Below are 144,179 nucleotides of genomic sequence, written 5' to 3' on the forward strand. Positions count from 1 at the left end.
GGGAGGGAATGGGGATTTTGCAATATCCTTCCCCTGCCATGCCCACCAAGCATTACCACACCCACAGAACTGGTAGTAAAAATATTTGAGTTTCACCACTGGTAGTAAACTATATATGATATTTATTTTTTATTTTAGTATGTATGGCAAGGATAATGCCAGGATGGTTATACCGTGTCCAATGTTTTACTATGTGTTTAATAAAAAAAAATTCAAAAAAAATCCCAAAAAGACAAAAAACCCCAAAGCAACAATTTGGAGGTGAAGGTGTTTTGTTTGTGAATAGTCTTTTTTTTTATTAGGCACAAAATCTGCTGAGAGCAATTAAAGACTGGGGCTGCTTTCTGGCTCTAAGAACATATTTCTTCATTTCTCCTTTGGGGAAATACAATATTTTACCTCTTTTAATATTCTCGAAAATATTTCATTCTCTCGAAGTGCGGGGGGGGGGGAAGGTTTCTCACAGCAGAAATAGAGACTAAAAACGTAATGGCAGATTGTAGGAAAAGGAGGAATCCTTCCAATCTCAGGGGTTGCCACAAAAAAGAGGGAGTGAAACTATTGTCCAAAGCACCTGAGGGCAGAATGGGTGGAAACTGATCAAGGAGAGAAGCAACTTAGAACTCAGGAGAAATTTCCTGACACTTAGAACAATTAAGCAGTGGAATGAATTGCCTTCAAAAGTTGTGAATGCTCCAACACTGGAAATTTTAAAGAAGAGGTTGGATAACCATTTGTCTGAAATGGTGTAGGGTTTCCTGCCTGGGCAGGGGGTTGGACTAGAAGACCTCCAAGGTCCCTTCCAACTCTTATTCTATTCTATTCTATTCTATTCTATTCTATTCTATTCTATTCTATTCTATTCTATTCTAAAAAAACAAGGACACTTCTTGAGTGTCACCACATGAATGCAGACGAGAGAGAGAGAGGACAAACTGGTTTGGAGGAACCCCCAACAGTTATTGCTTACATATCTATTTAATAATATATAACGTGTTATATAATTATACAGTATATAAATAAATTTTCTGGCGGGAAGTAACGAGAAATCCCAGGTGCTCAGAACCAGCAATCAAAGGAGATTCCATTCAAAGGCGCTTTGCTCTATTCCAGCCCTGCTCGACCTTCACCGGCTCTATTCCCTTCACCCGCGGATCCCCTCCCACTCACCTACCAAATACTTCGACACCACGTGACTTCGACCTTTCAGAGTCTAGAACAGGGCATGCGCAGAAGACCTTTGCCAGGCCCGGATGTTGAACAGAGACAGGAGAGGCGGGACTTGCCTTATGAGATGCTCTAGTCTAGGCAAGCAATCATACCTCACCGAGTCTGTGGGAGGCCTGTCGAGCGCGGGAAGTTTTGGCGGGAGCGACTCGCAGCTGCTCTCCTCAGCCTCGGAAGCCCTGAGGGAGCGGAGCCCCCCTTCTCCCCACCCCCGAAACCGGGAAAGGGGCGGGGCGACTGGGTGGGGGAGGGTCGGCCGTGACCGAAGGCAACCTCGGAGATAGTTTCCCCCCGTCGGGGCTGCGCTGAAGCCGGAGACCGAATGGAGGCTCGGGGGTCTCCCCTTCAGGCGGGGAGCGGCCTCCCCGAGGGTCCCCGCAGCCCCGAGGCTGAGCGCTGGCGCTTCCGCAGCTGCGTCTCCCGGGAGGCCGAGGGGCCCCGGGCGCTTTGCAGCCGCCTGTACGGGCTGTGCCGGGGGTGGCTGCGGCCCGAGCGGAGCAGCAAAGCCGAAATGCTGGACCTGGTGGTGCTGGAGCAGCTGCTGGCCCTGCTGCCCCCGGAGCTGGCGGGCTGGCTGAGGGAGTGCGGGGCGGAGAGCTGCGCCCAGGCGGTGGCCCTGGCCGAAGGCTGCCTCCTCGGCCCCGCAGCCGCCCCGGAAAAGCTGGCAAAGGGCCGGCAGGTGAGGCACTTTCATCCTCTTCCATGCTTCTGGTGCCTCTTCTTTACAGATAATCAGAGAGAAAATAGATCCAGACAACACGTGTTGGGATTATAAATAAAAAGTTATGTGGGAATAACCCTTGTATGACGGTATTCCCACGTTCTATTTTCCCACGTAGTTTGTCATGGACTGGACAGCCATCATGCAAAAGATAACCTCAATTCCTCCACGGAGCTGGAGGGGAGAAATGTCATAAAAACCCTTCCTAGTAGTCCAGTGAGTACAATGAGAGAACAAAATATTTTTTTAATGTGGTGTTACAGACAGAGCTAATATTCTTTGTCAGGCTTCTTCTCTACCTGGAAGGGCTGATAAATGTTTCCTCCAGTCAGGATTCCCAAACCAGGGACTCAGACTGATTCCAAGAGGGCTCCTCTATCTAGTAATAGCTATTGCCCAAAATCCCACCCACCCACAAAAACATGTTTCTATTTCAAATTGGATCACTTCTCTAGTCCTTTTAGAAATTTTAATCATTAAGGATTGTATTAGCTGTTTTAGCTGCTGCCGCACACTGCTAGCTTATATTTAAGTGATCATCCACTAGGACTCTACAGTCCCTTTGACAGTTACTGATTTTTTGAGGCAGGTTTGCCTAATCTGTACTTGTACCTATGGTTTTTCCTGCCTTGCTTTAACTTTCATTTTCGGGATAGGGCCCATTGTTCAAGTCTGACAAGATCCTTTTCTTTCCTGAACTTATCTTCTGGGGAGTTGGCCGTTCCTGCCAGCTTAATGTCATCTACAAATTTGATGTGTTCCCCTTCTATTCCCTCATCTAAATCATTTATGAAGATATTGAAGAGTACTGGGCCTAAGATGGATCTTTGTGATACTTCACTGTAGACTTTTCACTGCAGACAATTCTAAACACTTTCCATTATACATAGGATAGGATAAATTTTGAAAAAAATGGTCCCTGAAGAAAAAAACAAAGGTTGCAGAGAAAAACAAAAAAGTATACTTTATTCATATTCCTTTACCATGATCATGGCGCTCCCTCTATCAGATGATAGAAGGAGAGAGCCATTATATAGACATAAATGCATTCACAAAGAAAGAAAGGCATTATTGTCAAGTAAAGGGGAGGAAATAAATAAACAGCTCCTGTTGTGAAGGAAAATAGGAAATAAAAAAGAAGGAACTCACAAAAGTGGCAGGCGTTTATCCAGAAATAACAGCAACCCACAGAGTGGGAGTTCTCAAATACTCTCATTTTGATTTGAATTGGAAAAATACATGTGGAGAGGAAAAACGTAAGCGAACTAACATGGTTAAAGTCATTTGAAAGTGGATCATAAATCAGGCTTTTTTTTTTAGTTGCAGGAGCCATTCATTGAGGAGATCTCAGCAGAGCTCCAGGGAAAAGGAGATCCATCCAATGATTCTAAAGAGCTTCTTTTCAGGAGGATCCAATTGGGGCCACCTTGCCAGGTAAGTGTAGATTTCTTCTGAAAAGTTTAAACGCCTTCATTCATGAGCTGCTTTGAAAACCAACTGCTGAGTCTGTGTGAATTTGAACCTGACCCAGAATGACCCAGCGAGCCTTACTGATTCAACCTTGAAGATGATCCTAGGAATGCAAACAAAGGACAATTCTCAAGAGTCTTATATTAGAAATGTAATTTATATGTTGGAACAGTTTAATCTTTCTTATTATCTTTCAAAAGACTTGGGGAAAGCAGTTAAAAAATTAAGATATGAAGCAAAACAATACCAATTGAACAAAAACTGCTTCAGAAATAGCCCAGTATATATCCATTTAAAAATAAATTACAGATGGATAAATTTCTCATATAAAAACCTGTAAGTCAAAGCTGAGAAGCTTTAATGGTCAGACTGTTGGTCAAGTGACTTGATATTTTCAGGATCACGTACAACATTTTGAAATAGGTAAGATAAACAATTCTTAATAGGTATGTCCTGTTTTCTAAGAAATTTGTATTTTACTGGGTTTACTGAGTTAAGCCAGAAGATTCCTCTCAGCAAAATCTTTTTGGTTAATTCTCCCAGGCCATGAGAGTGGGATCCCCAAGCAGTGCCATTCTACAACTTGGATTCATCTAAACTATATTTTGTGCCTTTAAAAAAGCAGCATGGAGGAGGTGGAGGGGGGGCTTCTCACCCTTAAGGACTACCTCTGCCTGCAGGATGTCTGTCTGTCCTAGAAGGAAATGTCCATTTTGACTCTTGCAAAGCTATCTTTTCTCTTTGGGAATTAATAAAGAATGTATTAGAGAGGACTGTCATATGGGGAAGAATTTTTTTTTGTTTCTAGGACTCTGATCCCTTTGAGGAGGTGGCTGTGAACTTCACAGAGGAGGAGTGGGCACTGCTGGATTCTAGCCAGAAGGCCTTGTGCAGAGAAGTCATGCTGGAGGTTACTATGAATATGGCTGCTCTGGGTAAGGATCCTCTTTGCTCTGGATTCTGTTGATTAGGAAAGGTGTTTTGAGTGGGAATTAAACAGGGAAGATTCATGCACTCAATTGCATAATTGAGGTGGTGAGAACTCTAATGTCTATCACCTGTAAAATCTTTCCTGACCTCAGGAAAATCAGGATCACAATGGATAGTATGTAGATAATGTCCACTGGACACCCACAAGTGCAAAAGTCCCATACACTTCCCTTTGGTTCCCTTTTAACTGCCAGAACCTCTAGATCATAAAGCAGCTGAGTGACTTCATGGGCAATTTTGCCCAAGTTTGTCCTCACAGCCACTGTTCTAGAAAACTACAAGGGCCTTGGCAAAAATGCTCACTATAGTATAACATTGTGAAAGGCTTTAGATGGAAATGCCTGAGCAGATTGATCTAACAACAAAAGGCCTTAATATGGTTCTGGGCTGAAAAATCTCTTGGATATCATTAAGAATATCATTGATAACAATTTCAACCCAACATCGCCTAGTTTGACAAATTGCTGGTACCAAACCTGATACTCAAATGGGCATATTTTTGAGTGGGAGACACCCCCCTTCGCCATCATTATAAATTGTAATGAGAATTTGTGGGGGGTTTTTTCCCAACCAGGTGATGATGATGGGATGGAGAATGAGAAGCAGCTGAGGTTATTTAAACTACAAAGGGCAGTGTCTTCAAAGAGCCAAAGCGACTTCTGTACGAGACATAATATCACTCCCCATCAGAGGAGCCACTCAAGCGAAAAAACAAATAGTTGTGTGGAGTTTGGAAAGAGATTCACTGAGAATAGTGATATTACTTGCCATCAAAGGATTGACACAGAGGACAGACCATATAAATGCCTGGAGTGTGAAAAGAGCTTTATTGACAAATTGCACCTTACTTTCCACCTAAGGATGCACATGGCGGAAAGGCCGTATAAATGCATGGAGTGTGGAAAAAGCTTTCGTCAGAACTCAGAACTTATTTCTCATCAGAGAATCCACACTGGGGAGAGACCATATAAATGCTTGGAGTGTGGAAAAAGCTTCACTCATAAAACAAATCTTAATGTTCATGAAAGGATTCATACTGGGGAGAGACCTTATAAATGTATACAATGTGGAAAAGCGTTTACTCAGAAAAATAGTCTTATTAGTCATGAAAGAATCCATACAGGGGAGAAACCATTTCAATGTACAGAATGTGGAAAGTGTTTTGCTCAGAAAGGACAACTTAAATTCCACGTGAAAATCCACAGGGCAGAAATGCTTGGAGTGCGGAAAAAGCTTTAACTTGAGCAAAGATCTTATTCGTCATGAAAGGGCCCACACTGGGGAGCGACTATATAAGTGCATGGAATGTGGAAAGCAATGTACTTGGAAAAATTATCTTATTAATCATGAAAGAGTTCATACGGGGAGAGACCATATAAATGCACAGAATGTGGAAAATGTTTTGCTCAAAGGGTTTAGCATTCCTGAGACGTGGTTTAGCATTTGTTTACTGAAGGTGGTAATCTTGGGTGAAAGGCCAGTTTTCTTACTGTGGCAATGAGATCTCAGGATAAAAGACATCTTAGGTTATGATCAAATTAGGAGGAATGTTGCACACTATTACATTTATTTTTTCCACTGCACTTTCACCTTTGTCTAGAGGCTACTCTGATCTGTGGTTTTGAACTGCTGAAGGCAGAATGTATGAGGAGTGGTCATAATTTCCTTCCCACATATTCCAATAAAAATTCTCTAGTTCAGCTCTTTCTGTATACTGCAGATAACATTAAAACACTTCTAACTAAAAGTTAAACTTGACTTGGGACTTGAGGTGAGAAAGAATGAAGTATTCAAATTGCCTTTTAATGATAATTGCAATGTTTTCAAAGAGTGTGTTTTATACTCTTCCCCAAAAGCATCTCCATGTTCATCCCAAAGTCTTTCCCTGAACTAAATTGGTGGTCTCCCCACTGCAAGGGGCAGTGTATTTATGTAGCAAAAGATAAGAGTACATTCAGAAAGAAGGAAAGGCCACACCTGTTAAGTGAAGTGGACGAGCTAAACAGCAGCTCCTGATCAGAATGGGAAAAAATAAAAAAAAGCAATGAAGTATTTCAGAGAAGTGGCAGGCATTTATCCAGAAATCCAGTAGCCACCCACAGATTAGGAGTTCTCAAGTTCTCTCACTTGGACATGGGTTGGGAAGTACAAGTGGAGCAGGGGTGGGTTTCACTTACCTTTGCTACCGGTTCGCTTCTGCACATGCGCAGATCGTATTTGATGGCGGGTGGGCAGAGCATCCCACCACTGCTACTACTGTGTATCGTATTTGATGGCGGGTGGGTAGCAACCCACTGAAGTGGAGGAAAAAAGTAAGATAAGCGAACTAACATGGTTATAGATATTTGAAAGTGGATCGTAAAATAGGCTGTCATTTCATTTGGTAGTCATTCATGGAGATTTCAACAGAGCTCCCCCAGAGGTGAAGGTGTTTTGTTTGTGAATAGTCTTAATGGGCACAAAATCTGCTGGGAGCTATTAAGAAAGGGGCTGCTTTCTGTCTCTAAGAACAGGTTTCTTCATTTCTCCTTTGGGGAAATGTATTTTACCTCTTAATATTCATCAAAATATTTCATTCTCTAGAAGGGGAGGGGCTTCCACAGAAGAAATAGGAACTAAAACGTAATGGCAGATGACACTGTAGAAAAAGGAGAGTTCCTTCTTTGAGTGTCACCACATGAATACAGACAACAGGACAAACTGGTTTGTAGGAATCCCCAAAACAGTTATTGCTTGCATATTTATATTATATAATTATATAGCATATAAACAAATTTAACTAGTGGGAAGTAAAGGGAAACCTCAGATCTTCAGAACCAGTGCAGAGAAGAGCAACCAAGATGATTAGGGGACTGGCGGCTAAAACATACAATGAACACTTGCAGAAACTAGGCATGGCTAGTATAGTGAACAGGAGGACCAGGGGAGACATGATAGCCGTCTTCCAATATCTCAGGGGCTGCCACAGGGAGGAGGGGGTCAAACTATTTCCCAAAGCATCCGAAGGCCAGACAAGGAATAATGGATGGAAACTGATCAAGGAGAGATTCAACCTAGAAATAAATTTTCTGACACAACAATCAACCAATGGAACGGAAATTGTGGGAGCTTCATCACTGGAGGCTTTCAAGAAGAGACCAGACTGCCATCTGTCAGAAATGGTGTAGGGTCTCCTGCTTGGGCAGGGGGTTGGACTAGATGACCAACAAGGTCCCTTGGTCCAACTCTTAATCTGTTAGATTCATTCAATTCAAAGGAGCTTTGCTCTATTCCAGCCCTGCTCTACCTCCAGGCCTATTCCCTACACCCGCGCATCCCCTCGCAGTCCCCTACGAAATACTCCGCCACTACGTCACTTCGGCCGACTTTTGAGCGTCCACAAAGAACAGGGCATGCGCAGAAGGCCCGGATGTTGGACAGGAGAAGTGGGAGTTGCCTTATGAGACGCTCTAGTCAAGAGCAATAAAGCATGAAGGATAATAGACTTGTGCCTCTCTAGGAAGCAATCATACCTCACCGAGTCTGCGGGAGGCCTGTCGAGCGCGGGAAGTTTTGGCGGGAGCGACTTGCAGCTGCTCTCCTCAGCCTGAGAGAACGGAGCCTCCTTCTCTCCCCTGAAACCGGGAAAGGGGCGGGGAGAGCGGGTGGGGAAGGGTCGGCCGTGAGCGAAGGCGGCCTCCGAGAGAATTTCCCCCGTTCGGGCTGCTCTGAAGCCGGAGAACGAATGGAGGCCCAGGGGTCTCCGGGGACGGGAGCAGCAGCGGCCCTTCAGGCGGGGAGCGGTTGCGGCGGGGAGTTCGGCGAGGAACCCCGTAGCTCCGAGGCTGAGCGCTGGCGCTTCCGCAGCTGCGTCTCCCGGGAGGCCGAGGGGCCCCGGGCGCTTTGCAGCCGCCTGTACGGGCTGTGCCGGGGGTGGCTGCGGCCCGAGCGGAGCAGCAAAGCCGAGATGCTGGACCTGGTGGTGCTGGAGCAGCTGCTGGCCCTGCTGCCCCCGGAGCTGGCGGGCTGGCTGAGGGAGTGCCCGGTGGAGAACTGCGCCCAGGCGGTGGCCCTGGCCGAAGGCTGCCTCCTCGGCCCCGCAGCCGCCTCGGAGCCCGGAAAGGGGCGGCAGGTGAGACAAGTACGCCGTGGGACGCTGATCGATTTCGCAGCCTTTGTAAGAAATCGCAGCCATGAAGAAGTCGTCATCGGAAGATTTTTAGTAATTCCTAATATTGTGGAACTCATTGCAACTTGAGACAAGTGCTTCTGTTTCACAGTGTAAACATTCTGTGGGATGCTGACATATGTAGCAGACTTCGTAGGAAATCAAGGACATTAAGAAGAGATTAGGGCAAACATCTGGTTAGCCATCATGACAGAAATGGCTGCAGTTGAGGCAACCTGCCGAGACCTTTTTTACCATTTTTTCACTGAAAGTGTTAATTTTGGAATAAAGGCCCATTTACTTATTTCACCAAACAGATCTCAGGATAAAAGTGATCCCAGGTTATGGTCAGATTAAAAGAAATGTTGCACACTATTACATTAGTTGTTTCCCATTGCTCTTTGATCCTTGCCTAGACGAGAGCCTATTCTGATATGTGTTTTAGAATTGTAGAAAGCAGAATGTGTGAAGAATGGACGGGATTTTCTTCCCAGACATTCCAATAGACATTCTCTGCCTCAGTTGTTCCTTTCTGTATTTTCAAAATTATCTTTGAAAGATTTGTAACTATATAAGTTAAACCTGATTAACCTAAGGTGGGAAAGAATGAAGTATTGAAATTGCTTTTTAATGACAATCGTGTTTTCAAGGAGTACATTTTACTCTCAAAAGCATCCCTGTGTTCATCCCGAAGCCTTTTTCTAAACAGCCAGGCTGGTGTGGTCCTGCACTACAAGAGGCACAGAGAAGCTTCCAAAAATGTAAGGGGAGAATGATCCTATCCCTCAATAAAGGTCACTAAATCTAAAGGAAAATACTGTACTCCTGAAACAAGAAGATAGAACAGGCATAAGTACATCCACAAACAGAGAAAGGACACACCTGTCAAATGAAGAGGAGGAAATGAAGTAACAGTTCCTGATTGGAATAAAAAAACAAAAAATCAAGTGTTTCACAAAAGTGGCTGGCATTTATCAAGAAATAACAGCTACCCACAGAACAGGACTTCCCAAGTTCTCTCACTTTGGCAGGTTGGGGAAGTATAAGTAGACAGGGTAAATGTAAGGCAAGGAAATTAGCACCTTTATCATCTTGTGAAAGTGGATAACAAGGCTGTTCTTTCAGTTGCAGGAGCCATTTGTGGGTGAGATCTCAGCAGAGCTTCATGGAAGAGGGGATCCATCCAGTCCTAAAGAGGTTACTTTCTCAAGGATCCAAGTAGGGCCAACTTGCCAGGTAAGTGTAATTTTCTTGTGAGAAGTTTAAACTTTTGTTTATGAGCTACTTCGAAAACCAAATGCTGAGTCTGTGCATTTGAACCTGGTCTCCCCATAGAATGATTCAGTGAGTCCCATTGATTCAACCTTCAGAACTGTTCTCTGGATGCCCAGGAAGGACAATTCAGAAGAGTCTTGTATTAAGAAATATAATTGATATATTGGAATATTTTTCAAAAGACTTTGGACAACAAGTTTAAAAAATAAACAAAACAATAGCAATTGTAAAAAAAATGTTCCAGAAATAGGCCAACATATCCACTTAAAAAAGACTCATGAAGGACAGGTTGTCTGTAAATACCCCTAAGTCAGTGCTAACTGGTTGTATCAATAAGACTGTTGGTCAATTGATCTGAGATTTCAAGGCTCATTTCCAACATTTTGAAATAGCCCGCGTAAGAAATTCCTAGTACGTTTGTCCTGTTTTCTAAGAAGTGTTATTTTGTTGAGCCAAAGAGACGTGGCCAGGGGATTCCTCTCCCCAAAACCTCCTTGGTGAATTATTCTAGGCCAGTGGGCGTGTGTCTCTGTGTGTTGTCATACTACAATTTGGATGCATCTAAGCCATGTTTTCTGCCTTTACAACAGGCTTCCCAGCCCTATATGGACCTGCAGAACCTATGCCTGTCCTGTTGGAAATGTCCAACTGGTCTTGTAAAGTTCTGTTTTTTCTTTTGGAAGTAAGGGGAAAAAAACATAAAGGATTGTCTGCTGGAAAAGATTTTCTTTTTCTTTTTAGGACTCTGATCCCTTTGAGGAAGTGGCTGTGGACTTTACAGAAGAAGAGTGGGCTCTGCTGGATTCTGGCCAGAAGGCCTTGTGCAGGGAAGTCATGCTGGAGCTTTTCAGGAATATGGCTGCTCTGTGTAAGGATCCTCTTTGCTCTGACTTCTGTTCATTGGGAAAGGTGTTTTAAATGGGAGGTAAACAAAGAAGATACCTCCATTCAATTACTTAAGGTGGTCAAAACTCTACCTGACCCCTACCTGATACCACCTTTCTAACCTTTCTAATCTCAGGAAAATCGGGGTCAGAATGTTTACTGTGTAGCTAATATCTAGTGGAGGAGCCATGCTGCAAAGAGCCTCATACATGTTTCTTTGATTCCCTTCAATCACCGGGCCCCCCATAGAATACAAACCAACAGTGACACTTCATGGGCAGTTTTGTCCAAGGTTGTCACCATAGCCACTCTTCTAGAACACAAGGCCTTGGCAGAAATGCTCACTTGAGGGACTTGGGAAAGTCCCTCAATGTTCCATGGAAATCCCTTGTTATCAACAGCAAAATCTTAATTTGGTTCAGGGCTGTAAAATTCCTTGTATACCATTACAGTCACGTGGATAACAGTTTACATGCAACATCTCCTAGCTTGACTCACAGCTGGTGCCTAGCCAGATAATAAGATAGGCATATTTTTTATTTGGGGAGACAACCCCCCTCCCCCCACCCCTTTGACATAATTGTAAAATTCTAATGATAATTTCTGTTTGTTCTTTTTTCCAAGCAGGTGATGGTCTGGTGAATGAGGATGAAAAACAGCTGAGTTTACTGACATTGCAAAGAGCAGTGTCTGCAAAGAGTCATTCCTTCTCTTTTATTTTATCTAAAATACTGAATAGAAAATACAAACCACATACTTTTGCAAAATATGAGAGGAATTTCCCTCTAAGCAAAAAGATGAAACTATGCATGCAGTGTGGAAAGAGCTTCAGTACCAAAAGTAATCATTGCCATTGGAGGATCCACACAAGTGAGAGGCCATATAAATATCCAGAATATGGAAAAAGCTTTTGTCAGAAAACAGAGGTTATTTGTCAAAAAAAGATCCACACAGGAGAGAGACCATATAAATGCATGGAATATGGAAAGAGATTTATTGACAATTGTCACCTTACTTTCCATCAATGGATACACACCGGGGGAAAATTGTATAAATGCACGGAGTGTGGAAAAAGCTTTCGTTGGAACTCAGAACTTATTCGTCATAAGCGGATACACACTGGGGACAGACCATATAAATGCATAGAGTGTGGAAAGCACTTTACTCAGAAAAGACATCTTATTGTTCATGAAAGGATCCACACCGGGGAGAGACCATACAACTGCATGGACTGTGCAAAGCAATTTACACAAAAAGGTCATCTCATATATCATGAAAGAATCCATACAGGGGAGAAACCATATAAATGCACAGAGTGTGGAAAAAGTTTTGCTCAAAAAGCACAACTTAATACTCATAAAAGAATCCACATAGGGGAGAGACTATTTAAATGCTTGGACTGTGGAAAAAGCTTTAATTGGATCAGAGGTCTAATTCATCATGAAAGAACCCACACTGGGGAGAGACCATATAAATGCACAGAGTGTGGAAAAAGCTTTGCTCAAAAAGCATATCTTAATGCTCATAAAAGGATCCACACAGGGAAGAGACCATATAAATGCCTGGAATGTGGAAAGAGCTTTTTTGACAGTGGTGACCTTACTCGACATCAAATGATCCATACAGCAGACAAACCATATAAATGCATGGAGTGTGGAAAGAGCTTTATTGACAAGTGGCGCCTTACTATCCACCAAAGAATTCACACGGGGGAAAGACCGTATAAATGCATGGAGTGTGGAAAAAGCTTTTGTCGGAATGCAGAATTTATTCATCATAAGAGAATCCACACTGGGGAGAGACCATATAAATGCATGGAGTGTGGAAAAAGCTTTGCTTGGAAAGGACATCTTAATACTCATAAAAGGATCCATACAGGGGAGAAGCCATATAAATGCTTAGCATGTGGAAAGACTTTTGTTCGGAAAGGATGTCTTACTGGTCATGAAAGAATTCACACAGGGGAGAAACCATATAAATGCACAGTGTGTGGAAAGTTGTTTGCTAGGTCAGGACACCTTTATTCTCATAAAAGGACCCACACAGGGGAAAGACCATATAAATGCTTGGAGTGTGGAAAGAGCTTTAACTGGAACAGAGATCTTATTCGTCATGAAAGAACCCATACTGGAGAGAGACCATACAGGTGTATGGAGTGTGGAAAGCAGTTTACTCAGAAAAGTGGCCTTATTAATCATGAGAGAACCCATACAGGTGAGAGACCATATAAATGCACAGAATGTGGAAAAGGCTTTACTCAAAGAGGACCACTTAATTCTCATAAAAGGATTCACGTGGGGGAGAGGCCATATAAACGTGTGTAGTGTGTAGAAAGCTTTAACAGGTTTACTCATGAAAGAAGACACACATGGGAAAATCCATAGTGCATGGAGTGTGGAAATAATTTTACTGGGAAAGAACATCTTGTCATGAAAGGATCCATGCAGGAAGGAAGCCTTCTAAATGAACAAAGTGGAAAAGCATCCAGTAGAAACTTATTTATTTATTTATTTATTTATTAAATTTTTATACCGCCCCCTCTCCCGAAGGACTCGGGGCGGTGAACAGCCAAAATTAAAAACACACAATACAAATATTAAAATACATTAAAACAAAATTAAATTATCGTTGGCTTCTCCAATTTAAAACCCCTTGCCCATAAAATTCCCCAATTAAAAGAATTTTAACCCAGCCCGGCTGAACATTAGAGGACCCACACGGGAGAAATCATGTAAATGCAGGGAGTGTGGAAACAGCTTTACTTTAGAAGGACGACATAATGCCCATAGAAGAAACCATAGAAATACATGGAGGTGCTTCAGAATAAGCTTTTTGGTCCGAAATACTGGAATTCATTCAGAATAGCCAGGTGTTCCCTTTCCTAGTTTGACCTGCATTTTTCTTCTCCCTGTGGAAAGAGGGATGGAAAACAGGAGTTTTCAGTTTCCTCCCTATTGCTGATCACCATCTTATCTTTTCCAATTGGAGGACTGATGGCTTCCTTGACTTCCCTCTTAATTTACCTAAAGACTGTATGTCAGGGGTGTCAAGCCCGTGGCCCGGATGCATCACATGCTGACCCCACCCCCTCCAGATTTAGTGAAGGGGAAAAAAGTCCTGATACATCACATGATGCCGCCATAAGGACATGAGTTTAACACACCTGCTCTATATGAAACGGAAATGGTATACATATATCAAATTTGGAAAGCAATTCAATCTGCAGAGTTGTTTTAATTTGCAAAACATAATGCTCATTTTCTTTTCATTCCTCTTAAGGTTTAGCTAAAGAAATCTTGCCATTTTTCTTTCTTAGAGGAGTGAGTTCAGCCTTAGAGAGGTAGCCTGTTTTTGAGCAGTTGCCAAAGCAATTATTCCTCACCACATGAGCTTCCCAACACATTTTGGGGAGGAAACTCCTTTTATAGTCTTGGAACCTTATTAAGAAACTTTTTATTATTATTCAATTTTTTAAATTTTATGTTATTTATACATATCAATGTGTAAATGGTGATATCTGAGTACCATACATTTTAATAAAAGACATATTATTACTGACAATTATTACATTTCATTTTCATTGTTCATTGCACATATCCTTTGCTGCCACTCTTCAGTTCTAAACCTTCTTCTTACTCTCATATATCTTAATATATTGGTACATATATACTATAGTTCTGCTCTTATTTCTATCTCTATTTTAACTTTTTCCCCCTCCTGTCACTATAATATTCAAAGACATAATAACATTTCTGTTCCCTATTACCACACATATTTATCTTGTAGTACACTTTCATTATCTAATCACCCATTATTTAATTCTACCAAATTTTTATGCTTATTTGATACTATCATTCAAATTCTAGTTTTCCAATTAAAACTTGATTCTTCTTCATACCTCTGTTCATGTTCTTTCCAATCCTCCAATCTGTAAAATTCTACTAATTAATACACATGTTTACGTTAACATATTATTTCATTATCTGATCACCTATTGTTTAATTGTAGTATTTCACTATTAACTATATTTTTATACATATTTAACTAACTACATACAAAGTAATTATCCAATTATTATAATTCTAATATTAATATTCATTATTGAAATACTTTCATATTTCATGAAAGTATCTTTTACTTTACTTTCCCTTTTTCCTTTATCCATCATCTGCCTGCCTGCATCCAAATTTTAAAAATTTTTTGGTTGCCTACCATATTCTTTTTTTCAGTCTTTTATTTCATCTATGTTTGAGTCTATTTTGACTATGCATTCTAGCTTTTTCCTCCCCTCTCTACTTTTCCCCACTATCTTGTTTTAAAGCTGTCTGTTCTAAGAGCAGAATACGACACTTTTAAGGTATTTTCCTCCTGTTTTAATTCCTTAATCACTATTGATTTTAATAATGTCTCCTCATCTTCTTCTTGCTGGTTTCTTAGTTCTGCTTTCTCCTCCATTTCTTCTGGTAGCTCCATTCTTTCCTCATTGTCCTGGTTTTTACACATTGTTCCTTGTATCGCATTTTCCAATTTTTGGTCTATGCAATCAAATATTTCCATCATCTCCTTATGTTGTTCCTTTATAAAATCCTTAATGTTTTGGTACATCAGCTCCATTCCATTGTCTGTACTCACTTCCATCTTGTGTTATGTCTTTGCTTAATAGATCTCCTTTTAGGTCAATTGTCCAGAAATTGTTGAGCTTCCAAATCACAATTATAAATGTCTCATCAACAAGCAGTCAATCCAATTTAAATGAACGAAGGAGTTGTCCACCCTTCTTCAATCACTTTTATATATTCAGAAATGTTCAGGGATCTCTTAGCCAAGATTCTTTTTTAATGACTAAATCTCCAATGGTTTTAAAGTAAATGCTTGTAATCGAGCAAATATAAATGGTTATTCCCGAAATTTAGCAGCAGATGGTGCTCTAGCTTCAACTTGCTACAGCCTCTGTTAACAAATCTGATTTTAGTTATTTTAAATTATAAACCTAATAAATGGGCAGTATTAATAAAAAAAGAATTTAAGATCTAATTCCAGCATTTTAAACTGCCTTTTCGATATCGCGTCTTTTTACTTTGAGAGCTCAATTTTCTTTTTATTATTTTTTAAAATATTTTTCTCTTCTTAATTTCTCTGGTATTTTTTCAAAGTGCTCATTTGCTGCTAGCAAATAGTTCTAAACATATATTCCACTTGGATTTCTTGGGGTCAGATTGCAAATAGAAGTATTCTTTCACCCAGTTCACACACCACTCACTTTCTCCGCTCCAGCACTGTCTTAGGTATTTAGAGTGCCCCTAGCTTCATGGCAGACATCTTTGCTGCCACTGCTCCCCATCTTCAGATGAGGGGGTTTTCCAAGTCAGGGAGGAGAAATGAGGCTCTCCTCAACCTGCAAGGCGGTCCCCCTTTACTTTGCCACTCCTCCAAGGTGGCTATGGCTCCTAATGGAGCCCTCCGATGAGATCGGGACCACGGAGCACACAGACCACTGGAAGTACAACCCTAACCCTAACCCTTTTTTAAAAAGAAACTTTTATTAATAAAAGTTTTCTCCCCTTTTTTCAGTAAGGTCAAAGAATTTGAAAAAAATACAGTACATTTTGTAAATAAAAATGGTGACAATTCACAAAGATTACTAGAGACAAATAGAAATATAAATTATTTCCATAGCAAGGAAAATAAAGAAGGAGTGGTTAAATTGATTATTTTATTCAAAGGGGGAAATATGTTCTTATTTGAATATCACTTGGAATTTGTGTTCGTGAAGAAAAAATATGAAACTGACCTTGGTTTTGTTGATTAGAAATATTTGTTGCTGTAGGAATGGCTACTTATATATTAATGTGTAAAAGCAAAAAGTTGAGGTTGGAGTGTATTTATCTTGTACTGTGCTAAGAAGAGTTGGAAGTCAATGCTCCCTTTTTCTTTTTCTTTTTCTCTTTCTCTTTCCCCTTATACAGTACCTCACACCCCCTTTCCCCCGCTGCTCCCCCCCCTTAATTTTCTATTTCCTTTTCTTCTTTGTATTTTATATAATAAAAATAAAAAATTGGTGAAAAAACTTTTTATTAGTTGTAATTCCCCATCAGCCTTTCCATTTATTCTTTTTTCCACTGTTAAGCAATTTAAATTTAGTAGCTGGAGCAGTGGGGTTGTGCAGTGAGCCAGAACACGCAGTTGTGGTTGATTGTTTGAAGAGTACTGGCTCCTATGTGAGGCAATTGCAGTCAAGTGGTTGCTGTAGGTGTTGAGGGGGGAGTTTCCCTCCCTCTTTTTTCTTCCATGTATCCAGCGCTCTGCAATTTACCTGGTGATGCGCCTCTACCTGACTATCTAGCCTGTTGTATATATTGATATTTTTTAAAAAAATTGATTTATATGCCGCCCTTCTCCGGGGACTCAGGGCAGCTTACAATGCGTTAAGCAATAGCCTTCATACTTTTGTATATTTATATAAAGTCAGCTTATTGCCCCCACAAACTGGGTCCTCAGTTTACCTATCTTAGAAAGGATGGAAGGCTGAGTCAACCTTGAGCCTGGTGAGATTCGAACTTAAAATAATTGCAGACAGCTGGTGTTAATCACAATGCTATCAGTCTGCTGAGCCACCAGGCCCTAGTTGTATAGGTGTAGAATATATAGATGTAGAATATGTTTATATAAAACTACAAGTATGTGTCAGCATCTATTATTTCATTTGGACACCTGCCACGCAATTCTCTGACACTATCTGACCCAGTTTTCACGGCCCATGAGCCCCATATTTCATTCCATGTAGGAGATAAACTCACTTCAGGAGGTAAATTTCTGAGGGTTTTTTATAGGTATTGCCACCTTTTGAAATCAGATCATCTTCAAGATTCAACCCCCAAGGAAGGATCAAGCAGAAAAATTGAACAAAAAGTTCAACAGGACACAGATACAGAAAAAACAGAAAAAAGGGCATATTGCACTCTGTAGAAAAAGGAGATTTTAACAAATGAAAACAGACCAGAGAGGATAAACGAACTGGCCTGAAGGAATCCTCAGAGCATTTATTGTTGATATATCAATTTTAAAATAAATGTACTGGCTGGACTACTACCCTCATTTGCAGCACCATCCATCAGTTCCTGAGAACACATCCTCATTTACAGGAGGGTTTTGGGAAAAAGAGAAATCCCAGGTACCAAGAAGCCTTTAAAAGCTCTGGATGTAGCGCAGAGGATGGGCGAGGCTACAGTTGCCTTAAGAGATGCTCTGTCCAGCCAAAATCAATAAATCAAGGGGCTTATAGAGTTTTGCCGCTCTAGGAAGCAACACACTCTGATGGAGCGTCTGAGAGGCCGGCAGGGCGTGCGAAATTTTGGCGGGAGCGATTTGCAGTCGCTCTTCTCAGCCTCAGAAACACTTTTTTTTAAAATAGTTTTTATTGAATATAAATATTAAAAAAGATACATAACATATACACAACCAACGTTTATACAACATATACACAAAAAGAGTATAATTTCTTCTTAAGCATTTTTTCAGAGTGACATTCTACTTATGAGGGAGCGGAGCCCCCGCTTCTCCACCCACCGAAACCAGGAAAGCGGAGTGGGTGGGAGAGGAATCTCCCCTCTGTTGGGGCTGCGCTAAAGCTGGAGACTGAATGGAGGCCCAGGGGTCTCCCCTTCAGGTGGGGAGCGGCCTCTCAGAGGGCTCCCGCAGCTCCGAGGCTGAGCGCTGGCGCTTCCACAGCTGCGGCTCCCAAGAGACCGAGGGGCCCAGGGCACTTTGCAGCCGCCTGTATGGGCTGTGCCAGGGGTGGCTGCGGCCCAAGCGGAGCAGCAAAGCCGAGATGTTGGACCTGGTGGTGCTGGAGCAGCTGCTGGCCCTGCTGCTCCCAGAGCTGGCGGGCTGGCTGAGGGAGTGCGGGGCGAAGAGTTGCGCCCAGGCAGTGGCCCTGTCCGAAGGCTGCCTCCTCGGCCCCGCAGCGCCTCAGAGCCCAGAAAGGGGCGGCAGGTGAGGGAGTTTTCATCTTGGGACACTGATGTATTTTTCAGCCTCTGTAAGAAATTGCAGCCATGAACAAGTTAGAGCAGATTTTTCTGGATCTCCTAATATTTTGAATTTTTTTCCCTTTTCAGGCAAAAGCTTTTGTTTCACATTGGTGAAAAATTCCCTGGGAGATGTTGAAAAGTTATATATGTTTTTCTCCTAGATAAATCTTTTTGTTTTGTTCTGGAAGAAGCTGGAATCAAGGACAACTATATTACAGATGGTCCTTGATGTACAACAGTTCATTTAGTGACCGTTCATGTTATGTCCTTATATGGGCATCCCCGCCGGATTGGCTAGTCCACCGGCGGGAGATTTGAAGATCTGTCATTGGCCGGCTTGCCTGCCGACTCCCTTTATAAGGCGAGCCTGGCAGCACAGCTGGCTGTTCTGTTTCCATCTTAATAAAGTGGTGAACGGACCACTCGCTGCTCGCGTATTCTTTTCCCTGCGCCAATCTATCACTGGCGACGAAGGATCTCAAGAACCACAGCGAAGAACCTCGTGGCACAATCGCCACCCAGCCCGACTCAACAGAGCAAGTCACTGAGCTGGAGTCACTTAGAGCTGATAGCATGAGAACCATGGCAGCGCCACAATCTCGCTGGCACCATTCAACCCTGATCAGGAGAAGTGGAAAGCCTATATGATTAGGTTCTGCCAATTCCTGACCGACAACGGCTATGAAGACCTGGAGGACAACCGCAAACGAGCCTTGTTCCTGGCACATTGCGATTGGCAGTCCTGGAGATGGCCATCGGCCTTGTGGCACCCCAGGACAGTGAGGCCATGGCATGGAGCGACCTCCAAGACGTTCGCCAGGAACACTATGCCCCAACTGGCACACCGATGGCGAACAGATTCACCTTCAGCCAACGGAGTCAGCAGGAGGGCGAATCATAAAGGACTTCGTGGCAGCACTACGGAAGTTGGCTGCCAACTGCGAGTTCGACCACGTGGACAACGCCATCCGAGATCGCATCGTCTTTGGGATGTGGGACATTTCCCTGCAGAGAAAGTTGCTGAGCAGGAGAAAGGTCTCGCTAAAAGACGTAGTTGAAGAGGCCACAGCTGCAGAAATATCAGAGGTGGCAGCGGCAGCGATGCGGAAAGCCAAGGCAGTCCACAGAATTAAGAAAGCTCCCCAGACCTCATCCGAGGAATCCACCACGGGATCCGAATCGGACAAGAAAATGGCGGTCCATAAAGTCTCCAGACCACCCAGACGTGAGACCACTCAAAATGGCGGCCGAGGGAGAACTGTGCCAGTTGCAACGGTGACCACATGAGAGCCAGATGCCGATGGAGAGATGCGACCTGCCGCCGTTGCCAGCGGAAGGGCCACATCGCGGAGGCCTGCAGAGCTCCAGAACTAGTCTGCGAGAAAGCCAAGCTGGAAAACCGCGATCACCAGAGGACATCCAGACGGTCCTACCAACCAAGGCGCGAGGGAGACGGGTACCTGCGAAGCAGAGCGGTTCACCAAACCACCATTGCCCACACCGATGACCACAATGCCACGAAGTTCATTGTGGCGGTGCACGGGAAGGGACTCCATGTGCCATGGAAGTAGATTTGGGCTCAATCTACTCCATTATGGACTGGCAGCAGCTCAAAAAGTTGAAACCGCGAATTTCAAAGAGACAACTGCAAGGCTCGTCGATTTCGGCGGAAACCCCATCGGTCCTGGGGAGAGCTTCACTGAGCATCAGCTACCACGGCTTCAAGGGCGACCTACCTATCACCATCGTCAAGGACAACCGCCCGACCCTGCTGGAAGTGGAGTAGTTCGAGCCTCTAGGGCTCTCAATCAGAGGAATTCATCAAATTCGGCAGGATGAACTCGACAAGCTCCTCGAAGAGTTCAAGGACGTCTTCGATGGCAGCTTAGGTAAATTTTTGGGGAAACCCATCACTTTCAATTTAGGCACCTCAATCACTCCAATTTGGCTCAAGCCTCTCAGGGTTCATTTGCACTTTGGCCTAAGGTAGACGCTCAGTTGGATAAACTGATTACCCAAGTCATATTGGAACCGATCAATCATGCTGCATGGGAGACCCCCATTGTGACCCCACTGAAGCATGATGGGTCCGTGCGCATCTGCGCCGACTATAAATGCACCATTAACCAGGCATTACAGCAGAGCGCATACCCAGTTCCAGTGTTGCATCATCTGTTGCATTCACTCGGGAGTGGGACCATATTCACGAAACTGGACCTGGCCCAGGCTTACCAGCAACTGCCAGTCAACCAAAAAACTGCGGAGGCTCAGACTATTGTCATCCACCGGGGTGCATTTAAATGCAACCACCTCCAATTTGGAGTCAGCGCAGCCCCTGGCATTTTTCAATCAATGATGGAGCGCCTCCTACATTCCAGGGGTGGTGCCGTACCTTGATGATGTACTAATCTCCGGCACCTCCAGAGCTCAACTCTTGGAACAGCTTAGGCTCACCCTGAAGCGGTTCCAAGAGAAGGGCCTGCATGTGAGGAGAGACAAATGCATCATTGGGGTCCAGCAGGTCGAGTTCCTGGGCTATTTAATAGATAGCACTGGCATACACCCTACCAAATCTAAAGTTAAGGCAATTCACGAAGCTCCGGCTCCCAAAAACAAGCCAGAGCTTCAGGCTTTCTTAGGATTGCTAAATTTCTATAGCGTTTTCCTCAGACAGAAAGCCACGATTGCTGAGTCATTCCATCGCCTTCTGGGAAAAGCGGCCCCTTGGAAGTGGGGTAGAGCTGAGGAAACCGCATTCAAGAACATCAAGGGGCTCCTATCCTCAGACAGTGTGCTGATACAATATCACAAGACACTGCTGCTGGTATTGACCTGCGATGCATCTCCCTATGGGGTCGTGGCTGTCCTTAGCCACCGACTGCCCAACAACACAGAAGCCCCCATCGCCTTCTTCTCTAAAACTCTGGTGGCAGCGGAGCGCAATTACAGCCAGCTGGATAAGGAAGCCTTGGCCATAGTGGCTGGCATCAAGCGTTTCCATGAATACCTCTACAGGAGAGCATTTGAAATCGTCACGGACCATAAGCCCCTTCTCGGACTCTTTGCAGGCGACAAGCAAACACCGACATACATGTCACTTTGCAGGCGACAAGCAAACACCGACATACATGTCGCGCTGGGCCATCTTCCTTGCCGGGTATTCATACACCTTCATGCACAGACCCAGCAAAGCCATCAGCAACGCGGATGCCCTCGGTAGGTGCCCAATGCAGAAGCCGGTGGAAGACCCCGCACCCACTCTCGGCCTTTTCCACATCGATGGAGACCTGCTGTGCCCAGTATCTTCCACGGACGTAGCAGCCCACGCGAAGAAGGAAAAGACCCTCAGGCAAGTCATGTCCTGGGTCCTGAGAGGTTGGCCAACAGAAAAGGTGGGTGAGGAGTTCAGCCCCTTCTTAAGAAAGCAACAAGATCTTTCAACCATGAAGGGCTGCCTATTCTGGGGCGACAGGGTAGTGATACCGAGACCGCTGCAGAAGAGGACCTTGGAGAGCCTTGACATTGGGCACCCGGGCATAGTAAAAATGAAGGCGCTGGCCAGAAGCTATGTCTGGTGGCCCTCCCTGGACAAGGACATCGAACAATGGGTTTCCAGATGCGCCCCGTGCCAGGAGGTCAGACCAGCGCCAGCACAAGCCCAGCCCACAGAATGGGAGATGCCTAGTGCCCCCTGGTCCCGCATCCACATCGACTATGCGGGGCCTATGGTGAGCAAATACCTCCTCATCGTGGTGGATGCCTTCTCCAAGTGGCTGGAGGTCATCCAAATGCCCACCATCACCACCGAGGCAACCATCCGGGCCCTGTACAGACTCTTTGCCACCCACGGCATTCCGGACGTCCTGGTGTCGGACAATGGGCCACAGCTCACCGCCAAGCCGATGGAATCGTTCCTGGCCGAGTTGGGCATCTGCCATGCCCTCATTGCCCCATACAGACCGACTGGAAATGGACAGGCTGAGAGGATGGTGAGGCTCACCAAGGAAGCTCTCACTATGATGGGCACTGGGGATTGGCAGGAGAGGATCGATAAATTCCTCTTCACACAGCACATCACCCCGCACGCCACCACGCACAGAAGTCCAGCCGAGCTACTCATGGGGAGGAAGCTGAGGACACCATTGGACCGGCTACACCTCCAGTACAATCCCCAAGAACCAAGGGAAATTGAGATTCAGTGGAGGATTTGCTAAACAAATTACTTTTTAATGGAAGGAACCAAATTTGGCGGTTTTTCTGCAGGAGTTTGATTTAATAATTTTCACATGAACTTCCACAAAGTGGACGGGATACTCAGTCGGCTGAACGCGACCACATGTTTATTGGACCCGTGTCCCTCCTGGTTGGTGCTGGCCTCCTGGGAGGTTACGCGAGGCTGGCTCCAGGGGATTATCAACGCTTCCTTAGTGAGGGTGTCTTGCCATCCACCTTCAAAGAGGCAATGGTGAGGCCCCTCCTCAAGAAGCCTGCTCTGGATCCGGCTGTTTTGGCTAACTATCGTCCGGTCTCCAACCTTCCCTTGGCGAAGGTTGTTGAGAGTGTGGTGGCGCGACAGCTTCCTAGGTACCTGGATGAAGGTGTCTATCTGGATCCGCTCCAGTCCAGCTTCAGGCCTGGGCACAGCACGGAAACGGCATTGGTCGCGTTGGTGGATGATCTCTGGAGGGCTCGGGATAGGGGTTGCTCCTCTATCCTGGTCTTGTTAGATCTCTCAGCGGCTTTTGATACCATCAACCATGGTATCCTGCTGCGCCGGTTGGAGGGGTTGGGAGTGGGGGGGTACCGTCCTGCAGTGGTTTTCCTCCTATCTCTCCGACCGGTCGCAGTCAGTGTTGGCAGGAGGGCAGAGGTCGACCCCGAGGCACCTTGTTTGTGGGGTGCCTCAGGGGTCGGTCCTCTCGCCCCTTCTGTTCAACATTTATGTGAAGCCGCTGGGTGAGATCATCCATGGCTTTGGGGTGAAGTTCCATCAGTACGCTTATGACACTCAGCTATACATCTCCACCCCAGGCCATCCCAACGATGCCCTTGAAGTGATGTCCCGGTGCCTGGAGGCTGTGCGGATCTGGATGGGGATTAACAGGCTTTGACTCAACCCTTCCAAGACCGAGTGGCTGTGGCTTCCGGCGTCCCGATATAGCCAGCTGGTGCCATCGCTGGCTATTGGGGGCGAGATATTGGCCCCCACGGTTAGGGCTCGCAACTTGGGCATCCTGGATACACGGCTGTCTTTAGAAGAGCATATGACAGCCGTGGCCAGGGGGGCTTTTTATCAGGTCCGCCTGATTCGCCAGTTGCGTCCCTTTCTGGATCGGGACTCCTTACACACAGTCACTCAGGCACTCGTCACTTTCCGCCTGGACTACTGCAATGCTCTCTACATGGGGCTCCCCTTGAGGAGCACCCGGAGGCTCCAACTGGTGCAGAATGCGGCCGCGCGGGGGATTATGGGAGCGAGGGGGCGCTCCCATGTGACACCTCTCCTGCGTGAGCTGCATTGGCTTCCAGTTGTCTTCCGGGTGCGCTTCAAGGTGTTGTTTACCACTTTTAAAGCGCTCCATGGCATAGGACCTGGGTATTTGCAGGACTGCCTTCTGCCGCCGATAGCCTCCCACCGACCAGTACGCGCCCACAGAGAGGGACTCCTCAGGGTGCCGTCAGCCAGGCAATGTCGGCTGGCGACCGCCAGGGGGAGGGTCTTCTCTGTGGCAGCTCCTGCCCTCTGGAACGATTTGCCCCCGGAGATACGAAAGATATCAGATCTCCAGGTCTTTCGCGGTGCCCTGAAAACTTTTCTTTTCCATCAAGCAGGGCTGACGTGAACCCCCTCCCCCTTTTTTAGTCTTTTTTAGTTTTTTAGTTTTAAATTGTCATTGGGTTTTAATTGAATTGTTTTAAATTGGGCCAGTTATGTAATTCTTTTAACAATTTTAAATTTTGTATTGGCATGTGTTTTAGTTCTGGCTGTTCAACGCCCTGAGTCCACTAGGAGAAGGGCGGTATACAAATTGAAATAAATAAAGAACAGAGTTAAGTGCTGTACAAAAAGAGCATGTGATGATATCTAGGAAAAACACGACGTATATAAAAATCCGTTAAAACAAAGGGGAAATAATGGCCATGAGTGCAAAGATCCCCTTGACAATCACACCAAAAGAAATGGAGGAAGCTTGTGACCTAGACTTGCATACATGCTTTCCCTTGAGCATAGATCTTATAGAAAGAAGAGCCCGTTCTCTTTACAGACAGTCCTTGAGTTACAGCCAGAATCGGTCCCAAAATGTATGTTGTTAAGCGAAACATTTGTTAAGTGAATTATTGCATTTGTTAAGCAAGTAACCTGGTTGTTAAGTGAATCTGGATTTCCCATTGATTTTGCTTGTCAGAAGGTAGCAAAAGCTGATCACATAATCCTAGGACACTGCAGCCCTCATAAATATAGCCCTCATAAAACTGCAGGGACCCATCCAAGCAGTTATCGGGCATCGGGACTGACTCAAAAACATGGATTGCAAATAGAGAGATCATAGACTAAAGTGCAGTTTAATCAATTCCTTTTTAAGCTGGACTTTCAGCTCCCAAGAATCTTCCAAAACAAACAGTGATTTTTCATTGATGCTCGTGAAAATGCTTTTAACCATTCTTGATTAGATTTTGTCCTTTTTGTCCTTGATGAAAAATGTTTTTTTCGAGTGGTAGCAGTATTCGTACTACCTGTTATTATTTTCTCCGCCTTCCATTTTTCCAGGTTATTTGAGGAAGAGACTGTCCAGTGGTGGGATTCAAATAAATTAACAACCGGTTCTCTCCTCTAATGACCAGCTCGGTGACTGTGGTCATGGTGGGTCTGGCCAGGGGATGTGCCAGGCAGCACTTGGCCTCCTGCACCCCCCTAGGAGCAAAAACAGGCTGTGTAGGTCCCGTTTACAACTTCCCCAGCCTCCAGAGGCTCTCTAGAGGCTGGAAATAGGCCCATTTTTGAGCTCCACGGGCCTCTGGGAGGCCCGTTTTCCATCTCTCTGGGCTCTATGCCCCCCCTGCACTTACCTGGAATTCAAAATGGGCTGTGTGGGGACTCCTGGGAGGGGTGGGGCGGGCCAGCTTGTTATCAGAACTACCGGTTCACTGAACCGGACCTAAAATTAAAATCCGGTTTGCCGAACTGGCTGAATCCCACCCCTGAGACTGTCCATTCAACATGGGGGTGGGGGTGTTTACTGTCCAATGGGCTTTGAACAAGGAAATCATGCCAGAGTATTATGGGATGGTTTCTTTTCTGGGTCAAAACACCATACATATATTTATGTACGGACAGAATGTGCAAGTGGAAGGGATTTTGCTGCCTTCTGCACATACTCATGCACACAATCTACATCATGACTATAAATAAATAAATAAATGTAGAGATGGTTATTTTACTACTGATCATGAGGAGCCAGAATAAGTTAACTTCTGTTCTATTAGAACTTCTCATGCATTTAGATAGATCTGTGTACTACATTCTGCACACATGAGCAAAAGTGGATGAAAAGATTGCATTTTTCCAAGTTAAAGTATTCCACTTTCTGGGTTTTCTTTCTTTCTTTCTTTTATTTTTGACAAGCCAATGTTGTTTGTTATGATTCTTTCAAATAAAATGTTAGCCTTTAATACACGGAAGTCCACTGATAATTTCTGCTAATGAGATATTCTATTCTTCGCAGCATCCAATTTGGTATGTATAGCATCCACGGTGTCTTTAATGGTTTTTTAATGATAATGTTGATTTGTTTAAATTTATTGGCTGCTCAATTCCAGTGGGTCTTCTCACCTCCAGAATAAAAGTGGTTACATCTAATAGGTACATTTAGTCTCTTCTTTAAAGTTCTTTAAAGTAGGAGCAATGAAAATAGAATTTAAACGGTGATCAGGAAGGATGCCAACAGTTGCCAAATTTTTGGCTGAAAGTCCATGTAATTAAATATTATTTTAGGGAATGTTGGTTATTTACCTACTCCCCCTGAAACAATTTGTTCTTTTGCCATGGCTGGGAGACAGTTACTTTTGTTTAATCTGACCGATCCAGAGGAAGTCTGATAAAATAACCAAACAATTAATCACAATCCAAAGCCTCCCTGTCTTTCACAAGAGCCATAGTTTCCTTGGCAGAGTGCAAAGCCAAGGGTAAATCTGTTGGTTGCCCCCCTAATTGGCAGGTTTCCCTGGTTGTGTTGACAGGATGATCCCCTATTCTCCTGAAACTGCCAAGTCAATTTTAATTCTCCCCACTCCACAAAGTGTCAATAGACACAATAGACCTGAGGATGAACATTGCTATTATCATTGAAACTTGATGATATAGAGCCTATGATTATAATGTATTACTAGGAGGATATAATTTGTTCAAAAGAAACAGATCCAACAAAAGAGTAGCAATAGTTATATGTATCCATAGTATGTAAAGTATGTAAAAAGGTATGAATGTAAAAATTTACTACAGGTAGTCCTCGACTTACAACAATTCATTTAGTGACTGTTCAAAGTTACAACAGCACTGAAAAAAGTGACTTATGGCCATTTTTCACAGCTATGACCTTTGTAGCATCCCCACGATCATGTGATCAAAATTCAGATGCTTGGCAACTGGTTCATACTAATGACCGTTGCTGTGTCCCAAGGTCATGTGATCACCTTTGGCAACCTTCTGACAAGCAAAATCAATAGGGAAGCCAGATTCACTTAACAACCATGTTGTTAACTTATCAACTGCAGTCATTCCCTTAACAATGATGGCAAGAAATGTTGTAAAATGGGACAAAACTCACTTAACATATTTCTCACAACAACAGAACTTTCGGGCTCAGTTGTGGTAAGTTGAGGACTGTCCATATAGCTGCACAGAAATTATGTATGCGTGTATGTATCTACTGTATGTATGTATGTATGTATGTATGTATGTATGTATGTATGTATGTAAAGAATTACTACAGCTACATAGAAATACATGATGTCAGGGATGGAATCCTTCAAAGTACTTGGGTGAATTTTGAGGAAAAAAATGTCATTACTATAGGTGCATACTACAGATTACTCAACCAAGCAGAGGCAATAGATGAACTACAGAACTACAGGGCTCAGTTGTGGTAAATTGAGGACTGTCTGTATAGCACAGAAATTATGTATGCATGTATGTATACTGTATGTATGTATATATGTATGTATATGTATGTATGTAAAGAATTACTACAGCTACATAGAAATACATGATGTCAAGGATGAAATCCTTCAAAGTAACATTTCTCACAACAACAGAACTTTGCCTGTCTTTGTTAAGTCTCTGCCATTTTAGTCCTTTATCATGCCCATCTTTGCATGAAATGTTTCCTTCGAACTCATAATGTTGAGTTTTCCAAATTTGCTGGCAAATAGAGTGTAGCACTTTTACTGCCTCGTCTTTTAAGATTTTGAATAGTTCAGCTGGAATACTGTCACCTCCACTAGCTTTGTTCCTGCTCAGATTTCTTAAGGCCCATTTGACTTCACATTCTAGGATGTCTGGCTCGAAGTCACTGACCATCCCATCTTGGTTATCGGGAACATTACGTTCATTCTTGTATAGTTCTTCTGTGTAATTTTGCCACCTCTTCTTAATCTCTTCAGCCTCTGTTAGGTCCCTGCCATTTTGGTCCTTTATCATGCCCATCTTTGCATGAAACGTTCCCTTCATATCTCCAATTTTCTTGAAGTGATCTCTGGTCCTTCCTATTCTATTGTTTTCTTCTATTTCTTTGCACTGTTCACTTAAGAAGGCATTCTTATCTCTTCCAGCTATTCTCTGGAATTCTGCATTCAGTTGAGTGTATCTTTCTCTTTCTCCCTTGCCTTTTGCTTCCCTTCTTTCCTCAGCTATTTGCAAAGCTTTCTCAGACAGCCATTTTGCTTTCTTGCCTTTCTTTTTCTTTGAGATGGTTTTAGTTGCTACCTCTTGTACAATGTTGCGAACCTCTGTCCATAGTTGTTCAGGCACTCTGTCTATCAGATCTAATTCCTTAAATCTATTTGTCACCTCTACTGTATATTCATCAGGGATATGATTTAATTCATACCTGTGGGGCCTAGTGCTTTTCCCTACTTTCTTCAATTTAAGCCTAAATTTTGCAACGAGAAGCTCATGATCTGAGCCATAGTCAGTTCCTGGTCTTCTTTTTACTGACTGTATAGAGCTTCTCCATCTTTGGCTGCAGAGCACATAGTCAATCTGATTTCTGTGTTGATCGTCTGGTGATGTCCATGTGTAGAGTCATTTCTTGGGATGTTGGAAAAGAGTGTTTGCTATGACCGTCGTATTCGCTTGACAAAATTCTATCAGCCTGTGCCTTGCTTCACTTTGTTACTCCAAGGCCAAACTTGCCTGTTATTCGGGTTATCTTTTGGCTTCCTACTTTAGCATTCCAATCCCCCATGATGATAAAGACATCATTTTTTTTTTTTTGTTAATCCTATAAGGTGCTGTAGGGCTTCATAGAACCGGTCAATTTCATCCTCTTCAGCACCAGTGGTTGGGGCATAGACTTGGACTACTCCATTTTAGTTCACTGATTCCTAAGATGTCTATGTTCAGTCTTGTCATCTCTTGTTTGACCACGTCCAGCTTGGCTTGATTCGTATACCATTATATTATATTATATTATATTATATTATATTATATTATATTATATTATATTATATTATATTATATTATATTATATTATATTATATTATATCATATATCATATCATATCATATCATCATATCATATCATATATCATATCATATCATATCATATCATATTATATTATATTATATTATATACCATGTTTCCCTGAAAATAAGTCAGGGTCTTATTTTCTTTTGACCCCTGAAATATGGCCTTGGCCTTATTATCGGGAATCTTATCCCTGAAGTGGGATAGGTGTGGCCAGGTTCTTGCCCGCAGCATTGACAGCGAGGATCGGGTCACAAAAAAAACCCCGGAAGTTCTCACGGGCAAATCAAGTGCAAAGAACTCTCCACGGGGAGCAAGAAGGGCTAAGCGACGGCTTCCCAGTCAGTCAACTTTTGGCTGAAAGTCCATGTAATTAAATATTATTTTAGGGAATGTTGGTTATTTACCTAGTCCCCCTGAATCAATTTGTTCTTTTGCCACAGCTGGGAGACAGTTATTTTTTCTTTAATCTGACGGATCCGGAGGAAGTCTGATGAAATAACCAAATAATTAATCACGATCCAAAGCCTCCCTGTCTTTCAGAAGAGCCTCAGTTTCCTTGGCCAGAGTGCAAAGCCAAGAGTAAATCTGTTGGTTTTTCCCCCTAACTGGCAGCCTTCCCTGGTTGTGTTGACAGGATGATCCCCTATTCTGCTGGAACTGCAAGTCAGATTTAATCCTCCCCCCTCCACAAACTCTCAATAGACCTGAGGATGAACATTGCTATTATCACTGAAACTTGGTGAGATGGAGCCCACGATTATAATATATTACTAGGAGGATATAATTTGTTCAGAAGAAACAGATCCAATAAAAGAGTAGCAATAATTGTATGTATGCATAGTATGTAAAGATGTATGCATGTAAACAATTACTACAGGTAGTCCTCGACTTACAACAATTCATTTAGTGACTGTTCAAAGTTACAACGGCACTGAGAAAAGTGACTTATGGCCATTTTCCACAGCTATGACCTTTGTAGCATCCCCACGATCATGTGATCAAAATTCAGATGCTTGGCAACTGGTTCATACTTATGACCGTTGCTGTGTCCCAAGGTCATGTGATCGCCTTTTGCAACCTTCTGACAAGCAAAATCAATAGGGAAGCCAGATTCACTTAACAACCGTGTTACTAAATTATCAACTGCAGTGATTCCCTTAACAACGATGGCAAGAAATGTTGTAAAATGGGACAAAACTCACTTAACAAATGTCTCACAACAGAAATTTTGGCTCAGTTGGTAAGTCGAGGACTACCTTTATAGCTGCACAAAAATTATGTATGTATGTATGTATGTATGTATGTATGTATGTATGTAAAGAATTACTACAGCTCCATAGAAATACATGATGTCAGGGATGAAAGCCTTCAAAGTATTTGGGTGAATATTGAGGGAAAAAGAAATGTCATGGCTATAGGTGCGAACTACAGACCACTCAACCAAGCAGAGGCAATAGATGCACTTTTTGCTAATCAGCCAGCTGAGGTGTGCAGGAAACACCAGGGCAGTAATGGGGGACTTTAGCTATCCTGACTTCAACTGGGAAACAAACTCTGCCATGAGTGGGAGATTGAATCGGTTCCTGACATGCCTGGCTGACAACTTTTATCATCCAAAAGGTAGAGGAGGGAATTAGTGGATCAGCTCTATAATTCTTATTAACAGAGATGAAATGATAGAGGGGGTTGAAGAGGCAGGAACTTTGGGAGAGAGTGACCCAAGTCGTACTGGAATTCATCATAATGATGTAGGTAACTGAACAAAGTCAAACTAATTTATTAGACTTTTAAGACAGCTACTTCAGCAAACTAAGAAAGATCTTAGGAAGGATTCAATGGATGGAAATCCTAAAAGGAAAAACTTAGGATACTTGGGAAACTGAAAACCAAGAAAACCAACATCACAGAGAAAGATAAACCCAAGACAAGACCAGCATGGCTGCACAAAGAGCTTTCTGACTAATTGGGAAACAAAAAGGACAAGTATGAAAAAGGGAAAGAAGGCCATATAAACTCAAAACAAATACCAGTAAATATCCGAAATCTACAAGGATGGAGTCAGAAAGGTTAAAGGTTCGGAATGAACGAAGACTTGCAAAAAAAAAAAAAAAAAGCCAAAAATAACAAGTTTCATTTAGGCTTTAAGGCATAAGAAGAAAATCAAGAAAATGATAGATTCACTAATGGGAGAAGATGGCAAGATGGTGATGGGCAGCAGGGAGAAAGCAGAACAGCTTAATTCCTTCGTTTTCACATGAGGGGGAAAAAAATAGTCCAGTCTAACAAAAGCAGCACTGTGGGAGACAATACAGGAATGCAAGTCAAAATAGGCAAAGAATTTTGGAAACTTTCATATCCCCTGCTTCACAGCCTCTTTCCACTTAGCCATTACACAAGGAACAAAGTCAGTCTCTCTCTCTCTCCCTCCCTCCCTCCCCCTCTCTCCCCCCCCACTCTCTCTCTCTCTCACACACACACACATATACCAATCATGTTTGTGAGCACACTGGCCCACATTAAAAATGAAATTCTGGTGCCTGCTCTCAAAAGAAAGTATATATTTTCTCATACACATACATAACACACATATACATATGATACAGACGCACACAAGAGATTGCACAACCATTTATCTGAAATGGTATCAGGTTTCCTGCCTGAGCAGGAGGTTGGACTAGAAGACCTTCAAGGTCCCTTCCAAATCTGTTATTCTAGTCTACTAAATGAACTGTTGTAAGTCGAGGACTACCTGAATTTTATTGCACCAAATAAGTTGGAGGTCTGCTTTCTTTCTTTCTTTCTTTCTTTCTTTCTTTCTTTCTTTCTTTCTTTCTTTCTTTCTTTCTTTCTTTCTTTCTTTCTTTCTTTCCTTCCTTCCTTCCTTCCTTCCTTCCTTCCTTCCTTCCTTCCTTCCTTCTTTCTTTCTTTCTTTCTTTCTTTCTTTCTTTCTTTCTTTCTTTCTTTCTTTCTTTCTTTCCCCCTTTCCCCCTTTATCTCCCCTTTCTTTTCTCACTTTTCTCTACTTCTACCTTTGTCTTATATTGAGACCCAGTTTAATAAGGCTCACAAAAGCATTGGCTGAAATGATACCCTGTTTCCCTCAAAATAAGACATCCCCTGATAAGAAGCCCAATCAAGCTCTTGAACGCATGGCAATAAGGCCAAGCACTTAGTTCAGGGTTCAAAAAATAAGACAGGGTCTTATTTTCGGAGAAACACGGTAGTTATACCGTACTAGGAAAGCTGTTGGAAAGCTTGTATGTCTACTTTTGTAACTGTATATAAGAGAAAATGGAGCGACGCATGTCACTATGACAGTGGTGGCAAATCTATGCCACGCGTGCCAGAGCGGCGCTCAGAGCCCTCTCTGTGGGGATGTGCGTCGTCGCCCCAGCTCAGCTCCACCGCATTTCTCCATGGCGTTTCTTGCTGTTGTTTGCAGGGAAATAAACAAGCTCGTGAAAGAAAAAGATCTCGCCTCTTGCAGACCTGGCGGTGTTGTGATACACCGCCTCCCGTCGGCCAGCTGGTCTTTGGGTTGCTACTGCGCGCAAGTGCATGCGCGCATCCTGAGAGAGAGAGAGACTTGAATTTTGGGCACTCGGTCTCTAAAAGTTTCGCCATCACTGCACTTTGATATTCAGGCTTTTGAGTTTTGGGGTTTGCAGGTATAAAAAATATCCAGCTGTAAACCACTAGGTTACAGAGGCTTCAAAGGAAAACTCCCCGGATCCTCGTTCTGTACAGAATAAAGTTGTGTTATTTGAGTCTCCACCCCGGTGTGCTCTTTTGGCCTTGAACATTGGCAAGGACCCACTGTTGGCGAATCAGAACTGTCCCCTGGGTTCCTGGGTTTTATCTTTTCTTCCGCGCGGACTGTTTGCAGAGAGGCAGTCAGCAACCAGAGCTGAAGAGGGAACAGCTGATACTTTTCTCCTCAGCTTCGCAGCCAGCCTCTCTCTTCAATATTATGGGGGAAAGCTGGCAACGTGGAAAAAACCTCTTCCTTCTCCTTCTGCTGTCCGTCCTTCTCAGGACCCCTGTAGCTGCCTCCGAATTGTAAGTTGATTTCTTCAGGCTTCTTCCCTTTCTGTCTTCTTTGTCTGGGAAAGATTTAGGCTTTAAACTCCGCTGTTTTATTTTTAAAGTAAACATCTCTCAGTCCAGGATTTTCAAAAGGAAACTTAAGGAGGGGCGATGCCCCAGAGATAGTGGTGGTGTGGCAGGGGGAGACAGAACTTCTTTTTAAAAATATGGACTGTAAGATTTATGGAGCTTCTCAGTCATCCAGTTCATGGTTGTCCCAAGGGTATTTTTTCATGAGGCAGCTCGGAGCTGAAGAAGCTTCTTGGATGAGAAGTAAAACGTCTTCAAAGAAAAACCGGAAAATCCAGTTGCCTCTTGAAAAAATACCTTTGGGACATGTGTAAGATTAGTTTTTATTTTGGCTTTGGACACCGAGGTGGCATTAGGAGGTGGAGGGATAGTCACCTTATTTATTTAACTGAGAAGGGACCCCATAGAACGCAATGCGACTTTGGAGCGTAATGTACAGGATATACTCTTTGAGGGAGATGGGTGGTTCAGAAATGTGAAAAATAAATAAGTAAAAATAACATAAAATAATGCTAGACAAGACCACAGTCCTTTCCTGAAAATGGAAGGATCATTTCTGCAACATACTGTATTTTTCAGACTATAAGACGCACCAGAGTATAAGATGCACCTTAGTTTTTGAGGAGGAAAATAAGAAAAAAGCTGATTGGGGGTGGATCGGCCTCCTGGAATATCCCCAATCAGCTGTTCCCAGAGATGCACTTTAGCAACAGGTTCGTTGGTTGTGAGCTCTGTGCCTTGATTTTTTTTTCATCTTCTCAAAGGGAGGTTTCGGAGGCTTTGTTCAGCCTCTGAAACCTCCATTTCAGAGGCTGGGTGGGGCTATATTCAGACTATAAGATGTATCCAGATTTTCACCTTCTTTGGTAAAAAGGTGCGTCATACTCTGAAAAATACGGTATATTTAGTGCTTATTTTAAAGACAGCTTCATTTGTGTACCCCATCTATTGACTCTTCCTTCCTTCCTTCCTTCCTTCCTTCCTTCCTTCCTTCCTTCCTTCCTTCCTTCCTTCCTTCCTTCCCTCCCTCCCTCCCTCCCTCCCTCCCTCTTTCCCTTCCTCTGTCCCTCCCTCCCTCCTTTTGAAGAGTTTCTTAGGAGCACTAATGAATTAATGTGAATATAGTCTGGACTTTTGTAAAGACCAGACAAATTGTTCATTGGCAAACAAGCAGGTGCATCTTTCCATTTTACGAGTACTGAGAAGAAAGAAACCCTTGAGAACATCCAGTCTATTCCTTGGCTCAGGGCAAGAATTTAAATTTTAAGAAACAGTTTCTAGTATCCAATTATGCCTTCCTGAAAACTAAAACCATTAGTACCTTTTTTTTAAAAAAAATATACATCCATATTGTGTGTGAACAGAGTTGGTTCTGGGTATCATTCATATTAATCCAATTCACAATAGCAATATTAATAAACTCTATCACATTAATCAAATTTAAGTAATCCTCCTTATATTGTTTAAACATACATAAACAAAAAATGCCTAACTCCTCATCTTTATCTCTATCTTCCTCTAGATCTTTCTTGTTCAATCTATTGTGTATGAACAAAATTGGTTCTGGGTAGCATTCATATTAATCCAATTCACGGTAACAATATTAGTAGTCTCTATCACATTTATCAAGTTTAAGTAATTCCCATTATATTGTTTAGACATATATTTTAAAAAATGCCTAACATCTGTGTTAGGTTCTGGGCGAAGAATGGAAGTGAGGCCAGAGTTATTAGCGGACAGAACTGTCTGGCTTCACAGGAGTCACAATTGGAGTCTCCTATTTTGTGAGGTCGACAGGTTCCAGGATTCCTTGGCTGATGAGCTTGTCAAGTTGCTCATCAACCTTTGCGCACAAGGCAAACGGTACTCTTCGTGACTTCATTCAGATTGGAGCAACCTGGGGGCCAAGGTTAAATGTGATGGATGTGCCCATATATTTGCCCAGGTTTCCGTCAAAGACATCTGCAAAATTAAAGATTAAGGCCTCAATATCAGAGTCACTGATGGAGTTAATGCCAGTGTTTCCCAGACCCAGAAAGGAGGACCAGTCCAATCCTAGGAGACTTGGTAGGGAGCCGAGTGCTCTATGGTTTTAGTCTTTTATTCTTGCTTCCCAGAGTCTCTTTTATAAAATGTCTTTCTTATTTTCTGGTTAGGGCTTATTTTCAGGGAAATAGGGTACTAAGTGCGTCTGTCTGGCCGACGATCTTAACGGGCTTATTTTTGGCATAGGGCTTTTTTTGTTTTTAAATTTGATTTATATGCCGCCCTCCTCCGGAGACTCAGGGCGGCTTACAATGCGTTAAGCAATAGCCTTCATACTTTTTGTATATTTATACAAAGTCAGCTTATTGCCCCCACAAACTGGGTCCTCAATTTACCTACCTTAGAAAGGATGGAAGGCTGAGTCAACCTTGAGCCTGATGAGATTTGAACTTACAGTAATTGCAGACAGCTGGTGTTAATCGCAATGCTATCAGTCTGCTGAGCCACAAGGAGGTTCCTGGAAAAAGTCATGCTAAGGCTTATTTTCCAGTTAGGTCTTATTTTCAGGGAAACACTAGCTGAGAGAGAGGGGGAGGGAGGGAGAGAGAGAGAGAGAGAGCAGGGGACATGAAAGGGGAAAGAGTTCTCACGCTGTCAGTGAACAAAAGGATCTGAGCATTGCAAAAAGTAATGACAGAAGGAGATAGGCCAGCCTGATCCAGGCCAAAGTGATCTCTTGCATAGATCAGGAAGGAAAACAAAAGGAGAGACAGCTTGAACTAGTTAGGATTAGTTCTTTGGTTAAAATAGTTAATGAAATTGTTAATTGCAATGACACGATGGGCTGGGAGTTTGACAACCCTGCCCTAGATCCCATAGCTCAGGATCCAGATGGATCTCGACAGACTTGAACACTGGGCCCTATCTAACAAAATGAAATTCATCATAGAAAAAAATAAAGTCTTACATTTAGGCAAGAAAAACCAACAGTACACATACAGATTAGGTAAAACTTGGCTTAATAGCAGTAACTGTGAAAGGGATCTTGGCGTCTTAGTTGACAATCAATTAAATAGAGCCCTGGTGGTGCAGCAGACTAAAGCACTGTTATTAACATCAGCTGCCTGCAATTACTGCAAGTTCAAATCTCATCAGGCTCAAGGTTGACTCAGCCTTCCATCCTTTCTAATGTAGGTAAATTGAGGACCCAGTTGTGGGGGCAATAAGCTGACTTTGTATAAATATACAAAAGTATGAAGGCTATTGCTTAACGCATTGTAAGCCACCCTGAGTCTCCGGAGAAGGGCAGCATATAAATCAAATTTAAAAAAAAAAATATTGAGCTGGTCATGTGTGGTGGCAGCTAAAAAAGCCAATGCAATCCTAAATTGCATTAACAGAGACTGAATCAAGATTATGTGAAGTACTAATACCACTGCTATAAAGCCTTAGTAAGACCACACGTAGAATACTGCATCCAATTTTGGTCACCATACTATAAAAAAGATGTTGAGATTCTAGAAACAGTGCAGAGAAGAGCAAGAAAGATGATTAGGGGACTGGAGGCTAAAACATACGAAGAATGAACAGAAGAACCGGGAGTGACATGATTGTAGTCTTCCAAAATTTGAGAGGCTGTCATAGAGAGGAGAGGAATAACCTATTTTCCAAAGCACCCGAAGGCCAGACAAGGAATAATGGATGGAAACTGATTGAGGAGAGATTTGACCTAGAAATAAGGAGAAACTTTCTGACAGAACTATCAACCAATGGAACAGCTGTGCCTTCAGAAGCTGTGGGAACTTTATCCCTGGAAGCTTTCAAGAAGAGACTGGACAGCCATCTGTCAGAAATGGTATAGGGTCTCCTGATTGATCAGTGGCTTGGACTAGATGACCAACAAGGTCCCTTCAAATCCTGTTATTCTGTAATTCCCCAATTAGTAGAGTGGCTGGGGAATTCTGGGAGCTAAAATCCACACACCTTAAAGATGCCAAAGTTGCTTTAGAGATATGTGTCGATGAAGACTCAGTCTCCCTGGCCAAAGGTGTCAAAGGGTTGAATCATACTAATTGGACCAATCTTTGTTAATCTGAGATGTTCTGATGCTCATCCAAGCAACTTCATCAGTCAGAGCAAAATTAGTTAGGCAGAGAGTCAGAGGAACGTACCAACTCTTGCCACACCAACTCCAGGGGTTTCTCCCCAGTTTGCAACCCATTTTGGGGAGAAACCCCTGAAGTTGGTGTGGCAAAAGTTCGTACATTCCAACGACTCTTTGACTCTTCCTAACTAATTTGCTCTGACTGATGAAGTTGCTTGGATGAGCAATGAAACGCTTCTGATTAACAAAGATGGGTCCAGTTGTAATGCTTCAACCTTTTGACCCAGATCTATCTCCACCAACACAGGCCCAAATCTCAGGAAACCGTCTTGTATTTGCTCTGCGTAGTTCCTAATCAGAGCCCCTGCCCCTCTTTTCAAGGCAATATGTGGCGTTGGTACCCAGCACAATCTATGTGGAGAGCACTGAGAACTTCTGCATCCAGATGAGCAATCTGAAGGAAACATTCAACTTGACCCTCTTGCTGAAATCCGAGATCCAGGATTTGATCCTGATTCAAAAGACGGTAAAACAGGACAATGAATTTCAATGTACTCCTTTCCAGGTAAGTTGCTCTTTTTCTCTCTCCCTCTCCCCCTTAGGTTGTTACATCCAACATAATGCAAACACAAAACAGTAGAACATCATGATAACGATACCTCTCAAACCGTTTGATTTTGACTCTTTTCATCCTGTAGATTCCCGAGGACAGCAACATTTCTCCCCCATTGGAAGCCACTCTTGAGTTGAAGGGAAATGACTTGACCCAGAATTTCCAGATCCGCAAAATGGTGAAAATTGAGAAACCAAAGCATCTGGTTTTCATCCAGATGGACAAACCAATCTACAGAGCGGGACAACAAGGTAAAGGGCGACTCCAGTGGGAAACCTGCTCCTGAAATTCATGCTTTTCTAACCCTTTCAAAGCATTACCTTTACAATTTTTACAGGTTTTGCTTTACAAATTTTAGAATTTCCATTGCTAAGCCAGGCGAACGTTAAGTGAGCCACACCTGACTTTTATGACCTTTCTTCAGCCGGTTGTTAAGCGAATCACTGCATTTGTGAAGTGAAAGGTGTCGTTGTGAAGCAAATCTGACTTCCTCTCTTGATCCCGTTATCGGAAGCCGGCTGGGAAGGCTGCAAATAGGGATCGCATGGTTCCCAGATGCTTGTAACTATTATAAATGCATGCTGATTGCCAAGTGTCCAAATTTTGATCGTGAAGAGCCGGTGACAGTCAGAATTGTGAGGATAAGTGTAAGCCATTTTTTTCAGCGCCATTGTAACTCCAAACCGTCACTAAATTAATGGTGGTTAAATTGAAGACTTCCCGTATTCATTCCCTGTTTCTCCTCTCGCCTCTGTGTGAGCATAACCTGAAGCTGGATGTTTTTTTAAAAAAAATTAATTATTGTAATCTTTATTAGCTGCCTATCTTACCACATCATAATGCTGGTCAGCTTACAATATTAAAAATTAAAACTGTATAAAACTTAACGATATAAATATAATATGATAAAAAAAAAATCAACCTAGCTAAAAAGATGAGAAGGGGAGGGAGTGGGATGTGTCCCCAGTGTGAAATCCTTCCATGGGAGCCTCAAAGTGAACTGATTTCTCCAAAACTGGTGGGGAAGAATAATTTTTTTTTTAATTTGATTTATATGCCGGCCTTCTCCAGAGACTCAGGGTGGCTTACAGTGCGTTAAGCAATAGCCTTCATACTTTTGTATATTTTTACAAAGTCAGCTTATTGCCCCCACAAACTGGGTCCTCAATTTACCTACCTTAGAAAGGATGGAAGGCTGAGTCAACCTTGAGCCTGGGGAGATTCGATCTTACTTTTAATTGCAGACAGCTGATGTTAAATTACAATGCATTAGTCTGCTGAACTATCCAGGCTCCTGTATCAATGCATTGAGTACAGAAGAGCTTTACAATATTCAATGCAGCCTACTTATTGCCACAAAAAGTAGCAGAAAATGAGGGTGAAGGTTCATTCTCCGAGCTTTTGGGTTGGTTTCCGAACATTTCATTACTGGGCTAGGTAACATCTTCAGCCGAATTTAGGGGACGTCAGTATTCTTGTGTTTCTAAGGGCTTCAGGTGCAAGTGTGTCAGGTGAGGGTCTTGTGATGGATCAGATGTGGGTCACATCAGGTGAGGGTTTTGTGATGGATCTTGTGATGAGGAGGTTACATCAGGCCAGGGTCATTGGGAGGTGAACTGCTGGCAGAGGTGGCTTGTGTGGGTTGGATGAGAGTCGGTGCTCTCTCTGGTTGGCTGTCAGGTTGATTTGGATTCTGAGGGCTTCGTAGGCTGCTTGTAGGTCAATGTGTCTGTTGATGGAATTGCTTGTGGGGTGCCAGGCCTCAATGAACTCACGAGCATGGTGGGTGGTAGGGTGGCCGATGATTTTTGTGTCACTCCAATCAAACTGGTGCTGTTTGATGTCGGTGAGTCACTGTTTACTCTCACCTGACCTCTCATCTGACCCATCACCTGACCCTTACTTGACTCCCCCACTCCTGAAGCCCTTAGAAACAGAAGAACATTGACACTGACATCCCCTAAACCTGGATGCAGATGTTACCTAGCTTGGTAATGAAATGTTTGGAAACCAACCCACAAGTTCGGAGAATGAATCTATACTCAAGCTACAGATATTTGCCACTGTGGCAGAAAATGTTGGAAAATGACTATCTCCTCTATGTCAGACCCTATGCCCAGATCAGAGCAAGCATGTACACCAGGGGAGGGATTCAGCCGGTCCAGACCGGTTCGGGCAAACTGGATGCTAATTTTGCATCTGATTCGCTGAACCAGTTGTTGCAAGGACTGGCTGGCTCCGTCCATCCCATCTCACCCTCCCAGGAGTCTCCATGTGATCCATTTATCATGCTGGTAAGTACAGGGCCTGCGTGGAGGGCCTGGGAGGGCAACAAACAGGCTTCCAGACATTCCGGAGGTCTGGAAAATGGCCCATTTCTGGCTTCCAGAGGGCTTCCGGAGCCCGGGGGAGGCCATTTTTGCCCTCCTGGAGGCTCGGGAAAAGCCTCTGGAGCCTCTGGAGCAGGGGTGAAATGCACTCGGTTCAGACCGACTTGGGCGAGTAGGTAGTGGAGATTGAGGCTAGTTCGCCAAACCAGGAGCAATGGCTGACTGGCCATGCCCTCAAACCGGTCCACAGCCCGCAGTCCTGCCATGCTTGCCTGCCTTCCATGCTGCCTTCCTGGCGTCCTGGTGGCCAGCTTGCGAAGGCAGGCAAGCAGAAGCCCACGTGGAAGGCAGGCAAGCATGGCAGGGCTGCAGGGAAGGAGCTAGCAGCTTACTCGCCCGCCCCCCGCCACTCAAGCAGCGGCTTCCCTGCTCAGCCCCAACAAGCTATGTATCCATAGCAATGGGGTTGTTTTGTTCGCCACCGTGGTGCTTCGGGAGGGCAGGTGGACATATTCATTATAGTTGTCAGCTGCAGACGTCCGCCTGCCCTCCCAAAGTACCACCACGGTGAACAAAACAACCCCATTGCTATGGATGCATATCTTGTCGGGGCTGCTTGAGGGGGGGGCCCAGGAGAACGGCGAGTCTCAGGGAGTAGGTCAGGTGGAGCTGGCTGACTCAGGCTGCTCAGAAGCTGCCTCCGCTGCTGCCAGAAGTTTGGGTGCCTCAGCTTCAGATCCCTCCCTCCCTCCCTCCCTCACACACGCACACACATACACACACAAACAGAGGTTGGAGAACTGTCTTGCTCGCTCGCTCTCCAAGCGCCCCTTGCACAGCCCGTTTGAGGAAAGGGCACAGACGGCTAGGCGCATTTGGCTGCAGGAGGAGGCTTTTTCAGCAGCATCCTCCTCCCCTCTTTGGATCGCCCTGCAAGGGGGAGGCTCTGCCTTTGCAGAAACGGGGTGGGCGGTTTGTACGGAGGATTGGCAGGGGGGCATGTGCGGCCCTCCGGGATGAAGAGCAGGGCAAGAGAAGGCTCTGAGGTTCGCCTGGGCAGTCAAGCCAGAGTGAAACTCCAAGCGTTGGGGGCTTCAGAAAGGCAGAATGGGCTTTTGTGCAGCTCCTGGCTTCTGTGACAGAATGTGCTGCTCTTCTGTGTCAGAATGTGGAGCTCCTGGCTCTAATAGTGAGTGACGTGAATGATGTCAACTGGCCACACCCACCCAGTCACATGACCACCAAGCCACACCCACAGAACCGGCAGCAAAAAAATTTAGATTTCACCCCTGTTCTGGAGGGCAAAAAACAGGCCTACTGGAAGTTCTGGAAATCCGGAAACAGGCCCATTTGCAGCTTCCGGAAGGCTTCTGGAGCCCGGGGGAAGCCATTTTTGCCCTCCTGGAGGCTCGGGGAAAGCCTCAGGAGCGTCCAGAGGGCAAAAACACCCCTCCCCCGCCCGTGGTGCAGGAGACCAAGTAGGCCACACCCACCACAGCCATGCCCAGCAACCGAGCAAAGAACCAGTTGCTAACATTTTTCAATACCACCCCTGATGTACACCCTGCTCAGTTACCCACAATATGGGGATAACAAATGGAAATGATAAGATTAATTTTTTTAAAAAAAATTGATTTATATGCCGCCCTTCTCCGGAGACTCAGGGCGGCTTACAATGCGCTAAGCAATAGCCTTCATCCTTTTGTATATTTATACAAAGTCAGCTTATTGCCCCCACAAACTGGGTCCTCAATTTACCTACCTTAGAAAGGATGGAAGGCTGAGTCAACCTTGAGCCTTGGCGAGATTCGAACCTGCAGTAATTGCAGGCAGCTGGTCTTAATAACCAGCCTAATAACAGGGTGCCTTAGACCACTGTACTACCAAGGCTAATGCCGTCTCCTTGGGAAATTTGGTTTTGAAGGGCGCCGTATCATTTAATCAGGGGTGTCAAACTTAAAGCCTGCAGGCCATTTCCGGCCCGCAGGGTGCTTAGATCTGGCCAGATCCCTCTGGAAACAGTGAAGAACTGGCCCGCAATGCTTCTGCCAGCAAAAACGGAGCTTGGAAACCCATTTTTGCTGGCAGAGCGCTTGGGCCATCACAGGCGCCCCCGATACAAGTGACGTCGAGCTGGCCATGCCCACCTTGGCCACACACACCCCGACCCCCCCCAGGTCAAACACAACCCTGATGCAGCCCTCAATGAAATCGAGTTTGATACTCCTGGTTTAAAACATTAATAGTAAAAACAATAACAATAACTTTTAACATCATCAAACATACCCCGGGTCTTTGGAAATGACTCATATTGCTTTGAGTGGCTTTGGAAGGCGCTATGCCTTTTGATGAATAGCAAGAGAAATGGAAATAAGATTCATTCTTATACACTGTTCACGGTGTCCCCAATTTTGCCTATGGCATCTTCCAATTTGGCCAGTCAACTGTTTTTCAGCTTTGCTGATGTGTAATAAATAAACAAACATCAAAGGACATTTTTGCTCGGTGAATTGAGTGGTGGAAGAATTTGTTTGCTTGCTCTGATCTTGGTGTGTGCAAACTACAGGTAGCTCTTGACTTACAACAGTTCATTTAGTCACCGTTCAAAGTTACAACAGCAGTGAAAAAAGTGACTTATGACCATTTTTCACAGTTACAACTTTTGTAGCCTCCCCATAATCCTATGGTCAAAATTTAGATGCTTGATAACTGACTCATATTTATGACGGCTGCAGTGTCCCAAAGTGATGTGATCACCTTTTGGGACTTTCGGACGAACGAAGTCAATGGGGAAGAGTCAGATTCACTGAACAACCAGGTTACTAACTGATCAACTGCAGGGGTTCACTTAACAGCCAAGGCAAGAAAGGTTGCAAAATGGGGCAAATGTCACTTAACAAATGTCTCACTGAACAACGAAAATCTTAGGCTCAATTGTGGTCGTAAATTGAGGACTACCTGTATGCCACCTGGAGATGACCCATAATCCTTTCCCAACATCATCTACTGAGGGGAATAGAGCCAGGATAGGCATAACCACCTGACTTCTTTGATGTCAGGAATCCTCCTTGTTCTTTTCTGGTTGGCTGGACTCTGCACTTCATCAAGGAAAAGAGACAAACCAGAGTGTCTCCAGAGAAGGGCAACCAAAGGGAAGGAGGATAAAAATATCTATGATAAATGATTGGAGATAGTGGGTATGCTCTTCACTTTGGAGTAGAGAAGACTATGTGGAGGTCTGACGGTGGTCATCATGCATCTCTTAGCTGCTCAATTTTGGGGGAATTGAGCAATTTCTAGGAGGCATGAAACAATGGTCTAAATGTCAGAAAGGTACATTATGATTGCGCATCAGGGGAAAAAATGTCTTAATGGAGCTGGATGGCCTTGACTACTCAGGAGGAAGGATTGGCAGAAGGATTTAAAGAAAAGCTGGATGGCCACCTACCAGGAATGCTGCACCAGTGTATTACTGCCCTGGGCAGGGGTCAGATTAGTGTTTTTCAACTGTAGCAACTTGAAGACGTTTAGACTTCAGTTCCCAGAATTCAACAGCCAGCACGGAATCTTCTGGAAAGACCCCATGCCTGGCCGGGGAATTCTGGGAGCTGAAGTCCACACGTCTTCAAATTCTCAAGTATGAGAAAACACTGGAGTAAATGATCTCCAAGATCCCTTCTATAGTTTAATATTTGTATATTCAGTGGCTACTTTCCCCACATATTCTCCCTCTTGCCTTTCGCAGTTCAGTTTCGCATCGTCTCTATCGATACAGATTTACATCCCACGAAGAATAAGGTAAATTTTTTGGGGTATTAAGACATACATAGATGATGGTGTCTCTGTGAGAAAACATTCAATTCCTGGCAGGGGTGAAATTCAAAATTTTTCCCTACCAGTTCTGTGGGCGTGGCTTGGTGGGTGTGGCAGGGGAAGGATATTGCAAAATCCCCATTCCCACTCCACTCGGGAGCCAGCCAGAGGTGGTATTTGCCGGTTCTCCAAACTACTCAAAATTTCCGCTACTGGTTCTCCAGAACCTGTTAGAACCTGCTGGATTTCACCCCTGAATCCTGCTCTCTCTGGGATCAATTCCCCTCCAGGGGAATTGTATGGACCTCTCCCTCCTCACATATAGTATTGAACCCACTGTGTGTGTGGAGATACTCCTGGGTGAAAACTAGTGAAAACTAATGGAGCAATTAAAGGCTTTGGATTAGTGCTGAGCTTAAATCTACTCTTAAGTCATGAAAACTGGCTGGGTGACCTTGTGGTCACCAACCAACCAGCCTCACAGGGTGGTTGTTATGGGGGGGGGGTTGGGAATTCTAAGAGTAGTTCAAAACCATAATGCAACATAAAAGAATCTCCTATGTCCCTTTTTTCTACCTACTCCTTTTTTCTATCCTCATTTTCATTCCTTGGTGTCTCTGATTTTCCTGTGCTTTTTTTTAATGTCTCCACAGTTTCCAGCTGTGTACATCCAGGTATGTGCTGGAAGGCCTTAACAGTGACAGCTCCATGGCTGATTGGACCTCATTGATCTCTGGATGGGAGGCCACCAGGAAATATGAGGGATACAGGCTCTTGGGAAATCAAAATGAGCAACCATTTCCAGATCGTTGTCCAGAAAATGATACAAGGAGATCTCTTGGTGGCGAGGGAGAGAGATTTTTAAAGTAGCTAATATCAAGTCCCGTTTCACTTTGTTAAGAATGGGGCTATTTCACACAGTCCCATAAAGTAGCAAAATTAATTCTGTTGGGAAACGAGGGATATTTTGTCTTTGACAGGTCCGTTCCTATCTTCTTTACTAGGAATTGGGCTGAATGAGAGCCCTCTCCTTGCATTTGATCACAGAAACAATAGAATCGGTCAAGGAAATAACTAAAGACATGAATCAACTTCCTGCATAAAGTAATTCAAAGGTTTAGTGCTACAATTTCTGGTCTGCAATTCCTCAAAATGTCCACTAGATGGCAGCAGAATGGTGAGCTACTCAGTGGACACATTCCTTCCATCTAGTGGTCCTCTGGAGTAATGCAATGCTTATCTGGCAACCAGCCGAGAGGCTTGTTTTTTTTGTTTCACTCCTTTCTTTCTTAAATTAGTGGCTCTAAAGTTGTTAAAGTGTTCAAGGAACTATGTCCCAGCCTCCCTCATCTTGTACAATCTGAGCTCGAACATCCCTTTGTCTAATGGTAGAGCCTTCCTGCTAATAGCAATAGCATTTAGACTTATATACCGCTTTACAGTGCTTTGCCGCCCTCTCTAAGCAGTTTACAGAGTCAGCATATTGCCCCCAATGATCTGGGTCCTCGGAAGGATGGAAGGCTGAGTCAACGTTGAGCCTGGTGAGGTTTGAACTGCCAAATTGCAGTCAGCTGGCAGTCAGCAGAAGTAGCCTGCAGTACTGCATTCTAACCACTGCGCCACCACGGCTCTAAGACCTACAGCCACCATCTCCAACTTGGGTCCTTCAGAAAATTAGGGAGTACAATTCCCCAAATTTCCAGCCAGCACAGCAATTGTCCTTGCTGGGTGCAGATCCTGAGAGTTTAATCCAACATATATGTGGGCTTCTAGAAGGCTGTCATATCCAAATACACTGCCAATAGTGCTCGGAGAATTAAGATTTTAGGACTACTTTGTCCAGGTCATGAATCATTTATTCTAGAACAATTCTGGGTTATGGACAAACTTTGGAACTTGTTATCTTATTCTTTCCAGGATCCCCAAGACAACCAGGTGTTCCAGTGGAGAGATGTGGAGGTTCCGTTGGGCATAATCCAGCTTTCCTATTCTCTATCTTCCGATCCCCTCTTGGGCACCTACAAAGTGGTCGTAGAGAAAGACTCCATGGAAGTTGCAGAATACAGCTTTGATGTGGACGATTATGGTAAGAAAGACATCCAGTTTGCCCTTCTTTTCTTTCTTACCCACTACCTCCTTTCTTTCCTCCTTCCTTCCTTCCTTCCTTCCTTCCTTCCTTCCTTCCTTCCAGACAGTCTGGCTTATTCTATCTTGTTGAATTAAGGTATATTTGTCCCAATAAATTTGTAGCAACTTAATCTGCACACTGAAGTTTGAAAAAATGCCTCTTTATGTTGAGCTGGTAGATTTAAAAAATCATTACTCCATTTATATTTAGGATTATTTTTAAGGATGGAAAAAGCAGGATGGAAATAGAAGGAACGAAGGGAGGAGGGAGGGAGGGGAAGAAAGAAAAAGAGGGAGGGAAGGAGGGAAGGAAGAAAGGAAGGAGGGAGGGAGGGAAGGAGAGAATGAATGAATGGATAAGTAAGTAAACAAACAAACAAACAAATATTTGGCAATGAGGGATTTAGCAGGCCAGAGACTTTACAATTCTGTTTATTCAGTTTAATTCTAAGACTCACTTTCTCCAACAAATTTCACATTGATCTGGTTACTCAGCTAAATTAACCCACTTTCTGAGATTAGAGATAATGATTTACCAGCTAATCACATACAGATCAAAGATTAATATGGAGTCACTGGGCCAGGAATTTAAGATAGTGGTTGGGATAGTGGGATTAAAGCTTCACTCAAACACACACACACACACACACACACACACACACACACACACACACACTGTGAAACTAATCCAATGGGTTGAATTTCTACAAAACACGAACCACCAAAACAAGGACAAATTACCTAAGATTGAAGCCAAACATATTAGAAGGTTGTCCAGATGCAATTATTAAATTCATTCTGGCATCATGTTTACTGCTTTCTTAATGCAAGGTTTAATTTGTCTTACTTAGATTTACAGCTTACTTTTCCTTTCAGACCTCAATTGTCTGGCCAATTTCTCCCATCTCCCCTCAAGGGAGGTCACAGGAGAGAACTGGACAGTTTGTGCTTCCATAAGGTTCACCTCATGATTTTCTTCTCTTCCCTTCCCTCTTTCCAGTTCGGCCCAAATTTGATCTTTTGGTGAAGGCCCCGAAGTTCGTCACGATTATGACGAAGGAAATAGAAGTTAGTGTGTGTGGCAGGTACGTGATGCTCAACTACTCTCCTTTTCCCATTCTGAGCAGAAGGTGGAAGAAAGAGAGGAAGGGAGGGAGAGGGAAAAATGGAGAGAGAAAGAAAGAGAGGGAGGGAAAGAAAGAGAGGGAGAGGGAGGGAGAAATAGGGAGAGGGAGAAAGAAAGAGAAAGGGAGAGAGGGAGAAAGAGGGAGAGGAAGACAAAGAGAGAGAGGGAGAGGGAGAGAGAGAGGAAGGGAAGGAGAGAAAGGGAGGGAGGGAGAGGAAGAGAAAGAGAGAGAGGGTGGGTGGGGGAGAGAGAGGGAGAGAAAGACAAAGAGAGGGAGGGAGAGGGAGGGAGGGAGAGAAAGAGGGAGAGGGAGGGAGAGAGAAAGAGAGGGGGGAAAGGGAGAGAGAAAGAAAGAAAGAGAGAGAGAGAGGGTAGGAGAAAGGGAGAAAGAGGGAGAAAGACAAAAAGAGAGAGGGAGAGGGAGGGAGGGAGAGAAAGAGGGAGAGGAAGACAGAGAGAGGGAGAGGGAGAGAGAGAGGAAGGGAAGGAGAGAAAGAGGGAGGGAGGGAGAGGAAGAGAAAGAGAGAGAGAGAGGGAAAGAGGGAGAGAGAGAAGAAAGAAAGAGAAAGAGAGAGAGAGGGTGGGGGAGAGAGAGGGAGAGAAAGACAAAGAGAGGGAGGGAGAGGGAGGGAGAGAAAGAGGGAGAGGGAGGGAGAGAGAAAGAGAGGGGGGAAAGGGAGAGAGAGAAAGAAAGAAAGAGAGAGAGAGGGTAGGAGAAAGGGAGAAAGAGGGAGAGAAAGACAAAAAGAGAGGGAGAGGGAGGGAGGGAGGGAGAGAAAGAGGGAGAGGGAGGGAGAGAAAGAAAGAGAAAAAGAAAGAGAGAGAGGGTAGGAGAGGGAGAAAGAGGGAGAGAAAGACAAAAAGAGAGAGAGGGAGAGGGAGGGAGGGAGGAAGGGAGGGAGAGAAAGAGGGAGAGGGAGGGAGAGAAAGAGAGAGAGGGGGGGAAAGAGGGAGAGAGAAAAAGAAAGAAAGAGAGAGAGAGGGAGAGAGGGTTGGAGAGAGGGAGAAAGAGAGAGAGAGGTTCCCTGAGGATGGGCTCCAGCACAACTCTGAAAGTTTGGAAGACTAAATCTCTGGTCCAGGTGACTAACTTAGATTGGATCCTGAAAAAAAAAAATACCCACATGGCTTCCTTTGGATCCTGCAGGTCCCTTTGATCTTCTTTCTCTATGCAAACCATCTCCCTCTCTGTGTTTTTGTCCACCTTGGTGGGGTCTGACTCCAGGTACCCCAATGGGAAACCAGTGCCTGGCCTGTTGAAACTGAGCCTCTGCCGGCATCTCGAAATCAGTGATACTGATGAAAACCTGTGTAAAGAATTTGAAGGCAAGGTAAGGGACATCGAGTTTCCACAGCTGGGATATCTTTGTTTGACCTATTTTAAACCTATTTCTTTGCTGGTTTTGTTTTTTTTTTAACGGGGATTATATGGAGTGGAGTCAGTGGTGGGTTCCTCCCGGTTCGGCTCGGTTCTCCTGGAACCGGTTCTGCTGCAGGGCTTCAAAGGGCCGCTCTACAGCTGATCAGTGTTAAAAGAAAACAAATGAGTAGACCAGCGCCTGCAAAAATACATGAGTAGACCAGTGCCTGCAAAAATACATGAGTAGACCAGTGCCTGCAAAAATACATGAGTAGACCAGCGCCTGCAAAAATACATGAGTAGATCAGCGCCTGCAAAAATACATGAGTAGACCAGTGCCTGCAAAAATACATGAGTAGACCAGTGCCTGCAAAAATACATGAGTAGACCAGTGCCTGCAAAAAATAAATGGTTAGATCGGTACAGCTCTGTAAGCAGTTAAAAGCCTGATAGACCAGTACCTCTGCTAAATCCTAAAGAATTGTCACATGACCATCAAGCCACGCCCACAAAATAAGCCACGCCCACAGAACCGGTAGGAAAAAAATTTAGAACCCACCCCTGGGTGGAGTGGAGTGGAGCGCCAGAAATTGGGATGCCAGAAATCCGAAGACCAGCTGGCTGGTGTGCACATTTTCGTGTCCACACAAAAATGGGCTGGTGTGTTTTTGGAGCGTTTCTTGGGGCTGTTTTCCAAAGACCAGCTGGCTGGAAATAGCATGCCAGAAACCACAAGAAATCAGAAGAGCAGCTGGTGACAGAGTACGTGCCCCCAGAGAGGGCTCTGCGTGCCATAGGTTCGCCATTCAGACAAATGGTTGCCCAATCTCTTCTTAAAATCTTCCAGCGTTGGAGCATTCACAACTTCTGGAGGCAAAGTTAATTGTTCTCACTGTCAGGAAATTTCTCCTTAGTTCTAGGTTGCTTCTCTACTTGATTTGTTCCCACCCATTGCTCATATGCTTAACTTGACTCCCTCTTCTTTGTGGCAACCCCTGAGATATTGGAAGGCTGCTATCATGTCAACCCCTAGTCCTTCTTTTCCTTAAACTAAGCTTTCCCAATTCCACCAACATATCCGATTGCTGCATTTTCCCCGTTTCTTTTCATCTTAACCATTCCATGTTATCTTTGACTATGTGCTTTGTAATCACCTTTTGCTCTATATACATACCACACAGTATCTTTCTCTCGTCCTCATGGTTTACGCCAAGCATTTTCTAACCAGTGTTTATTCTCATCCACAGCCTCTTCCACTTCAGTGTAACCCCGTGTACTTCTGCAGCATTCTGTAATTCTTCTCTTGCCATCTCTTTGTGCAGCTTCCTCACCTACTTCCCTTACCCCTGTTTACTATTTCTTCTGAAATAATTCTTTTTGTTTCGTACGGGATTTGAACCATCCGACAATATTAGCACAAACACCATTTGGCTAAAAAGGGACATCTTCAAGTAGAAGAGATCTCCATTTCTGGCTATGGGCCAATATTGTTTGAAGATAGGTAATGTAGCTCTAAACTGGGAGCGAAGAGGTAAACAGAGATAGTCCTTGACTTACAACCATTTGTTTGGCAATCATTCAAAAATATGATGGTGAAAAAAAAAAGGGATTCATGACCAATTTGTTTGTTTTGTTTTGTTTTTGTTTTTATTATATTTGTATACCGCCGTTCTCCCGAAGGACTCAGGGCGGTGAACAGCCATGATAAAACAACATACAAGACAAAATTTAACAAACATATTAAAAAAATTCAATCCTTGGCCAAAATTAAAACTTCCAATTAAAACCAATTTAAACCACTTTTAAAACCCAATTTAAAATCATTTATCCCATCAGATCGGCTTGCTGAAATAATAGGGTCTTCAGAGCACGACGGAAGGCGCGGAGGTCGGGGATCCTTCGTATGTCCGGGGGCAATTCATTCCATAGGGCAGGAGCCCCCACAGAGAAGGCTCTCCCCCTGGGGGTCGCCAGTCGACATTGTTTGGCCGATGGCACCCTGAGGAGGCCCTCTCTGTGGGAGCGTATCAGTCGGTGGGAGGAAAACGGTGGTAGAATGTGGTCCTGTAAGTAACCAGGTCCTAAGCCATGGAGCCCTTTAAAGGTGGTAACCAACACTTTGAAGCGCACCCGGAAGACCACCGGGAGCCAGTGCAGCACGCGCAAGAGGGGTGTTACATGGGAGCGACGAGTCACCCCCATTATCACTCGCGCGGTCGCATTCTGGATCAGTTGAAGCCTCCAGATGCTCCTCAAGGGGAGCCCCATGTAGAGAGCATTACAATAGTCCAGACGGGAAATGACGAGGGCGTGAGTGACTGTGTGCAAGGCGTCCCGATCCAGAAAGGGACGCAATTGGGAAATCAGGCGAACCTGATAAAAAGCCCCCCTGGCCATGGCCATCATATGATCATCCAGAGACAGCCATGAGTCCAGGAGGACGCCCAAGTTGCGAGCCCTCTCTGAGGGGGGTAAGATCTCATCCCCAATAGCCAGCGATGGTGTTAGCTGGCTATATCGGGACGTCAGAAACCACAGCCACTCAGTCTTGGAGGGGTTGAGTCTGAGCCTGTTCCTCCCCATCCAGATCTGCACAGCCTCCAGGCAGTGGGACATCATGTCAAGGGCATCATTGGGGTGGCCTGGGGTTGAAATATACAACTGCGTATCATCGGCATACAGTTGACACTTCACACCAAAGCCACGGATGATCTCGCCCAGCAGCTTCACATAAATGTTAAACAGGAGGGGCGAGAGGACTGACCCTTGCGGCACCCCACAAGTGAGGAACCTCGGGGTCGACCTCTGCCCCCTGTCAACACAGACTGTGTATGGCCAGAGAGGAAGGAGGAGAACCACCGTAACACGGTGCCCCCCACTCCCACCCCCATAGCCAACGCAGCATGATACCATGATCGATGGTATCAAAAGCCGCTGAGAGATCTAGGAGGACCAGGACAGAGGAACAACCCCTGTCCTAGGCCCTCCAGAGATCATCAACCAACGCGATCAGTGCTGTTTCCGGGCTGTAACCCGCTCTGAAGCCCGACTGGCACGGATCTAAATAGACAGCTTCATCCAGGAACCGAGGAAGCTGTCTCACCACCACACTCTCAACAACCTTCACCGCAAAACGGAGATTGGAGAAAGGACGATAATTAGCCAATACAGCCGGGTCCAGGGAAGGCTTCTTGAGGAGGGGCCTCACCACCGCCTCTTTCAGGGCGGATGGGAAGACACCCTCACTCAGCGAAGCATTGGTAATCTCCTGAAACCAGCCTTGTGTAACTTCCCGGGAGGCCAGCACCAACCAGGAAGGACACGGGTCCAGTAAACATGTGGTAGCGTTAAGCCTCTCCCGAGTCCTGTCTACATCCTCAGGAGTCACAGGGTCAAACTCCTCCCAGATAACATTCTCAAGACTCATCTCCATCATCCCGTCCGAGGCTACCCAGTTGGAGTCCAGGCCGCCCCGAATCTGAGCGATTTTATCATGCAGATATTGCACAAAATTCTCAGCTCTACCCTGTAAGGGATCCTCCCTCGCTCCTACCTGCAGTAGGGAGCGGGTCACCCTAAACAGGGCAGCTGGGCAGTTCTCTGCAGATGCTATAAGAGTGGAAAAATAATTAAATTTCGCCACTCTTATTGCCACTAGGTAGGTCTTGATATAAGATCTCAACAGTGTTCGGTCCGGTTCAGTGCGGCTGGCCCTCCAATCACTCTCTAGGCGTCTTTTCCAGTGCTTCATCTCTCTCAGCTCCTCGGAGAACCAAGGAGCCAGTTGAGAATGGCACCGAGTCAGAGGCCGCAAAGGCACGACGCAGTCCAAGGCTCTGGCGGCCGCCCTGTCCCAGGCGACCACCAGTTCCTTGGCCGAGCCGTGAGTCAGAGCCTCTGGGAATGGCCCAAGCTCCGTCAGGAACCAGTCTTTGCACTTATGACTGTCACAATATTCCCACAGTCATAAATTCAAATTTTGATGTAATCTAACCATCTAGATGAGTGTAGATTAACATCAAGATTAACATCAAATCAACAATCTAGAAGTAAACCATACCCCAATCAACAACTGCCAAAGAAGCTAATAGTAAATAGCCCAACCAAAGAACCAACAAGACTACTCGCTTCGCACACACGCGTGGCCCCACTGCGAACCGGTAGTAAAGGTAAGTAGAACCCACCCCTGGATTACAGGCTGCTCTTTCTTGGTTGTTGTGGCATGCAGGCAGATGGAGACGGCTGTTTCTCCAAGGTGGTGAACATGGAGGAGTTCCAACTGAGGTGGCTCGGCTTTTCGATGGACATCGATGTAGAAGGCAAAATCACAGAGCAAGGGACAGGTAATCTTCATGAAACAAAAGAGCACCAATGGGCTAATAGAACCAGACCTAAAGCTTCCATTTCTTACAAGAGATAGCAATAGCAATAGCACTTAGACTTACAGTTTTTACAGTGCTTGGTGGCGCAGTGGATAGAATGCAGTACTGCAGGCTACTTGTGTTGAATGCCGGCTGCCTGCAATTTGGCAATTCGAATCTCACCAGGCTCAAGGTTGCCTCAGCCTTCCATCCTTCTGAGGTGGGTAAAATGAGGACCCGGATTGTTGGGGGCAATAGGCTGACTCTGTAAACCGCTTAGAGAGGACTGTAAAGCACTGTGTAGCAGTATATAAGTCTGAAGGCTATTGCTATTGCAGCCCTCTCTAAGCGGTTTACAGAGTCAGCCTATTGCCCCCAACAATCTGGGTCCTCATTTTACCCACCTCGGAAGGCTGGAAGGCTGAATCAAACTTGATAGAAAAAACACCCCCTGTCTAAGTCTAAGAGAGTAGTAGCATCTCAGTTATAAATGAGAAAACTATTCTCTGCTCCAACACCCATTTCACAGACAGTGAAGTGATGAGATTTTGTGGAGGGAAAGAAATCAGCTGGTTGCAAGAAGTCTGAGACATACTAATCAAATTTGATATCCCATAAAGAGTGTGTTAGCTCAGAGATAAGCCCAGAAGACTCTGGGTTCATCAGCTGAAAAGCTGACAGCTCAGGTTCGAGTCCTGAGCATTGCAGGATTGGGTGAGTTCCCATCCTCGCCCCAGCTCCTGCCAACCTAGCAGCTTGAAAGCATGCAAATGTAGGTAGAAAAATAGCTATCTCTTCAGCGGGAAAGGTTACTGCGTTGCATACTTTTGTGCTGGCCACATGTGCATTACCCCTTTGAGCCCGTCACGACTGGACAGGAGGAAACCTTTAAAGGGCTACTGAGTGCCAAATTCAAACCAACAGAGGGAATTAGTATGTCAGAAATCCCAAAGGTGCTTTTTCAAGAGGCAACTGGACTTTCTTGTTTTTCTTTGAAGATTTTTCACTTCTCATCCAAGAAGCTTCTCCAGTTCCTTGAAGGAGTTTCTTGGATTGAGAAGCAAAACGTCTTCCAAGAAAAACCAGAAAGTCCAGCTGCCTCTTGAAAAAACACCTTTGGGACAACCATGACTTGGATGACTGAGAATCTTCATAGACACGTCAGAGAAATCTGCACATGGGGGGGCCCTGGAGATCATCTATTCCAACCCCTTGTCCAAAGCAGAAATCCAGAAAGGCAGGGCAAATGTCCATCAAAAGAATCAGGCTTCTTGGCACTCCAGAGTTTCTGGGAAATTGGAGAGGAAGGGAATGGAACAGCCTTTTGCAGATGACATTTCTCTTCAACAGGAGTGGAGCTGAGTGCCACAGAAACCATTGAGATCACGTCCACGTTGAGCAAACTGATCCTTGAAAACCCAGACCACTATTATAAACCCAGCTTACCCTATGTCGTGAAGGTAAGATGAGAGCTATGGGTTCTCTGCATAGCTGGATTTAAGCCGTATCAGCCCTCCAGTCTGCTCCAATGCCATTTCTTCACCCTAACAGCTGCTGGCCAGGTGCTCTGAGCTAGAATGATCAAAAGCAGTGTAAAAGCATTAAGGAGTACAGAATAACAGACTTGGAAGGGACTTTGGATGTCTTGTAGTTCAGGGATCCCCTTCCCCTGGTCCATGACCCAGTACTGGCCTGCGGCATGCCAGACACAGGGCCACACAAACAAGCGAAGCCCCATCCGTAGGATGCAGGCAGCATGTGAAACCATGCCCTCTCTGGTCCATGGAAAAGCCTCTCTCCTTCGAATGGGTCTCTGGTGCCCCAAAGGCCGTGGGCCGCTGTTCTAGTTCAATCCCCTGCTCAATCAGGAGATCTTATACCATTTCAATCTAAGGAGGAAGGGAGGGAGGAAGGGAAGGAAGGGAGGGAGGAAGGAAGGAAGGAGGGACAAAAGACCTCCGCTCCAGGATGATGGGATTATCCTTCAGGGCAAAGCCATTCAGCCACAAACAAAACCCCATCATTGCACCAGCCTAAAGCGTCAACCAAACCTGAATCATGACCCATGACCCCACATAGCCACATGGGAGTCTACAATCGAATAAGAATACATGCCCTTGCCACAGGAGCAGGAAACTCAAATTCAAAGCCCAAGAGAGGCTATAAATCTCTCTGTCTCTCTCACCCATGTGCTCATTTCCCCAGGACCCGAATTCGCACCCACTCTTCTCCTAGAAGAATGAAATATACTAGGAAATCTCTCTCTCTGTCTCTCTGTCTCTCTGTCTCTCTGTCTCTCTCTCTCTCTCTGTGTGTCTCTCTGTCTTTCTCTGTCTCTCTCCCATGTGCTCAGGACCCCAAAAATGCATATGGTCCTGTCCACCAAGCAGCTTCCATTTTTCCAGGGTCTTTTTCTCCACTTGGAACTGAATCCAGATGGACATTTCTTCCAACAGATGATAGATAGTAAGATAGCTAGATAGCTAGATAGCTAGATAGATAGATTGATAGATAGATGATGGATGGGAAGGAAGGAAGGAAGGAAGGAAGGAAGGAAGGAAGGAAGGAAGGAAGGAAGGAAGCAAGCAAGCAAGCAAGCAAGCAAGCAAACAAGCTGGTGTCTACAATAGGAACCTTTCAGCCTTTATTCATTAGCAGGATTATTAAGCAGGGGTATCCATGGGAATGATGGTGGTAGCCCCAAAAACTCAAGATGGCAGCCACCACAAAGCCCCAATCATGCCTCAGTGCAATAGCAATAGCACTTAGACATATATACCACTTCAAAGTGCTTTACAGCCCTCTCTAAGCGGTATACAGTGACGGCCTATTGCCCCCAACCATCTGGGTCCTCACTTTACCGACCTTGGAAGGACGGAAGGCTGAGTCAACGTTGAGCTGCTCAGGACATCGAACTGCTGGTGGTGAGCGGTGAGTTAGCCTGCAGCTGAGGATTCAGATGGTTGGGGGCAACGTGCTGACATTGTAAACTGTCCAGAGAGTATGTAAAGCATTATGGGGCAGTATAGAAGTGCTACTGCTATTATCATCGCCTGCGGATGCTCTGCTTTGAAGCTCCCAAAGCCCTTTTTCCCTAACAAAGAGTCCGTTTGTCAAACCAACCTGTAACGCCATCTCCCAGCGGCTCCTTGCTTGTCCCCTTTCTTTCTCAGCCGCAGCCCCAGAACCTACTCCCAGGCTCAAGTCCCTCCTGCTAATCTCCCCTTTTTCACAGAGTTGTAGCGATGGGGAAAATTAGGATGGCGTCCCTGAAGGAAAGGCAGAGTAGAAATTGCATTGGGAAATCCTGAAATATTCGGCCGCAACCAGTTGGGTCAATGTGTCAATTGGTTTTTCGTGCGCAGGTGAAGCTGGTAGACAGTTACAACGTGCCGATCAGCAATGGAACAGTGGAGATTTTTATACTGACAACTCACCAGTGGCTCAATCAAGTGACGGACGCTGAGGGGAGAGCTGAATTCTCCATAGAAACCACTAATTTCGAAGAAGACGATTTTTTTTTTTCGGTTAGTCTTTGCGATTTGCGACGGCTGTATTTTATGACATTCCCACTTGATGGTTTGTTTCTGTTGCTCCCCTCTGGGCGGAGGTTTCAAAGTATTTCTAGCAGGACTAGCAGATTCTGTAACAGCTTTGTTCCCTAGGCCATCCGTCTGGGAAACTCGCAAGGTTCGTTTTTCTCACCATGTACATTTATACATCTGAACTAGACTGTGCTGTTTCTCTGTGTCATATAATATATGTGGGTATATGCATATTTTTTATTTATTTACTTACTTATATTTTTGTCATGTTTATGTAGTGTATTTTGGAGATGGTGACCCTTCGAGAGCTCTATGCAACAAAATTTCATTTTAATGTATGCTGATTAGTATAGATTTAAAGTGACAATAAAGTTAAAGTTATTCTAGTTAGTTGGTTAAACGTACTCAGGGCTCCTCCCTTTTTTCCCCTCTGTCTTTCTTTTCTCATTGTCACGGTCTTCCCCCACCCCACTTTTAAGGTGATTTTCCATCTTGCTCATTCCGAAAATACCCTGTATATTATCCTTTGAAAAGTCACCATTGAGATCCCGGCCCAGGCTGGACCCTGTCATTTCCATGGCAAGAAAGGTTCCCTGTGGCTTTATTCCCAGATGTGTTTTCAATTGACAAGTCTAGTCCACAGGCTAGAAGATTTCTTTGTGGTCTCCTGTCCGTGTATGGAACAGAACAACTGACCCTGCTCAGTTCTAGATAAAAGCGGTGAAAGTGATCTTCCCTCCCCCAAAGCTGGACTTCGAGTCCTTTACTGCTTAAGGAGGTGTTCTGTCCCCGTCCCACACACGCACCCCCACAGATGGCCCGGAGTTAATAAGCCACACGACAAAGTCTTTGAAGATAAAGCTGGCAGCAACCCAGTGGCTAGCTGCCAATTCAGACTTTACTTACACAAAACAAAGATTAGACTGCAAGCATTCCGATAAAGCAGGCAAAGTTTCAGCAATACAAGGATTAGTCCAAATGCAGTCCAACAAGGCAGGCAGAAGTCCAGTAATGCAGAGATCATGGATTATTTCTAGTTTTTGCTTGTCACAAACTGAACCGGCCACCACACCCACATTTATACCCTGTGGGGTGTGGTCCAGTGACTCAGCTAATCTCTGGCATGCCTTCCCCTCTGCTGCGCACGCTTCTCCCTGCGCCACTGTCAAGGATCCAGCCAGCACTTATCTCCTTTGTCGGCCTTAAGAGGCAGAAATAGCTATCTGAGTCTCCCAGAGAGCAACACAGAGTTGCAGTTTGTCAGCAGAAAAAAGGCCCAGAAACTTGTGAATGAGATTTCACAGAACCTAGGGCTGTAGAACAACTAAGTTTACGTAGGTAAAACCTGGCTAGAAAGAATATGCACATAAAAGCCTACGAAAAAGGAAAAAAAAAAAAAAGATACACACACACACACACACACACACACACACACAGAATATCTACTGTATATCTACATATCTCTCTGTCTCTCTCTCTCTCATATCCATCCCTCCACCCATCCATTATCTATCTATTTCTATATCTACTGAATATCTACTGTATATCTATCATCTATCTGTACCTTGTTTCCCCGAAAATAAGACCCTGTCTTATATTTTTTGAACCCTGAAATAAGCGCTTGGCCTTATTTTCGGGGAGGTATTATTATTTTGGGGCGCGTGGAGCAAGACAGGGCTCCTCTTGCCGTCTTACCTGATTTCCAGCTCTGTCTCCCTAACCCTAACCAGAGGAAATGGCGGGGACCAGCTGTGCATGTGTTTAACTATTTTCGGGGGAGGGTTTATTTTCGGGGGGAGGGCTTGTTTTGGGGGAGGTCTTATTTTCGGGGAAACACCGTATCATCTATCGATCTGTCACATTTTTGAGCTGCCCGTCTCTCTTGCCCTTGCCAGAGAAATGTTCTCAGCCAGCCTCCCACCTAATTTCTCTTAATCTGTGCTTTTCCTTTCAGGCTTTCTATCAAAACAAACCTTGGTGTAATAGCGAGCACTGGGTTCAACCCAGTCACCTTAAAGCAAGTCACACGGCGTATGTGCTTTATTCTCCAAGCAAAAGTTACCTACATACTGAGCCTGCGTCAAAAACGTTAACCTGCCAGCGCCATGAGTTTTTTCGGGTGCGTTACATCCTTAACCGAGGTGATTTGAAGGAGGACGAGATTGTCTTCTATTACATGGTGAGTCTTCAGGCAAAGGCTGCATTCACAAGGCATGTTTGCTTTGCTTTGCTTTGTTAAACAGCTATCAATCAATCGATCAATCGGAATAGAGCCGGAAGGGATCTTGGAGGTCTTCTAGTCCAACCCCCTGATCAATCAGCAGACCCTATACCATCTTCTCAGATAGGTGGCTGTACAGTCTCTTCTTAAAACCTCCAGTGATGAAGCACCCAGAACTTCTGGTGGCAAGCTGTTCCACTGGTTAATTGTCCTCACTGTTAGGAAGTTTTGCCTTAATTCCAGGTTGCTTCTCTCCTTAATTAATTTCAGTCCATTGTTTCTTGTTCTGCCTTCTGATGCTTTGGAAAATAAATTTATTTATTATTTATTTTAATTTATTTATTTGTCAAGCATATATTAGATAACAGATGTAAGTATAAACATGATTATTAATACATGAAATGGATACGAGTAAAAGGGGACATTAGGACAGGGACGGTAGGCACGTTGGTGCACTTATGCACGCCCCTTATTGACCCCCTCTTCTTTGTGGCAGCCTCTCAAATACTGGAAGGCTGCTATCATGTCCCCCCTAGTCTTTGTTTTCTCTAGACTAGCCAAACCCAAATCCTGCAATTGTTCTTCAGACGTTCTACTCTCCAGGCCTTTAATCCCCTTAGTTGCGCTTCTTTGCACTTTTTCCAAAGTCTCAACATCTTTTTTGTAATGTGGTGACCAAAACTGGATGCCATATACCAGGTGTGGCCTTACTCCAATGTTCTGCCCCAGCTACGGATCCCAGAGAACGCAACACACACAAACTATGAACAAAGCTCAGTTTTACTTCCAAACATAGTTTTTTACAAAGGCAGGCTGTTAATTAAACATACTTAACAACCTGCCAGAATTCCACAGATAAGGTAGAGTCTTACTAGAGTTGGCAGAAAGCCCAGAAGCAAGGTTTGCAGAGGAAATCCAGATTCAATGATCAGCTAACGAACATGTGTTGTTTCCTGCAGCTTTTTACAAGCTGTGTGCAAACTTAAATAGGCTAAGGGAGTGGCCAGTTAGCCCCAAGCCTTACTCTCAAGGAGACCACCTCCTGAGTAACTACTCCTGCCTTTTGGCAGCTCTGCATGCTCGTGCATGGAGAAGAGGCTCCTCCACTTCATCCTCTTCACTTAAAGGAGCCTCTGGAGGTTCTGAAGGCCCTGGCTGAATCCCTGCCTCTGGCACCATGTCTTCTTCAGCCTCCTCGCTGTCCAACTCGAGCACTGGCCGCACAGGCTGCTGGCACGACACCACACCAGCCTCCTCGTCATTGGGATCAGCAACAACCTGCGCAGACCGCTTGGGGGCCACAACATCCAATGTGCACTGAACCACAACATAAATATACCGAGGCAATCTCCCTTTTGCACTCTGCCCCAAGGGTTGCCTTTGTCTACCCATGATCCTTCAGTGAGTCAAAATAAATTGTATCGACAGCATTCCTCTGGTCCACTAATTATTATACTATTGTTTTAATCTTACACACTTCTCAAAAGGTTAAACTAGACAATTGCAGCTCTGCAATTCTAGGCGTCTATATATTTAGCATGACAGCCAGTGTTTAAAGTTGCAAATCAATCAATCAATCAATCAATCAATCAATTTCTCCAAGCCCTAGCATATCTACAGGAATTTCTTCTTTCCATGCAGGTCAAGGTTAGGGGGAACATCATACGAACAGGGACGCACCGGCAGCCAGTGGATCAGGGAAAAGGTAAATGTTTGCCCTTCAAATTACACTCCCCCCTCCTGCTTAGCAAAAAGCTTCCCAGATGTTCTCAGGGTCTCTCCATCTATGGGGCTCCAGTTCTCTCTTGCTGAATGCTGGGTGCCCCTTGCACATCTGAAAAACCTCTCTTCCTTTTCCCACTCACAGCTGGGTTCACTGTATCCCATTTCACACTGGCAGGGCAAGGAAGGTGGGCACACACAGCCAGCCCTGTCATTGGGCAGAGGAAAGGGATGGTCTCAAGCAGTAGGAACAGGCCATTTCTCCCAAATCTCTGCAGCCGCTTCCTTCATCCTGAGTTTTTTGCTGGGCATCACAGGGATGTCTCTTTGCAACTACGGTAGAAGGCTGCCCAGATGCCTGTTCTTCATTTCCTCTGGGACAGGCCCTTCTCGGAGACCCACAGAGCAGTTTAGGGGCTCAGTCTCTTGTAGTCAGCAGGCTGGCATGCTGGACGTGACTTGGTTTTCAAGGATAACCAAAACATGCAAGGTGGAAGAAGGAAGGATAGAGAATGGGATGCAGTTCCCAATCACCTGGTACACAGAAGGCCCCAAGTCCAACCCAGAGTCTCCAGAAACCCTGGAGAGCCATGGGGAGGCACTACTAACAGCACTGACTCTTGGTCTGAAGCAGCATTTGGGGTTTTTAGGATGGCAAAGGGTTGAAGGACTCCATGGCATGTGCCAGGGATCTGTTTTATGTCCATTGCTCTCCTATGTAGCTGGAGATGTTACTGGAGGGAGATTCACCTGCTGCTTCATGGATCCCTGAAACAAGTGGGACCACCGACTTATTCATTGCCACCACAAACCTAAAATTTATTGTGGAGAAGGCAAGCCCTCACAACTGAAAAGAAGACAGCAGCTGAAGTCCTTCAGCTTCTGATTCTTAAATGATCCATTTTTGACTCACATTTCCCAGCCTGTTGTGGTCACCCTGGTGAATCTGATGTATTCCAACTGGACCTAATTCCGTCTATCTATCTATCTATCTATCTATCTATCTATCTATCTATCTATCTATCTATCATCTATCTATCCCTCTCTATTCATCCATTCATCTCTGTCTATATCTGTCATCATATATGTCTGTCTGTCTGTCTCTCTCTGTCTCTCTCTGTCTCTCTCTGTCTCTCTCTCTATCTGTCTGATGAAATTTATATGTCTCTTTTGATCTCTCTTTCCCTTTCCTCCACCTCGGAATTTCATCCTTTAGAAGCCAAAGGGGACTTCCTTTTGAAACTCTGGATAGATGCTGAGATTACTCCCAGCATCGACTTGCTCCTCTACACCATTTTGCCCAGTGGAGAACTTGTTGCCGATTCGAAAAAATTCATCGTACAAAACTGCTTCCCCAACAAGGTAAAGTTGTGCATTTTGTGTTCTGGTGTTCAAGAAAGGCAGAATCTTAATGATCCAGAACAGGTTTTAAGCTGGTGCTACTCAACTCTACTGGCGCTAATATCCACAAAGCCTCCTTTGCTCCTGATCCTTTGAGAAATAGTTCTTGAGTTACCCTTTTGCTATCTGCTTGTGCAGGCTGATGTAATCTGTTATGTCCTGGCCAGACCTGTTCCCTTGAATGCCAGTATCTCAGTGGGTCATAACCAAGTTGCAATGGAAAAAAAACCCCAAACATCGGCTAAAACTAAGCCTATTTTTTTTGGGGGGGGGGGGTCAGCCAGTAGTTCCACTGAGCCTGTCAAACTGTGGCTTGAGGTTAGTCACAGAGGGCAACTCAAGGTTACAATATGCATGACAACAAGGATGACTTCATCCCATTCATTTCTCCTTCCATTCATTCCACACCAAGAGGAAGAGATTTTTTTCAAAGACCAGTTTTATGTTTACAGGCCAAACTGTGGTTCCCTGATCAAGAAGGTCTGCCTGGCCAGAAAACCCAACTCCATCTTTCAGCTTTCCCCGGTTCCCTCTGTGCCATCCATGCCGTTGACCAGAACGTCTATCTCTTGAAACCTGAAGCCGAGCTCTCCCCTGAGAAGGTGAGTTCCGACTGCATTTCATTTGGGGGCCAGATATGTCCTGGCTCCTGCTGGATTCATCCTAAGATTTACTTGTCCATAGAGATGTACTTCAAATAGGATCTCTTACAATTTACACCAGAAGATAGCGGTCACAACTAAATTTAAGATGCTAGGGGAGGACTGCAGGGAAGGAGAAGCAAAGAAAATTGTCCATAAATTAATTTTAAAGGAAGAAAATATAGGAAAAAAAATAGAAGGACAAAGCATGTAGACCGAGGGTAGCCCAATATCACAGCCCAGAGATTTTGCCATAATGTGAAGTAGAGTGTTATGGTGGTGAAAGTAATGGATTAGTAGTAGAATTCCTGAGGAAGTTTGAGTCAGTCCCCTTCTCAGAGTGTCAAGGTTCCGACTGACAAACCCGACTAAGCAAGCAAGCTTGAGACGATCCAATCTCTTTATGCTAAACTTCGTTGAGTACATCATGTCGGCACAGATTGAAGCAAAACCAACTCTAACTAGTTCCCACAGTTTTCACATAATTAAAGAATAGAATCTCCCTCCCTCCCCATAAGTGCAGGTCACATTGTCCAATTAAATATCCAGTATTGTTATGGAAAACTGTCCAAGTCTTAGTAAAACATCTGGTTAGACAACCTTTGTTCTCATGGGACGATTTCTTCTTGCTGTCTGGTAATGACATCTTCCCTCCTTGACTCTGTGGAAGCTGAAAAGTGGCAATGGCTGCAATCAGCAAAATCTCACTTTGAAGTTGACACAGAGTCCCAGAGCTAGTGTGGAGTACTGGGGAAGGACACAGACCAAGAAGACAAATTCTGGTTCTCCATCAAATATTGATGCTTGCTTGGATCACTCCTGAATTCTTAATCTGTTTTAGAGGTGTCTCAATGTAGACTCATCCGAATCAGGAGTCACCAACCTTTCGGACGTCAGGGACGACTAAATTCATAATTTTAAATCCCACGGACCACTAATATGAATCCAGCATGCCGCTCACTGAGGCACCTGGACTCCCAGTGACGGGATGGGGTCCTTCAGGCACTTAGCTTGATCACCTGTTTCTGCAACCTTAGACACTCAAAGAGCCATTTGGACCTGTTTCCCACAGAAAACAAAACACAGGGATCTCTCATCTCTCTCTCATCTCTCCCCTCTCCCTTCTCTCTCTCTCATCTCTCTCCCTCCTCTCTCCCTTTTATCTCTCTCTCTCTCCCCTCTCTCCCCTCTCTTCTCTCTCTCTTTCATCTCTCTCTCATCTCTTTCTCATCTCTCTCTTCTCTCTCTCTCTTCTCTCTCCTCTCTCCCCTCTCTTCTCTCTCTCTCTCATCTCTCCCCTCTCCCTTCTCTTTCTCTCCTTCTCTCATCTCTCTCCCTCCTCTCTCCCTTTTATCTCTCTCTCTCCCCCCTCTGCTCTCTCTCTTTCATCTCTATCATCTCTCTCTTTCTTCTCTCTCTCTTCTCTCTCTCTCTTCTCTCTCCTCTCCTCTCTCTCCCCTCTGTCTTCTTTCTCTCTCTCCTGTCTTCTTTCTCTCTCTCATCTCTCTCTCATCTCTCCCCTCTCCCTTCTCTCTCTTTCTCTCCTTCTCTCTCTCATCACTCTCTCCTCCTCTCTCTTTTATCTCTCTCCCCCTCTCTTCTCTTTCATTTCATCTCTCTCTTTCTCATCTCTCTCTTTCTCTCTCATCTCTCTCTCATCTCTCCCCTCTCCTCTCTCTCTCCTCTCTCCTCTCTCTTCTTTCTCTCTCTCTCATTTCTCCCCTCTCCCTTCTCTCTCTTTCTCTCCTCTCTCTCTCATCTCTCTCTACCACTCTCTTCTCTCTCTCTCTCATCTCTCCCCTCTCCCTTCTCTTTCTCTCCTTCTCTCTCTCTCATCTCTCTCCCCCCTCTCTCTTTTATCTCTCTCTCCCCCTCTCTTTTCTCTCTCTCTCATCTCTCCTCTCTATCCCCTCTCTCTTCTCTCTCTCTCTCTCTCTCTCATCTCTCTCCCCTCTCCTCTCTCTCATCCAACAGGAAGCCACAGCAGGGGGACAAAAGAGCTACAGGTTGCCGACACCCATTGCTTTGGCCCGCCTGCGCCGCCATCCCTCCCCTTGCCGTAATAGCTCCATTACCTTGTTCCAGCCAGCGAGGGCTGCCCTACTTCTTTGCACGTTCACCACCTGCAAAATTGCAAGTTGCATGTACCTCCCTCTACGGCATAGATTTCCAGCCCCATCTTGAGCTGCCTGGCCGGTCCTATATCCCAGAGCTCTAGTCACAAGACTGGCCCATTGGTCATCCCAGAACAGCTCCTCCACCTGGGTGCACTGTGCACCAAAATTTTCTCACGGACCACCAGTGGTCCACGGACCACCAGTTGGTGACCTCTAATCTGGATCATTTTGGCCAGAAGACCAAGGTGGCCTCTGCTTTGAGATTTCCAGTAAAAGAGAACTCATCATTTCATGTGGTGGCCTGTAATGGAACGTGAGAATGACCCTGGAAGACAGACAGAAGCGATGCTGCCTAAGGAGCCCAAAATGAAGTAATGAGCAGAGAAAGAAACGTGGAAGGGATCTGCCCTAATTGATCCACTGCTAAAAAGATGTGGCAGGATAACTATCCTTTCAGACTTGCAAGAGTCTATTAATGTGGCCTTACAATTAACTAACCTTATTGTGTTTATTGTTTGGTCTGCTGTACTTGAGAGGCTGATACCAATCTTGCAGGTTTGAAAGTACAACTCGCCTCCTGTCTCTTTTTATCACCTGATTGGTTAGGGTGGATCCTCTCTACATTTCTTTCCCTGTCCATTACTCAGCTTCAGGTTTGGTCCTCTTTTATCTGCTCTCTCTCCCTTCCCTCATCTCCCAAGGTCTTTCTCCCATTGCATTAAGTGCCATGGTGGCACAGTGGTTAGAATGCAGGTACTGCAGGCTATTTCACTGCTCACTCCAGGTATTCAATTCTGACCGGCTCAAGGTTGACTTCCATCCTTCCAAGGTCGGTAAAAATGAGGACCCAGATTATTGGGGCCAATAGGCTGACTCTGTAAACCACTTAGAGAGGGCTGTAAAACACTATGAAGCGGTATATAAGTCTAAGTGCTATTGCTGTTGCACAGCTTTATTGGCTGATAGCTTAATGGGCAGGAAATTCCTCTAGCCCAAATCTCCATCCTCAGTTGCAGCCTTTCTGGTTTCAGGTTTACAGCTTCCTTCCCAAGAAGGAATACATCTTCTCTGTTGACCGCTTTATGGATGCATTCAATCTTCATCCCTGTCCTGAAGAACAACCAACCAGGAGTGAAAGAATTGGCACCTCAGTGCATTTTCTCCCTGAGGATTGGGATGCTTACAAGATATTCAGGGTAAGAATCAAAGCTATGATTCCCCACATGGGAGATGCTCTCATTAGGCAAGAAGTGCGTAGTAGGTTCTCTGCTGAGCTGAAGTAGACTTCTGGTACCTTCCTGGGCAGATCCATAGAGATATAGTTTCCTTGCAGGATCCAATCTGGGTCGGTCACCAGGACGAGAGGTTTCGTCTCCTGAGCTTTTGCTCTTGTGCTGGAGCCCATCCTCAGGAAACTAGCACACATTCTGGTAGAGAGAAGTTCCCTGAAGATGGGCTCCAGAATGAGTCCGAAAGCTCGGAAAGCACAATTTCTCATCCTGGTGACCGAGATTGGATCCTGCAACATTATCCTGGGACACGTATATTCGCCTTCATTCGTGATATACTTTCCTTATTTTCTTAATGATTTGTCCTTCCTAACCATCTGCTGGGATTTAATCTGACCTTACAGGTGGTCCTCAATTTATGACCATAATTGAGGCCCAAAATTCTATTGCTACTGTAAATGAGATATTTGTTAAGTGAGTTTTGCCCCATTTTATGACTTTTCTTGCCACAGTTGTTAAGTGGATCACTGCACCAAGAGTTAAGAGTCGTAGTGGCACAGTGGTTAGAATGCAGTACTGCAGGCTCTCCCACTGCTTCTCTGCTACAGACCCATCAAAAGATTGGCTTTCTGGCTATAGATGGATATTGAAAATGCCAATTTCCATCTGTTGCTTGTCTGTCCCTTTAAGTACCATGTGCAGAAGATGCAGTACTATGAAAAAAAAATTACTGGAGAGAATTGGACAATAATATATTCCTTATGGTTGGGTATATTAGAATGTACTGAAAAATAAACATTGATAAGTACTTTTCATGAGCAGAAAGGACTGTTTCTCAGTGGCTCTTTGCTTCATCTGGTAGGCCTTCGGCTTGAGCATTTTTACCAACACCAAGATACGCATCCCGGGATACTGCTCCGACCGTGGTAAGACCTGAAATGGGGAGAAAGTAATAAGGGAAGGGATCTTTTACAATCGAGCTACTTCCAGGATTGAGTGCTGGAACTCTTTCATGGATGGAGACCCCAATAGCTGAGATTTGATCCCGAATTCCTCTGTTCCACAAGGGCTGAGAGGGAGTGTTCCTTTGTTGCAGGAATTGGATATGTCTAGTCTAATGAAAAGACATGATAGAAATAGAAATAGAAATAGAATAACGGAGTTGGAAGGGACCTTGGAAATCTTTTAGTCCAACCCCCTGCTTAGGCAGGAAACCCTATACTAGTGATGGCTAACATTTTTGCCATCCCATGCCAGGAGCGGGGGGGGGGAGGGAGAGGTTGCCTATGCGCCCCATCCCCGCACAAGTGTGTGTGATCCTTCCCCCCTGCTCCCCCCGCTCCTGGCCCACAATGGCAAGGTTTTTCTCTCTCCCCAGGCTCCAGAACCCTTCTAGGAGCCTGGGGAGGGCGAAAACGGCCTTTCCCACCCCCCTGGAGGCCCTCTGGAGACAAATGGGCCATTTCCTGCCTTCGGAGGACCTTCCTGGGGGATGGAAAGTTTTCGCCCTCCCCAGGCTCCTAAAAAGGCTCTGGAGGCTGAGGAAGAGCAAAAAACGGGCCTTCCGGTCCCACCCAAAGTTGGCAAACGGGCCGTTTCCGGCCTCTGGGGGGGGTCTCCGGGAGGTGAGGAAGGCCGTTTTCACCCTCCCCAAGCTCCTAGAAAAGCTCTGGAGCCTGGGGAGAAAGAAAAACAGGCCTTCCCCACCACTACTCGAGGGCCTTCAGAGGCAGGAAACAGCCTATTTCCTACTTCCAGTGGGTCCAGAAGCCCTGAAAATTAGCTGGCCGGAGTGCACACGTGAGTGCACATGTGCACAGAGCTGAGCTTGCGTGCTCTCCGATATGGCTATGCATGCCACCTGTGGCATGCAAATGGTTATTCAATCTCTTCTTAAAAACTTTCAGTGTTGGAACATTCACAACTTCTGGAGGCAAGTTGTTCCACTGATTAATTGTTCCAACTGTCAGGTAATGTCTCCTGAGTTCTAGGTTGCTTCTCTCCTTGTTTAGTTTCCACCCATTGCTTCTTGTCCTGTCCTCAGATAGTGGTCTTCCAATATTTGAGGGGCTGCAAGAGAAGAGGGGGGGGTCAACCTATTCTCCAAAGTCTATGGAGCTTCTCAGTCATCCAGGTCCTGGTTGTCCCAAAGGTGCTTTTTCAAGACACAACTGGACTTTCTGGTTTTTCTTTGAAGGTGTTTCACTTCTCATTCAAGAAGCTTCTTCAGCTCAGAGCTGATGTTTTAAAATGTTCTGACCATGAGAGCAATCAACCAATGGGACAACTTGCCTTCAGAAGTTTCATCACTGGAAGCTTTCAAAAAGAGACTGTCAGAAATTGTGTTAGGTCTCCTACTTGGGTGGGGGGTTGGATTAGATGACCTACAAGGTCCCTTCCAACTCTGTTAATCTGTTAAAAACCAGAAAATCCAGTTGCCGCTTGAAAAAGCACCTTTGAGACTATTCTCCAAAGCATCTGAGGGCAGGACAAGAACTAGTGTTTGAAAACTTAATCAAGGAGAGGACCAACCTAGAAATAAGCTCTTTCCTGACAGAACAATTAACCAGTGATTCCACTGGCTTGCCTTCAGAAGTTGTGGGTTCTACATCATTGGAGAGTTTTAAGAAGAGATTGGCCAACCACGTGTCTGAAATGGTATATAGGATCTTCTGCTTAAGCAGCCGGTAGAAGACCTCCAAGGCCCCTTCCAGCTCTGTTGTTTCATTTTTCTGTGGCCTAGAATCCACCTGATCTTCACTGTGTCATTGTGAAAAATGATGACACCATGTGGGCAATGCCACTTACTTTCTCTTGATGCTCAAAAATCCTTGACCTGAACTCTCTTAAGCAATTGAGAAGAGCCTTGGTGACGCAGCGTTTAGAATGCAGTATTGCAGGCTAATTTTTTTTTTTTTTTTTTAAATTTGATTTATATGCCGCCCTTCTCCGAAGACTCAGGGCGGCTTACAATGTGCTCAGCAATAGTCTTCATCCTTTTTGTATATTTATACAAAGTCAGCTTATTGCCCCCACAAACTGGGTCCTCAATTTACCTACCTTAGAAAGGATGGAAGGCTGAGTCAACCTTGAGCCTTGGCGAGATTCGAACCCTGCAGTAATTGCAGGCAGCTGGTCTTAATAAGCTTAATAACAGGGTGCCTTAAACCCCTGTACTACCAAGGCTCTACCGCCTAATTCTACCGCCTACCAGCAGTTCGAATCTCACCAGGCTCAAGATTGACTCAGCCTTCCATCCTTCTGAGGTGGGTAAAATGAGGAGCCAGATTGTTGGGGCAATAGGCTGACTCTGTAAACTGCTTAGAGAGGGCTGTAAAGCACTGTGAAGCTGTATATAAGTCTAAGTGCTATTCCTGACTTGTTGAGGACCCAAATCCAACACTGTATTAATTGTGGGGTTGATAGTAACCACCACAAAGAGGGTGGAGTTTATGGGGGAATCTAACAAGTGATGTTTGAACTCTGGTACAGAGTTCCATGAAGCAAAGAAAGTGGAAAGGTTGAGGCTTCCAGGGGTGAAATTAGGACATTGTTCCCTCATTGTTCAACTGTCTGGAAGCCTCCAGTCATCCGCCATGAATTCAGGCGGACCAAGACCAAAACTGGACCTGGGAGGGGAGGGACTAATATCCTTCAAGTACAACTCATCAAATGGCTTTCTCTCTGTGTTACAGTGATGGAATTTAAGTCTGAACTTTTCCCAGTATCTGGAGAGCTTTTTCTTGCTCAGGGTCTCGTTCCAATCCCTACATTTGATGGATTAGTTGAAGTTTTTCATCCGGGATCTCCCATTCCTGTCACTCCTCCCACTCCTCAGGTTGAGACTGCCCCTAAAAGGACACCTCAGCGCTTCCTTCCTGAAACGTGGATATGGGACCTCGTTTTTGTAAAGTAAGTGGATGGCACAGTCTAAGAGATTCCCCTGGAGACCAATTTCTCCAACCTAGGGGGGCTTCCAGGCATGGAGGGCTATAACTCCCCCTCCTCCCATCATCCCCAATGGCAAATTTGAGTTGGCTTGGCTGAGAATAAAGGCAGTCGTAATCCAATACTTCTGGAAGACACCAAGAGAAGACAAGTACTTAAAATTGGTGTGGGAGGAATCTGCCTGCAATTCATTCTGTGTCAGTCTGGCCACAGCTACTCCCTAGGAAAGAAAGATCCTTGACTCCATAGGTTTTAGAGAAAATGTATTTTTACTAGAGATGCTGAATGCAGCATGGATGAGGCAAGCTCTAAAGAAAAAGCATGCGAAAATTGTGTCAGAGTTTGTTGCAATCCAGCCAGCACACAAGCAAATAATTCAGCAGGATTCAATTATACATAAGAAACTTCTCTATGTACAATAATACAACACATGATGCATGTATACAATACCCATGCAGCTTTTTCCAACGTGGTAGAGAGAAGAAGAAGTAGCAAGTAAAAGCAACACAGGCCAGGATGGAAGCAGGCTAGTGCCAGTGCACTCAAGTTCTTATATACAGAACGGTTAAATTAAGCCACGCCCAGGCTCCAAATTGTCTGTCACCAAACAGTCCCCATTGGCTGATCTGTTGCCATCTCTATTCCAATTCATGAACTGACAAATTGTATATTGAAAGCAATTCCCAATCAGGCTCTGTTCCAATGCTTTGGGAATTTGCTGTCTCAGGCACTGGTGCAAATTCCTTTCCCAGGTCTGGCATCCTTGAAGCTCGGCAGATGGCTCAGTTTGGCACCTCTGTTAATGTCCATACTACCCAGGTTTCCCCAAAAATAAGACCATGTCTTATACTTTTTTGAACCCCAAAATAAGCACTTGGCCTTATTTTTGGGGAGGTCTTATTATTTTGGGGCACATGGGGCAAGACGGGGTTCCTCTTGCCATCTTACCTTATTTCCAGCTCTGTCTCCCTAACCCAGGGGTCTGCAACCTTAAATACTCAAAGAGCCATTTGGATCCGTTTCCCACAGAAAAGAAAACACCGGGAGCCACAAAACCTGGGTGGGCGTGGCCAACTCGATGTCACTCACTTCCACCAGTAACATGACACCTCCCCAGCCACGCCTACCCAGCCAGTCATTAGGGCAGAGAACCAGTTATTAAAAAACACCGGGAACCACAAAATCCTTTAACATATCTCTCGCTCCCCTTCCTCCCTCTCTCCCCCTTCTCTCCCTCTCTCTCTGTATCTCTCTATGTCTCTCTCTCTCCCCCCCACTCCCCCTCTCTGTATCTCTCTGTCTCTGCCCTGGCCACTTCTCTATCCCCCGCCGTCACCCTTACCTTCTCAGTCCAGGTGAGGAGTGACTGGGAGGGGAGGGCGAGGGGCAGGGCCAGCCAGTGATGGGATCACCTGACAGGGAGCCACAGCAGAGGGCCCAAAGAGCCGCATGCAGCTCCAGAGCTGCAGGTTGCTGATCCCTGCCCTAACCAGAGGAAATAGTGGAGACGAGCTGCGCATGTGTTTAAATATTTTCGGGGATGTTTTATTTTCGGGGAAACAGGGTACCCAATTTCCCATAGCCGCCCTGAGTCTTCGGAGAGGGGCGGCATACAAATTGAATTAATAAATAATAAATAAATAGCATCCTTTCACACCTCCAGCAGGCTTCCCTTCCCAGATGCCCCCTTCCCCCAGGTTATGGCAGTTGCTAGTGAGCTTCAAAGACAGAGAAAATGAGCAGCTGACATCTTGATTGCAATACAGATTTTTTTTTTAAAAAAAAAAAGTAATCCTCAATTTATGACCGCAATTAAACTTCAAAATATATATTGTTAAGTGAGAAATTTGTTAAGTGGGTCGCTGCAGTTATCAAACTAGTAACACGGTTGTTAAGTGAATCTGGCTTCCCTGTTGACTTTACTTGTCAGAAGGTTGCAGGAGGTGTTCAAGTGATCCTGGGACACTGCAACCCATTATAAATGTGAATCCAAATGTAAATCATGTGAACATGGGGATGCGGCAATGGCCATAAGTATAAAAAATGGACACATGTGCTGTTCTAACTTTGAATGGTCACTAAGTGAACTGTTCTAAATCGAGGACTACCTGTATTAAATATAAAACTCTCGAGACAGTTCATGTCACAGCATTCTAACTCTATACAGAGAGTCCTTGACTTATGACCACAATTAAGACCAACATTTCTGTTGTTAAGTGAGGACCACCTACATTATTGTGTAGACATCTGATTCATTGAGGTATTTCGCACAATTGCTCTAGGATTGAGCAATCTTTTATGCTGTTTTTTCCCCCAAAAATGTATGGTTAGTGCTAAATTTATAATCCTAATTGAGCCTGGAATTATGGTCATAAGTCATTGCAGCTGTAAATTGAGGTACAGTGACCTGGCCCTGATTTTTTTTTTTTTGCCATGGTCATTAAACAAATACCATGGTTGTTAAGCAAATCCCTTTCCCCAGTGGGGGTTGCTTGCTGGAAACCAGAACTAAATGCCAGAAATCAGCAAAAAACCACTGCAAATCTCAGTCATGTGACCATGGGAGCAGTGGTGCTATTCAGCAGGTTCTGACAGGTTCTGGAGAATTGGTAGCGGAAATTTTGAGTACCCTGTTTCCCCTAAAATAAGACAACCCCTGATAATAAGCCCAATTGGGCTTTTGAGCACATGCACTAAAATAAGCCCCCCGCCCTGAAAATAAGCCCTCCCTGAAAATAAACCCGCCCCGAAAATATTTAAATGCATGCACAGCCAGTCCCCATCATTTCCTCTGGTTAGGGTTAGGGAGCCAGAGCTGGAAATCAGGTAAGATGGCAAGAGGAATCCCGTCTTGCTCCACGCGCCCCAATAAGACATCCCTGAAAATAAGGCCAAGCATTTATTTCAGGTTCAAAAAAATATAAGACAGGGTCTTATTTTCGGAGAACTAGCAAATACCACCTCTGGCTGGCCCCAGAGTGGGGAGGGAATGGGGATTTTGCAGTATCCTTCCCAGTGGTGAGTTCCTCCTGGTTCGGCCTGGTTCCACTGAGCCGGTAGCGGTGACGATATGACATCACCGAACAGGTTCTGCCACCCCACCCCCGCCCGCATTATTCTTTTATTTGACCCCCATCGCCAATCTATTGCTGCCTCCTGAGTCCCAGCTGATCGGCTAGAAGGAAGAAAACTTTAAACTCTTGCTGCGGGGCTTCAAAGGGCTGCCCTACAGCTAATCAGTGGTAAAAGGCAATTTGGTGGTAGACCGGTGCCTCCAAAAACAAATGAGTAGACCGGTGCCTGCAAAAATAAATGGGTAGACCAGTGCCTCCAAAAACAAATGAATAGACCGGTGCCTGCAAAAATAAATGAGTAGACCAGTGCCTGCAAAAACAAATGGGTAGACTAGTGCCTCCAAAACCAAATGAATAGACCGGTGCCTGCAAAAATAAATGAGTAGAGCTCTACAAGCAGTTAAAAGCCTGTTAGACCAGTACCTCTGCTAAATCCTAAAGAATTGTTACATGACCGTCAAGCCACGCCCACAAAATAAGCCATGCCCCCAGAACCGGTAGTAAAAATTTTTTAGAACCCACCCCTTATCCTTCCCCTGGAGTGGGGTGGGAATGGAGATTTTGCAGTAGCCTTCTTCTGCCATGCCCACCAAGCCACACCCACAGAACTGGTAGTAAAAAAATTTGAATTCCACTACTGCACGGGAGGCTGGTTGCCAAGTGCCCAAAATGCAATCACGAGATTGGTGTGTGTCTGTGTTTGTATGCACGCGTGTGTGCAGCCATCATACCTTTGAAAATGTGTAACTTTGGAGTGGGGGACACCATCATAACTTCAAACAATTATTTATTTATTTATTTATTTTATTTATTTATTCGAATTTCTATACCGCCCTTCTCCTTTCGGACTCAGGGCGGTGAACAGCCAGATAAAAAACATCTATACAAACATCACAGTTAAAAAATAAAGTTAAAATAATTTATAAATTTGGCCCATAATTTAAAACTTGTCAATTAAAATAAATATTAAAATTTTTAAAACTAACCCTAAAATCAGGACAGACCGGCTAGCTGAAAAAAATAAGTTTTTAGGGCCCGACGAAAAATCCGGAGGTCGGAGATCACTCGTATCTCTGGGGGTAGATTGTTCCATAGGGTAGGTGCCACCACAGAGAAGGCTCTCCTCCTGGGGGTCGTCAGCCGGCATTGTCTGGCCGACGGCACCCTGAGGAGGCCCTCTCTGTGGGAGCGAACCGGCCGGTGGGAGGCTATTGGTGGCAGAAGGCGATCCCGTAAGTACCCTGGCCCTAAGCCATGGAGCGCTTTAAAGGTGATCACCAACACCTTGAAGCGCACCCGGAAGTCCACCGGAAGCCAATGCAGCTCGCGCAGGAGAGGAGTCACATGGGAGCGCCCCGTCGCTCCCATAATCCCCCGCGCAGCCGCATTCTGCACCAGTTGGAGCCTCCGGGTGCACCCCAAGGGGAGCCCCATGTAGAGAGCGTTACAATAGTCCAGACGAGAAGTGACGAGTGCTTGAGTGACCGTGCGTAGGGAGTCCCGGTCCAGAAAGGGGCGCAACTGGCGTATCAGGCGAACCTGACAAAAAGCCCCCCTGGCCACGGCTGTCATATGCCCTTCTAAAGACAGCCGCGCATCCAGGAGGACACCCAAGTTGCGGGCCCTCTCCGTGGGGGCCAATGATTCGCCCCCAATAACCAGCGATGGCGTCAGCTGGCTATACCGGGACGCCGGCAGCCACAGCCACTCGGTCTTGGAAGGGTTGAGTCGAAGCCTGTTTCTTCCCATCCAGACCCGCACAGCCTCCAGGCACTGGGACATCACTTCCAAGGCATCATTGGGATGGTCTGGGGTGGAAATGTACAGCTGAGTATCATCAGCGTACTGATGGAACTCCACCCCAAAACCACAGATGATCTCACCCAGCGGCTTCACATAAATGTTGAGCAGGAGGGGCGAGAGGACTGACCCTTGCGGCACCCCACAAACAAGGCGCCTTGGGGTCGACCGCTGCCCCCCTGTCAACACAGATTGCGACCGGTCGGAGAGATAGGAGGAGAACCACCGCAGAACGGTGCCCCCCACTCCCAGTCCCTCCAGCCGGCGCAACATGATACCATGGTCGATGGTATCAAAAGCCACTGAGAGGTCTAATAGGACCAGGATAGAGGAATAACCCCTATCCCGGGCCCTCCAGAGATCATCCACCAACGCGACCAATGCCGTTTCCGTGCTGTACCCAGGTCTGAAGCCGGACTGGAGCGGATCCAGATAGACAGCTTCATCCAGGTACTGGGGAAGCTGTCGCACCACCACACTCTCAACAACCTTCGCAATAAAGCGAAGGTTGGAGACTGGACGATAGTTAGCCAAAATAGCCGGATCCAGGAATGGCTTCTTGAGGAGAGGCCTCACCACCGCCTCTTTCAAGGCGGCCGGCAGAACACCCTCGCTCAAAGAAGCGTTAATAATCCCCTGGAGCCAGCCTCGTGTAACCTCCCGGGAAGCCAGCACCAACCAGGAGGGACACGGGTCCAATAAACATGTGGTTGCATTCAGCCGTCCCAAGATCCTGTCCACGTCCTCGGGAGCCACAGGATCGAACTCCTCCCAGATAACACTCTCAAGGCCTGCCTCAGTCATCTCGTCTGAACTAACCCAGTCGGCGGCCAAGTCTTCCCGAATCTGAGTAATTTTATCATCCAGATACTGTACAAAATCCTCAGCTCGGCCCTGCAAGGGGTCCTCCCGCGCTCCCAGATGGAGGAGGGAGCGGGTCACCCTAAACAGGGCGGCTGGGCGGTTATCTGATGACGCGATAAGAGAGGCAAAATAGCTAGATTTCGCCGCTTTTATCGCCACTAGGTAGGTCTTAATATGAGACCTTACCAGTGTCAAGTCAGACTCGGAACGACTGGCCCTCCAACCGCTCTCTAGGCGTCTTTTCCGGCGCTTCATCTCCCTCAGCTCCTCGGAAAACCAAGGGGCTAAGTGAGTTCGGCGCCGGGTCAGAGGCCGCAAAGGCACGACCCGGTCCAAAGCCCCGGCAGCCGACCTATCCCAGGCGGCCACCAGGTCATCAGCCGAGTCATGAGCTAGAGTCTCAGGAAATGGCCCAAGCTCCATCTGGAACCTATCAGGGTCCATCAGGCGCCTGGGGCAGAACCACCTGGTCGGTTCCGCCTCCCTGCGACGGGGTACGGCGGTCAGAAAGTCAAGTCGAAGGAGCGAGTGGTCAGACCATGACAAGGGTTCAATATCTACATCCCCTATATCAAGACCACTCAACCACTGACCAGAGATAAAAACTAAGTCCAGAGTGTGTCCCCCCATATGATAAACAATTATTAAGCAACTACTTGTAGTCAGCGCTAACGATTATCCTGTGTCTCCTTGATGGAGTTCATTGCAGGTAGTCCTAGACTTACGACCATCACTGAGCCCAACATTTCTATTGTTAAGAGAGACAGTCATGTGAATTTTGCCCCATTTTACAACTTGTTAGTTAGTGACACGGTTGTTAAGTGAATTTGGCTTCCCCGTTGACTGTGCTTGTCCGAAGGTCACGAAAGGGGATTGCATGACCCCGGGACACCGCATCAGAACTATGAGTCACTTGTGAAGTATCCAAATTTTGATCACGTGCCCATGAAGAGGTGGCAATGGTTGTAAGTGCGAAAAATGATCATAAGCCACTTTTTTCAGTGCTGTTGTAATGTGGAATGTGTAAACAAATGTGTAAACAAACAGTTGTAAATCGAGGACTACCTGTAGCGGATTGCTTCCCTCACTCTCTATTCTCTTGTGTCCTTCAGTGGTTCTCAAGGAAACAGCCAATCTCAAGTCCATCAGTCTAGTAGAAAACATGATGTATCTGAAGAACCCAAAGAGATTGCACTTCCTGTGACCATCCCGGACACCATCACTGAATGGAAAGCTGGAGCTTTCTGTTTGTCAACATTCATAGGCTTCGACTTGGCCCAGCCCACTTTTCTGAAGGCCTCCCAGCAGTCCTCCAATTCAGAATAACAGAATAACAGAGTTGGAAGAGACCTTCTAGGCCAGTGTTTCTCAACCTTGGAAGCTTGAAGATGGGTGGACATCAACTCCCAGAATCCCCCAGCCAGCGCTGTTGGCTGGGGGATTCTGGGAGTTGAAGTCCACCCATCTTCAAGCTACCAAGGTTGAGAAACACTTTTATAGGCCAACCCCACTGTTCTGTCCTAACTACATGTTAGTCTGTGTGCAGCTAGACATGCAGCTAAACCCACCTATCCTCCAATAAAAAAGACCATGGGCGTAGATCCGAATGCTTTATTGAAAGAACAGGATATGGTGAAATTGGGGAAAATAAGGATACATACAATGAGGACCAAATACAAGACAGGCAGTATTGCGTTACTGCTGAAAATAACAATTAATAAATACAAGTAATCTAAATCTCACCAACGATGCTCTGTGTGTGGGTTGTGGGTTTGTCCTCGGATGACCATGTGCCACAGATTTAGATGGATTCTTCTTTGTGCTTCTGTCTTCTCCAAATGCTAAAAGAAATGAAGACTGGCTTCCCAACATGCACTTGTTTTGAGAGTGCGGGTGTGATGACCCGGGGCGTGGCACTAAAGCAACACAACCAGAGAACAGGTCTAACTCCCCTTTATTGCTCCAACTGTGCCCCCAAACGTTCCCACATTCACTACAAATCCTGGAGCAAAGCTCTCATCCGCACCTTCAGAAGCCTCTGGCTGCGAGTAGTCCAGTAAGCATGGTTAGCCACACAGCAACCAAGGCCAGCAGTCCAATAAGCCAGGTTAGCAAAACAGTAACCAGGGCAAGAAGTTCAGTGAAGAAGTTCAGGCAAACTGGCAAGCCCCACAAGAGAGAGTACAGCAATCTCCAGGCTTTGGCAAGTACACACAAGGCTCAACAGAGTCAACGCTTGCTCCTCAGTGGTGGGTTCCTCCCGGTTCGGTCTGGTTCGGCCGAGCCGGTAGCGGTGACGATATGACGTCACCGAACCGGTTCCCTTCCCGCCCCCCCCACGTTATTCTTACCTTTTATTTGGTCCCACCCCCAATCTATTGCTGCCTCCTGAGTCCCAGCTGATGACTAGAGGGAAAAAAACTGTTTGGGGCTTCAAAGGGCCGTCCTACAGCTGATCAGTGTTAAAAGCAAACAAATGAGTCGGGTCGTAAGTGCGAGGACTGGTCGTAAGCGCGAGGACCTTCCAGAAATTACTCTGACCAGCTAGCCACGCCCACCTAGTCACATGACCTCCAAGCCACACCCATAAGCCACGCCCACAGAACCAGTAGTAAAAAAATTTAGAACCCACCCCTGTTGCTCCTGATAAATGCCCCTCCCACTGGCACCTCCTTATATCTCAGTCCCCAGGGGTGCCTTATGAAAGGGGGCGGGGCACTCCCCTCCCTCATAGCTGGCTCAGTCTCCATTGATCTCACCCTTTTAAAAAATGCTTTTAAAAGTCTATTCTCGGATCAGGAGGAGGTAGTCCTTCCTCTTCTCCTGAGCTCTCCCTGTCTACAGGCCTTACTAATTCACAAAAGCCTTGCCTGGACGGACTCTGACCTTGCCCAGTTTCCTCCAAAGCCAATGGAGCCGCCCTCTCCATCTCTGTCAACTCTTGTTCCAGCTCATCTTTCCCCCGCAGATTCAGACTTCGACGGGGGCATGACAGCAGGCTGATGGGTAAAGAAGTTGAATCTGCTTCAAACAATATAATTGGTCATTGTCCCTCCAGCCACTAGATGGGGCTACAGAGCAACAACAGTATATAAAAGTTATATGCTGGGGCATGACACTCCCCCTCTTCTAGCGAGAACCTATATCATTCTGGACCAGGGGTATCAAGTTCGTGTCGTCACGGCAGCGTCATGTGACATATCAGGACTTTTCCCCCCTTTGCTAAATTGGGTGGGGGCGGAGCCAGCACATGACGTATCCAGCCCATGGGCCACAAGTTTGAGACCCCTGTTCTGGACAAATGGCTGTCCAATCTCTCCTTAGGAATCTCCACTGATAGAGGACCCACAATTTCTGGAGGCAGGCTATTCCACTGATTGTTCTCGTTCTCAGGCAATTTCACCTTAGTTCTAGGTAGCTTCTCTCCTTGATTAGTTTCCATTCATTGCTTTTTCTTCTGCCCTCAGCTGCTTAATTCTTAACTGTCCATTGTTTGCATGCAAGGTCTCAAAACCGCCTGAAATTATCCTGCCCCAATTTGCAAACAAAAAAACCCCCACTACCCACTGGATCCTACACATCTATAGCTTTCATATTTCTTTAAGACACTGCGTATTTCTCTCGCTCCCATTTTTGCCAGAGAACTGATTTTCAATACTTTTCTTTCCCTTTAGTACTATTTCAAATTTGATGATTTTAAAATATCTGGACTTCAACTTCCAGAATTCCCCAGCCAGCAAACTGAAGTCCACTCAATTTAAAGTTGCTGAGTTTGAAAACACTATTCTAGCAGATGCTTCTCTATGGAATAATACAGCCATGAAAGTAATGAGTGTATAGGGGGAAATGAACTAAAATTTGCAGAGGGAGTGTAGGTTGTACCCAGAAGATTGTGGTTGGCTTTAACATGAGCCAGAATGGGGTTGATCCCCTTTTTTGAGTTCTTTAATTGCTTTTTTTACCAAGAATAGCAAAGAGAAGCTTATTGGATTCCTACCTCAAGCACTATTAGAATCTTTCTTCATAGATATGCTGTTCAGGATAATCTGTAGTATGTTTTTTTAAAAAAGGAGACCAAAGCACAGATCACTAAAAAGGATCTTAATTTGCCCATTTTTTGACAGGGTTTTTCAAATTTACAATCCTAAAATGTGTGGACTTCCAGAATTGCCCAAATAGCATTCTGGAAGTTGAAGTCTACACATCTTAAAAGTTGCCAAATTTGAAAAACACTGGCCTATCAAAACATCTAGCTCAGGGGTATCCAACCTTGGCAACTTTAAGACTTGTGGACTTCAGAAGGGGCTGAAAAATGGGTGGGGGCGGGGCCAGCCAATGGTGGGATTAGCCTGAACTGGTCTGAACTGGCTGAATCCGACCTCTGACTTTGAGGCGAGTGGCCGGGAGGCGGGGCTGGGTGTGATGAGTGACGTCGAGTTGGCCACACCCACCCAGTCACATGACCACCCTGCCACACCTACCCAGCCAGTCATTAGGGCACAGAACTGGTTGTTAAATTATTTGAATCCCACCACTGCGCCAGGGACCTCATGTAGGAGTATCCAAGGACAGAATTAATTTCCAAAATGAGTAGCATATCTCACTTACCCAGCAGACAAAAGGAGGCCCTGGCTGAGCCTTCTACAACATTCTCCGGTAACGTCAGAGGAAAAGATTTGGACTCGGGTTCTCCTATAAAAGAGCTTCGATTATGGTGCATCTGGCACTGCTGCTCTAACTGGGCTCTTGGTGCACGTTCTGCTTAGAACAGGGGTCTCCAACCTTGACTTGTGAACTTCAACTCCCAGATGCACATGTTGGCTGAGGAACTCTGGGAATTGAAGTCCACAAGTCGTAAAGTTGCCAAGGATGGAGACCCCTGGCTTAGAAGGCTGAGCTGCAGTAGTGCTTTTAGCGGGAATCAAATTGTTCAAGAGACCACGTCCACTGTTTATATCCTTTCCTCCCTCCTCCTCCTCCCTCTCATCTATGCTGAGATTTCACGAATGCCTGGGAATATCTCATCCTCACAACATGAGCTGTCCAAATATGGAACAACCAGTTTGGGAGGTGGCAATCTTTTTTCCAAGGAGGTTCTTTAAAACAAAGAGCATTTAGAGTAAGTTAAAGACCTGTGTCTACAGGGACAACGTACCAGGTGCACAGAAAAGAGAGTTGAACACCACTTCTTTCTCGATCCCTTCAGGCTTCACCAGAACATAAAGGGAAGGAAAAAGGGAGAGGTGAACAGGAGTGTTAGATTTGTTTAGAAAAATCGCTGTAGAAATAACATCTGAGTTAAGTAGACGAGCACCAAGAGAAAATGCAGTTGAAACAAGTAACAAGAGGTGTGAACCATCAAGAGAAGCATTTAGAATTCATATTACTGAATAGATCAGTGATTGCTTTGTGTTGTTTCCTAACAAGGTAATTTCTGAAGGTGGAGGTTTGTTCTCCAAGCTTTTTTTTTTTTTTTTTTTTTAATTTGATTTATATGCCGCCCTTCTCCGAAGACTCAGGGCGGCTTACAATGTGCTCAGCAATAGCCTTCATCCATTTGTATATTTATACAAAGTCAGCTTATTGCCCCCACAAACTGGGTCCTCATTTCACCTACCTTAGAAAGGATGGAAGGCTGAGTCAACCTTGAGCCTTGGCGAGATTCGAACCCTGCAGTAATTGCAGGCAGCTGGTCTTAAGCAGCTTAATAACAGGGTGCCTTAAACCCTTGTACTACCAAGGCTCTTTGTGGGTTGGTCTCTGAATGTTTCGTTACCAGGCTAGCAGAGGTGGGTTTCAGCAGGTTCTGACCAGTTCTGAAGAACCGGTAACGGAAATTTTGAGTAGTTCGGAGAACCGGTAAATACCACCTCTGACTGGCCCCGCCCCCATCTATTCTCTGCCTCCCAAGTCCCAGCTGATTGGGAGGAAATGGGGATTTTATTTATTACTTCGATTTATATATGCTGCCCTTCTCCAGAGACTCAGGGCGGCTTACAATGCATTAAGCAATAGCCTTCATACTTTTGTATATACCTGCTTAGTAGGGCTTTTTGCCCCCCCCTCCCGAGCGGTGTTCTATTTCATACAAAGTCAGCTTATTGCCCCCACAATCCAGGTCCTCATTTTACCTACCTCGAAAGGATGGAAGGCGGAGTCAACCTTGAGCCTGGTGAGAATTGAACTCGCAATAATTGTAGGCAGCTGGCAGCTAAGTACTACTTTAACAGCAGTAGTTTAGTTCACTGCGCCACCAAGGCTCTTGTGCAGTAACCTTTTGCAGCAACCTTCCCATGGAGTGGGGTAGGAATGGAGATTTTACAGTATCCTTCCCCTGTCATGCCCATCAAGCCATGCCATGCCCACCAAGCCACATCCACAGAACCGGTAGTAAAAAATTTTGAAACCCACCACTGCAGGCTAAGTAACATCTTCAGCGGAGTTTACGGGATGTCAGTGTCAGTATTCTTTCTGTTTCTGTGTGTGTCAAATGAGGGTCTTGTGAAGGGTCAAGTGTGAGTTATCAGAGTCTCCTGGTGGGTGTTGTGATGGGGAGGTTATGTCAGGTCAGAGTCATTGGGAAGTGAACTGTTGGTGGGGAGGGGTTGCGTGGGTTGGTTGAGGGTCAGTGCTGTCTCTGGCTGGCTGTGCAGCTGATTTGGTATCAATGCTGCGTTGCGCTTCCGTGTGAGCAAGGTGAAAGGAACACACGTAGCCGAGGCTCGCTGCAATTTCTTTATTAATGATGCCTTCACACGCTGCACGGCAGAGCTGATGGTATACAAGCAAAGTCGGCGTTGGGAGCGGCTGCCTCCCAACGCCCTTTAAATAGCGCGCCGGCATGGTAATTATGATTATCGCCCTTCCGGGCGTCATGCGCATGCGCCGCCAGCTACCGTCCCGTTATAGCAGGAAGGTAAACAATACTCCCTCTCCCCGGCCGCCACCGTGACCGACCGCCTCAAATAACACCCCCATCACCGTGTAGTAACGTAGACAGTCTCCGACGCCATCCCTCCCCAACAATGTCAACCCCTTCTGGCCGCCGTCAACTGGAGCGGGTGAGTCCTCAATCGTAGCGGCAAGATAAGGTGTCGGGTGGATCGCGACAGGCGGCTCCCCCTACCAGGGGCCCTCCTGGAAGACATAAAAGAACATGTTAAACACGCTTCAAGGCTGTAGTTCCACACCTCGAGGCCCTGGCTTATGGGGATATCGTCTATGGAACTGGTTGATCAGGCGGTTAGCCTCTACATCGGTAGCGGCTACCCATGACGCTTCTTCGAAAGGATATCCTTTCCATTTAAGCAAATATTTGAGTTTACCCCTACTAAGTTTTGCATCTAGGATTTGTTCCACTTCATACTGGTTATCTTTTACCGGGCCGGGTCTGTCTACAGGTTCCCGGACTGCCTCTACAGGCTTCAAGAGACTGCTGTGGAACACAGGGTGGACTTTGCCGAGTAACGGCGGCAACTTGAGTTCCACTGTAACCGGATTAATGACCTTTATAATAGAGAAAGGGCCTAGATACTTGGGACTTAATTTACGGCTCGGTGTTCGTAGTTTCAGGTATTTAGTGGAAAGGTATACCCTATCTCCAACTTCAAAGGGTTTATGGTCTGCTCTCCGTTTGTCAGCTTGGTACTTTTGCATAAGGGCTGCTTTCTTTAAGGCCTTTTCTATCTGAGGCCAACCCCTCCCGATATGGCTGGCCCAGGTACCAGGAGCTGGCTGGTCCTGAGACGGCACATCGAGTTCAGGGATAGCGGAAAAATCCTTCCCAGAGACCGCATGGAATGGAGTAACCCCGGTGCTCCCATGTACTGTATTATTGTAAGCAACTTCGGCGAAAGGGAGTAGCTCCGACCAGTCTGTCTGTTGGTATGAAACGTAACACCGTAAGTATCGCTCTATCATAGCATTTGCTCGTTCCGCTGCCCCATTAGTACTTGGGTGGAACCCAGAACTCAATCCTTGTGACGACCCGATCATGGTTATGAAGGTGCGCCAAAACTTCGAGGTGAACTGGACACCTCTGTCTGAGATGATACGTCGAGGTGCCCCATGTAATCGGTAAATGTGTACAAGGAACATTTTGGAAAGTTTACGGGCAGACGGTAATCCACGACACGGTATGAAGTGGGCCTGTTTCGAGAAAAGGTCTATTACAGTCCATATAACGTTATATCCATTACTTAGTGGGAGATCTACTATGAAGTCCATAGCAATCTCCTCCCATGGTCGATTGGGGTCTGCTACGGACTGTAGAAGGCCCAGAGGCTTTCCAGGCCGGGGCTTCGTACTTGCACACACCTTACAGCTTTTTACATAGTCTTCGATCTCTTTCCTCATACGGGGCCACCAGAATTGACGTCGTACCAGATGTAGTGTTTTGATGAATCCGAAATGTCCAGCAGTTTTCACGTCATGACATCTGTGTAGTATATTCAACCGCAAAGCTAGGGGAACGTATATTTTGCTTCCCATACAAGCTAAACCGTTCTTGTATGTTAACGTTTGCTTATGTTCTGCTAGCCAGGTATCCGTTGCTAGGGCATCCTTTAATTTCTTTTCCCACTGGAATGGCACAATATGGGACGTCCTGCCTACTTGTTGGACCCCTGGCATTAATGCTTGTACAACCTGTTCCCTCCTACTCTTGTATTGAGGGAGACGCGATAAAGCATCAGCCAGGAAGTTCCTACCCCCCGGGACATATTTAAGGTCAAAGTCAAAGCGTTGGAAGTATTGTGCCCATCTCACTTGCTTTGGTGATAAACGCCTTGGGGTTTGTAGGGCTTCAAGGTTTTTATGGTCCGTCCATACTTCAAACCTTTTCCCACTGCCCTCCAATAGATGCCGCCAGGTGAGTAAAGCCCATCTGACAGCAAATGCCTCTTTCTCCCAGATAGCCCAACGCCTTTCCGTTGGGGTCAACTTACGAGATGTGTATGCGCAAGGAACTAATCCGGTTGTCGTCGTTCTCTGCATAAGAACTGCCCCCACAGCCACGTCGCTTGCATCCGCCTGCACCACGAATGGCAAAGAGGGATCTGGATGCTTCAGGATTGGAGCTTGTGAGAACAGACTTTTCAAACCGTCGAACGCTTGCTGACATTCCGCGGACCAGGCTATCACTTGACCGGGTCTTACTTTCTGGCCTGTGTCCTTTGTGCGGAGCAGGTTTGTCAATGGAAGAGCTATTTGAGCAAACGCTGGTATGAACTGGCGATAAAAGTTCGCAAACCCGAGAAAGCTTTGTAATTGTTTTCGAGTCCTGGGTGCTTGCCAATCCAGCACCGCCTGCACCTTCTTGGGATCCATTTCGACCCCCTTGCCAGAAATCCGATATCCCAAATAGTCCAGCCTTGTGCGGTGGAATTCGCATTTCGACAGTTTAACGTACAGCTTCGCCTGCAACAATTTTTTAAGCACCTGTCGCACCAATACGATATGTTCTTCCATTGTTTTGGTGTATATTAAAATGTCATCCAGATATACGAGAACACCTCGATAAAGAAATTCATGCAGGACCTCGTTTATTACCTGCATGAAGACGGCTGGTGCCCCCTGTAACCCAAAGGGCATTACCCGAAACTTATAACTGCCCAGGGGACAGTTGAATGTGGTCTTCCATTCATCACCAGGTCTAATCCGGACTCGGTAGTACGCCTCACGCAGATCTAATTTCGTGAACACTTTACCGGTCGATAATGTAGCCAAAAGGTCTTTCATGAGAGGCAAGGGATATAGATGTTCAACACAAACAGCATTCAGACCCCGGAAGTCCACACACAAACGTAGCCCGCCATCCTTCTTTTCCCGAAACAAGACGGGCGCTGCCATGTGGGACCTACTGGGCTGAATGAAGCCTCTAGCCAGGTTCTTATCAATGTACCGCCTTAATTCCTCTAACTCTGGTTTTGTCATAGCGTACATGCGGGGTTTTGGCAAACGGACACCTGGTTTCAATTCGATGGCACAATCTGTCGGCCTATGAGGGGGTAGTATCTCACATTCCTGTTCGTCAAAGACCGCCGACAGATCACTATATTCCATAGGGTATCCACCCGTCGGCTGTTGGGGTACCGCATTCCCATCATCCCCCGCTCTCCCGCTTGATTCCTCCGGGACGGGATCAGGGCCAAGTCCCAGTCGTAATTTCCGGTAACCGCCCTCCCACCAGATAGTCGGTCTCCACTTGTCTAACCATGCTAGGCCAAGGATAAGGGGCTCTACCATAGTATCAACGACCACAAAGCGGATCTTTTCCCAATGGTCTCCTACCTCCAGCCGGACCGGCTCAGTTACCTGGGTTGCTGGCCTACCCCCCAACAATGACCCATCCATCTGTTCAAACCTTATGGGGACCCTTAAGGGGACCATTCGTAAACCTAGTTCTATAGCTATAGCTTTCTGCAGTAGACAGCGGGTGCACCCGGAATCAATAAGGGCATGTTGTGCCACCCTTCTTGCTGTATGTAAGTGTTTCAAAACCACAGGTATCACAAAAGGTCGTATCGGGCCACTCACCATGGGGTCTCCAGCTACATCGTCATCACTGTTGTCCGAGGCCACAGGGGTACTGCCCTGGAGCGGAAGGGATCTTGACTCTGACGCCGGTCCACGGTTAGACACCGACGTCGGTGTGGGCGTAGCCCCTTTGGACCAGTCCGACGATGAACGGACTCGTTCTCGACCTTTCCCGGCAGGTGACGGTGGTTTGGAGGCAGCCGACACAGGAGGGATAGGACAATCAGCTGCACGATGACCAAGTTGATTGCACCTGAAACATCGGATTGCACCCCTCCCAACAGGGAGGAGAGAGCGAGGAGGGGAAGACCCTACTCCCCGAGTCCCCACAGGCCTATCACTACCACGCCGTGTGGCAGTGGAAAAACTAGCCACCCCCCGGGGTCTAAACTCCCGTAACCCTACGTCAAGGTCCACCGCAGCCTTAAACCACTCCGTTAATTTCGGTGGTAATCCTCTATACACACACGCCTGTCTCAATTCCCGATCTAGCCCTAGGCGAAACTGATGGATGAGTAACCGTTCAGGCCACGCCCGTAAGCGGCCTGCTACAGCTCGGAACTCCTTGACATATTGTCTGGCAGGCCTACCCCCTTGTTTCAGTGCCACCAACTCGCCTTCTAACAATTGGGTGCGTGACTGGTCCTCAAAGCGGCAACGCAACGCCTCTAAAAAGAGGCCCACATCGGCTAATTCCTTGGCGTGGTCGCTATGTAAATCGGCGACCCAGTCCGCCGCCTCGCCCGATAGAACAGTGGTGATGGCTACCACCATAGACCATTGCGATGGGAAAAGATGACCATACAGGTCCATATAACTGAGTATCTGACTCAGAAACAATGAGACTCTATCTGGACTGCCATCGAAGGCAGCTTGTAGGGGAGGAGGGCCCCACAGCTGCTGCTGGGTGTGCCATGGGCCAGGACCCCAGCCGGGGCCCGGGGCTATTGGTCTAACGTTTTGAGCGTCCCTGGCACCACTCCTGCGGTGGCTGCTTCTCTGCTGACGGCTGGGTCCTTGCTGGTCGTAACGTGGCCCCCTTGGCCTGTCTCCATCCCCTTCTCGTCCACGTATGTGACCTGTCTGGGACATGGTCTGGGTGGAACTAGACGCTCCTTGGTCACGATATTCGAGCCGTGGCGTTTCCTCCCCGACACGTAATTTCGGGCTTGCCAGGCGGAAACGCGGCTCCGAGGCGCTATGAGGCGCTCTTTGTCCCTGCCAGGGGCGCGCCTCGGGTATCCACGGTTGCCGGGGACTCAGCCGCTGCGCCCTCCGCCATGCCGCTGACCACCGCCGAAGGCGAGGAGGTCCAACGCCGACTTTCTATCAATGCTGCGTTGCGCTTCCGTGTGAGCAAGGTGAAAGGAACACACGTAGCCGAGGCTCGCTGCAATTTCTTTATTAATGATGCCTTCACACGCTGCACGGCAGAGCTGATGGTATACAAGCAAAGTCGGCGTTGGGAGCGGCTGCCTCCCAACGCCCTTTAAATAGCGCGCCGGCATGGTAATTATGATTATCGCCCTTCCGGGCGTCATGCGCATGCGCCGCCAGCTACCGTCCCGTTATAGCAGGAAGGTAAACAATACTCCCTCTCCCCGGCCGCCACCGTGACCGACCGCCTCAAATAACACCCCCATCACCGTGTAGTAACGTAGACAGTCTCCGACGCCATCCCTCCCCAACAATGTCAACCCCTTCTGGCCGCCGTCAACTGGAGCGGGTGAGTCCTCAATCGTAGCGGCAAGATAAGGTGTCGGGTGGATCGCGACATTTGGATTCTGAGAGGTTTGTAAGCTGCTCGTAGGTCAGTGTTTCTGTGGATGGAGGGGGGGGGTGCCATGCTTCAGGATGAACTCACGAGCATGGCGGGTGGTAGCATGGCCGATGATTTTTGTGTTGCTCCAATCCAGCTGGTGCTGTTTGGTGTCAGTGAGTCACTCATGACTCACACCTGACCCATCACAAGATCCATCACAAGACCCTCACTTGACACACTCCACACCTGAAGCCCTTATAAATAGAAGAACACTGACACTGACATCCCCTAAACTCCACTGAAGATGCTACCTAGCCTGGTAACAAAACGTTTGGAAACCAACCCACAAACTCGGAGAACGAATCTTCACCCTCATCTTACACCCGAGCTGCAAATATTCGCCCCTATTACAAAAGTGACACTCCTCCTGCGCAAGCTGCACTGGCTCCCAGTGGTCTTCCAGGTGCAATTCAAGGTGTTGGTTACCACCTTTAAAGCGCTCCATGGCATTGGACCTGGATACCTTCAAGACTGTCTTCTGCCACCAGTAGCCTCCCACCGGCCAGTACAGTCCCACAGAGAGGGTCTCCTCAGGGTGCCATCGGCCAAATTATGTCGGCTGGCGACACCCAGGGGGAGGGCCTTCTCTGTGGGAGCCCCTGGCCTTTGGAATGAACTGCCCCCAGAAATTCGTAAGATCTCTGATCTCTGTGTATTTCGCTGTGCCCTCAAAACCTTGTTGTTCCGCCAGGCTGGGCTATCAAGGTAAAGATTTTAATTGATTTTTAAATATGGGATTTTAAATTTGGGGGTTTTATAATTGAGCCTACCATTTAATAATTTTAATTATTTTTAAATTTTGTCTGTCTTTGTGCTTTTAATCAGGCTGTACATCGCCCTGAGTCCTTCGGGAGAAGGGTGGTATAGAAATTAATTAATTAATTAATTAATTAATCAATTAAATAAATAAATAAATAAATAAATAAATAAATAAATAAATAAATAAATAAATAAATAAAATAATTTCTGTTTTCAGTTTTATTGAACAGCCCTATAAGGATCTACTTGCTTGGTCCCTCTAAGGACAGTAAAGTTTTAGCCAGGTGACTAGGAAAGGAATGTTAGGTTGGGCTTTAGACCGATGAAGAAATGTTATATCCTTCCCTCCTTCTTAGTTATTACACAAATTCCTTCAACCCCTCACTTAGTCCACATCTTTTTCAGTCCTCAAAACCATTTTTTTTTCTTCCAGCAAAAACTCCATATGAGGTTTTCAGTCTTTCAAAAAGATTTTTTATTGTTTTTTCCCCCCTCTCTACTCACACAGCAAATTCGGACATTTTCAAAATCCCTTTCTCCACCCTCTAGGGCAGTGGTCCCCAACCTTTTTATCGCCGCGGACCAATCAGCCTTTGATAATTTTACCGTGGCCCGCTGAGCGCGCGCAGGGGTGGGGGCTTTGGGCCACATGTGCATACCTGCGCGGGGCTCTCTTCCCTGGAGCCTTTGCGCACGGCCCAGGAGCTTTTGCGCACGGCCCAGGAGCTTTTGCGCACGGCCCAGGAGCTTTTGCGCACGGCCCAGGAGCCTTTGCGCTGCAGCGTTCATGTCCCCCGGCCGCTGCGCGGCCCGGTGCCAGGTACTCCACGGCCCGGCACCGGTCCGCGGACCGGGGGTTGGGGACCACTGCTCTAGGGGACAAACAGACTTCTGGAGATCAATTTCTCTGCTTTTTTTTTAAATGTAACCCAGCCCCTTTGAAACCACATTAATTCTACAAGAATCCACCAGCCTGGAATGATCAAGAACAAAGGTGAACAGAAAGGCAAGACTTCAACAGAACAGAAATAAATAAATATAAAAGAGAAAAGGTGTAGGGGAGATTGTAGGAAAAGGGGGATTCCTTCCCAGAGACTATGGAGATTCTTTGTTATCCGCCATAGAGGTTCCCCAACCTTTCCCATTTTGTGGGCCAGGAGTGAAGGTGAAAAGGTTCTGCAAGAGCAGTGCGGTAGCTTGTGAACAGCTTCCTTTGCACTTGCCTGCTGCTTGTGTAAGTAGGGATGTGTGGGTGCATGAGCACACTCGCCTGTCACTTCCACGGCCCAGTTCTGGACAGCTCAATTACCGGTAGTAGATCACGGCTCTGGGAGGCTGGGGACCCTTTATCCAGGTCATGCCTGTTCCAAAGGTCATCCCTCAACACTGTCAAACTAGTTACTAAGTCTGTGCTACTATTAATCTTCTCATCGTTCCTATCACCCATCTCCTCCCACTTATGACTGTATGACTGTAACCTTGTTGCTGGTATCCTTAAGATTGATATTGACTGTTTCCCTATGACTATCATCAAGTGTTGTACCTTATGTTTCTTGATGAACGCATCTTTTATTTTATGTACATTGAGAGTGTATGCACCAAGAGAAATTCCTTGTGTGTCCAATCACTGCAGAACTGCAGAAAAAAAAAATTCCTACCAACCTAGCTTCCATTGAGGACCTGTATACTGCACGAGTATAAAAAGTATAAAAAGAGGGCTGTGAAAATATTTACAGACCCCTTGCATCCTGGACATAAACTGTTTCAACTCCTACCCTCAAAATGACGCTATAGAGCACTGCACACCAGAACAACTAGACGCAAGAACAGTTTTTCCCTGAACGCCATTGTAGGAAGAAATATCCTTCTGGGTTCAGCTCCAAGTGGACGTGCACTGGAAACATGGAGACTGCTTGGAAAGATGGTTTAATGGTGGACAGGATCACATGGTTTGAGTTCCTGAACAGAAAAGGACGGAGATGCCGAGAGTCCCTGGGTTTTATGCCCTCTGTGGCTTTAAACTTCCTGGGGCCCAGAAAGAGTATCCTGATTGGTTGTCAGACTCCCAGGTGGTGGGGGTCTTAGCTAGCCTTGCTGGCTGATGTAATCTTCCTAGGTGCCATGTAGTGAGTTTCTGTTGCTAGATGGGTCCTATTGTGTTAGTTTCTGTTGCTAGATGGATCGTATTGTGTTGCAGATGATGGTCGATTGACAAAGGATTGGGTTTCTGCCTCTGGCCCATTGACAAAAGGGGGGGAAGGCAGGAAGGTGGGAGCTGCTTTGTCTTTAAAACATGCTTCTCCATTTCTCATCCAGGGAAACATAATATTCTGCCTTTTTAATATTTCCTAAAATATTTCATTCTTCCAGGAAAGGGGTGGGTGCTAACTTCCTACACCATCACTCTGCTAAACAAATAATTCCCTCAACACTGTCAAACTATTTACTAAGTCTGCACTACTATTAATCTTCTCATTGTTCCCACCACCCATCTCCTTCCACTTATGACTGTATGACTGCAATTTTGTGGCTTGTATCCTTATCATTTATATTGATATTGTTTCCTGATTGCTTATTTGTACCCTATGACTATCATTAAGTGTTGTACCTTATGATTCTTGATGAACGTCTTTTCTTTTATGTACACCGAGAGTATATGCACCTAAGACAAATTCCTTGTGTGTCCAATCACACTTGGCCAATAAAAAATTCTTTTCTATTCTATTCTATCACACTTGGCCAATAAATAAATTCTATCTATCTATCTTTCAAAAGGCAACTGGACTTTGTTTTTGCTTGAAGACGTTTCGTATTTCATCCCAGAAGCCGAGAACTGAAGAGGCTTCTGGGATGAGAAGCTAAACCAACTTCAAGCAAAATCCAAGTCCAGTGGTCTTGAAAAAACACCTTTGGGAGGCCTTCACTGAGTGCCACCACAGGTGATACAGATAACAAGACCAATAAACAGCTGTGAAGGAATCCGCAAAGGATATATTGGTTGAATGTTTATTTCATGATAAATGTCTTCCCTGCGCTCTTTCCTTTTCCCACGTTTGAAGCATCCCCGTTTTCGTCTCCCTCCCCTTCTTCCACCTCTTCCAGGCACACATCCACATTTCGCAGAGGATTGCGGGAGAGAGAGAAACCCCAGGTGGCCAGAAACCGCAATCAAAGCAGGTTTTATCCCAAGGCGCTTTGCTCATTTCAGCCCAGCTCAACCTTCACCCCACCCATCAGTCCCGGTCTCTGCAGCAGCCCTTCTCGACCCTCGCATCCCCTCCCGGCCACTCTCGACGAAACGGCCCGCCACGAGCCTTTAACCGTCCGTAGGGAACGGGGCATGCGCAGAGGACCTTTGTCAGCCTTCGATGCCGAGCGGAGAACGAGAGGCGATAATTACCTTACGAGACGCTCTAGCCAAGAGCAGTAAACGGCGAGGGAGAGGCACTTGTAAGAGTTTGCCTCTCTAGGAAGGAGCACTCTCTGGTTTACAGAGTCAGGGAGAGCGCGTGAAGTTTTGGCGGGAAGGATTTCCAGCTGCGCTTCTCCGCCTCAGAGGCCCTGAGGGAGCGGAGCCCGCCAACTCTCCCCACTGAAAACGGGAAAGGGGCGGGGCGACTGGGTGGGGGAGGGTCTCCCGTGACCGAAGGCGGCCTCGAAGGGAGTTTTCCCCCGTCGTGACTGCGTTGAAGCCGGAGACCGAATGGAGGCCCGGGGGTCTCCTTTGCAGGCGGGGAGCGGCGGCCCGAGCGGCCTCCCCGAGGAACCCCACAGCCCCGAGGCTGAGCGCTGGCGCTTCCGCAGCTGCGGCTCCCGGGAGGCAGAGGGGCCCCGGGCGCTTTGCAGCCGCCTGTACGGGCTGTGCCGGGGGTGGCTGCGGCCCGAGCGGAGCAGCAAAGCCGAGATGCTGGACCTGGTGGTGCTGGAGCAGCTGCTGGCCCTGCTGCCCCCGGAGCTGGCGGGCTGGCTGAGGGAGTGCGGGGCGGAGAGCTGCGCCCAGGCGGTAGCCCTGGCCGAAGGCTGCCTCCTCGGCCCCGCAGCCGCCCCGGAGCCCCGAAAGGGGCGGCAGGTGAGGGAGCTTCATCCTCTTCGACGCCTCTGCTGTCTCTTCTTTACAGATAATCACAGAGAAAATAGATCCAGACAACACGTGTTGGGATGGTGTCAATAGTATGTGGGGAACAAAATTATTAAAAACCCTTCTACTTTTGCTGCAAGTAAAAAGAGACAATGGGAAAAAGTATTTTAAAAATAGCAATATTCCATTAATGTCACTTTATAATGAAAAGAGAGTTAATCTTCATTGTCATGGTTCTTTTCTGGACTACCTCCAAGGAAAATAGGAAGTAAGGAATGAAATATTTCACAAAAATGGCAGGTGTTTATCCAGAAATAACAGTAACCTACAGAGCAGGAGTTCCCAAGTACTTCCATTCTGACTTGGGTTGCTAAAATACAGTTGGAGCAGGAAAACGCAATGCAAGAGAGCTAACATGGTTACAGTCATTTGAAAGTGGATCATAAAACAGGCTATTCTTTCAGTTGCAGGAGCCATATGTGGGGGAAATGTCAGCAGAGCACCAGGGACAAGATCAATCAAGTTGTTCAGTAGAGCTTTTTTTCAGGAGGATCCAACTGGGGACAGCTTGCCAGGTAAGTGTAGGTTTCTTGTGAAAAGTTCAAACTCCTTTAGTTCATGAGCCACTTTGAAAACTAAATGCTGAGCCTGTGTGCATTTGAACCTGGTGTCCCCACAGAATGCCCCAGTGAATCCCATTTAACTTTCAAGATTGTTCTGGGGATGAAAACGAAGGACAATTCTCAAGAGTCTTGTATTAGGAAGTGTAATTTATATATTGGAAGACTTTAATCTTTATTAACATTTTTCTAAAGACTTTGGAAAAGCAGTTAAAAAGAAGAAGCCGTGAAGTGAAACAATATCAATTCCACAAATAGGCCAATATATCCATTTAAAAATAAATTATGGGAAGGACAAATTTCTCACATAAAAACCCCTAAAACTGACAGATAAGCTGACAGGTAAGACTGTTGGTCAAGTGAGTTGATATTTCCAGGGTCATTTACAACATTTTGAAACATGTCGGGTAAAAAATTCTTAGTAGGGATGCCCTGTTTTCTAACAAATTTGTATTTTGCTGAGCCAGAGAGATGAGACTGCCCAAAACCTCCTTGGCGAGTTATTCCAGACTTGGGGGGGGGTATGTTCCCAAGGAGTGTCCTCCTACCATTTGGATCCATCGAAGCCGTATTTGCAACAGCAGCCTGAAGGAGATGGAGGGAGGCTTCTCAGCTTTAGGCACCTTTAAAGACATACAGGACCTATGCCTGTCCTATAAGAAAATGTCCATTTGATCTCTTGGAAAGCTCTGTTTTCTTTTTTTGGAGTAAGAAAGAAAACAGAGGATTATCTACTAATGAAGATGATATTTCCTTTCTAGAGCTATGTTACCTTTGAGGAGGTGGCTGTGGAATTCACAGAGGAGGAGTGGGCACTGCTGGATTGTGGCCAGAAAGCCTTGTGCACAAAAGTCATGTTGGATGTTTCTAGGAATATAGCTTCTCTAAGTAAGAATCCCTTTTGCTCTGGGTGCCATTTATTGGGAAAGGTGCTTTCAATAGGACGTAAATGGGGAGAATACCTGGACTAAATTGCATAAGGTGGTCAGGAGTCTACCTGACCACCACCAGGAAAACATTTTTAACCTCAGGAAAATCATAGTCAGAATGCTTAGTGTGTAACTAATATCCAGTTGAGGAGGCACTGCCGCAAAGAGCCCCCATACAAATCCCGATGGGCCCTGTATGACAAACCAGCTGAGGTATTCCGTGGGCAGTTTTGTCAAAGGTTGTCATCACAGCAGCTCTTCTAGAACACAACTAAGGTCTTGGCAGAAATGCTCACCATAGGTTTGTGAAAGACCTTAGATGCTCCATGGAAATGCCTGGGCAGCTTGACATCAACAGCAAAACCTTAATCTGGTTCAGGAGTGAAGAATCCCTTGAATAAATCTAAATCCCTTAGAGTCACCTGAATAACAATTTCCACCTACCATCTCCTAGCTGACACATGGCTGGTGCCAAACCTGATGCTCAGATGGGCATATTTTTCACTGGGGAGACCCCCTCCTTCATTATTGTAAATTCTAATGGGAATTTGTTTTCTTTTTTCAAAGCAGATGATGGTGATTGTAATGGGCTAGAGAACAAGAAGGACAAGCAGCTGAGGTTATTTTTTTTTTTTTTTTTTTTATTGAAAAAGTTTTAAAAAACAAACATATTTTCCCCACAACCCCCCATCACCCCCCACAACCCCCCCGCCCCCTCCCCGACTTCCCAGAGCAGAACACAAGGTATTTCTATTGATCTCTAACAATAATCTAAATTGCATAACCAATCATTAAACTAACATCCCTAAAAAAAAAAAATTCTTAACCCCCCATATATAAAATCCCATTTCTTAAACATAATACTTCTAATGTCACTTATATAACGCTTATACAAATAAAAAAAATCATTCATAAGCTATTTGATATTTTTTGGTCTGATACTTATTTTGTATATAATCAATCCATCTTCTCCAGTCCTGTATGTACCTTTCTTGTGTGTGATCCTTCAGATATGCTGAAATTTTAGACATTTCAGCTAAATTAGTTACTTTCAGTATCCATTCACCAATAGTAGGCAAAAAGTCCTTCTTCCAGTATTGTGCTACCAACAATCTTGCTGCTGTTATCAAGTTCAAAATCAATTTAGTCTCTGCAACTGTACAGTCCGTAGTTATACCCAATAAGAACAACTGTGGAGTAAATTTCAGTCTCTTTTTTAGAATATTCTGCATCACCCACCAAATCTTTATCCAAAATGCTTTGATTTTTCTACAAGTCCACCATATATGATAATAAGTTGCATCATCACAGTCACATCTCCAACATTTAGCTTGCACATTAGAATACATACATGATAATTTTTTAGGATCTAAATGCCATCTATAAAACATTTTATAAAAGTTTTCTCTTAAATTTTGTGCTTGTGTAAACTTCACATTTCTAATCCAAATCTTTTCCCAAGTTTCCATCATTACTGGCTCTTGAAAATTTTGTGCCCATTTAATCATACAGTCTTTAACCAATTCTGTCTCAGAATCTATTTCCAATAAAGCATTATACAACCTTTTAATATGCATTTGTTTTTGATCTCTAATTTGTTTTACCAAATTCTCCTCATTTTGCACAAAGCCAGTTTTTTGATCTTCCTTCCATCTAGCTTGAAGTTGACCATACTGAAACCATGTATAAATTATACCTTCTTCTCTCAGTGTATCTAAAGATTTCAAATACATTGCCCCCCTTTCCATAATAAGAAGCTCTTTATAAGTAATCACCTCCTGTTTTTGTTCTATACTTATATTTTCTATTGCATGTCTAGGATTTGCCCATAAAGGTATCTTATAATTTAACTTATATTGATATTTTTTCCAAACCCTTAACAAAGCATTTCTTAATATATGAACCTTAAATACTTTATCCACTTTTTTGTCATATAACAAATAAGCATGCCATCCATATAACAAATCATAACCTTCTAAATTCAAAATTCTCCTCTCAGTTAAATTAAACCAATCACTGATTTGTGATAAAACCGCTGCTTCATAATATAATCTTAAATTAGGCATTTTAAGACCCCCTCTTTCACGTGTATCTTGTATAATTTTCATTTTTATTCTGGGTTTTTTCCCTGCCCAAATAAAAGTATTAACACCTTTCTGCCATTCTCTCAGATTTTCATCTTTCTTAAGCACAGGTATCATTTGGAACAGAAATAAAAATCTAGGTAAAACATTCATTTTAATTGCAGCAATTCTTCCCAATAAAGACAACTGTAATTTTTTCCAATTTTCCATATCCTTCTGTACCTTCTGCCAAAGTACCTCATAATTATTTTTGTATAATTTTGTATTTGAAGCTGCTATGTATACCCCTAGATATTTAACCTTTTTAACTATTTCAAAATCTGTTAATCTTGCTAATTTGTCTCTTTCAAGTGTAGTCATATTTTTAACTATCATCTTTGTCTTATGTGAATTAACTTTAAATCCTGATACCTTCCCATATTGATTAATTATATCCAATATGTATGGAGCCGACTCTATAGGTTGAGATAAGGTAATAACCAAATCATCTGCAAAGGCTCTTAATCTATAATCTTGTTGTCTAATTACAATACCCTTCAGTTTTTGTGAATCACGTATCTTATTCAGTAATACCTCCAAAGTCAGAATAAATAATAATGGGGACAGAGGACACCCCTGTCTTGTTCCTTTCTCAATTTTAAAAGCCTCTGTTAAACCTCCATTAACTATGATTTGTGCTGATTGCTGCTGGTATATCGCTCTAATTGATTGTGTAAAATATTCCCCAAAGCGCATTTTCTCTATTATCTTAAACAAAAATTGCCAGTTCAAACGATCAAATGCCTTCTCTGCATCCAAGAATATAAACGCTGCAGGGACTTGGTTATTTTTTTCCAAATATTCCAATAAGTTTACAATATGTCTAACATTGTATCTCATTTGTCTACCTTTTATAAACCCTGATTGATCACTGTGAATTATTTGTTGCATAACTGGCATTAGTCTATTGGCTAATATTTTAGCAAAAATCTTATAATCAGTATTCAGAAGTGAAATTGGCCTAAAATTCTCCGGTTTAGTGGAATTTCGATCCTCCTTTGGAATTAATGAAACAAAGGCTGTTTTCCAAGAGGGTGGTACTCCTCCTCCTAATTGTATCTTATTAAATAAATTTTTTAGTGGTTCTAGCATTTCGGATTGTAAGTGTTTATAGTAAACAGCTGTTAATCCATCTGTTCCCGGAGCCTTACCTATTTTTAATTGTTTAATTGCTCCAACAATTTCCTCAGAAGTTATTGGCTGATTCAATCTATCTCTCTGTTCCAACGTTAATTCAGGAATCTCCATCTTTAGATATCTATCAATATCAACATCTTGAATTGCATCTTTAGCATATAGTTTTGTGTAAAACTCCAAAAAAGCCTTTTTTATTAAATTCTGTTGATAAATCTCTTTACCTCTAAATTCTATTTTATCTATAATACGTGATTTCTGTTTTTTCCTCATCGTGTAAGCCAACCATCTCCCAGGTTTATTAGCATTGCAAAATGTGTTATGTCTGGCATATTGTATACTAGTTGCTACTTGCCCCGCCATTAACATATTAAATTGCTGTCTTAAAATATTAATCATATCTTTTGCCTTTTTATCTCCTGGATTAATTATAAGTAATTGTTCTTTCTTTTTAATTTCCTCCTCTATCTCTTTCCGTCTATTTTGTTGTTTTAATCTATGTTTATTATTCAAAAAGATTAATGTTCCTCTCATATAAGCCTTACACGCATCCCATACCATCTCCATCGATGTTCCTTTGTTCATATTATTAATAAAAAATTCTTTCATTTGTTTTTTAAGCTCACACAGATTGTCTTCATATCTAAATAAATTCTCATTTAGCCTCCAAGACCTCCTTTCTCCTCTCTCCTGCTCTAATTCCACCCAAACTGGGCTATGATCAGTTAAAGTTCTTGGACATATCTTCGTACTCTTCACCCTAGAAAAAAGATCGTTTGTAATTAATATAAAGTCAATCCTCGAAAAAGATTGGTGCCTGTCTGAGAAAAAAGTAAAATCACTCTCCAATACATTCCTTTCTCTCCAAACGTCTCTAAGCTCCATATCCTCCAAAATATCAAAAAAAGATTTAGGCAACTTAGCACGCATGGAGATCTTGGAAAGACTTTTTTTATCTTTCTGGGTATCTAATACCCCATTCCAATCACCCATTAAAAATAAGGATCTATAGTCCCATTGTAGTATTTTAGTATGTAAAAGTTTGTAAAATTTATCTTGTTGTTGATTAGGTGCATATACTCCAATTACAAGCAGCTTCCCACTCTGTGTTATTAATTCAATTGCGATATATCTACCTTGAGTATCAGCCTCAATTAAATTGGCCACTAAGCCTCTTTTAACATATATTACTAGGCCATTTTTCTTTTCTGGTGCTGATGCCACAAAATGTGTACCTAATTTCGAATTTATCAAGTACTTTTGATCTGAAGATTTAATATGCGTTTCTTGCAAACAAATAACATCGTTCTGAAATTGTTTCAAATAATGAAATATTTTCTTTCTTTTTTGTGGCGAGTTTAAACCGTTAACATTCCAAGATAGAAATTTATTTGCCATCTCTAGGCGTTCCAAGCTTCGAGAGCATCAGCTGAACCTCCTCCGCCATTTTAGACTTCGGCCTAGCTCCTCCCACAGCTTGCGTTTTTTGGGCTTGTTGAGTTGGATCTTGAGGCTGTTGCGCCATATGTTGTTTATAGGTAGCCCTTGTCAGTCGTTGATCTTTTGGCAGCTGAATCATCGTTAATGACTCCAAAGTTGGTGGTGAACCCCCAGTCAGTAATGGATCTTCTTCCAGAATAGCTCCTCCAGCTAATACTTGAGCATAGGTTTGTGGTTGCCCTCCATCTTTCTCTTGTTGAGTAATTTCCAATTGCTTTCTAGCACCCCCTGGTGAGGGTGGCCTTCCAGCCTTTAAAACATTGGCATAAAAATCTTTTGCTTTTCCAACTGTGTTTAAGCGATGTCTTTGCCCAGCGTATGGCACTATTATCCCAAATGGGACATCCCATCTGTACTGAATTTGCTGGTTTCTTAGTTCGTTCACCAAAAAGCCAAACTGCTTTCTATCTCTTAACATTTTAGGAGGAAGCTCTTTCAGGATCACCAGCTCTTGTCCTTCCACTTTAATCTTATTTCTGTAAGACGCTTGCAAAATATCATTTCTAACTCTCCTTGTTGTAAAATAGATCACCACATCTCTTGGTAGCTGCTTTTGTTTTGCCAGCCAGGAGTTGACCCTGTAAATTTTGTCCATTTGAATTGCCACATCTGCTGGCCTTTCTGGAATCAGCTCTGCTAAAGCATTGGAACAAACATCTTTTAAATTTTCACCACTCTTTTCTTTCAAACCTCTCAGCCTCAGGGCAAATTCCATTGACCTGTACTGTAACATAACCATCTCGTCATCCACTTTCTCTGTCTGTATCATAACCTCTCCCAGTTTAGTTGCAATCTCCAAATTAGCATCATCAATTTCCCGCACTCTCTCCTCAATCTTTAACATATGAGTAGCCAGTCCTGAAACTGCAAAGACAATGTCATCTCTTATTTCATCATGTTTTTCCTCCACCACACTTGTAAGTTTCTTTAACTCCTCTGAAAATCCTTTCATCATTTCTGTCTGATTATTCAGGGCACCCATTATAAATTCTTTAAGGTCTTGTGACTGTGTATCAGCCGGAAGTTGTTGTTTTTGAGTCACTACAGGGGAACCTCCTCCCCCTTTAGAAGTTGGTGGCTTTAGTTGTTTAGCAGCCATTTTATTTAAAAAGAAGTTTTCCTTTTACAGCCAGAAAATCTTGTAAACAGTCTTAGAAAGTATATTCAAAAGTTTTTCCAAAATAAACAATCCTCTCTTCAAACTATACTCAAAGCCCAGTAATTTTCTCTTCAGGCAGAGGGCTATTAACAAGCAGTTTCCTTTTAACTTTCACTTTCCCTTCCGCCCATAACAAAGGCTTCCTCCCAGCCTCCAGCTCCAGAGAGCTCCGTTTGCAACAATGTAATCACAGAGTTAAGTTCTGTTTCTCTTAAAAAGCTTGCACTCTTGCTTCCGCTCTGTCTGCCTTGTTGAAAATCATTAAAACTCACTGTTTGCCGGCAGAATTGGACGCAGACGTCTTGCTCTGAAGACAGAGGCACCAGCGATCCGGAGCAATGGGAGGGGTGAACTGGGGAGCTCTCACCCTCCGAGTCCCTGGAGTTAATCCAGTGACTATCGGGGAGCTCTACCCACCCCCTCCGGCTCTCCTCTCCTTCTTTGCCCGAAGGAGAGTTTTTTCAAACCGCCGGACAGCTGTTTAGCGCTGTCAGGGCGGTTTTTACAGATCGGGTGGCTGGCGGTCTATGGAGACCGTCCTCGACGTCTGCGGAGCCACCGGAAGTCTCAAGCAGCTGAGGTTATTGAAATGGCCAAGAGGAGTATCTGCAGAGAGCCATTCCTTCTCTTTTACAATACCTAAAATACGGAATACGGAACATAAACCACAACGGTCTGTAAAATGTGAGAGGGATTTCAGACTAAGCAAAAAGATGAAATTATGCATGAACTGTGGAAAGAGCTTCAGTAGCAAGAGTATTCTTAATTGCCCTCAGAGGAGCCACATAGGTGAGAGGCTATATAAATGTCCAGAATGCGAAAAAAGCTTTTGTCAGAAAACAGAGATGATTTGTCCTAAAAAGATTCACACAGGGCACAGACCATATAATTGCCTGGAATGTGGAAAGAGCTTTTTTGAGAACAGTGATCTTACTCGACATCAAAGGATCCACACAGCGGACAAACCCTATAAATGCCTGGAGTGTGGAAAGAGCTTCACTCAGAAAGGAAAACTTAATTCTCATAAAAAGATCCACACTGGGGAGAGGCCGTGTAAATGTATGGAAACTGGAAAGATGTTTATTGACAGCTGGCACCTTACTCTCCACCAAAGGATGCACACGGGGAAAAGACCATATAAATGCTTGGAGTGTGGGAAAAGCTTTAACTGGAGCAATAATCTTATTCGTCATGAAAGGATCCACACGGGGCAGAGACCATATAAATGCATGGAGTGTGGAAAAAGATTTGCTCAAGCAACACATCTTAATTCTCATAAAAGGATCCACACTGGGGAGAGACCATATACATGCATGGTGTGTGGAAAGAGTTTTGCTCAAAAAGCATATCTTAATGATCACGAAAGGATCCACACAGGGGAGAGACCATATAAATGCACAGAGTGTGGAAGTGACTTCCGTACAAGGCATAATCTGAGTCGCCATCAGAGGATCCACACAAATGAAAAAACATGGTTGCATGGAGTTTGGAAAGAGAGTCACCGAGAGTATTGATATTACGTGCCATCAAAGGATCAATACAGTGGATAGACCATAGAAATGCCTGGAGCGTGGAAAAAGCTTTATTGACAAATGGCGCCTTACTTTTCACCAAAGGATGCACACAGAGGAGAGAGTATAAATAAATGCAAGGAGTATAGAAAAAGCTTTCATTGGAACAGCGATATTTGTCATGAAAGGATCCACACTGGGGAGAGACCATATAAATGCATACAGTGTGGAAAAGCGTTTACTCAGAAAAGTGGTCTAAGTCATGAAAGAATCCATACGGGAGAAACCATTTCAATGTACAGAATATGGAAAGAGCTTTGTTCATAAAGGACACCTTAATTTTCTTGACAGAATCCACACTAGGGGGAGGTCATAAAAATGTGTGGAGTGTGGAAAGCTTTATTAACAAATAGCATCCTTGATTTTCCTCTTAATTTACCTAAAAACCTCTAAATAAATTAGAATTCACATGAATTTATCAAATTTAGAAAGCATTTCAACCTACAGAGTTACGTTAATTCTCATATTCTTTCCTCTTAAGATTTATCTAAACAAATGTTTTCATTGCCATTTGATATCTTCTGACCAGACGAAGGAGTGAGATCAGATCCAGAAAGGAAAGCTTTTTGACCAGTTGCCGAGGCAATTATTCCTCACTACTAGAGCTTCCCAATGTATTTTGAGTAAGAAACTGCTTATACTCTTACAGTTTGGAACATTAATAAACTCTTATGACCTGTAATTCTCCTACAGTCTCCTTCTGTGTATTCTTTTTCCACTATCTCATTGTGTCAACATGAGGAGCGATACTGAGCCTCATATTTGAGTCCCTCTGGGGGACAAACACACTTCTGGAGATCAATTTCTCAGTTTTTTAATGTAACACAGCCCCCTTGAAATCAGATTAATTCTACAAGAATCCCCCAGCCTGGAAAGATCAAGCACAAAGGTGAACAGAAAGTCAAGACTTCAACAGGACAGAACTAGATACAACACAGAAAAGGTGTAGAGGAGAGTATACTTTGTAGGGAAGGAGGAATTCCTTCTCAGAATCTGGAGATTCTCAATTGTCCAGCGCAGAGCTTCCCCAATCTTTCCCACTTTGTGGCCCAGGGTAGGGGTGGGGATGGTTCTGCGAGAGCAGTGGGGAAGCTCGTGAACCGCTCCTTTTGCACTCGCCCGCTGCTTGCGTAAGTGGGGACGTGGGGGGGCAAGAGCACACTCGCCCGTCACTTCCGTGACTAGTTATGAACAGCTCAATTTACCGGCAGTTGGCCACAGCTCTGGGAACAGGGGTGAAATGCTACCAGTTCGCTCTGGTTCAGGAGAACCAATGGTGATAAAAAATACCGGTTCGGTTGAAAGCTACCAGTTCCTCCGAACTGGTATTTCTGATGATCAACTATGCCACACAGTTTAACTGTGAGGGATGGCACCAGAGGGGGCGAAAAGGAGGAGGAACTTGCTTAGGGAGAGCGAGGAGCCTCTGACCACAATATACTATTAATGTCAGTTTCCTTGGAACTGCTATTACAACTTAGATGGGAGGCTTACTTGGAGGGGGCCTCTTCCTGGTTTCTCCCAGAGGTTCCCCCCCTCCCTTATGTGGATGGGGGTGAGCTAAAAACATTGCTGGTTCTGACGGTTGGAAAAGACCTGGGGCCAAGCTCTTATGCCCCACGTGGTCTGTTAGCCTCTGAGAGGCCACTTATTATCTGGAGGTTCCTCTGAACAATAGGATGATATTTGCCTCCCATGGACATCTATAGCCCCCTGATTTGCCTCCTGATTCGCTCAAGATGCAGCCGCCAGAACCATCGGAGGCTTCTCTAGGCTCGCGGACCTGTAGATTGGTGGCTGCTATTAAAGCCCCCCAGTTGTAGAGTGAGATATCTCAGATTTCAAGCCTTGTATGGAGCCGGAAGATGACTGCGGTTTCTGGCCCTTCCCAGCTTTCGTGAGAGGGCAGCTGGTGTTAACATCTGGCCTCAAAGTGGCTTAAGACTCCATCCACTGCTGTGAGAGAGCAGTGGGATTTATTGGATTTATTGAATTTATTGACTTGGAATTGATTGAATGTCCCTCCCCGGACTTTGGACTATCTGGATTACCCCCAGGCCGTGGACTTCCCCCAGATTAATTAATTAACTGATTGATTAGATGTATTCGCCAACAGAACTTCTTATTCTGCGAGACTCCCCCCTCTCGCAGGTGTGGCCCTCCACTTTATCAAGGGACTACCTTTATGACGGGCTTTGGCACCCCGAGAGGTGGCATGCTGCAAAAAGGGGATTGAGGGGTTTTTTAGGGAAACTTTTTGATAGATTTTTAAGGGATTTTAAGGGGTGGGAGGGTTGTGTGGGTTTGGGGGTTAACCCACGGGGGGAGGGGTCCGGCCCAGCTGTTAGTGGGGCCACGGAGGGTGCGGATTCTGGGGATAAGGGGGACATTAGAGTCCATTCTGTCGAGGGTTTTTCTATCAATGTGCTGAGTGGGAGGGGCAGATATGGCGGGAGCAGGGGGCCGCATCATGTGGTGGGGGCGCGCACTCGCTATCTTCGAGCGGTGGCACGCCCCGGTCCCCATAGCCCTTCTCGTATCCCAGGCTGTTCAGACTCTCAGGGCCCGAGCCTTCGGCTGCTGTCGTGCAATGCCAGGTCCGTGGTAAATAAAGCCCCCCTCATTTGTGATCTTATTCAGGAGGGGGGAGCGGACCTGGCAGGTATTACGGAGACCTGGTTGGGCCATGAGGGGGGGGTTCCCCTCGTGGATATGTGCCCACCAGGTTTCCGAGCATTCCATCAGCCGAGAGCTCAGGGCAGGGGTGGGGGGGTGGCGGTTATTATAAAGGAAAGTCTTGATCCGAGGGAGACCACTGTTCCACAGATAGCCGGATGTGAGTCCCTTTTTGTGAGATGGGGTCGTGGAGTACAGATGGGCTTGTTGATCACGTACCTGGCTCCCTGCCGCGTGGCAACGGCCCTGCTCGAGCTGCTCAACGTCATAGCTGAGGTGGCGGTTGGTACCCCCAGACTTCTAGTCATGGGGGATTTCAATCTGCCATCTGTCGGCGAAACGTCTGAGGTGGCTCGGGAGTTCATGGCTTCCATGACGGCTATGGACCTTACTCAGTTAATTCATGACCCCACTCACACAGGTGGACACACTCTGGACTTAGTTTTTGTCTCTGGTCAGTGGTCGAGTGGCCTTGATACAGGGGATATAGTCATCGAACCCTTGTCATGGTCTGACCACTCGCTCCTTCGACTGGACTTTCTAACCGCTGCACCCCGCCGCAGGGAGGCGGGACCGACCAGGTGGTTCCGCCCCAGGCACCTGATGGACCCTGATAGGTTCCAGATGGAGCTTGGGCCATTTCCTGAGACTCTGGCTCATGACTCGGCTGAGGACCTGGTGGCCGCCTGGGATAGTGCGGCTGCGGGGGCCTTGGACCGTGTCGTGCCTTTGCGGCCTCTGACCCGGCACCGAACTCACCTAGCTCCTTGGTTCTCCGAGGAGCTTAGGGAGATGAAGCGCCGGAAAAGACGCCTGGAGAGTAGTTGGAGGACCAGCCGCTCCGAATCCGACCGAACACTGGTGAGGTCTCATATTAAGACCTACCTAGTGGCAATAAAAGCGGCAAAATCTAGCTATTTTGCCGCTCTTATCGCGTCATCAGATAATCGCCCGGCCGCCCTGTTTAGGGTGACCCGCTCCCTCCTCCATCTGGAAGCGCGGGATGACCCCTTGCAGGGCCGAGCTGAGGACTTTGTGCAATATCTGTATGACAAAATCACTCAGATTCGGGAAGGGCTGGCCTCTGACTGGGTATGTCCGGACGGGATGACTGAGGCAGGTCTTGAGAGTGTTATCTGGGGGGAGTTCGATCCTGTGGCTCCCAAGGACATGGACAGGGTCCTGGGACGGCTGAACGCAACCACATGTTTATTGGACCCGTGTCCCTCCTGGTTGGTACTGGCTTCCCGGGAGGTGACACGAGGCTGGCTCCAGAAGATTGTTAACGCTTCTTTGAGTGAGGGGGTCCTGCCGGCCGCTTTGAAAGAAGCGGTTGTGAGGCCCCTCCTCAAGAAGCCCTCTCTGGATCCGGCTGTTTTGGCTAACTATCGTCCAGTCTCCAACCTTCGCTTCGTTGCGAAGGTTGTTGAGAGTGTGGTAGCGCAACAGCTTCCCCGGTACCTGGATGAAACTGTCTATCTAGACCTGCTCCAGTCCGGCTTCCGGCCTGGGCACAGCACGGAAACGGCATTGGTCGCGTTGGTGGATGATCTCTGGAGGGCTCGGGATAGGGGTTGCTCCTCTATCCTGGTCCTGTTAGACCTCTCAGCGGCTTTTGATACCATCGACCATGGTATCATGTTGCACCGGTTGGCGGGGTTGGGGGTGGGGGGCACCGTTCTGCGGTGGTTCTCCTTCTACCTCTCTGACCGGTCGCAATCTGTGTTGACGGGGGAGCAGCGGTCGACCCCGAGGCACCTTGCTTGTGGGGTGCCACAAGGGTCGGTCCTCTCGCCCCTTCTGTTCAACATTTATGTAAAGCCGCTGGGTGAGATCATCCGTGGCTTCGGGGTGGAGTTCCATCAGTACGCTGATGACACCCAGCTGTACATCTCCACCCCAGGCCACCCCAACGATGCCCTTGAAGTGATGTCCCAGTGCCTGGAGGCCGTGCGGGCCTGGATGGGGAGAAACAGGCTCCGACTCAACCCCTCCAAGACTGAGTGGCTGTGGCTTCCAGCGTCCTGATATAGCCAGCTGACGCCATCGCTGGCTATTGGGGGCGAATCACTCGCCCCCTCGGAGAGGGCTCGCAACTTGGGCGTCCTCCTGGACGCACGGCTGTCTCTAGAAGATCATTTGACGGCCGTGGCCAGGGGGGCTTTTTATCAGGTTCGCCTGATACGCCAGTTGCGCCCCTTTCTAGATCAGGACTCTCTACGCACAGTCACTCAGGCACTAGTCACTTCCCGCCTGGACTACTGCAACGCTCTCTACATGGGGCTCCCCCTGGGGTGCACCCGGAGGCTCCAGCTGGTCCAGAACGCGGCCGCGCGGGGGATTATGGGGGCGATGAGGCGCTCCCATGTGACACCTCTCCTGCGCGAGCTGCACTGGCTCCCGGTGGTCTTCCGGGTGCGCTTCAAGGTGTTGGTGACCACCTTTAAAGCGCTCCATGGCTTAGGGCCGGGGTACTTACGAGACCGCCTACTGCCACCAATAGCCTCCCACCGGCCAGTACGCTCGCACAGAGTGGGCCTTCTCAGGGTGCCGTCCGCCAGACAATGTCGGCTGGCGACCCCCAGGGGGAGAGCCTTCTCTGTGACGGCGCCCACCCTCTGGAATAACCTTCCCCCAGAGTTACGTATAATAACAGACCTCCGGATTTTTCGCCGGGCCCTGAAAACCTATTTATTTCAACTAGCTGGGCTGGCTTGAGTTAAATTTTAAATTGATTTTAAATTGGGTTGTTTTAATTTACGGCCAGAATATTTAATTATTTTAATACTGTTTTTAAAATTTTGTATGCTTTGTTTTTACTTAGGCTGTGCACCGCCCTGAGTCCTAATTGGAGAAGGGCAGTATAGAAATTTAAATAAATAAATAAATAAATAAATAAATAAAATAACTTTGCTAGAAAGCAGGAAATCCTGCTTTCTAGCAAAGCTAAATCACGCACCACAGCTGATCCCCCGCCTTGCTGTTCTACTTACCTTCCCAAGCCTCCTTTTGGGATGTACTACGCATGCACACAGCACTGGTTTGTGCATACTGCACGACACCCACCACACATTTGGTGTGCACTGTGCATGCGCACACATACAGCACCCATTTTCTGCACAGGGCGCACACGCAGTTAGCAAACCGGTTCAGATTTCACCACTGGCTGGGAGGTTGGGGACCCCTTATTCAGGTCATGCTTGTTCCGAAGGTCATCTTTCAAAAGGCAACTGGACTTTGTTTTTGCTTGAAGACGTTTCGCTTCTCATCCCAGAAGCCGAGAACTGAAGAGGCTTCTGGGATGAGAAGCTAAACCAACTTCAAGCAAAATCCAAGTCCAGGTGTCTTGAAAAAACACCTTTGGGAGGCCTTCACTGAGTGCCACCACAGGTGATACAGATAACAGGACCAATAAACAGCTGTGAAGGAATCCACAAAGGATATATTGGTTGCATGTTTATTTCATGATAAATGTCTTCCCTGCGCTCTTTCCTTTTCCCACGTTTGAAGCATCCCCGTTTTCGTCTCCCTCCCCTTCTTCCGCCTCTTCCAGGCACACATCCACATTTCGCAGAGGATTGCGGGAGAGAGAGAAACCCCAGGTGGCCAGAAACCGCAATCAAAGCAGGTTTTATCCGAAGGCGCTTTGCTCATTTCAGCCCAGCTCAACCTTCACCCCACCCATCATTCCCGGTCCCTGCAGCAGCCCTTCTCGACCCTCGCATCCCCTCCCGGCCACTCTCGACGAAACGGCCCGCCACGAGCCGAACTACTAGGGCGTCCTTTAACCGTCGCTAGGGAACGGCGCATGCGCAGAGGACCTTTGTCAGCCCTCGATGCCGAGCGGAGAACGAGGCGATAATTATCTTACGAGACGCTCTAGCCAAGAGCAGTAAACGGCGAGGGGGAGGCACTTGTAAGAGTTTGCCTCTCTAGGAAGAAGCACTCTCTGGTTTACAGAGTCGGAGATCAGAAGCGCACGTGAAGTTTTGGCGGCAGCGATTTACAGCTGTTCTTCCCCGCTTCAGAAGCCCGAAGGGAGCAGAGCCCCCCCTTCTCCCCCCCGCCTGAAACCGGGAAAGGGGCGGGGCGACCGAAGGCGGCGGCCTCGGAGGGAGCTTCCCCCGTTGGGGCTGCGCTGAAGCCGGAGACGGAATGGAGGCCCGGGGGTCTCCCCTTCAGGCGGGGAGCGGCGGCCCGAGCGGCCTCCCGGAGGGTCCCCGTAGCTCCGAGGCTGAGCGCTGGCGCTTCCGCAGCTGCGTCTCCCGGGAGGCCGAGGGGCCCCGGGCGCTTTGCAGCCGCCTGTACGGGCTGTGCCGGGGGTGGCTGCGGCCCGAGCGGAGCAGCAAAGCCGAGATGCTGGACCTGGTGGTGCTGGAGCAGCTGCTGGCCCTGCTGCCCCTGGAGCTGGCGGGCTGGCTGAGGGAGTGCGGGGCGGAGAGCTGCGCCCAGGCGGTGGCCCTGGCCGAAGGCTGCCTCCTCGGCCCCGCAGCCGCCCCGGAAAAGCTGGCAAAGGGCCGGCAGGTGAGGGAGCTTCATCCTCTTCGACGCCTCTGCTGTCTCTTCTTTACAGATAATCAGAGAGAAAATAGATCCAGACAACACGCGTTGGGATGGTGTCAATAGCATGTGGGAATGGGGACAAATCATAGACTGGACAGCCATAATTTAAAAGATAATCTCAATTCTCACATGATGATTGAGGTAGAGTAGTGGGGGGAAAGTCATTAAAAACCTTTCCTAGTTTTGCTTCAAGTAAAAGGAGAGAATGGGAAAAATACAATATTCTATTAACGTGACTTTATAATGAAGATAGAGCTAATCTTCATTGTCGGTTCTTGGCTGGACTACCTTGAATGAAAATAGTGTTGTCCCCAATTTGGGTCTGAGCCTGGTGCTGGTGTCAATGAAGGCATTGTTCAATGAAGTGCATGCCAATGCACGTTTTGATTGCTTTTCATTGGGGTACCCCAAGGAAAAGGACTGGCCTAAATGCCAAGAACAAATGATTAAGTAACCTTTATACAGTTTCACTAAAGGGGAAGGCGGGACAAGGTGAGGTTTAAGAAATATGTAATAAACATTTTAGTAATAATTCTACAATTTGTTCTATTGGTCTCTAGCTGTCCCTATGCCTAAACCTTGGTTAATGAATGCCCCAGGAGTTATCTAATACACATTTTATTTGCTGCAGGCCATCTCTATTCCTAACTTTTAGCTGAGGTCTGCAAGTTGCCTAATTCTTTTGTTACTTTTATCAGTTATCTAACTACCAAGAAGTGTTACAAGCTTTGCACATGCATATTTCCTGTGAATAAGCATTCTTTGTTCTTGCCAGACAGACTCCACAATTACAGGCTTCTTCATTTACTTTCAAGTGTGTTCCATGACCTGGCTTTATTTTAAAAGACATCCCATCAATAGGAAATAAAGAAGGAATGAAATATTTCATAAAAATGGCAGGCGTTTATCCAGAAATAACAGTAACCTACAGAGCAGGTGTTCCCAAGTTCTTCCATTCTGACTTGGGTTGCTAAAATACATTTGGAGGGGGAAAAAGCAATGCAAGCGAGCTAACATGGTTACAGTCATTTGAAAGTGGATCATAAAACAGGCTATTCTTTCAGTTGCAGGAGCCATATGTGGGGGAAATGTCAGCAGAGCACCAGGGACGAGATCAATCAAGTCGTTCAGTAGAGCTTTGTTTCAGGAGGATCCAACTGGGGACAGCTTGCCAGGTAAGTGTAGGTTTCTTGTGAAAAGTTCAAACTCCTTTAGTTCATGAGCCACTTTGAAAACTAAATGCTGAGCCTGTGTGCATTTGAACCTGGTGTCCCCACAGAATGCCCCAGTGAATCCCATTTAACTTTCAAGATTGTTCTGGGGATGAAAACGAAGGACAATTCTCAAGAGTCTTGGGAATTAGGAAGTGTAATTTATATATTGGAAGACTTTAATCTTTATTAACATTTTTCTAAAGACTTTGGAAAAGCAGTTAAAAAGCAGAAGCCGTGAAGTGAAACAATATCAATTCCACAAATAGGCCAATATATCCACTTAAAAATAAATTATGGGAAAGACAAATTTCTCACATAAAAATCCCTAAAACTGATGGATAAGCTGACAGGTAAGACTGTTGGTCAAGTGAGTTGATATTTCCAGGGTCATTTACAACATTTTGAAACATGCCAGGTAAAAAATTCTTAGTAGGTATGCCCTGTTTTCTAACAAATTTGTATTTTGCTGAGCCAGGGAGATGAGACTCTGCCCAAAACCTCCTTGGCGAGTTATTCCAGGCTTGGGGGGGGGGTATGTTCCCAAGGAGTGTCCTCCTACCATTTGGATCCATCGAAGCCATATTTGCAGCAGTAGCATGAAGGAGGTGGAGGGAGGCTTCTCAGCTTTAGGCACCTTTAAAGACATAACAGGACCTATGCCTGTCCTATAAGAAAATGTCCATTTGATCTCTTGGAAAGCTCTGTTTTCTTTTTTGGAAGTAAGAAAGAAAACAGAGGATTATCTACTAATGAAGATATTTCCTTTCTAGAGCTATGTTCCCTTTGAGGAGGTGGCTGTGGAATTCACAGAGGAGGAATGGGCACTGCTGGATTCTGACCAGAAAGCCTTGTGCAGGGAAGTCATGTTGGATGTTTCTAGGAATATAGCTTCTCTAAGTAAGGATTCCTTTTTGCTATTTATTGGGAAAGGTGTTTTCAATAGGAGGGAAACGGGGAAGATACCTGGACTAAATGGTCAGGTCTTTATGTGACCACCATCTGTAAAACCTTTCTAACCTCGGGAAAATCATAGTCAGAATGCTTAGTGTGTAACTAATATTCAGTTGAGGCCTTAGATTCTCCATGGAAATGCTTGGGCAGCTTGACATCAGCAGCAAAACCTTTATCTGGTTCAGGGCTGAAAAATCTCTTGGATACCATTAGAGTCACCTGAATAACAATTTCCACCTACCATCTCCTAGCTGACACATAGCTGGTGCCAAACCTGATGCTCAGATGGGCACTGGGGAGACCCCCTCGTTCTCCATTATTATAAATTCTAATGGGAATTTGTTTTCTTTTTTTCAAAGCAGATGATGGTGATTGTAATGGGCTAGAGAACAAGAAGGACAAGCAGCTGAGGTTATTGAAATGGCCAAGAGGAGTATCTGCAGAGAGCCATTCCTTCTCTTTTACAATACCTAAAATACGGAATATGGAACATAAACCACAATGGTCTGTAAAATGTGAGAGGGATTTCAGACTAAGCAAAAAGATGAAATTATGCATGAACTGTGGAAAGAGCTTCAGTAGCAAGAGTAATCTTAATTGCCCTCAGAGGAGCCACATAGGTGAGAGGCTATATAAATGTCCAGAATGTGAAAAAAGCTTTTGTCAGAAAACAGAGATGATTTGTCCTAAAAAGATTCACACAGGGCACAGACCATATAATTGCCTGGAATGTGGAAAGAGCTTTTTTGAGAACAGTGATCTTACTCGACATCAAAGGATCCACACAGCGGACAAACCCTATAAATGCCTGGAGTGTGGAAAGAGCTTCACTCAGAAAGGAAAACTTAATTCTCATAAAAAGATCCACACTCAGGAGAGACCGTATAAATGTATGGAGTGTGGAAAGATGTTTATTGACAGCTGGCACCTTACTCTCCACCAAAGGATGCACACGGGGGAAAGACCATATAAATGCTTGGAGTGTGGGAAAAGCTTTAACTGGAGCAATAATCTTATTCGTCATGAAAGGATCCACACTGGGGAGAAACCATATAAATGCTTGAGGTGTGGAAAAAGTTTTGCTCAAACAGTACATCTTAATACTCATAAAAGGATCCACACGGGGGAGAGACCATATAAATGTTTAGAATGTGGGAAAAGGTTTAGTTGTAGCAGAAGTTTAATACATCATGAAAGGATCCACACTGGGGAGAAACCATACAAGTGCATGGAGTGTGGAAAAAGCTTTACTCAAGCAGCACATCTTAATTCTCATAAAAGGATCCACACTGGGGAGAGACCATATAAGTGCACAGTGTGTGGAAAAAGCTTTGCTCAAACAGCTCATCTTAATTCTCATAAAAGGATCCACACAGGGGAGAGACCATATAAATGTTTAGAATGTGGGAAAATGTTTAATTGTAGCAGAGTTTTAATACATCATGAAAGGATCCACACTGGAGAGAAACCATACACATGCGTGGAGTGTGGAAAAAGCTTTGCTCAAGCAGCACATCTTAATTCTCATAAAAGGATCCACACTGGGGAGAGACCATATAAATGCATGGAGTGTGGAAAAAGCTTTGCTCAAGCAGCACATCTTAATTCTCATAAAAGGATTCACACAGAGGAAAAACCATATAAATGCTTGGCGTGTGGAAAGAGTTTCGCTTGGAAAGTATGTCTTACCCGACACCAAAGGTCTCACACTGGAGAAACCATATAAATGCACTGAGTGTGGAAAGAGCTCTGCTCGGTTAGAGAAATAAGAATTATTCCTGTAAAGAAAGAGCCATATTTATCCTTTATGTAACCTAAGACACCAGGTTTTAGACATTAGATATGGAGTTGTGTAAGAAAGGACTTTTGAGGGAAAAGGAGTTATAAATTGATTAGTACATTCCATGTCAAGTCAGGCTAACATTTGACTTGACTAACTTCCTGATAACAGGAAAGGAGCTGTCATGCTAAAATAGATGTTATGACCAAGATGGGGCAATTATTAGGGGAATGTACTTGTCCACGAAAACAGCTGTTATGTAGCCAAAACTTATGTAAGAAAATATGGGGCGTTAAAAGGGGAGGAGGTTTTTACTCTGAAACTGTATTTACATTTGTAATCTTATGTATTCTTTGCTCTTGTTGCTCTACACGAGTACAAGGGGGGCACTTTTGCAAAAGTTAAAGTTTTTTTTTATTGTTCATGGGAGTCTTCTGATGTTTAAACGGAGAAGTTTAAATGGCTGTTATGTAGCCAAAACGTATGACCCTTTTTTTTTTTTACAGAATATATCTATCTATGCTTCATATCTATTTAGTTGCTATTTCTTTTCTGTTGAAGTCCTGACTTTTTATTCATCTTTTCTGCTTGATGTTTCCTGGTTGATTGATTCTTAAAAAGTTGATCTAGTTTCAAGGGGCTGCACTACATTAAAAAAAACCAGAAATTGACCTCCTGAAGTTGGTTTCTCTCCCTAGGGCTCGGTATCACTAGCCATGAAGACAACTGGGTCAGATAATGAAAAAAGAATACATGGAAGGAGACAGCGGGAGAACTACATGTCTTTAGAGCATATTGATTCCAAGAGTATAAAGAGTTTCTTCTCCAAAATGTGTTAGGAAGCTCAAGTGGTTAATAATTGGCAATTACTCAAAAGGAGGCAGTATTTCTGGGGCTGATCGCACTCCTTCAACTTCTCCTGGTCAGAAGATAACAAAAGGAAATCACAAGATTTCTTTAGCTAAAGAAGGAAGGGAAGAAAAACTAGCACTATTTTGTAGGAATCAATATCTGCAGATTGAAATCCTTTCTAAATTTGGTAAATTTACACAATTTCAGATACACGCGCGGCATCCGAAGGCAAGATAGGAAGACCTGCGCACAGATTAGAGAACAAATGAAAATATTACAATGCCATAAATTGACATGGGAAATGGGATGGTTACATAACAAATAGGCTGGTGACCCCCAGGGGGAGGGCCTTCTCTGTGGGGGCACCTACCCTCTGGAATCAGCTGCCCCCAGAGATAAGGAGAATCCAAGACCTCGGTGCCTTCCGCCATGCCCTTAAAACTTTCCTTTTCCAGCAAGCTGGGCTGGTTTAAAAATTTTTAAAATGTTTTTAATTGGTTTGTCACTTTTTAAATTATGGGGCCAAATAGATATATATTCTTTTAATTGTTTTTAATGTTTGTATTTTATGTTTCTTATTTGTGGCTGTACACTGCCCTGAGTCCTCCAGAAGGGCGGTATATAAATTCGAAATAAATAAATAGAGCTGACAGCGGGTGCACTAAGGCAGCCATAGATTGGATTCCACTTGTTTAAAAAGCATCCATGAAAAACCTACAGCAGGATGGAGTGATGATGTCAGCAAGTATTGCAGATTTTTGTTGTTCAGCAGCGCCTGAAACGTCCTTTTCCCTCAGCCCCATTTTCCCCCTCCTGAGAGTCTCCTTCCTTCTGAGGTTCTCTCTCGCCCTGACCGTTTAACGGCTTCCCGCCAAAATTCCACACGTCATTGAGGAACGCAGACAACAGAGAAGAGAAATAAGGAATCCCAAACCATTTATTGCTTATAGATTCATTTAATAATATATAAATAAATTTACTGGCTGGATGCCTGCCATAGGACTCTTTCCATCACACACACACACACACCTCCCACCCAATTCTTCCACGTGTCCCATGAACGCATCCACATTTTCAAGAGGATTGCGTGGAAGAAAGAGGAATCCCAGGTGTCCAGAAGGAGCAATCAAGCCAGGTTTCATTCCAAGCAGCTTTGCTCATTTCAGCCCCGCTCAATCTCCACCGGAGACATCACTCCCGGCCTTCTACTCCTTCTCCACCCTCGCCACTCCTCCCGCTCCCGACTACATAATTCCGCGGCAACTTGAGTTCGGGCGACCTTTAACCGTCAACATGGAACAGGGCATGCGCAGAGCACCTTTGCCAACCCTTGAAGCCGAGCAAAGGACGGGAAAGGCCGTAGTTGCTTTAGGAGACGCTCTAGGCAGGAGCAGTAAACGAGGGAGCCTAACAGGGTTTTGGCATTGCCCCTCTGGGATGCAGCCGTGTCTGGGAAGGCAGGAGGCCTGAGGTGGGAGCGACTTGCAGCTGCTCTTCTTCGCCTCAGAAGCCCTGAGGGAGCGGAGCCCCGCCCACTTCTCCCCTAAAAACGGGAAAGGGGCGGGGCGACTGGGTGAGGGAGGGTCGGCCGTGACCGAAGGCGGCGGCCTCGGAGGGAGTTTCCCCCGTTGGGCTGCGCTGAAGCCGGAGACGGAATGGAGGCCCGGGGGTTTCCCCTTCAGGCGGGGAGCGGCCTCCCAGAGGGTCCCCGCAGCCCCGAGACCGAGCGCTGGCGCTTCCGCAGCTGCGTCTCCCGGGAGGCGGAGGGGCCCCGGGCGCTTTGCAGCCGCCTGTACGGGCTGTGCCGGGGGTGGCTGCGGCCCGAGCGGAGCAGCAAAGCCGAGATGCTGGACCTGGTGGTGCTGGAGCAGCTGCTGGCCCTGCTGCCTCCGGAGCTTGCGGGCTGGCTGAGGGAGTGCGGGGCCGAGAGCTGCGCCCAGGCGGTGGCCCTGGCCGAAGGCTGCCTCCTCGGCCCCGCAGCCGCCCCGGAAAAGCTGGCAAAGGGCCGGCAGGTGAGGGAGCTTCATCCTCTTCGACGCCTCTGCTGTCTCTTCTTCACAGATAATCACAGAGAAAATAGATCCAGACAACACGTGTTGGGATGGTGTAAATAGTATGTGGGAATGGGGACAAATCATAGACTGGACAGCCATAATTTAAAAGATAATCTCAATTCTCACATGATGATTGAGGTGGATTGGTGGAAAAAATCATAAAAAACCTTTCCTAGTTTTGCTTCAAGTAAAAGGAGAGAATGGGAAAAATACAATATTCTATTAATGTGACTTTATAATGAAGATAGAGCTAATCTTCATTGTCGGTTCTTGTCTGGACTACCTTGAAGGAAAATAGTGTTGTCCCCAATTCGGGTCTGAGCCTGGTGCTGATGCCAATGAAGGACGCCAGACACAAGGTGCATGTTTTGATTGGTTTTCATAGCTGAGGTCTGCAAGTTGCCTAATTCTTTTATTACTTTTATCAGTTTTCTAACTACCAAGAAGTGTTACAAGCTTTGCACATGCATATTTCCTGTGGATAAGCATTCTTTGTTCTTGCCAGACAGACTCCACAATTACAGGCTTCTTCATTTACTTTCAAGTGTGTTCCATGACCTGGCTTTATTTTAACAGACATCCCATCAATAGGAAATAAAGAAGGAATGAAATATTTCATAAAAATGGCAGGCGATTATCCAGAAATAGCAGCAACCCCAGAGCAGGGAGTTCTCAAGTTCTCTCATTTTGACTTTGGTTGGAAAAGTAAAATTGGAGGGGGGAAATGTAAGGCAAGTGAACTAAGATGGTTAAAATCATTTGAAAGTGGATCATAAGCCAGACTTTTCTTTCAGTTGCAGGAGCCATTCATTGGGGAGATCTCAGCAGAGCTCCAGGGAAGAGGAGATCCATCCAATGATTCTGAAGAGATTCTTTTCAGGAGGATCCAACTGGAACCACCTTGCCAAGTAAGTGTGAGTATCTCATGAGAAGTTTAAACCCCTTTTGTTCATGAGCCAGTTTGAAAACCAAATGCTGAGTCTGTGAATTTGAACCTGGTGTCTCCACAGAATGACTCAGTGAGTCTCACTTATTCAACCTTCAAGGTGGTTCTGAGGATGCAAACGAAGGACAAATACAAGACAAGAGTCTTGTATTTGTAAAATGTAATGTATATGTTACAAAATTTTAATCTTTCCTAATATTTTTCTGAAGACTTCGGAAAAGCAAAATAAAAGCCATGAAGCGAAACAATATCAATTGTAGAAAAACGGCTTCAGAAATACCCCAATGTATCCACTTAAAAATAAATTACGGGAAGGACAAATTTCTCATATAAAAACCCCTAATTCAAAGCTGACACATTTTAATGGTAAGACTGTTGATCAATCAAGACTGTTGATTTGATATTTCCAGGGTCATTTATGACATTTTGAAATAGGGCAGATAAAAAATTCTTAGTAAGCATGTCCTGTCTTCTAACAAATTTGTATTTTGTTTAGCAAGGGAGATGAAGCCATGGGATTCCTCTGTCCAAAACCTCCTTGGTGAATTATTCCAGGCCGAGGGAGGGGGGTCCCCAAGGAGTGCCATTCTACTACTTGGATGCATTTAAGCTATGTTTCTAACAGCAGCATGGAGGAGGTGAAGGGGGGCTTCCTACACTTACAAATCTTGTGGACCTGCAGGGCCTATGCCTGTCCTATAAGAAAATGTCCATTTGATCTCTTGTAAAGCTCTCTTTTCTGTTTTGGAACTAAGAAAGAAAACATTAGAGAGGACTGTCTTATGGGGAAGGTTTTCTTTTTCTTTCTAGGACTCTGATCCCTTTGAGGAGGTGGCTATGGACTTCACAGAGGAGGAGTGGGCACTGCTGGATTCCGGCCAGAAGGCCTTGTGCAGGGAAGTCATGCTGGAGGTTTCTATGAATTTGGCCGCTTTGGGTAAGGATCCCTTTTGCTCTGCATTCCAGTCATTGGGAAAGGTGTTTTCATTGGGAGATAAATGGGGAAGTTACTTGCACTAAATTGCATAAAGCGGTCAGAACTCTACCTGGCCATCACCTGTAAAACCTTTCCTAATTTCACAAAAATGAGTCAGAATGTTTAGTATATAGCTAATATCCAGTGGAGTAGCCACTGCCACAAACAGTCCCACACAGTTCCCTTTGGTAACTTTTAATTGCCAGGGCCCCTGGATCATAAACCAGCAGAAGCACTTCATGGGCAATTTTGTCCAAGGTTGTCATCACAGCCACTCTCTTAGAATACGACAAAGGTCTTGGCAGAAATGCTCACCATAGCTTCGTGAAAGGCCTTTCCACAGAAAGGCTGTGGAAATGCCTGGCCAGATTGACCTATCAACAGCAAAACCTTAATCTGTAGGTAGAATTTAGGTAGAAATCCTAAATTCAAGGCTGAAAAATCCTTTGGATACCATTAAGAGTCACCTGGATAACAATTTGCACCCACCATCTCCTAGCTGACACATAGGTGGTGCCAAACCTGATGCTCAGATGGGCATTTTTCACTGGGGAAACACCACCCCCCTCCATCATTGTAAACTCTAATGAGAATTTCTTTTCATTTTTCTAAGCAGGCGATGGTGACTGTGATGAGCTGGGGAATGAGGATGAAAAGCAGCCACCATTATTGACACTGCAAAAAGCACCATCTGCCAAGAGTCATGCCTTCTCTTTTACATCACCTAACATACCGTATTGGAAACCACACAGATTTTCAGAATATGAGGGGGATTTCAGTCTAAGCAAAATGATGGAACTTTGCATGAACTGTGGAAAGAGCTTCATTAGCACAAGTAATCTAAATTGCCATCAGAGGAGCCACATAGATGAGAGGTTATGTACATGTCCAGAATGTGAAAAAAGCTTTTGCCAGAAAACAGAGATGATTTGTCCTAAAATGATCCACACAGGGTACAGACCATATAATTGCCTGGAATGTGGAAAGAGCTTTTTTGAGAACAGTGATCTTACTCGACATCAAAGGATCCACACAGCGGACAAACCCTATAAATGCCTGGAATGTGGAAAGAGCTTCACTCAAAAAGGAAAACTTAATTCTCATAAAAAGATCCACACTGGGGAAAGACCGTATAAATGTATGGAGTGTGGAAAGATGTTTATTGACAACTGGCACCTTACTTTCCACCAAAGGATGCACACCGGGGAAAGACCATATAAATGCTTGGAGTGTGGAAAAAGCTTTAACTGGAGCAAAGATCTTATTCGTCATGAAAGGATCCACACAGGGGAGAGACCATATAAATGCTTTGAGTGTGGAAAGACTTTTGCTCAGAAAGGATGTCTTACTGGTCATGAAAGGATCCACACAGGGGAGAAACCATATAAGTGCACAGAGTGTGGGAAAAGCTTTGCTCAAACAGTACAACTTAATGCTCATAAAAGAATGCACACGGGGGAGAGACCGTATAAATGCTTAGTATGTGGAAAAAGTTTTAATTGGAGCAGAGGTCTAATACATCATGAAAGGATCCACACTGGGGAGAGACCATATAAATGCACAGAGTGTGGAAAAAGCTTTTCTCAAGCAGCACATCTTAGTACTCATAAAAAGATCCACACAGGGGAAAGACCATATAAATGCTTGGTGTGTGGTAAGAGTTTTGCTCGGAAAGGATGTCTTGCTGGTCACGAAACAATTCACACAGGGGATAAACCATATAAATGCACAGAATGTGGAAAGAGCTTTGCTCGGACAGGACATCTTTATTCTCACAAAAGGACCCACTCAGTAGAGAAACCATATACATGCTTGGAGTGTGGAAAAAGTTTTAACTGGAACAGAGATCTTACTCGTCATAAAAGAGTCCATACAGGGGAGAGACCATATAAATGCATAGAGTGTGGAAGAAGCTTTGCTCAAATAGGGGCACTTAATTCCCATAAAAGAATCCACATGGAGGAGGGACCATATAAGTGCATGTAGTGTGGAGAAAGCTTTAACAATTACAAGACATTTACTCGTGAAAGAATCCACATAGAAATTCCATATTAATGGAGGGTGGAAATAATTTTACTGGGAAAGAACATCTTACTCGTCATGAAAGGATCCACGCTGGGAGGAAACCTTCCAAATGGACAAAGTGGAAAGGCCTCCAGTAGAAACTCTTATCTGACTCACCATTAGAGGATCCACACAGGAGAAAAATCATGTAAATGTAGGGAGTGTAGAAAAAGCTTTCCTTTGGAAGGATACCATAATTCTCAGAAAAGAATGCCCACAGAAGAAATGATATAAATTAATGGAAGATGCTTCAGAGCAACCTTTCTGGTCCCAAATACTGGAATTCATTCAGAGCAGCCAGGTGTTCTCTTTCCTAATTTGACCTGCATTTTTCTTCTCCCTGTGGAAAGACTGATGCAAAATAGGAAATTAAGCCCTTCAGCCCATCTTACTATCTTCCAACCAGAGGACTGATGGCTTCTTTGAGTTCCCTCTTAATTTACTGACGCCCTCCCCCCTGTAAAACAGAAATGGAATCTTCATAATTATTCTAGTATTGTCTATCCGCTGCAGGATGAAGATTTGTTCTGCATGTTTCCAAACCAATATGGTCTTGAGATTTGCTTTGCTATTTGGGTCTGCAATAGTTGTTGATGTTGTCACTATGGCTTGTTGTGCCTCTCTTTTGTGGACACTTTATCACGTGGAATCCATTCTATGACTGCCTTTATCCACTAGTTCTTGCATTTCCATTTCTATTCTTTTACTCTTTAGAAGATATCGTATATTTTCATTTATTCGCTAGGCAATGTCTTTCTATCTTGTCTTGTGATGTTGAGCATGTATCTGAAATTGCATAAATTTACCAAATTTAGAAAGGATTTCAATTTGCAGATCAGTGGGGGATTGCTCCCGGTTCGGTCTGGTTCTATAGAACCGGCAGTAAAACCGGCGGGAGGCTCCGCCCACCCATGACATACTGGATGATCTGCACAGGAACTTAGCGAGCGTGCGTGCGTGCGTGCACGCTCCCGTTGCGAACCAGTAGTAAAGGTAAGTGGAACCCAACCCTGCTGCAGATGTTAGTTCCCACAAAATAGTGTTAGTGTTTCTTCCCTTTAGCTAAAGAAATCTTTGTCATTTCCTTTTATCTTCTGACCAAGTTGAAGGAGTGAGATCGGCCCCAGAAAGATCACCTCCTTCTGAGTAGTTGCCAACGCAATTATTCTTCACCAACACATTTTGGAGAAGAAACTTTATATTCTTAGAACCTTATTAATAAACTCTTATAGCATGTAATTTTCCCCGCTGTCTCCTTCCGTGTATTCTTTTTTTCACTACCTGACCCAGTTGTCATGGTCAGCGATACAGAGCCCGATAATTTAAGTCCACCTAGGGCACAATGTCAAACTCGATTGCGTCATGGACTGGATCATGACATACTGCAAAGTTTGCCTTTGCAGAGCTGGGGTGGGCGTGGCCTGCGTGTGATGTATCCAGCCTGAGAGGTGACAGTTTGACAGGCCTGACCTAGGGAGAAACCAAGTTCAGGAGGTCAATTTCTGGATTTTTTTTTAGGTAGTGCAGCCCCTTGAAACCAGATCAACTTTTTAAGAATCTATTCAGCCAGGAAACATCAAGCAAAAAAATAAAGATGGGTAAAAAGTGTAGACTTCAGCAGAAGTAGCAACGAAAAAGATATAGAGCAGATTGTACTCTAGAAAAAAGAGTTGTTGAGGATCACCACAGGAATACAGACAACAGGAGAAACTAGCCTGAAGGAATCTCCAAACCATGTATTGCTTATATATTTATTTAATTATAAATAAGTTTACTGCCTAGATGCCTGCCACAGGATTCCCCATTTCTCACATTTGCAGTACCCTTCAAATCTCTTCCCTTCCCCCCCATTTCTTCCACGTGCATCCATATTTCCAAGAGGATTGCGGGAGAAAGAGAAATCCCAGGTGTCCAGAAGCGGCAATCAAGTCCAGGTTTCATTCGATCTCCATCATTCCCTGCTTTCTAGCCCTTCTCCCGGCTCGCATCCCTTCCTACTCCCGACTAAATACTTCCGCAGCAACTGAACACGGGCGTCATTTAAGCGTCAACGAACAGGGCATGCGCAGAGGAGTCTTTCCAGGCCGAGCAGACAGTAATTGCATTACGCTCTAGACAGGAGCCGTCTAATAGGGCTTTGCCCCTCTAGGATGCAGCCGTCTGTGACCCAGTGTCTGGGAGGGCAGGAGGAACCTGTGGAAGGAGCGACTCGCAGCTGCTCTTCTCCGCCTCAGAAGCCCTGAGGGAGCGGAGCCCCCCGCTGCTCCCACCCCCGAAACTGAAAGGGGCGGGGCGACTGGATGTGGGAGGGTCCGCCGTGACCGAAGGCGGCGGCCTCGGAGGGATTTTCCCCAGCTGGGGCTGCGCTGAAGCCGGAGACGGAATGGAGGCCCGGGGGTCTCCCCTTCAGGCGGGGAGCGGCCTCCCCGAGGGTCCCCGCAGCCCCGAGGCTGAGCGCTGGCGCTTCCGCAGCTGCGTCTCCCGGGAGGCCGAGGGGCCCCGGGCGCTTTGCAGCCGCCTGTACGGGCTGTGCCGGGGGTGGCTGCGGCCCGAGCGGAGCAGCAAAGCCGAGATGCTGGACCTGGTGGTGCTGGAGCAGCTGCTGGCCCTGCTGCCCCCGGAGCTGGCGGGCTGGCTGAGGGAGTGCGGGGCGGAGAGCTGCGCCCAGGCGGTGGCCCTGGCCGAAGGCTGCCTCCTCGGCCCCGCAGCCGCCCCGGAAAAGCTGGCAAAGGGCCGGCAGGTGAGGGAGCTTCATCCTCTTCTACGCCTCTGCTGTCTCTTCTTTACAGATAATCAGAGAGAAAAGAGATCCAGACAACACGTGTTGGGATGGTGTCAATAGTATGTGGGAATAACTTTGGAGGATGAGAACAAGTCATAGACTGGACAGTCATAATTTAAAAGATGTTTTAGTTCTGAGGTTCTCTGACTTGGGTTGGGTTGGATGAGTACAAGTGGAGAGGACAAATGTAAGGCAAGTGAACTGTGATGATTACAGTCATTTGAAAGTGGATCATAAATCAGCTGTTCTTTCAGATCCAGGAGCCATTCATGGGGGAGATCTCAGCAGAGCTCCATGGAACAGGAGATGGATCCAGTCCTTCTAAAGAGCTTTTCAGACGGATCCAACTGGGGCCACCTTGCCAGGTAAGTGGGTTTCTTATGAGAAGTTTAAATTCCTTCCATTCATGAGCTCCTCTTACAACCAAATACTGAGTCTGTGTGCATTTGAACATGGTGTCTCCCCAGAATGGCCCACTGAGTCACGTTCATTCATCTTTTAAGATTGTTCTAAGAATGCAAACAAAGGACTATTTATAATAATAAGATAGTAAAATAATATAAGGTAAGGTAATAATATAAAAAAAGATGTTGGGACTCAGGATAGTGCAGAAAAGAGCAAAAGATGATTAGGGGGCTGCAGCTGAAAAGATACAAACAACATTGCAGGAACTGGCTATGTCTAGTTTAATGAAAAGAAGGACTAGGGGAGACATCATAGCAGTGTTCCAATATCTCAGGAGCTGCCACAAAGAAATGGGAGTCAAGCTATTCTCCAAAGCACCTGAGGGTAGGACAAGAAACAATGGGTGGAAACTAATCAAGGAGAGAAGTAACCTGAAATTAAGGAGCAATTTCCTAGCATTGAGAACAATTAACCAATGGAACAACTTGCCTTCAGAAGTTGTGGGTGCTCTCTCACTGGAGGCTTATGAGAAGAGAATGGACAGCCACTTGTATGGAATTGTATGGTGTGTCCTGCTTGAGGAGGGGGGGCTGGTCTAGAAGACCTTCTTCCAACTCTGTTATTCTATATTAGGAAATGTAATTTATGTGTTGGAAGAGTTTCATAATGTTTTTTAAAAACAAGTTAAAAAATAAAAACCATGAAGGGAAATAATAAAAATTGGATTAAAACTGCTTCAGAAATATGTTAACACACATCCACTTATTACAGCCCCTATCCTATTTTCTAAGCAATTTGCTGAATCAGACAGGTGAGGCGAAGAATACTCTCTCCCCAACTTCTTGCTGAATTATTCTGGACCAGGAAAAGGCTCCCCATTCAGAGCAATGTTATCATTCTGTTACTTAGATGCACTTAAGGCAAGATTGTTACAGCCGAAGCAACTGTCTGAACTTGGGAATTTCATGGCAACAAGAATTATGGGGAGAAGTAGACTTAAGCCTGCTTTGCCACAAAATATCCATTTGGTCTCTTGCAAAGTTCTTTTTCCTGGTTTGTGCGTACAAGTGTTTCCTGGGATTGTCTACTGATGAAGATGTTGTTTCTCTTTCTAGAGTTCTGCTCCCTTTGAGGAGGTGGCTGTGGACTTCACAGAGGAAGAGTGGGCACTGCTGGATTCTGGCCAGAAGGATTTATGCCGGGAAGTTATGCTGGAGGTTTCTAAGAATATGGCCACTCTGAGTAAGGACCCTCTTTGCTCTGCATCCATTCATTGGGAAAGGTGTTTTCAGTGGGAAGTAAACAGTGAAGATTCCTTCACTCATTTGCTTAAGGTGGCAAGGACTACCTAGCCATCATTTGAATAGTAGCACATCTTTAAAACCTTTTCTAATCTCAAGAAAACAATCAAAATGACACCTGTTTTGTAGTTAGCAAATATCCATGGAAGAGCTACTGTAGGAAAGAACTCCATCCATTACTCCTTGATTCATTTCAACTGCCAGGACCCTGCTGGATCACAATTCAGGGGCAGAGACAATTTAGAGGCAATTTTGTCCAAGGTTCTCCTCACAGCCAAGGCCTTGGCAGAAACACTGACAGTAGCTTTGGGGAAAGCTTTAGATGCTCCATGGAAATGCTTGGGCAGAATAACAAATCAATCAGACTCCCAACTAAACATTTATTGGATTCCATTAAAATTCCTAGACAACAACTTGCACCTAAGGTCTCGTAGCCGCACAGATGGCATGTATTTGAGAAAAGGAATTACCTCTCCTTAACAGTTGTAATGTAGCAGAGGACCAAGCTGAGCCCAAGGGAGGAATCAAACATATCAGTCATGAGTCCCTTTAAGCCCACCTAGAATTCCATTTCCATTGACTGTTATCTACTGCCAGTTGCTTGAACCATTAGTAGTTCAGATTCTTATAGAGAGCTTAAGTTTGCAGTAAATCTTTATACCCATTTGAACTGCCTGGATCTCCCGATTTCTCTGCTGCTTGACATCTAAATTCTAATAGGAATTTCTATTTTCTTTTCTTCACCAGGTGATGGGCTGGAGAATGAGAATGATAAGCAGCTGAGGTTAATGCAAATGCAAACAGCAAAGCATGCAATGGAAGAAATGATGTTTGGCCATCAAAGGGACCCACAAATTCAAGTGAGAAGCCCCTCAGAAGATGGAGAGGAGATCTCCTCCATTTCTCTCCCTATTGAAATCCATGGCTTCCTTACCCAGCAAGGGAAGAGAAAAGGAAAATATGGTAACAGAGAGCAAAGTGAATTTGACTTAGGGGAATGCAGCAGAAGCCAGAGCACAGGAAAAGAGTATGTCACCAAACAGTGTGGAAAATATGTCAATCAGTTCTTCTCTCTTGCTTTACATACAAAACTCTACGGGAAACACAAAGCACATACCTTTGTAAAATTTGGGAGGGATTTCGTTTTAGGCAGAAAGATAAAACTCTGCATGAGGTGTGGAAAGAGCTTCAGTAGCAAAAGTAATCTCAATCGCCATCAGAGGGTCCACACCGGTGATAAACCACATAAATGCATGGAGTGCGGAAAGCAGTTCAGTCAGAAAGGACATCTTACTCATCACAGAAGGATCCACACAGGGGAGAAACCATATACGTGCACAGAATGCGGAAAGAGCTTTGCGCAAAAAGGACAACTTAGTTCTCATAGAAGGATCCACACAGGTGAGAGACTATATAAATGCGTAGAGTGTGGAAAGAGGTTTATTGAGAACAGAGATCTTATTTGCCGTGAAAGGATCAATATAGAGCGGAGTCAATATAGGTGCATGGAGTGTGAAAAAAGCTTTACTGACAACTTTACCCATCATGAAAGGATCCACCCTATAGAGACTCCCTACAAGTGCATGTCGTGTGGAAAAGGATTTACTCAGAAAGGACATCTTACTCGTCATGAACGAATCCATTCAGGGGAGAGACCATATAAATGCAGAGAATGTGGAAAGAGCTTTGCTGAGGAAGGACGACTTAATTCTCATAAAAGGATTCACACAGGTGAAAGACCATACAAATGCATAGAATGTGAAAAGAGCTTCACTCAGAAAGAACATCTTACTTGTCATGAAAGGGTCCACACAGGGGAGAAACCTTATAAGTGCACAGAGTGTGGAAAGGGCTTCAGTAGAAACTCTTATCTCAACCGTCATCAGAGGATCCACACAGGTGAAAAACCATATGGTTGCAGGGAGTGTGGAAAAAGATTCATTGAGAATAGAGAGCTAACTTCCCACCAAAGGATCCACACAGGAAACCGACCATATAAATGCCTAGAGTGTGGAAAGAGCTTTTTTGGCAACAAAGATCTTATTCGTCACCAAATGATTCACATAGGGGATAAGCCGTTTAAATGCCTGGAATGTGGAAAGAGCTTTACTGAGAGAGGAAAACTTATTTCTCATAAAAGTGTCCATTCAGGAGAGAGACCATATAAATGCCTGGAGTGTGGAAAGAGCTTTACTCAGAAAGGAAAACTGAATTCTCATAAAAGGATCCACACAGGGGAGGGACCATATAAATGTATGGAGTATGAAGACAGTTTTATGGACAACAAAGACCTTAATCACCACCAAAGGATTCACACAGGAGAGAGTCCTTATAAATGCAGTGAGGATGAAAAAACCTTTTTAACAACTACGGGACCTTTATTTGTCATGAAGACATCCACACAGGAAGAAATTATAAATGTCTGGAATGTGGAATGAGCTTCATTGAGAATACAGGTAGTCCTCAACTTACACCCACAATTGAGCACAAAATTTCTGCTGTTGTGAGACATTTGTTAAGTGAGTTTTGCCCCATTTTACAACCTTTCTTGCCACAGTTGTTAAGTGAATCACAAAGTGGCTTCCCCATTGACTTTGCTTGTCAGAAGGCCACAAAAGGGGATCATGTGACCCCAGGACACAGCAAGTCATAAATATAAACCAGTTACCAACTTTCTGAATTTTGATCACATGATCTTAGGATGCTGCAAAGGTTGTAACTGTGAAAAATGGTCATAAGTCACATTTTTCAGTGTTGTTGTAACTTTGAACAGTCGCTAAATGAACTGTTGTAAGGCGAGGACTACCTGTAGTGTGCTTCTCATAAAAAGATGCACATGGGAAAAACCATATATGGGTAGTCCTTGACTTTCAACAGTTCATTTAGTGATTGTTCAAAGTTAACGGCACTGAAAAGTGACCTCTGACTATTGTAGCATCCCCATGGTCATGTGATCAAAATTCAAATACTAGGTAACTGACTCATGATGCTTGCAGTGTCTCAGGGTCATATGATCCCCTTTTGTGACCTGACAAAGTCAACGGGGAAGCCAGATTTAGTTAACATTTTGACTAATTTAAGGCTACTTCTGCTGACTGCAAGTTGCTTGCAGTTTGGCAGATTGTATCTCACCAAGCTCAAGGTTGACTCAGCCTTCCACCCTTCCGAGGTGGGTAAAATGAAGACCCAGATTATTGGGGGCAATATATTGACTCTGAAAAATGCTTAGAGAGGGCTATAAAAGCACTGTGAAGCGGTATATAAGTCTAAGTACTATTGTTATTGCTATTAACACATACAGTGGTTCACTTAACTGTGGAAACAAAGGTCATAAAATGGGACAAACTCAATAAATGTTTATTTACCAACATAAATTTTAGAATAGATAGAATAGAATTCTTTATTGGCCGAGTGTGATTGGACACACAAGGAATTTGTCTTGGTGTATACGCTCTCGGTGTACATAAAAGAAAAGATACATTCGTCAAGAATCATAAGGTACAACACTTAACGATAGTCATAGGGAACAAATAAGCAATAGAATCATATTAGGAAACAGTCAATATAAGTCAAAAAGATGCCAGCAACAAGATTAGTCATAGTCATAAGTGGGAGGAGATAGGTGATATTTTGGGCTCAATTATGGTCGTAAGTTGACTACCTATAACTCCATGAAATACGGTTAATTCAAAACAGTCAACTTTTCCATCATCAAAGGACGCAGACACAGGAGGAAACTTTCTATTGCATGAAACCAGCAGAGACATTTGGTTTGTATAAATTATATAAATAAATTTGTTCCATGATTTCTCAAAAGGATTCGGGTGCTTCCTCTATCCTTGGCAATTGATCAGAAAAATAGGAATTCAGATTGGAAGAGAAATATTAACTATCTCTAGGAATAAGGGTAGCTCACACACATCACTTGTATCTTTTTTTTTTGCATTCTATCAAGGCTTCCTCCATGCAATCACTGAATGCTCCCTAAAAAGCCTCTAACCTGCCACCCCCATAAAGTTCAAATTTCACACAGACGGGGGGGGGGGGATTCAGCAAGACAATCCCCTTATCTGAACTGCTGTGCTGAGCAAGCCTTGCCAGAACACAAGATGAAAACATTTGTGCTTGGGTGCCCATACTCCTAAGCTCAGAGAACTCCAAAAACTGTCTATAGAGGATACTCTCTTTTACTATTTTCATCTTTTCTGGCCCCATCTTTTTCTGTTTCTCTTGCCTTCCTTTCCATGCAGATGTCTTCCCAGATTACCCAATCCAATTTTGAAAAGTTGCACAACCTCCTGAACCAAATTGCTCGCTCTCTCCTTGATGTTCTGACTTCCACTGCCATTCTTTCTCCCTTTTTTTGTTGTTAGTTGCGAAGTTGTGTCCGACCCATCGCGACCCCCATGGACAATGTTCCTCCAGGCCTTCCTGTCCTCTACCATCTTCTGGAGTCCATTTAAGTTCGCGCCTATTGCTTCAGTGACTCCATCCAGCCACCTCGATCTCTGTCATCCCCTTCTTCTTTTGCCCTCAATCTTTCCCAGCATTAGGCACTTCTCCAGTGAGTCCTTCCTAGATATCTTTGATGAGGGTGAAGATTTGTTCTCTGAGCTTATGGGTTGGTTTCCAAATGATTCCTTACCAGGAGAGGTAATATCTTCAGCAGTTTCCCATAAACTCCACTTGAAGTTACCTAGCCTGGTAACACAAAGACACACACACACACACACAGCTTAATAGTATATATATTTAATAGTAAAAAAAGCCCAGAAACTAGTGAATTGTGATTTCACTGAACTAGGGCTGCATAATATCTTGGTTTACGTAGGTAGAACCTGGCTAAAGGGAAATATACATAAAACCTACGAAAAAGAAAGGAAAACATTTAATAGTAAATTTATACACACAATATATATTATAGTTATATAATATATATACTATTAAACTGTGGGTATATGTGTGTATACACACACACATTACACAAACACCTTCCACCTATCCCAGGAACGGATCCACATTTCCAAGGGAATTCCAAGACAAAAAGAAATCCCAGACGTAGACAAGCTGCAATTAAACCAATTTCCAACTGTAAGGTCCCAAAATACACTTGAGTCACCAGAATGCCAAAGAGAGAGACTCAAGACGAGGCTTGCAAAAAAAACAGATTTTATTTATGGCCAAAAACAAAATACTGGGTGGGACTATATCCAGAACATACAGATACAATGCATGCGAGGAGATAGCCACACCTTGGGGAAGGTATGGCGTCCTTTTATACCCTCAGAGACGTCAGCTTAGTACCCAACTCTGGCCTCCCAATCCAGGCCCGTGCATTCCTTGTTGCCCTGCAAGGGGGAATAGAAACTTCCCAATTAGTCATCTTGAGCATTTCTTTGTTTACTCAATTGGCCACTTAGGCCCCCTGGCCCTGGAAAGTAGGAGTCTATCCAGATCAACATAAATTAAGACTGAGATAGTACCATGCTCTTAGATGGCACAAGGAAGAAACAGGGAGAAGATTAATATGGGTTCAGGTCAAATGGCAGGGACATATGTCTGACAAATACCAGATACATTACAGGCCTAATAACAGAATATGTTTGTTACAGGAGATACAAATATAAAGGCATAATATATGTGATACAAATACAAAGGCATATGTGTATTACAAGAACCTAATGGTTACAGAATCTAGTATACCAGTATATCATATCCTTATTATTGTTTCCCTTCATTCCACACTTTTTATTTAAATGATGGAATGCTTTCCATCGCGGGAATCATGTGACTATTCTTTGGATTAAAGGAATGAGACAAGGGAGAAGAAGGAAACCTCCAAGGGTTAACAATCATCAATTTTGCAAACAAAATTTGTGGAAATAATTTTTCCTTACACACCTACTTTTGCTAAGAAATAGTGAACAGCAAGTCTATTCTGGGATATTGCTGTTTTCAACAGAGTGTTGTTTTAAACAGAGAGTGCTGTTTAACTAAGAAATTTAGAGCACTAGCAGTTGTATTAGGTATCATTGCAATCATTGGCTGTAACCTTACAATTCTATTCAGCATATAAAGGGAGTTCTATACCATCTTTTGCCCAGGTGGCTGGTCCGTATACCTGAACTATTATTTCTGGAGGCCACTCATCTTTCTATGGCCTACATCCACATAAATAGGTATACCCAGTTTTTCACCTTGTTGTATTGTCAGTAGAAAAAGGAAGAAAAATAGATTTCACAGTTCCTAATACACATGCTTCATACCATCGGCTAGGCAATTGCACATAGGCAAATTTTCCATTTATCCAATATAAGCCATCTGGAGCATGCCAATTAAGAGTTACCACATCCGTCCATAACCCACTCAGTCTAGGTATATTTTCAAATGGGTTACTAGGTTGTGTCAGGTTAATTCCAGACTGAAAAGTAACAATAAGCAAAGAAAACACCCTTACATGTAAAATGATTTTTCACACTGATCATTGCATTATATTCTCCTCATATTAGTCCTATGCATAAGAAAATTAGTCCCAAATATTGAACCATTGCATTAAATCAAATATAGAATTGATATCTATATCTTCAGGGATCATGATATCACTATCTCCTAGGACTACTGTGTTCAAGTCAGATTGACCTGATTCAATGTCTCAATTCTCCAGTGTAGGATAGATATATACATAAGAATAGAGTTTCTATGGGGAGCAATCCCTTGCACATTTACATAAGCACAGTGTCCTATTATTCCCCACAGGTGTGTATAAGTTCACAATTACAACAAGAGTAACAATAACATTCAGTGATACAGTTACAATCACGGGACCAACACAATCTGGAGAGTGAAGTTGCACAGCTGCTGTTGGGATCTTCAGACGGAATAAGAGAGGCCACCACTCAGGCTGGAAAGTCCAAAAAGTTGCTACTCCTGCAACAAGAAAAATCACAAACAAAACCCATTCATACCACAATGACCACAGCAGTTTTTGGAAAAGTTTATTCTCAGCAGGTCTTCTTCAGGAATCATTTGCCACTCTTTAAGTTCTTCCACTGGTCCTTTTACACGGTCCACCCTTTGTCTTTAGGTTGGACTGCTGTTTCAGTAGTCAGCAGGACTTGGTAGGACCTGTCCCAGGCTTGGCTAAGTTTGTCCTCACATCAGGTTTTATCAGGACCCAATCACCAGGCTGGAACTTATGAACAGCAAAATCGAGAGGTAGGGTTTGAGCTAGGAGTCCTTTGATTCTGAGGTAAGATAAAGAAGAATAGAGGCCAAGTATACAGTTCTTTACAAACATGTCTTTAGTTTCATATTGTGGAATTTCCCCATTCTGTCCAAACGTGGTAATCCAAACATCATTTGGCAAGGCAAGGCAAGGGTAAAGATTTGGTTCACAGCAGAGATGATTTTGCATTCCATGGAACATGACATTCCCACTGCCTCCATTATTAATTGAAGCACTTTTGCAATAAAATGAGTCTCTTGGTTGCTGTCTATAGCTTCTACTTCTACTATATAGGTATATATAGGTATAGGTATAATATAGGTATTATCTGTTAATTTTGGTGACTACTGCTGAGTGGCTCTCATGGCTGGATAAGCCTCAACCCATCCAGTCAAGTGACCCACTATCACCAATAAATATCTAAGTCTCCCCACTTAAGTTAGTCTAATGAAATCAACTCAAATGCATTGAAATGGTCTCACACTAAAGTAGCCCTACCTTCTCTTTCTACTGCTCACATTTTCTTTAACTAGTACTTCTCACCTAACACTAAACATTCAGTTCTTTCTGCCGCTGCCCTCCTGGCTTCCAAGCTTCAAAGAAATTCAAAGCTTGATTTCACAAGCCTGTGCAAACCAACTTACTTAAATGTCTTCTCTTACCTGCTACCACTTTCTCTTCCCATCTATAAACAAATTAACTAGGAGCACTAGGGCTCCTCCAAAAGTCAACTTTCTGCTTTCCTTCATTAACACTGCCATAGCTGCCACTGCTTGAACACAAACTGGAAATCCTTAACAGGCAGGATCTAACATTTTAGACAAAAATGCCACTGACTCTCTCTTACTACATATTGTAATTTCTAACTCATCTCTGTAACAATTCCTAAAAAGGCAGCAACAAACAAGCAAACAAACAAACAAACAAACAAACAAACAAACGGATAGGATAGAGCACTTTGTCAAAATTGCATTCCGAGCCAAAAACAGTGAAACTGCAAAGGCAGGTATCAGATATCACCCTTTATCCTGCCTTTTTCAGGCTGGTTCAGCAGAGAACCAGCCCGCAGCCCCCCTTTTTCCTGCTTCTCTCCTCCTTTCATCTCTCAGCATCCTTTCAACAAAACAACCCTCTGCATTTCTCTGTAACCTCAACACACAGGCATTCACAGGTCTCAGGATCACTTTACTTTATGAGCTTCGGGACATCTCACACACACACATTCACATTTGTACTGCAATCAGACTTTTTGTATACATCAATTTCACATACAAAAATTTCATTTAATGCTTCCTCCATGCAAACCAAATTATTTCAGGGAGCTTTTCACAAGCCAATGCGCTCCATTTTCTAAATAGCTTTTTGTGTACTGTTGTTAGAGGGTCTCCTGCAGGTTTGGAAATGATTACATACATACACATACACACACATACCATCAAACATTTCCAGACCTGTGGAGGTTATTTTTTGTTTTTTGTTTTAATTTTATTTCCTTGGGCAACCTATAGCTTATTCTTAAAGCAGTGGGAAAACTCAGAGAGCAGTTTAAATCATAAATATGATTGTGGGCCCTAACTACTTTCCGTTTCCCACAGCTCCAAGCCGAGATGTTTACTTAATTTGCAGGCTGACCAGACATATCACAATCAATTCTACATCTTAGTTCTTTCAGACTTCTCTGGCTCTTTTGAGAATGGTAAATTATCAAGATCTTTATAACATTGCAATATTTCTTTGCCACCCATAGATCTCTCTTTAGACACTAGATTGTTACTACGTGCCTCTGCCCTGGGGGTGTTCTGTGTGTTCTCATTCTAACTTGGACCTCTCAGCAATCGCTGGCCCATTTTAAAGATCAAGATGTATAAGAGGTATACACATCGTTTGCATTTAGCCAGGGCTCTCATGAGCAAGTTTGAACTCCACTTTTCTTTTTACAGACAACTTTTACTGCCACAACATTTTTCATTCATTTTTTTTATACTCTTTTTTTTGTTTTGTTTTTTCACAACTTGTTTGTAACGTGTTCCAGTGGGCTAACATAGCCAAATGGAGAACACGGCCCAATTCTTGTTACTAGTTATTTGTTCCAAACAGGCTACCAGCATGGTTGCCCATTTTTCTCAGGGGATTCCTTTCTGTCAGCTCGAAGCCTGACTAGACTCTCTTTCTTCCTGAGGAGATTTCCCACACCTTTCCGTCGGTGCGAAGCCTAACCAAACCCTCTCTTTTTCCCTAAGAGATTTCCCAGACCTCCCCTGCAGGTCCGAAGTTTGGTCAGAGCCCTCTCCTGCACTACAGATTCTTATTCCAACAGTCACACTCCTTTCAAAGCGATAGTCTCTGGCTGATCTCCTCTCGGATAATCAGAAACGCAGATTGGATCTCCGCACATCGCTTCGAGGGCAAACCTCTGAGGAATTTCCCTCGTCTCATTCACACACTCACAAAGCAACACTCCCCTTCCCAAGAGAAAAAAAAAATATATACTCACCCAGAAGAGCTCAGTTCCATACCCCCCCCACAGTGCAAGCCTCTTTGTTAGGCGTTCAGGACAGGCAGGATCGGAGCCTGCCAGCAAATGACCAGATCAAAGTCACTGGATAAATTTTTCCAGGAGCGCTCTTGACTTCAGTACTGGTCCAAGCTGGTTTCTTCCGTCTGCCTTTAATGAAGGCCACCAAGCCTCAAAGCGGCTCAGTTTGTGGGAAGCTGAATGCAGCCACCTTGAAGAAACTTTGCCTTCAAGTCCCACTTCGGGCGCCAGAAATGTAAGGTCCCAAAATACACTTGAGTCACCAGAATGCCAAAGAGAGAGACTCAAGACGAGGCTTGCAAAAAAAACAGATTTTATTTATGGCCAAAAACAAAATACTGGGTGGGACTATATCCAGAACATACAGATACAATGCATGCGAGGAGATAGCCACACCTTGGGGAAGGTATGGCGTCCTTTTATACCCTCAGAGACGTCAGCTTAGTACCCAACTCTGGCCTCCCAATCCAGGCCCGTGCATTCCTTGTTGCCCTGCAAGGGGGAATAGAAACTTCCCAATTAGTCATCTTGAGCATTTCTTTGTTTACTCAATTGGCCACTTAGGCCCCCTGGCCCTGGAAAGTAGGAGTCTATCCAGATCAACATAAATTAAGACTGAGATAGTACCATGCTCTTAGATGGCACAAGGAAGAAACAGGGAGAAGATTAATATGGGTTCAGGTCAAATGGCAGGGACATATGTCTGACAAATACCAGATACATTACAGGCCTAATAACAGAATATGTTTGTTACAGGAGATACAAATATAAAGGCATAATATATGTGATACAAATACAAAGGCATATGTGTATTACAAGAACCTAATGGTTACAGAATCTAGTATACCAGTATATCATATCCTTATTATTGTTTCCCTTCACAACCAAGGCCAATTTCTTCATTCCATCCCCCGCTCAGCGTCTGTCGTGCCCCTCATCCCCGACCCCAGCCTCATCCCTTCTCCACACACTCCGCGTTCTCACCCTTTCCCCGCCTGTTCCCGAATACCGAGTTCCAACGGTTTTCAACGGTCTGCCACGAACGGAGCACGCGCAGAAAGTCCGTCAGTGCTCGCTGCTCAGGAGAGGCGGTGGGTTGCAGTGAGTGGGGTGGGGTCTCTCTCGCCCAGGACAGGAAAGGAGGGTCGCGTGCAGCGGGGTTTTTTTTGGTTTTTTTTTTTGGCACTCTAGGAAGCAGCGCTGTCTGACCCAGGCTCTGAGGGGCCGGGAGGGCGCGGGAAATTTTGGCGGGAACGATTTGCAATTGCTCTGCTGAGGCGCAGAAACTCTGAGGGAGCGGAGTCCGCTTTCTCTCCTTCTGGAAACCGGGGAAAGGGTGGGGAGTGGGGCTCCGCAGAAGCCAGAGACCGAATGGAAGCCCGGGGGTCTCCGGCGGTGGGAGAAGCGGCAGCCCCCGCTGCTCTTCAGGTCGGGAGCGGCGGGGCGGGGAAAGCGCCCCCCCCCGAAGGGTCCCGTGCTCTTTGCAGCCGCCTGCACCAGCTATGCCGGGGGTGGCTGCGGCCCGAGCTGAGCAGCAAAGCTGAGATGCTGGACCTGGTGGTGCTGGAGCAGCTGCTGGCCCTGCTGCCCCCGGAGCTGGCGGGCTGGCTGAGGGAGTGCGGGGCGGAGAGCTGCGCCCAGGTGGTAGCCGTGGCCGAAGGCTGCCTCCTCGGCCCCGCAGCCGCCCCGAAGCCTGGAAAGGGGCGGCAGGTGAGAAAAGTCAACCGTGGGACGTTAATGTATTTCGCAGCCTCTGTAATAAATCACAACCACGAAGAAGTCGTCGGAAGATTTTCAGCAATTCCTAATATTTTGGAACTCACTGAATCTTGAGGCAAATGCTTCTATTTCACATTGGTGAAAATCCCATGGGAGGAATTAGTTCAGATACTGAAAAGTTATATTCCTTTATTATATTTATAATTTGTTTTGTTTTGGAGAAAGCAGCAAACAAGGAAGGCCAAAAAAGTTATTAAATAAAAGATGAAAGTTATGTTTAGATGGTCCAAATCGAACTTCCCTAGTATTTGAAATCATATTAAGGGGCAAAAAGATGGAGAGCCCTTTTAGCCCCTCTTCAAGGTTTTTAAAGGCTTTAGTAAGCACAGTCGCTAGAGAAAGCAATTATATACAGTAAAATACTTTTCCAAATCATAGCTTGAATATAGTTGTCCCCATTGCTTAGTTTCAGCATAACTAATTATAGAGGTGCTTTTTCTGGAGGCAACTGGACTTCTTGTTTTTTCTTTGAAGACGTTTCATTCCTCATCCAAGAAGCTTCTTCAGCTCTGTCAGGATAGTGGGGAATGGAAGGATTTATATTCCTTGCAGATAGCTAGTCATTTGCAGCCTTTTAGAGCACTCACTGCGTCACATTGTCATCACGTGACACACGTTTTGTGATGTTTTTTCTTGAGGGTGGGCGTGGTCTGTGTTTGACGCATTCAGCCTGCAGGCCGCCAGTTTAACATCCCTGTTTTAGAGCATTACTGAAGCCCTTGGAGGTTTATCTGTCTTCAGGGCACCTGAGTAGTGCTCCTGGTTCCTGTAGTCTGCAGTTTTTTCTATGGAAATCCATTCCTACTCCCACACCATTCAAAGGGTGTTCATCCCAAATTGTATAGTTAAAGTTTAGAGATTCTCAGTCATCCAGGTCATGGTTGTCCCAAAGGACAACTCGAGACAACGAGTTCTTGGGTTTTTTTTTGTTTTTTTGAAGACTTCATTTCTCATCCAAGAAGCTTCTTCAGCTCTGACAGGATAGTGGGGAATGGATAATAATAGAGATTAGTGCAAGCATCAGGTCAGCCACCATGACAAAAATGATTGCCGTTCAGGCGCCCTGCTGAAACATGGTTTAGCATTTGTTCACTGAGAGCAGTAATCTTATGAGAAAGGCCCATATTCTTATTTGATCAAGAAGATCTCAGGATAAGAGATTTCAGGTTATGGTCAGATTATGAGGAATGTTGCATACTATTGCATTTGTTGTTTCCCACTACAATTTGATCTTTGTCCAAAATACTATTTTCAAGAGATGTGTTTTAGCCCCCAAAGCACCTCCATTTTCATCCTAAAAATCTCCCTAAATTGCCAGGTTGGTGATATCCCCACTGCAAGAGGCACAGAGAAGCCACCCCAAAAGGAAGGGAAGATCGATCCTGTCTTTCTAAAGAGATAATGGCCCACAAATCTAAAGGTAAAACAGGACAGGATAGAACAAGCATAAATATATGCACGAAGGGAAGGCCACACCTAACAAGTGAAGGAGAGGAGATAAACAAGCAACTCCTGATTAGAAGGAAAAGAAGAAATAAAAAGAAGCAATAATGCATTTCACAAAAATGGCAGGCCTTTATCCAGAAACAGCCACCCACCAAGCAGGAATTTTCAAGTTATCTCACTTTTACTTGGGTTGGAAGAAGATAGACAGGAGAAAGGTAAGACAAGGACATGATTACTGTCATTTGAAAGTGGATAATAAATCAAACTTGTTTCAGATACAAGAGCCATTGATGTGGGAGATCTCAGCAGAACTCCAGGAAACAGGATATCGATCTAATCCATCTGAAGAGATTCTTTTCAGGAGGATCCATCTGGGGCCAACTTGTCAGGTAAGTGCAGGTTTCTTGTGAGAACTTTAAATTCCTTCCATTCATGAGTTAGTTTGCCAACCAAATGTTGAGTGTGCATTTGAACCTGGTATCCCTACAGAATGATCCAGTGAGTTTCACTCATTTAACTTTCAAGGTTGTTTTGGGGATGAAAATGAAGGACAATTCACAAGAGTCTTGTATTAGGAAGTGTAATTTATATGTTGGAAGAGATTAATATTTCTTAATAGTTATTAAAAGACTTGAAAACAAATTAAAAAATAAAAGCCATGAAGTGAAACAATTATATGAATGCTTCAGAAATATGCCAATGTAAATCCTTAAAAAATGAATCACTTGGACAGATTTCTCATGTAAAAAGCCTAAATCAAATCTAAATGGGCATAGCAGTAAGGCTATTGGTCAAATGATTTGACAGAGGAAGAATGGGCACTGCTGGATTCTGGCCAGAAGGCCTTGTGCAGGAAGGTCATGCTGGAAGTTTCTAGGAATATCACTGCTCTGTGTAAGGACCTTCTTTGCTCTGGGTTCCATTCATTGGGAAAGATGTTTTAACTGGAAGGTAAACAGGGAAGATACATGTGTTCAATTGCATATGGTGGTCAGAACTCTACCTGGCCACTACCTGTAAAATCTTTCCTAATCTCAGGAAAAGCAGGGTCAGAATGTTTAGTGTATAGCTAATATCCAGTGGAGGAGCCACAACTGCAAAAAGCCCCATACACTTCCTCTTGATTCCCTTCAACCCCCAGGGCCGCTGGATCACAAAACAGAAGCACTTCATGGGCAATTTTGTCCAAGGTTGTCACTGTAGCCACTGTTCTAGAACACAACTAACGTCTTGGCAGAAATCTGCACCATAGCTCTGGGGAAAAAGGCTTTAGACACTCCATGGAAATGCCTGTTGACCTTTCAACAGCAAATTCTTGATCTGGTTCAGGGCTGAAAAATCCCTTGGCTGCCACCAGAGCCTCCTAGGTAACAATTTGCACCCAATATCTCCTAACTTGACTTCTAGGCTCAGGCTCAAATAGGCCTATTTTTGACAGGGAAGAAAGACACACCCCTTCTCCATCATTGTAAATTCTAATGAGAATTTCTATTTTATTTTTTCCAAGCAGGTGATGGTGATGGACTGGAGAATGAGAATGACAAGCAGCCAAGGTTACTGACATTGCAAAGAGCAAATCATGAAGTAGAAGTTATGTTTGGCTATCAAGGGGATCCACAAATGCAAGAGAGAAGCCATAGAGAAGAGAAGTTCTTCACTTGTCTTCCTGTTAAAATCCCTGACTTCCTTACCCAGCAAGATCAGAAAGGGAAGAGAAAGAAAATACGGCAAAAGAGAGAAAATGAATTTGAATTACATGAATATAGCAGAAACCAGACTACAGGAAAACGGTATAGCTCCAGACAGCATAGAAAATGCATAAATCATTCCTTCTTTTTTACTTTATCTAAAATACTACATAGAAAATACAAACCACGTGTGTTTGTAAAATTTGGAATGGATTGTAATCTAAGACAAAAGATGAAACTGTGTATGAAGTGTGAAAAAGTTTCAGTAGCAAAAGTAATCTTAATCGCCATCAGAGAATCCAGAGGTGAGAGACCATATAACACTCTGGAGTATGGGGAAAGATTTCATCAGAAACAGCTTGTTCATCATAAAAGGAGCCATACTGGAGAGAGACCTTATAATTGTGTGGAATGTGGAAAAAGCTTTCGTCAGAAAACAAAGCTTATTTATCATAAAAAGATCCATACTGGAGAAAGACCTTATATGGAGTGTGGGAAAAGCTTTCGTTGGAACATAGAACTTATTCATCATAAGATCCACACAGGTGAGAAACTAAATAAATGCCTAGAGTGTGGAAAGGACACACTCTTACACAGAAAGGACAACTAGCTTGTCATGAAAGGATCCACACATGGGAAAGATCTTATAAATGCCCCGAATGTGGAAAGGGCTTCAATAGAAATGCTTATCTGACTTGCCATCTGAGGATCCACACGGGAGAGAACAGAGGACTTGCTTCTCATCAAAGGATTCACACAGGAAACAGACCATATAAGTGTTAGGAGTGTGAAAAGACCTTTTTTGGTGACAAAGACCTTACTCGTCACCAAAGGATCCACAAAGGGGATAAACCTTATAAATGCCAGGAGTGTGGAAAGAGCTTTTTTGGCAATAAAGATCTTATTCGTCATCAAAGGATCCATACAGGAGAGAGACCTTATTCATGCATAGAATGTGGGAAGAGCTTTACTCAGAAAGGACATCTTTATTACGAAAGGATCCACACAGGAGAGGGAACATACAGATGTATGGAGTGTGGAGAGAGTTTTATTGACAACAGAGATTTTACTCGCCACTAAAGGATCCACTTTGGGAAGAGATCATATAAATGCCGGGAGTGTGAAAAGATCTTTTTTGTCAACAAAGACCTTACTCGCCACCAAAGGATCAACACTGGGGAGCGACTATAAATGCATTGAGTGTGAAAAGACCTTTACTCAGAAGGGACATCTTACTTGCCATGAAAGGATTCACACAGGAGAGAGATGTGATCTCAGCAAACCGGTTGTTAAAACTGATAGGATCCCACCACTGGTTAACACAGAAAAATTCTTATGTTGTAAAATATGAAGCAGCTATACATTGACATCTTTGGCACCAGTGAATTGAGATGGCTGAGGTTGGACTCCTTTGCTCAGGCAATTTCGCCATTTTATTAGGATATGATATATAAGAACTGATTTTGTGTTTATAGCCAAGAAGTTATCTTACCTCCCATTGCACATTTACCTTCTCAACCAGGAAGCCATCAAGTGCTGCTACTTTCCATCTTGGAAGGATCACCATCAATTTGTTAGGCTCCTCTTTTATCTGAGTGTCCTAAAAGTGATCCATATTTTTAATGAACAGCTGGAAAACAGGACTGATTAGACAAGCAGTTCTACCCTTTGCTTGCCAAGTGCAGGTACTGTCTGAGAAGCTCCTCAGCCAGACTTTAAGAAATTAATTGTGGACTGTTTTCACCCCTCCAGGGGCTTAACAAAACTTTCCCTTTGCCCCCATGGGGCAAAAGTATTCATAGAGTGGAAGTAAGTAAGGGAATATCAGATTAGCCCCATAATAGCAACCTATTTGTGCTGGCAATTGTTCCTTACCATTCCTGCTTCTGGAGGCATTTCAAGGAAGAAAAGTCTTCAATTTTGCAAGTCTTTGAACTTATTAATACATTCTTTTTAACTGCAATCCTTCTAGTTTCCTTTGTGTATTTTTTGTGGTATCTGAAACCCACCATCATGGGTCAGCGGTACCCATATTTCAGCCCAGCTAGGTGGACAAACAGCCCAGAGGGTCAATTTCTTAGTGTTTTTTTAGGTTGTGCAGCCTCTTGAAACCCAATCAACTCCTGAAAGACTCGAGCAGCCAGGAACAACCAAGCAGAAAAGGCAAAAAAAAAAAAAAAAAGTCAAGAGGATTGACATGGGAAAAAGTCCAAGAAACAAAAATGCAGTGTGGAAAGGACTAGTGTAAATTACTCTGATTCACCATCTCAGAATCCATACAGGGAAGAAATTATATAAATGCCTGGATTGCGGGAAGAACTTTACTTGGGACAACTTAATTCTCATAAAAGGATCCACATCAGGCAGCAACCATATAAATATGGTGTGAGAAGTGACTTACTTAGAATAGCTTATGAGTCATGGAAGGATTCACACACGGGAGGAACTATATAAATGTAGAGTGTGGAAACAGCTTTGCTAAGAAGGACAACTTGATTCTCAAAGAGGATCCACACAGGTGTGACCATACCTTTACTTTTTACCAAGGGATCCATACAGGAGAAACCATATAAATCTATGCAATGAATTTTAATTTAAAACAAGTTCTGCCGCCAGAAGTTGTGGGTGCTCCAACATTGGAGGATTTTAAGGAGAGATTGGCAACCATTTGTCTGAAATGGGTTTGGCTGACTGATAGCAGCTGCCAGAATTGGAGACTTGCAGTATTCTCTGGCAGGAAAAGAACGAAGCTGAAAGATACAGCAGACCATATTTTGCTCTGATTTCTTTTACTCCAGTGAAGGTTTCAGTTATTTTGTAGCTTTGCTTGCAACTACTATATTTTCTTGTCGATTACAGTGTATAATTAAAAATAACTATCAGTGCTGTGGAGTCGGAGTCGAGGAGTCGGAGTCGGAGGAAATTTTGGGTACCTGGAGTCGGAGTCGGAGTCGGCAAACAATGCACCGACTCCGACTCCTACTAAATTTAGATTGGAATTTTAAAAAAAGCAAGTTTAAATGTCCCAATTCACAAAAAGTTATAATTAATGACTTCTCTACTGTAAGAATAAAGACCAATGCATGCAGTGCCTCACGTAACCGCAAAATGAACACGTTAAGTGACCGTGAAGAAGCATGCTTTTCATGTGCTTCACTATAAGGCACGCAACGCACAATTAGGAGTGGCAATACTTATACTTTCCATAGTGTTGTGTTCTGCTGTTACAGGGAACGCAGCGCCCATGGGTAACCTAGCCTCTCACTGATAAGGGATTAAGTAAATATGTTTTTTGCAGGACTAGAGACACTTGCATAAGTGAAGGGAATGGAGGGTCAATAGTTCAAGACTGAAGCTGTAAACCATTGGAAAAACTGCTGTCATTCAGCTAAGGCTATAAAAACTTGTAAACTCTGATTGTTAGCTTAAACTTTAAACATGACTATGGGATTCTACTAGGGAAATCATGTTTTATAATAAATGCCCCTTCCTGGATCCTCCCACTGCCCTATCTTCAGCAGCAGATCAGCACACAAAAAGGAGAAGGCAGCAGCTTCTGCCCAACTACCTCTCTCTGCTAGAAGAGCTTAGAACAGCGGTTCTCAACCTGGGGGTCGCGACCCCTTTGGGGGTCAAACGGCCATTTCACAGGAGTCGCCAAAGCCCTCTCTGCCCCCCCCCCATGCCTTCACTCACCCTCACTCTCTGCTCTGTTGGATCGCTGGCCGTTCGTTTACCCCGCCCACTCCCAATCTATTGCTGCCTCCGATGGCTAGAGGAAAAAAAACTGTTTAAATTCTTGCCACGGGGCTTCAAAGGGCCGCCCTAGAGCCAGTGGTGCAGCCCAACCATTTGTTAAATTGCTGGCTTGCCCCGCCCCTCCGCACCACTATTTATTGCCAATAAATAGTGGTGGGCGAGGGGCGGGCGACCCAGCAATTTAACAAATGGTTCGGTGGTTTTTTTGTAATTTTATTGGCCCACGGAGCTTCAGCATAGGCTAATTAGCCCTTGATTAGATCGGCTCCCGACCCCCAGCTGATTTGCTCTGAGCTGTTTTGCTCAGTGCTCTTTTGCTTGCTTGGAAAGACTGCAGATTTTTCCCCCCCTAGCTATACTGAAAAACGAAAGAGAAAGTAAAGCAGGCTGTTGGTTTTGCATGTTAGAAAATTAGGCAGGCAGATTTCTTTTCTTTTTCCTCACCAAAAAAGGTAGGTGCAAACAACGGGAAATTTAGGGAAAAAAGGAGATTTTAAAACACAAAAGAAAAAAAGCTCTATTTAACTAGGGAATTGTAATAATTGAGATACTATTAATTGTATATTGTGTTGAAAGCAGAAATGGTTAAGTTGTGGTTTGGAGGAATATATGGGGGAAATTATTTGGTTTATTATTATTGGTAAATATAATTAATTGATTTGTAAGAAATTGGATTGCATGGAAATAATTGGAATATTCATGTTCATATTGATTAATATACACCACATTATTGAAATGGTAGTAAAGAATAGTGTACCACTATCCTTCTTTTCACAGACAGCCTTTTTAGGCCTAAATGGAGAAATGGCAAAAAAACTTGGTGTTTCTCTGGAAAGAGAAAGTATAAGGAAACTTATAATTGAGGAGGCCAAATGTAAAAAGGAAGAACTACAGAAAGTTATGAAAGGACGTTTTGTCTTCCTTAAAATGGATGCATGCACACGTCACAGAGTCAATTATT

The 144,179-nt window shown here is 44.9% G+C and overlaps 3 protein-coding genes and 3 pseudogenes across 3 annotated transcripts; all 6 read left to right on the forward strand.

Annotated features, from left to right (window-relative positions):
* Positions 1-1,549: 1,549 nt before the first annotated feature.
* On the forward strand, positions 1,550-13,039 carry LOC139309888 (zinc finger protein 585A-like; annotated as a pseudogene).
* Positions 13,040-23,081: 10,042 nt separating this feature from the next.
* On the forward strand, positions 23,082-77,360 carry LOC139309889 (alpha-1-macroglobulin-like). The gene is made up of 19 exons (XM_070934079.1): positions 23,082-23,410; positions 38,080-38,263; positions 38,397-38,562; positions 44,387-44,439; positions 45,108-45,128; positions 46,372-46,540; positions 47,582-47,666; positions 48,933-49,038; positions 53,296-53,410; positions 54,779-54,888; positions 56,794-56,955; positions 58,928-59,152; positions 60,836-60,899; positions 62,133-62,278; positions 62,770-62,919; positions 66,107-66,271; positions 67,167-67,230; positions 70,000-70,216; positions 77,103-77,360. Exons 1-19 carry the CDS (start codon positions 23,082-23,084, stop codon positions 77,314-77,316), a joined length of 2,745 nt encoding a protein of 914 aa, XP_070790180.1. The 3' UTR covers positions 77,317-77,360.
* A 15,450-nt stretch (positions 77,361-92,810) lies between these two features.
* On the forward strand, positions 92,811-113,829 carry LOC139311816 (zinc finger protein 585A-like; annotated as a pseudogene).
* A 2,068-nt stretch (positions 113,830-115,897) lies between these two features.
* Positions 115,898-121,498, forward strand: LOC139311818 (zinc finger protein 678-like). The gene is made up of 4 exons (XM_070936340.1): positions 115,898-116,269; positions 117,106-117,219; positions 118,068-118,194; positions 118,847-121,498. The coding sequence occupies exons 1-4, from the start codon at positions 115,913-115,915 to the stop codon at positions 120,217-120,219; spliced, it is 1,971 nt and encodes a 656-aa protein (XP_070792441.1). The 5' UTR covers positions 115,898-115,912; the 3' UTR covers positions 120,220-121,498.
* Positions 121,499-122,447: 949 nt separating this feature from the next.
* LOC139311784 (zinc finger protein 708-like) lies at positions 122,448-127,318 on the forward strand. Its single transcript, XM_070936298.1, is given in 6 exon segments — positions 122,448-122,501; positions 122,503-122,651; positions 122,653-123,037; positions 123,334-123,444; positions 124,600-124,726; positions 125,533-127,318. Coding segments are annotated over 6 exon segments (2,517 nt in total). The 3' UTR covers positions 127,224-127,318.
* An 8,599-nt stretch (positions 127,319-135,917) lies between these two features.
* Positions 135,918-142,045, forward strand: LOC139309890 (zinc finger protein 345-like; annotated as a pseudogene).
* Positions 142,046-144,179: the final 2,134 nt, after the last annotated feature.

This window comes from Pituophis catenifer, unplaced genomic scaffold (assembly GCF_029215685.1).
Source record: "Pituophis catenifer annectens isolate HBS135680 unplaced genomic scaffold, rPitCat1.0.hap2 SCAF_2, whole genome shotgun sequence".
NCBI lineage: Eukaryota > Metazoa > Chordata > Lepidosauria > Squamata > Colubridae > Pituophis > Pituophis catenifer.

Bases quoted from the DNA above. Each gene is read 5' to 3' on its own strand.
- LOC139309889 (XM_070934079.1), top strand. From the start codon at position 23,082: ATGTTTATTGGACCCGTGTCCCTCCTGGTTGGTGCTGGCCTCCTGGGA. The intron at 46,541-47,581 runs GTAAGAAAGACA...CCCTCTTTCCAG, and splicing joins CTTTGATGTGGACGATTATG to TTCGGCCCAAATTTGATCTT. The intron at 54,889-56,793 runs GTAAGATGAGAG...TTTCGTGCGCAG, and splicing joins GCTTACCCTATGTCGTGAAG to GTGAAGCTGGTAGACAGTTA.
- LOC139311818 (XM_070936340.1), top strand. From the start codon at position 115,913: ATGGAGGCCCGGGGGTTTCCCCTTCAGGCGGGGAGCGGCCTCCCAGAG. The intron at 116,270-117,105 runs GTGAGGGAGCTT...CTTTTCTTTCAG, and splicing joins AGCTGGCAAAGGGCCGGCAG to TTGCAGGAGCCATTCATTGG. The intron at 117,220-118,067 runs GTAAGTGTGAGT...TTTTCTTTCTAG, and splicing joins AACTGGAACCACCTTGCCAA to GACTCTGATCCCTTTGAGGA.